Source organism: Apteryx mantelli, chromosome 7, assembly GCF_036417845.1.
Source record: "Apteryx mantelli isolate bAptMan1 chromosome 7, bAptMan1.hap1, whole genome shotgun sequence".
Classification (NCBI taxonomy): domain Eukaryota; kingdom Metazoa; phylum Chordata; class Aves; order Apterygiformes; family Apterygidae; genus Apteryx; species Apteryx mantelli.
Genome location: NC_089984.1, coordinates 13,265,631 through 13,388,179, shown reverse-complemented (window position 1 = coordinate 13,388,179; position 122,549 = coordinate 13,265,631). Strand labels below are relative to the sequence as shown.

General features: G+C 39.8%; 4 protein-coding genes across 6 annotated transcripts; 1 reads left to right on the top strand and 3 right to left on the bottom strand.

Annotated features, from left to right (window-relative positions):
• Positions 1–5,330: 5,330 nt before the first annotated feature.
• On the bottom strand, positions 5,331–8,844 carry LOC106499862 (adipogenesis regulatory factor). The gene is made up of 3 exons (XM_013961485.1): positions 8,784–8,844; positions 6,842–6,904; positions 5,331–5,437 (listed from the first exon to the last, which is right to left on the bottom strand). Exons 1-3 carry the CDS (start codon positions 8,842–8,844, stop codon positions 5,331–5,333), a joined length of 231 nt encoding a protein of 76 aa, XP_013816939.1.
• An 8,460-nt stretch (positions 8,845–17,304) lies between these two features.
• SNCG (synuclein gamma) lies at positions 17,305–39,322 on the bottom strand. Its single transcript, XM_013961478.2, has 7 exons — positions 39,239–39,322; positions 38,604–38,731; positions 34,219–34,372; positions 29,077–29,118; positions 28,067–28,194; positions 18,799–18,879; positions 17,305–17,666 (listed from the first exon to the last, which is right to left on the bottom strand). Exons 1-7 carry the CDS (start codon positions 39,285–39,287, stop codon positions 17,646–17,648), a joined length of 603 nt encoding a protein of 200 aa, XP_013816932.1. The 5' UTR covers positions 39,288–39,322; the 3' UTR covers positions 17,305–17,645.
• Positions 39,323–43,180: 3,858 nt separating this feature from the next.
• Positions 43,181–70,363, top strand: MMRN2 (multimerin 2). Its single transcript, XM_013961490.2, has 7 exons — positions 43,181–43,480; positions 56,428–56,550; positions 58,004–58,110; positions 59,731–59,799; positions 61,113–61,286; positions 61,903–63,813; positions 67,388–70,363. Exons 1-7 carry the CDS (start codon positions 43,197–43,199, stop codon positions 67,774–67,776), a joined length of 3,057 nt encoding a protein of 1,018 aa, XP_013816944.2. The 5' UTR covers positions 43,181–43,196; the 3' UTR covers positions 67,777–70,363.
• Positions 70,364–73,150: 2,787 nt separating this feature from the next.
• On the bottom strand, positions 73,151–121,823 carry BMPR1A (bone morphogenetic protein receptor type 1A). Of its 3 annotated transcripts, none has more exons than XR_001295282.2 (13): positions 121,733–121,823; positions 99,757–99,963; positions 88,827–88,989; positions 86,834–86,936; positions 84,646–84,745; positions 83,738–83,837; positions 82,649–82,793; positions 81,679–81,871; positions 81,010–81,307; positions 79,951–80,126; positions 79,386–79,516; positions 76,622–78,043; positions 73,151–75,156 (listed from the first exon to the last, which is right to left on the bottom strand). XR_001295282.2 is itself a non-coding variant. In XM_013961489.2 (12 exons), exons 2-12 carry the CDS (start codon positions 99,821–99,823, stop codon positions 77,918–77,920), a joined length of 1,602 nt encoding a protein of 533 aa, XP_013816943.1. In that variant the 5' UTR covers positions 99,824–99,963; positions 121,733–121,823; the 3' UTR covers positions 73,151–77,917. The 3 variants fall into 3 exon arrangements, 1 of the variants encoding a protein (XP_013816943.1); XR_001295283.2 differs by having other exon boundaries at positions 77,653–78,043; XM_013961489.2 differs by having other exon boundaries at positions 73,151–78,043.
• Positions 121,824–122,549: the final 726 nt, after the last annotated feature.

Below are 122,549 nucleotides of genomic sequence, written 5' to 3'. Positions count from 1 at the left end.
CGGCCGCGGGAGCTGCTCGCGGCGACGTCCCGTTCGCGGCGCGCCTCGGGGCCAGCGCGCCGGCTGCCTTCAGGGGTAACGACGTACTCGGCCAAAAAGAAGAGAGAGCCGAAGAACGCCCGGCCGGCCTCAGAGCAAAGGGCTGGTTACACGTGTCGCCCGCTCGCTCTAGAAATGCCCCTGCTTGTCCCGGCCCTTTCGCGTGAGCGGCGGCGGCTCCTCGCGCTGCCCTCCCAGCCTTTCAGCCAAAAGCCTCTCTTCTTCCAGCCGTCGCAGTTGCTGGCTGGCCACGAAGCTCTGCTGCGCGCCAGCCAAGCGCAACGCGGGGCTGGGGGAGGCAGGAGGGCTTTTCTACACCGTTTTACCTTCTGACAAGAGAGGAAAGGATCGCTCACCATTTTTTAAAGCAGACTATTCCATATACGGTTAAGAAAAAAAAAAGAAGAAAAGTAAAGATTTCGGTTTTCAATTTAAGTCTTGCTTAACGTCAAGCCTCGAGCCTTTGGCAAAGCTGGGAAGCAGCCAGAGACACAGCAGAGAAAAGCTGAGCTGCTCCACGTGACGCAGAGCGGCACTCGACGCCCGGAAACGCAGCGGCCGGGCGGTAAGCGTCGACCCGCTGCTCCCCGCGGCGCTCCCAGCCGCCCGCGGCGGGGCTTGCTTGTGGGAAACGGCCGCTTCCTCGCCCGGCCCCGCCGGCGCCTGCCCCGGGCAGGGGCCCACGCTGCCCGCAGCCTCCTTCCCGCCTTCCAGAGGGGCCGCCAAGAGCCGCCCCACGGCCGGCGGCGAGGGACTTCCCCACAGCCGCGCACCGGCACGGGAATGGCGCCGACGCCTCGGCTCGTGAGCGAAGCCGAGCAACGTAAGTTGAGCTACAGGCAGAGACCCTAATCGCATTGCGCCGAGGCGACCCAAGTGCGCGGTGAGGCACAAAGCTAGAGATGACACCGCTACGACATTACCCGCGCGCAGAGAAGAGACGGCGTTTGCCTCACAGGATTCACAACGTTAAAACACACCACAGTTTTCAAACACAAAAAGCACCTACTTCCAGATATCGTACAGGCTACAAACACAGAAGACAAACAAAGATATACAGAGGTTTGCAGACGCTGCCGCCCCGCGCCCCTGCTCCTACCTGCTGCCACACCTGCTGCTGGCAGTGGTGATGGTGGTGGTGGTGGTGGTGATGATGATGATGATGATGGTGATGATGAGTGGTGGTGGTGGTGGTGGGGCCCCTGCGGGCCCCCTTCCCAGGCTGCTTTGTGGCTGCCGGCCCCAGCCCAGGTGCAGGCGGCTCCCGCGACGGCCGCCTCCGCCCCGGCCCCGTTATCCCCCACAGGGCGCAGCTGCTGGCAGCCAGCTCGAGGCGGCAGGGGAAGGTCCTCGTCGTGCGGCAGCCGCAACCTTCGCTGCTGTCGGCGGCTGGGCCCTGCCGGCAGCCTCAGAAAGAGATTAGACGAGCTTGGGGGCAGCGAGGGGGCAAGCGGGATGCACCTGCTGCCAGCCCAGCGGTGGTGGGCACCGGGGGAGCGGGCTGCTGGCGGGGGCCGGCCTCGCCGGCGCTCCCGAAACCACGTCTCCTGCTGCCGCTCTTCGCCGCGTGGAGCAGAGACAGAGCGATTGGTTTATCCAACATTTTTGCAGGTTGCAATGCAACAGCACAAACCCGCCCGAGCGCGTGGCCACCGCGGCAGCTTTCCCCTGAGCACATGCCGGGGGTGCACGGAGATGGCGGGATCATCGCCCCCGGGTTTCTTGGTGTCGCGCCTGGGGCGCTGAGCGCTGCCGCGACAGGGCGACCGCCGGCAGGCGAGGGCTGGGGAGGGAACGACGGCCGCGGGGTCGGTCCTGACGCACGCGAGACCCCGGCTCGCCGGTGCCTAGCGAGCTGCGCGGGGGGTGGGAAGTGGGGTTGAAGCAGCAAGGCGCCAGCGGGAGCCGCGGGGAAACTGAGGCAGCGCGAGTTTGTGCCGGCTGGCCCAAGGGGGCTGCTCGGGCCAAGCGCAGCAGGAGAGACCCGAGAACAGCTTTTTTTAGCACAGCTTGGTGAATATTTAACACTGCAGTCCTCTCTGCACGCGGAGTAAGTCAAGCTGCGGAGGAAAATGTTTCTTTTACACGCTGCCCAGCTTTCCCAGTCAGCTCTGCCTTCCGAGCTTTAAAATCAAACGTGAGGGCTGGAAAACTTCGAAGGAAAAGCTGCAATTGCCTAGAGCAGCTCGGAGAGCTGTAATGGAAAGAAGAAAAGAAGTAAGAACTGTCGCTAAGTAGGAAGCAGTAGCCGCTCTTAAGAGTAGATGGCTTGGATGAAATCCCTGGCAGCTTCCTATCTGAAGGCGAAGGGGAAGCTAAGAGGCGTGGGGTGTGCGTGGTGTGTGCGTGGTGTGTGGGGTGTGTGTGTGTGCGTGGTGTGTGTGTGCGTGTTCACACACCACAGCCAGGCACGCTGCAGCATGTGCCAGGGCTGAGGGGGCTCTTCCAAACGCAAAAAATTAGGAGAAACATCTCCTACCGCAAGGCTTGTGAGCAAACTGAAAACCATTCACATCAGGTCATTTCTGAGGGCTTCGGTCTACCCGGATTTTCCCTGCTGCCAGCCTGAGGCGCCGGCACTGCCAGAGCCTGGCCCTGTCCCAGTCCCGGTCCCGCGCGACGAGGATGCTGCTGCTCGCGGCCGCCCGCTGTACGGGCCGGGCTGCGGTGGCGCTTTTGGACTTCTGCTCCACGCTGTGGCTGAACGGGGAAGCTGCAAGCAAACGCTGTGAATCGCAACTGCACTGAGGAAATGCAAAGCTGGTTAAAAAGAAAAAACTGTTAAAAAGATGAGTTTATTTCTGTCACAGAGAAGACTCCACAAATTGCATAATTCTGTGTCTAATAAGAATGAATTTGGAAAAAGGTATTAAGAATAGTGTTGGCTATAGATACTAGACTCAGTTCTGAAGTGTTGTCACGTAAAACCGTAGGCTCTGTTTCACCCTAGCGTTACTGTAAATGGCAAATGAGGACACAATCTTTAGAAAAAACAGGGTTGCCGTGAAAGCTGAAAGGCCGGATCCGCTCCCCGTCGGCAGCCGCTGGCGAAGGCGCGGGAAGCCCCCGGCTGGGCTGCCGGCAGCAGGGGCGCTCCCAGCCGCAAGTATTAGGGAACTGGAGGCCGCGACCGGCGGATGCTCGGGTGCCTTTGCCCCGGCCCTCCCCGGCTGGCGCCAGGCGCTGCAGGCGAGGGCGCCGGGCGGTGAAAACCGCTGTGCCCGCGCTGAAGCTGTGCCCTGCAGCCGCAGTGAGGCAGCCTACAAGCTGCGCCCCAGCGCCCGGGCCGCGCGCCCCAGCAGCGCCGCGGAGCCGGCCCTTTGAGGGGGTCACTGGTTTTACCAGGGGAGAAACACCTCTGCTCAATTCTTTTGCAATACGAACCAAGAAATGCTTTGCAAAAAAAAAGGGGAAAAAAAAGGACATATTGTAAGACTGGCGTATAACCCCTACCATCCGCAGCACAGAAGCCCCAAACACAACACCGGCACCTGAATTCCCAGCCTCAGGGATTCAGCCGCTGAGGGTTTAACCATCTGGGAAGTAACCATGGAAAGTACTAAATAATTAAGTACTATTGAGTGCTGCCCAGTAACTGAGAGTGCAATAGTGTAGTGCTTTTTCTGTGAGCTTGTACTTGGGTAAATATTTAGGCTTTTAAAGCTTTAAATGACAGGGGACATTGCATCGGGACACTCTGTGCAAGGCCCTGTACTATGTTTACTCACAGGTGATGTATTACAGATAGGTTCCTCTAAAGGTTTTTAGTCCACGCAGCCCTTGTGGAGATTGCAGACGGTGGTGTTCTTCGGGTTCGGCGGTGAGTCAGTCTGTCCTAGGGCTGCATTAACAAGGATTAGTACACACAGCTTCCAAAAAAATTGAGTCAATCACATCTCTTGGTCAACAGGTGCGAAACAGCAATACCTAAAATTGGCCTGGATTGCCCTGCTTCATTACATCCAGACACTTTGGGTTATTTTTTGATTTTCCTTTTGTAAGACCCAGATTAGCTTTTTATTGAGAGCTGGCTGGAAAGGCTTTGAACCAGAAAAAAAAAAGGCAATATTGCCTAGCAATGAGAAACATCCAAAGGCAAAGCTAAGAGCACTTACTGTAAATAAGTGGGTATTAGTGCTTTTTGTTGACAAAGGAAACGCTACCTGAGCGTCCTGTTTGACAGCAGCCAGTCTCTGATTGCCCAGCAAGCAGCAATCTAAACAAATATTTCCATCTCCTAGGCAAGAAGATTGCCCACTTTCCTCTCTAGCGCAGACACTGTCCTTAAGCACCTTTACAAGCGCCTAACTGCTGTATAGCATATCCTGGGTTGCCTACAAGCAACAACCAGAAACTTCAGCTCATGCATGATTAAAGAAATTAAGAAGTGCTGTATAGTGCTTTCTCATATCACTGGTACTGATTGCTAGCCTGTGTTTAGTGTTATCACTGCCAGTGTGCACCGAGGGTCTCATTTTGTTCCCGTGGGAGTTAACAGAAGATTTCTTGTGGCCTATAGCAGCCAGAAATCTAGACTGGCAACAGATGTGACAGCAAGGCCGAGGCGGTGGACACCAAAAGTCTCCTTCACTTCCAGATGCCATGGCCTTCCTCCGGAGCGCTGCGCTGCTCTTTGCCGTACGTCTGTTTAGCTGCTAAATGGACTCGGTGTTCACCTACCTTACCTGATGGTTACTGACCTCGCTGGACTTTGAATCAAAAAGCACAAGAGACTTGCGAGACATTATGAGACCCTTTACTGAAAGCCCAATATAACAACAAGAGTACCTAACAAGGTGATATATATCCAGTGGGGGAGAGGGGGGAAATATTACTTTATCTTTTATTTAACGTAGAAATACAACATAATGGAATAAATGAACAATTGACATGAAATATAACACTAACAACTTCTGATTACTGGAAGAAAGCTTAGTTTCATAATATGAATGTTCTGGTGTGCTGGAATATTACTAGCTTCAGTATTTCTGTAAGTATACTCAACGAATGTGGCAATAATTATTGCGCTGTTGAAAGAGCAGGGCAATAACATTGCTGAGGACTTACGATCCATTTTGAACAGAACATTATGAACAGATGAAACAAGATGTGCTAAAATACGTGTTTTTGCTACATGAAGGATAAGGAGGGCATTCTGCCTTAAAATATTGTATTTGGAGAGAGAGAAAGCTATCCATATCTCAAACAGCTTTCCTTTTTCTACACAAAGGCATAGGGAATTGCAGAACAAAGATGCATTTTACATACAATACTGTTTGCTTAAGGTAGTATCATTTCTTAAATCCCCATTTTTTCCCAAAGCCAGACACTGCTTCTGCAGCTTGTCCAGTTGCTTTTTCTACACCGTCTTGAGCTGTCTTGCAAGCCTGATCAATAGCTGAAAGAGAGGGAAAAATGTAACAGCTAAGCAAAAAACTTGAAAAATGCAACACGGTTTAATATTTATGATGGAAAGGGGAGGTGTGAAAATGATTCGATTTTCCCTATAAAAATATAGGGATATGGCTTAAAGAGGTTCTCTGCAACTGGTTTTTGCTGGGGCTTGGCAGCACATGCTCAGCAGGAGCTGTAGGGCACTGTTAAAGAGGAGTGGTTCCTCGGAAACACTGGGTCCTGAGGTGAGGCGTTACTAGACGAATAACAGGACAAGGCTGATGAAGGCCCTGGCACTGGACGAGGTTAGCAGGGGGGTAAGCGCAGGCCGGCCGACGGAGGAAGGTGCTCCGGGCTTAGAAGCGTTGTGAGGCCTGGGACGGCTGGGAAGGACAACCCCGTCAGCGCGGCAGGGCAGGCGAAGAGACGCCGTCTCCTCTGTCGCCTTCTCTCGAGTTCGCACATTTGAGGCACCGCCAGGCCGAGGGGCCGCGAGGCTCTGCGGAGCGGCGAGGCCGGAGCAGCTGGGCTTCCCCGCGCTTGCAGGGGTGCCCGGTGCCGGAGGAGGAACCAGGGCAGCGGCGCCCGGGAGAGGCGGCAGGCACAAACCCACGCACCCTCTCCCTTTCTCCTTCTCTCTTCCCTGGGATCTCTGCTATATTTTGGCAGTTTTGCAAAATCCTTCCTCATCTAGGGTTAATGAATGTGAAAGCCTTTCCTGCTTGTCACATCCATGAATTTGGAGAGGCATCTCCTTTGAGGAGATCCTGCCGTTATATTCTGGCTTTCATTCAACATTTTAGACCCCAAAGTTTTAACTCTCCCCTTGTTCTTAGGAAACGATTAAAATCGAGTGAGAACTGAGCTGAGTTTTTAATTTAACTTGCCAGTTCCCAGTCATCAGAAATGAAACCCCCAAACTTTCTTCACAACACCTTTATAGCTTCCGGCATCATTAATGATTGGCCTCAGCTGCTGCCTCAGCAGGCGCATAGGGCGGACACGGGGTTAAAGCTGGTGGACTCCTGCCCTCAGAGCTGGAGAAATCAAGATGTAGCACATGTTTACTTAATCTTCAAGAAAGAAGAGCAAAGTTTTGCCTGCACCATTCCAAGAGCTCTTCCATAAAGGAAGCCAAAATCCGAGCATGACGTTGAGCGTAATGCATGAGAAATGTCAGGGGGGGTCAGCTGTTGCAGTACATCTGCCACTGAAGGCATGGAGCAACCAAAGAGCAGATCCTGATATCCTTTTCTGTGAGTTTTGTGAAAGGCCAAAGTTTGTCACTAAAACCAGTGGACATTCAACCCAAGAACACGCAAGGGAGAAAGGGGAAACGAGAACTGTCTGCTACTTGTTTGCATTAAGTTGCTCGATCTCTTGTTGATTTGAACATAATTTCTCATACCTTTCTGGCTTGCATCTGTAACCTGGTTGATTGCATCCTCAGCAGCCTGTCCCAATGTATTTGCTGTAATTAAAGACAAAAAATCCATTTTCATCTGTTCACATTTATCCTCTCCTTCCCTCTGATTAAGTGCTATAAACTCATATGAATTCCTCATGTCAACAGGCTTTTCTGCATGCTTGTAGAAGGCCCTGGCAAGGCAGGAGGCTGTTATAGACTAGGCTAAGGCTGTGCAGTTTGCTCCTGGGCTCCCTATGAAGCATGATATTGCCAGAGCAGCTTGCTATGAGATTAGCATTTATATAGCACCTACAGTCAGCTGGGCACATTGCTGACAGGTAAGAAGACCAAAAAAAAAAAAAAAAAAAGGAAGGAGATAAAAAAGCAAAGATCAGCAGCCAGTTTTAATAATGACATATAGCTGCAGATTGCTTATTTTATACTACACTTGTTTTTATTGATTTATATAGCTTATTTCGTTTGGAGATGTTTAGCCATCTAGCATGCATCTTCTTTGTAGGCCATTTGGAGTAGTGCCTTTTTCAAAATAGAAGAAGGTGCATTAAACAGATTAGGACAGGAAAATGGGAGATTTTACAAAGAAGATCTAAATAGATTTTCAGAGAAAGAGAAGCTAAGACCATAATGGATCAACTCCAGAATATCAAGTACTAATAAGTATGAGATGCCACTTAAAATGTGAGATGTTTCATAGCTTATGAATGAGTGACAGTCATTCTATTATTTTTGCTAGAGGAACAGCTCTGAAGTGACCCCTCAATGGCATGAACACATTCAGGATGTAGCAAGGGCTATTTTGTTTTTCAGAAAGGATTACTGTCATGGTTCTGGGTCTACTACATATTTGGTCCTAGATGTATGGAAACTTGCAGCAGCTCCAAAGAAATCAGTGAGGTTACTCACATCCTTCAGCTATACAACAAAGTGTTTGGAAAGGATCAGAAATCTAAGCAGCCTAAGCATCTAAGCATACTGCATCCAAGACAAGTTAATGCCTGCTAGGAATGATCTGCACACAAGCATTGTAAGGAATATATTATAGAATGCTTGAGTAAATTACACATATCTTGAAATTTTTCATTTAAAGGAAAAGCTATTATACCTTGCATTGAAAAATTAGTTTCCTGTATGCTCAGGTTTTTTTAAGCCCTGCAAAATCTGGTGATCAGTGATAGGGAAGAACACAATAGAAATATACTTGTATTACTTATTATAAACAGTCCATTTTAATCAATAGTTACTACAGGAAGGCATTGCTATTCAGGTCAAGCAGTAAACACGTTAATCAAAGGTTCAATCCAACTTCTTAAAAGGAGAACAGTCTAAAAAAATATTGCACGGCATGAAAAAAACCCACAATAATCTTTAAGAACAAAAAGTCAAATATATGGATTGCCAAATGTAAAAGGTTGTTACTGTCAAAAAAGGCCCCAATACTTTAAAAAGACTAAGTTTAAAGAACCGTTGGTTTGGGAGCTATCAAGGCTGAGCTGCGTTCGGTGATCACTGAACGAGCTCCGCGCGGGTGAAGGCAGCTGCCGGTGCTGAGCCAAGGTCCGTGGCAGGACGGGGGCCTCGGTCCTAGTCGGGGTCTTCTCCAGGCAAGGGCCCACGCGTGGCCCCCGGGACGGGTGGGAAAGGAGAAGCTGTGCCCTGCCAGCACTGAGGGGACCAGCAGGGCGGGCGGCGGGCGCTGGCTGCCTGCAGGAGGCCCTGCGTGGGAGACCACCGCCTGCCCTGCCCAAACATCCTTCTCAAGATTTGTATTTTCCAGCCTCAAATCGCGGCTGCTGCTAACTGAAGACAAAGTAGCCCCACTGAAGTCAGTGCAACTCAGATTTTGGTCTGCGTAAGCAAAAGCAGCGACTGATTTCCCCCCCCCCCCCCATAAATATATACAACCTTATTTAATCTTCCTTACCAGCATCTTTTGCTGCACCTTCTGCCTGTTGCTTCAGTCCCTGGAAGCTCTTACTCGACATGGTTGCTTTTGACACCTTTTAACCGTCCTCTGCTTCAGCTAAAACACCTGGCAATGCAGAGCACACTGTGTGAGGGGTGCCCTGACCTCTCCTGTTTTTATACAGGTGCCAGGAGACCTGCAGATGCTTTGGGGGGGTAATTGGTGCCATGGGTGGAGTGTGAATTTGAGGAATGAAGAACTGAAAAAGTAAACAGAAAAGCGATTTACTTACCCTTCCCAATAAGAAGGTGCGTCCAGGTAGTGATTTCTGCTTCATTGCATTTAAGATTTGCATTGTCTTTGCTTATCTTTGCTTATAAGTTTTCTTTTAAATCAAAACCACAAAAAAAAACAACTGTTCCACCATAACAGAAATATGTAAACAGATAAAATCACTGAACTAAGCTTTATAAAGAGTTCTGGAAAACTACTGAAGTAAATTCTAAAAACAGTACCTGGCAGGCTGAATTTTCATTCTAGCCAGGCTATTTTCTTCTTCTTTCTTTCATTCAGCTAACTTTACAGGGAAACTGAACCTTTTGAGAACAGGCCGCAGCCCAAGTTTTATTTAGACTTTAGCAGTTTTAATCACAATCCCCTTTTTTTTTGTCAGAGGGAATATTTTTAGACGATGAGAGGTGTAATTTAAATGTATTTTTATAAGAAATTGCAAATCTGATCATCCGTCCGGTTGCCTGCTGAAGCCAGATTGCAAAGGCAACATAAATGCAGGCCCTCTCTCGGTCAGCTGGGTAACTAGTATCACTTCCATCAGTTCTTGGCACTGGAGGGAGGAGAGGAAAAAGAAGTCAAGCTAGCAAAAACAGTTTTTACTAGTATAACTGTCCATACTATGGATTTTGTTAGTACGGAAATACTGTTTAAAAATCATTTCCTAATTGAACATCACTGCATAAATAAAAGTTTCCGACCTTAACATCTGGCATTTCGCAGGTTTCCGTTAGCCTTTAAAATTTACATTTTCGGCCACCAATCCTGAATTCAAAGCACCTTTATACAAACAGCTCCCGCGGCTCGGCGGAGCAGGGGCAGAGGCTTTGCCAGCTTTGTGGGACACACTTTCCTCATCACCGTTCTCCGGTTTACGAAGCATCTTGTTTCAGATGTCCACACTCGTACCCACATTCATCACCCCGAGTAAAGCTTTTTGTTGAGAAATGGGCACAAGAACAAGGTACCACAGATGAACTAGGGTGGGAAGTGGCAGCTCTCACAAGCTGGGTACTTCATTAGTACCCCGAGCGAGTCGGAGTAGCAGAAAACAGGCTTTACGTGCAGACCGCTTCCCTCTTCGGTTCCTATTCTGCCTCTCTTTTCAGAGGGCTCTTCTGAACTTTTGCACTCCTGGCACCACTCATTTATTATTTCAGTCGTCAGCCCTCATTTCTCCTAGGTCAATTAGCATTTTAATTCTGTATTCACATCAGGCATCTTTTTCAGTTCCTTGCTTTTCTTCTTCTGAATCATTTTCTTATTTGGATTTTCAAGAGCTCAGACAAAAGATACCTGATGCTTCACAGCTCTTGGCAGGTTTTTGACAAAGACACTAATACAGCCCTTTTTATCTTTTTTTTGCTCAAATCAGATAACCTAGCAACACTATAAACATAAAAAATAGCCAGATTTCACCATAGTTCCTCAGAGATTGCTGCCTTCTTGATTAGTTTATTGGGGGGGGGGAGGGGGAGACAGGGTCATGTGTGTTAGTGAAAGCAAGAAAGAGGCTTTCCAACATCCACCAAACAGGTTATTACAGCTTGAGGGGGAAATGCCCCGCGCTGTAATGGAGAACACCCTCTCAGCTGCCCTCCCCTCTCTTCCCCACTGCTGGATTTTCACCTCCAGGGCTGTAGGCAGGTCGTGACGGTCGCTGGGGCAGCCTACCTGAGAGGGAGGAAGGAGATCTGGAGATCATTTAACACTGATGCACTCTCTTATATTGAACATTACCCATTCACCACGTTATAACAGCATTTTATAGACTCCATAAATAAACAAAAATATTGTTCTCTCATTCTGGTGGCAAACTGTGGATGGTGCTGTTCAGAGAGCCACTTAATTTATTCCAGCTCCAACCGTTGGTGCAAATCTTTGCCAGCACTTTGAACTCAGTGGGAAATCTGTTCCCGGTGCCACAAGCAGTGGCACCTTCTGCTCAAAACGCTAAAGAGCCTGACTTCAGGAGTCACGCTGCTAAGCTGACGGTGATGCAGGTTTTACTCACAGTCTAAGGTAATCTTATCCTTAATACATTTAATATAATAATCCTGATTCCGAGCAAAACAAAACCAACAAACAAACAAACAAACCCAAAGCAAGCAAACTGACATGGTATGATCCTTATACTACAACCCAGAGGAGCAGGAGAGGGGACCTCTGGGTATGGTATGTATTTCTAGGATGGGACAAAAAGGCCGATGAGTCAGGTGGCTGACAGAGTTATGTAGCCACAGCAGGAAAAAAATGGAATGTATTATATCATCTTTATTCACTTTCTGAATCAGCATTACTTTTTTAAAGCTAATATGAGGCATTTTGAACTGATGTTAGATATATAAAGTGTTCAGAAATAAAAAGTGATTGACCCAAGCAAAAATTAGGAGTTGAATTTCATATGCTCTGAAATTTACAGCAGTTTATTCTGGTGTTTTCATTTTGTTCTGTTATGAATATTGAGCTTACTAATGTAGACTGGATCTATTTTGGATTTGGAAAAAGAGTATTTCTATAGAGAATTTAGCTTTGTCTTGACCTCCAAAAGGATTAAGAGAACAAGAGAAACTGCCAAATGCTTTTTCTGAGACAGACTATTTAAGTGAGTAGTAAAATTAAAATAGAGCCTTATTTCTAATTATAGATGAATAAACTAAGCAAACGAAACATATGGCTTTAATTCCTGTGCTGATTCAAGATAGGTTATCTGACATCCCTTTCGTTGCGTGCATCTCCTGGCAGCAGATGTGTGTGCGCAGGTGTTTGTGATAGGCTTTCCCTGGATCTCTTACAAACGTTATGGTAAATATTGGAGCCACAAAGTGCTGGACGCCTGGCACTGGCCATCTGAGCACCTGCCTTTTCCTGTGACTTCAGCTGGAGCTGAACACAGTTGTGGCTGTCCTGGGAAACCAGTGACTACATTTTTAAGAAACTCAGTTTTGAAGCATGCAGTGCTTTGAAATGATATGCCCTTGCTTTGGTGGGACTTACACTGCCCTGAATGTCTGGGTGAGAAAACAAGCTTTTCCAAGAACTTGCTCCTCATGAAGCCCAGCCTTTGCTCTGTCTCTTTTGCATGCTCTTCCATGATCTGTCACCTTTGCCAGAAAAGCTGTATACATCACTTGATGGACTTGACCTTCAAGTATTGTGGCTTGTTCAGTTTGCTATTGTCAGCTCTCAACATAACCCCGTTGTCTCATGAGAAGAAAAATTAGGGGCAGGGCAGGATGCTAAAGAATATCTTGAGAGCTAAATGCCAAAACCCTGTAGCCTGTGCGCTCCCAACCTCTTGACTTCTCTGCAGTATTGACCCAAAGCTCCAGACTACTTTAACTACGTCTACCGTTTTCATCCCCATTCCTCCCATGAATCATTTCTTTCTTGAATGGATTTCCCAGTCTTTGATTGCACCACTCAGTGTATGCTAAGCTTGAATCTAACAGCCTAAAGGGGAAAGTTAGTCCGGGCTTTTGCCCCCGTGAGCTCTTGGTATCTGCTGAGATGGCTGAGAGATGTTCCAGTTGGTGCCAGCTGTGGCAGCACGTTGCGTGGGCAGACCTGCACGCTGAAGTGCCCCTAACATTTGGGCCAGGTTACAAAAAGCTCTTCTACATGGTCATGCTTGGGCACATTGCTTGGCCAGAGCTGAGATGTGAAAAAGTGTCACCACCGACAGCAGAGCTGTCTGCTTACCTCCAATGTAAAACGTATTCTGCTGAAATGCTTCTCACCTGGTTCCTTGGGCTTTTGCTCTGTATTCTGCTCCTTCCCAGTCTGTTGCCTCTTACGCGTAGCGTGTTATTTCTGTTCAGGGGCGAAAAAAGACCTGATTCCTTAAGCTCTAAGAGGGCTCCCTGAGCCATGACTCTAGCTGGAGCTAGCTGGCGACTGTAAACATACAGCCTAAATGGCTTTTAGTTAAATCTAAGGCACCGCAGGGACATTAAGACTCATTCTGTTCTGTTTCCTTTTTCACCTCTCCCGAGGCAGGCTATGTCTTTGCACAGCCTCTCCTACACCAGTAACACGAACCCTTCTGCTAACATTAACTGATGGAGCTGGGAGATAATCAATCAGAATGAGGGTTCGTGTCTTACACGTGGGGTTAATTGGGTTGGAAGTGTTGAAATGTATTTGTTTTTTGTTCAATTACAATTTCACCAGAGCTGAGTTTTATAGGTGAATATAGTTTCCACCAGCAAGGTGAATGCTAGGATATGTCAGGACTGAAAACCTTTACCTAAATCTCTTCTGAAATTAAAAAAGTGTAGAGAGTGTTCAAAATTCGCATTTGCTAAAAGAACCTGATACAAGTGTGGAAAGGATGTGAAGCTTACATTAGGAAACAGAACTGTTTGCTGATATAAAGATATGATAATTATCATAAGTCACTGGTTAGTCATTTAAAAGATCAAACCAAAGCTGATCTAATTAGGCTAATTTTGCCCTTCTGTTCAAATTTAGAAATAACAGTTCTGGGAAAAAAAGTAAGTCTAACTGTTTCTTAGTTTAGTTGGATGGTAACATTCTCCAGAAATCATCAGAAATCAGTTAGCCCTGATCCAGTGCATGAGATTAAAAGAAGGCTAATATATATGGATTTATTTTCTTTTGCCTTCTGTTTTCTGACCCTTCAGGGAAGACCTAGGTCAAGTTTTCAGTTTCTGCCATTTTCTGAAACACTAAGGACTAGAGACATACTTAAATACTGAGATTTTTGTGGTGTCTCATGATATCCTGCAGCTCAAGTATCAAGAAAAAAACCTGCACCTTATCTTTAAATTACAAGAATTAGGAAGATGAGAAAGGCTTTATTACCAGCTTAAGATCTGTCACTAGGCTATGGCTATACTGTATGAAGAACAGTCTTTAAAAAAGCAGCCCTTTAATTTTTAATCAAGTGCTCTCTAAGCCCAGTTTTAGGGTATGCATTATCTAAAGATGAAGGTAGGACTTTCAGATGAAGTAGGATTTTTAAGCAGCGTATTATTACGTCGTTTGCATTTAAATTCATGGAATGCATGTCTAGGTATTCTTCGGAGACCCGCTGCCTTCTCCTCTGCACCCTAGCCAAACACCTTTGAAAAAATGAGGCCTTGTATGCTGTTTAGCCCTTGGCTAAAGCGTAGTTGTGGGGGGAGCTCTCAAAGCCTATGAACTATCAGATCAAATTACTTAAGCTGAACTGCAGTTTTACACTGTCAGTAGGTTCTGCTGTTTCAAGGGGAAAAAATGATTTTCAGCGTTTTGTCGGTCCTTTGTATGGTAAAGTTGAGGCGGCATTTGGCAATGACTCTTTCTGCCTTCTTGGAACGAGCAGCTCTGAGCAAAACCTCCCCAGGAGGAGCGTTTCGTCAGGGAAAGGACTATGCCCTGCTTTGCCTGGCATGGAGGGCCGTCTTAGCACAGTGGGATTAAACTAACAGCTTGGACTACATAGATAAATATCACACATACAGGGTCAACTGAAATAATGCAAAGAGTGAGATCTGTAAAAGAAACTCTTAATCATCTAGATCATGACCTGTCAAGCAAAAGATTTTTTTTTTCTAGTGTTTGTCTCAATCTGTTTTTACCTTGGGCAGTAGGATATCCAGCATGTCTCTTGCAAAAGCATTTTCTAATACCTTCTGCTGCAGGATGTTTTCTGAGGCATCTTCTCCATGCTCCCATTTTTCAGTTTCATTCCATCATCTCTAGTTAGGCTTGTCTGAATACTCATTAAAAGTACAGACTGCTTTTCTATGCAGTGAACCAAATAGACACATGCAACAAAGTTTAATTGAACAATTAATATATAATCTTTTGGCTCATTTATGACAGACCCTTCTACCTTAGGGGAAACAAGTGTTCCCCGCTCTTAACTCTGACAAAGGCCGCTCAGGCTGTGACCTCTGCTCTGCCTCTGGTTTGCTGCAGCTCTCCCGGGAGGGACGGGTGCTGGCAGCGGGCAGCCTGAGGCAGCCGCGGGGCTCGAGGCTCGCTGAGCCGTGCCATGGGGACGGTGGGAACACGGTTCTCCCACTCAGTGGAGCAGGATACTCACAAGGGAGGAAATTGCAAGTTCTGATCTCTTTCTTTAAGGCTCGCGATTGCCTTGGGTGAGATGCATAAATGCTCCTCTGAGCTCCTCCTGGAACTAGTGTTTTTGATAGAGCAGGTGCTGAGATGCTGAATCTCCCTCTAGTTTTGCCATGAAATAGTGCTCAGTAATGTGAGAACCAGACAAGAGCAGAAGTAGACCTTTAGGAAACATTAAGATATTTTAGGGGCCTCTGTGTTAAGCAGTAGCTGAGCAGTGTTTTTAGGATCACAGTTCTAGATACAGTTAAATCCTTTCCTTCCCACAGGAAAAAGGTACTATAGCATTGTCCCCCTGGGGAGTGCTGCAAGCCGCTCTCATGAGCAGTTACGTAGCTCACTACTAGCGAATAGCTTATCTGCGCTCCTAATTTAGCAGTTATATTCTTTCCCGTTTGCAGTTTTTTGGATTCAAGGACAAAGCCTGCTTGGGAGAATGGGCATCCAGGGGGTGGCTTACTCCTTGCTTTGCGTTACCCTGGCGCAGCTGACGCATGCCTCTGCTGTCCATATGTGCTCCAGCGAGGGAGGGCGCTGCACTCCTCTTTCCCCCTGCTGGCAGAATATTGTTTTTGTATCACCATCGAGCAAAGCTTCAGAGCAGGGTTTTCTTTCTCTCATCTCTCTCTGCCGAGCACTAAGAACAGGCTCTAGCCTCCTGCTGCTGGGCACGAGTGTCAAGACCCTTTATGCCCTCCTGTCTTGTCCTCAGCTGTTGTTATCCTGCTCAGCTGGCAAGTGCTGTAGCTGTATTGCAGGACATCAGAAGAGAATACGGACATATCAGATATAACTTCCTTTGAGAGATCCTGTTATCTCCGCTAGCGCTCTTCTGTTCCCTTCCCCTGTCGAGATCAAACATCCATTCTGGATGGAAACTCTGGGGCTCTGCAAGGCAAAGCTTTGCATGTATTGCTAATGTGCGAGAGAGGCCGTTATCACACTTGCTAGGTCCTTTCATACAGCGAGTCTCTCCTCTAATACCTTCAGCAGCCATCATCGTTATGCAGCTTAATAAAGATTAACGGTCTGATTTTGAAGTGGGCTGAATGTCTACAGCTTATACTGGCTTCTGTTGAATTCATGGGTGCTCTGCCTGTAGGTGAATAAAAAAATACCATCTTTAGATCCCTACATAATGGTGAGTTTAATCCTCATTCTTCATTATTGACAGTTCTGGATTTGCAACATTTTTCAGTGCCCTGCAACTCGTGAATGTAACAGGTCTGTACTTTTCTCACTCAGCAGCTTATCTGCTGACTGACTTACTGTTGTAACTCATATCAGCCCATATATTCTCATTACACTAATAATTCTTCTGAGCTTGTTTATGACACTCCCTTGACATCTGTTATCGGAGTCACTCATTTCACAGTAATCCAGCCTGTGTGAGCCCGCAGTAACGTGGTTTTGATCCAGTAGTTAGTGCTCAGAGTTCTTTAATTACATTCTGCCATTCATTATACGTAAGACATCAGGACGGAGTTTTCAGGCTCTGGTCTAAGCGGAATAAATAGCAAAGAACATACACACTAACTAAGCTCAATCGACTTTTGCGTTTCTTTGTAAAACCTACTCTTTTCCAGTTTCCCCCATGCACAATCTCTTGAACTTCTGGTATACTTATAAAGTGAAATACCTATTTTTCAACCTTGACAGACAGAAAGCTGGCCTACCTGCCCTATTATCTTCAGAAACAGTTTTTTCATTATCTCCCCATGCTCTCCAACGTGATCTGAGGCTTTTACAGTCCTGAGAGCTAAGGAGTTTGGATGCAGACAGGTTGTAGTAGTTCACCTGCAGAAAAAAACTATCCCAAGCAAACTCGAAGGGAGTAGTTAATTGATTAAAAAACAAACAAAACCCACATAGCTGAGCAGAAATGACCCAAAATTAGCATTAGACCCTTAAATAGCCCTTAGATTAGTAGAAAATAAGAAACCAGTGTTATTTGTCTAAGCGTGTAGAAGTACTAACCTTGAAAAGAGTAACTAGAGTAGCCCTCTGTGCTTTTTCACTCCCTGATACCCTAATACCATGCTTCTACAGGATGAGTTTATCAGTTTGGAAGGATCAATGCCTAAAACATGCAAATAAAGCTGACAAAATAAAAATTTGTTCAAACACTTTTTTATTAGTTAAAAAAAATATTTCCATGATACCTAGAGATCCCAAGTGCCCGTGCAGATGGACATGAGACATTGACCAGTGGGTCCAACTACAACAAACTGGAACGTCACAGCACTCAAAGCTGGTGGGTCAGGAAGCCACAAAGGACGTGGTTAGGGAGACACATACCTTAATAAACCGTTGCACTTTACATACAGTCAGGAGTCTGACTTACATTTATTGTGTGATTGGTTTATGAGGCAAGTGAAAGACTACAGTGCTGAATGCAGTTAGTCTATGGATAGCAGGGTTCTCCTGTTGTGGTGTCAGCTAATATTTCCATATATGCTCCTGGAATTCTCTCTCTTGAGCTAGAAGTCCCTAAGTTGACTAATTGCCCTCATTTTCACCCTGTGAAAAGAGTAAGACAAGAAAACAGATTAATATTTTCAGTGGAAAATATATATAAACCAAATCAGGAAAAAAATTAACAATGCTAGTCACCACATAACAAACCATAAACAATGGCATAACAATAAGGACTGTACGTTGTGCAGAAAACTGATGAATTATCCATTCCCTCTGGGAGCCAGACACTCGTCTAGTCTAACTCAGGCCTCTAGTGAAAACGGGGGTGTGATTTCACAGTGCTGTAAGGGGAACTAACACCGGGCCGGGCTGCTGCCGACAGGAGCGTCCTGCTTTCTGCTGCTGTGCGTCTCTCCCTACCTGACACACACCCTGATATTGCACTCGTGCTGCCATGAGACGAGCTGCATCAGCAGCGTGCATTTTCCGGACACACGACTGCTAGCACTGGCACACGGGAGGCTATGGCTGGCGGAGGGTGGTAAGCGCAAACTGAGACTTTTGGAAGCTTAAGACACTGTGAAAACACAGCCCGAGTGTCAGAGAAGCTGCAAACCGAGGAGTATGGGTGCATATATTAGCGAGGGGCATTGCAAAGCAAGCAGCCAAAGGTCTGCTTGAAAAAATGTTTGTCTATTCAAAATGTCTATGTTGGGCAATGAGAATTCTACCTTCCTCATTCAAGAGCTGAAATTGGCCCAGAGACTGACATTTGACTCAGGGTTTTAAAAGGACATTGCAGCTAGAATAAAGCAAAAATTAAACTAATTTAAATATAGAAAAATCTATAACTTGTGTTAGCTCTTCTGAAGTATGGTCGAGATGAAGGAAGAACTATTTCATGTGACGATAAAAAAAGCAAAACATGAACGTGACTGTTTACACCCCAAAATCAGCCAAAACCAAACAGCACATCTGGCACATCTGTCACTCATGGCAACCTCTTGGTCCTGAAAAAGGAAGTGGCAAAACCCTGCGAATCTACGGGCTCAGATTTTGTCAGATAATTAACGAAAATGGCAATACTCTGGCTTTACAGGCAGCAGATCTAAAATCCTCATTGTACAGAAAGCGGAGGGAAATCTTTTCCGGGAAAAACACGAACACAAAAAAGACCAAGTGCCACCTTGATGACTGAGGACTGCAGGGACATCCGGGCCGTGGCGTCACCTACCTCTCCGCTGCCTTCTGTGCCTTGCACCGCTTCTCCCGCCGCCCCTGGCTGCTCAGGCTGCTCTGGCTGAGCCAGATCCTCCTGCCAAGTCACAAGGGATAAGGTTGCCCTTACAATCACAGGCAGAGTCACGGCCCTAATCTTAGACAGGCTATTTGAGCAGCCTGTGCAAAATGGATTTGAGCATTACATATGCAAATAAAATACCAGGTATAATATATGGTAAATATTGCTCTGAGTCAAATTTTTTGTGCAGTTTGTTAGAGCAGATGTTTATAAAAGTACGATTCAATTTCTTACAGTCAGTTTTAGGTTCTTCTTTTTCATATGAAGAATTAGTTCTTTCTTTGAAATTTTCTTTTGCATCACCCAGTCCAAAGAGAATTTTGACTCTTTCAGTGTGCAGAAACTTGGGAGGAACAAATACATTTTATTTTACCTGGAGTAAGGTAGATTATGCATAGCCTTTCCACACATTATCTTCTTTACACTAAGCATTCATTTCACAGACTAACTAATATTAATTTCAGATACAGCAATATCATGGTGGCTTTAATGTCATGCCTCAAAAAAAATTTCACTATCAAAGGAGAAGTTTTCATTTGTATTTGAAGTTCAAGCATTTTCACAAGCACCTTGTGCTGTTTTAGCTACTTCCCCACATCTTTAAGCTACTGTGTTATTCAAAAAAAAAGAGAAAAGACGCATTATTACCAGGCAATTACTTTAAACATGTTTTTTTCACATGGGCAGAGAAGACAAATCCTGAACATGCTGGATGTGCACAGTGGACGCAGATAAAGCAAAAATGAACCTTTATGGAACCAGGGGTCATCCGCGAGACCAGGAGGAAGCAGAAATAGCAGAACCTCTATAGTTCAGCCCCACTGCACGAGGGAAGGCTGATAATATTACCAAGCTTCTCTCTTCGCTTTGAGCCCCCATGCCCAGCAGTATCCCTTAATTTTTAATCTGATTTCCCATATAAAATCAGGGCCACCATAAAAGGAACCTGAGAGATATATATTATATGAGGGAAAACTTAATTTTGGGTGGAAGGCAGACATATCATTTGAATTTCAATACTTTGGAAGCACAGAGCTACCACTTTCCTTGGTGCCACTGCTAATACAGTGCAAATCAATTGTCCATGTAAAACCTACTGTAAAAAGAATTTTATGCTCAGTTTGTTTTGGGGGACTCGACCTGAAATTTGTGGGGAGATTAAGATGGACTTTAATCTGTGAGAAATCATATGTGCACCTTTTTGTCATTAGGATACTTTGTAAAGAAATAACTAACGAAAAAAAATATGGGAAACCTGTATGGGTCTCATAGATCTTGAAAAAAAAAAAAAGAATAGAAAAGAAGGGAGCTTCCTTCAACGTCTTCAGACTCTCTCTATGATTCCTTAGTAACACTTCACACCACAAACAGATGGAGAGCAGCTGTACATGTACAAATATTTTCCTCTGCTCTTCTATGGTGAGCATGCACTGTTGAAAGGGCTAGGTAGAAAGAGCTTTTTAGGACAGAACTTGGATGAAAGCCTTATTAAATACTCTTCATTTTTACATGTGTCCCTAGTTTCCTGTCCAGTCAAACCTTTTCATCAGTAGGACAACAAAACTGCTGTTGTTATTACTGAACTAGGGAAAAATGACATCAAACAAATAGGGAAAAAATAGGCATATATCACAAACACTCAATTGCATAAATGTAAGGTAGATTCCATGGGAATTTAAGCTCCAAATTAGACTTCAGATTCATTTTTAATAGGAAGGTGAACTGGGAAATTGGTGCTGAAATCTGGTTGTCCTACTATAGATTTGCTGCTCTCTATGCAAGTTACTGTAATAGATCAAACCACCAAGAAAGAAAATTGCCTAAACACTTGCTTTGGTCCAATAATGGTTTCTGTTGTAGCTCTGGGCATTTTCCTTACCTCCCTGCTGAGAGTTAATTAGCTTATGTACATATAGCTATGTGCTGGTGATGTCTCTGTATGAAAAGCATAGCGTGGTTTTTTCCTTTCTAAGAAACGTGCTCCTAACTTGCACGGCATTGCTGGCTGGGATGACTGCTGCTGTTATCAGTCTGATCTGTGTTAAGTAAGCCTGGCTAATCTAACGACATCAAATTGTGCGCAGGATGGAGATCAATTTCTGGTCTCAAATTCCCCAGCCTAGCAGGGACCTGAGGCTGCTAGGGAGATGTCATAGCTCTGCAGAATCACTTAGCTGTAGCCTTTCCTAAACGAGTCAACTCTATTGTTGTTGGCAAACAATGATGGCCACGGAGAGTCACATCCAGAACTCTGTCCCGCTGCCGTCCTTCTCACACACAGGAAAATAACTGAACTGGAGCATCAAGAGGTCCCTGAGAGACCTGATGTTAAAAATGACAGTGAGGCATAACAAGCAGTGACAGTAACAAAGTGCAGGAATCCTCCTGATCCCCAGACTGATATTGATATGGGTCTCCCCTATTCAAAAGGCAACAATTAAAACAGCCGTGCATATACCAGAAATGAACATGCTGGATCATTAGCTGCTGTTGGATTGCACACCCCACCAGAGGCACTTTAACCCAAGCGAGCTTTTGACCCAGGTAGCTCACACAAAATGCCAGATAAAGGGCTAATCTATGCTCCCTGCTCCGAGACTGAATCTATAGAGGCTGATTCGGCCTCAGGATCTGGTCTGTGATTTCAAAACACTTTACTGGCATAAGGCACGGTATAAAAATCAACAGCACTACACTTCACAGCTTAACAGTGCGCATGAGGTCAAAGCAGGTAAACAGCCCGAAACTGTATTTTAAACCTTTTTGAACAGTTTACAGACTGTTATGGTGGATGAAAAGAAAATGCAGATTCCTGCAATAGAAGTCAGTGGCAGCAGCTGCAACAGGAGGCACTCTGTAGCTTTTGGGGGGTTAACAGCTGCCCTGCAGAACTGGGGGGGGTGAAGCAAAGGCGGCAGCCAAGGGGTTGAGCTGCCTTAGGAAAACTGGGAGGCAGCTCCTGTGACCGCAAGGACAAGGACAGCGCGTGCAGCTTTGCAGTCCGATCTTTCTGAAAGGAAATGACCACCTACTCTTCTCAGGAGAGGGGAGCTTAGCCCTGATAGATTCATAAATGGTTCGCAGAAACTGGGATCCCTCCCTCAGGACCACTCTCAGGAAACTTCATCCGAGCGCAATGGGTGGGTTGAAGAATCGCTGCTCAGTATTGTGCAGCTCCCTATATCCCTTGAAATGCGCTCTCTGCCAGGACGGCACTACGGAGGGATAAAAATGACTCATCCAGCCATTTTTAGAAAGGGAAGGAACCATGTTTCTTGAGAGTTTTCCTAAACTGCCATGGCAGGAACCAACACAATCACAGGATGAAGAGGTGTCAGGTTGTGTTAAGGTTTTCGCCTCGCAGCCCTTTTCTCACACCCTTCCCTCCCTGCCCAGAATAGCAAACAGGAGATGAGGAAGGGCTGCATTCTTCAACTGGGCGTTAGCTGGGTGGGGATTACAGTGACTACCTGGTAAAACCATATATATAGGTCGACCATGTAAGGTAAGGGTCTTCGTTTTGGGTGAAGAGCCGGAAACTGATGGATAGCAACCCCAGCTATAACAGCAATAAGCAGCACGATGCTGAGCAAGAAAGCGAGGGTAAAAATCCAGCCTCTTACGAGGACAGTAAGAACTTTGCCATTCATTTCAGTGGTGTTCATCTAATTAAGAGGGATGAAATGGTCATACAGAAAGGTGTGTTGCAACCATGGGTCATGTTATAAAACAGTGGTTTTTTCTCCATCCTAAAAATGCCTGAGCTAAATACCTTATTAGGATTCTCTTCCTTCCCTAACAGAGAAAGCATGCTGATGCTGGCATATAGCTGTCATCTGAAAGGCAACAAATTCTGTGGTGAGCAAGCTTTCTTTTAGCTTTAAGGCTGTAAAACAGTGGTGCACTGGCAACCTGCTACAAATTTAACAGCCCACAATGGGACATCAATTGCAAAAGGCAAAGAAAGGCTCAGCCCATTATAGTGCTCTTGCCCCCGGGTGCTGAAGCAAAAGCAACTTGGCAGCATCGCCAAACCGCTCCCCCGGCAGCCCTCCGGCAGCCTGGCAGGCCCCGTGGATGTGCCGTGCCGGCAGGGTTCAGGCTGACTGCACCCCGAGTGATGCACACAGCGCTGACTAAGCCCACGCAGCACTTCAGGTGAGCAGAACCACCGACACGAGGCATGCAGATGGGTGTGCACGTTTGCGGTCCTATTGCACAAATCACTTTCCTAAGGTGAACTCTTGGCATAGTTTTCCTTCCTAGCCCAGCCCCCAGACGGACTCTTTCCGGGCACCTTAGGGCGGCTCGTACAGGGAGCGCAGGATCACCGGCGTGCAGCTATTAGTCAGGAACCGCGCACTGCATCTTGCAAAGTTTAAAGCTCCACCAGGGACACTAACTCAGCGATTCTGCACATCACCTGACGCTGCGAGATGACAAACGTGTGCCTGGATATATTAATGAGAATGAAAAAGCAGCACAGAAAATGTGACTGGGTGCAAAGCAGCCCAGTCCAGGCTGCTTTTGCAGTCTTCTCTGCGTCACAGGGAGGTGTCACTGCAGAGTACGATGAAGCTTGAGTACAAAGGGCAAGAGTTTCAGCTATTTATTCTACTTAATCCTTATGTGCTTAAGCTGTTGATTCTCTGTTCCTCCTGCTGGGTGTCTCCCTTGGTGCAGAAGCTTAGCAGTTTTGCCCTCTGTGGCATCTCGGATGCCCTTGGGTGCTCTCTCCTAGTTGCACTCACCCTACCAAAACAAACTTAAGCAGGTAGGTGTTTCATTAATTTCTGCCTTTAATTCCTTCAGTGCAACTGTGTTAATATCAGTGGAATCGCACAGTTTAAGTGAACAGAAATAAGACCATGTATGTGAACAGTTCATATTCAAAATATGCAGTTGTTATGAAAATGATAACCTAAACTATTGGTACAGTACACATGCAGAGACGCAGAGAAATGATGAGGTCTAACAGAATGCACACAGTAGTTGCACATAACTGAAAACTGCTGAAATAATTAATGAAATGAAATTTAAAAAAGATCAAAACTAATTTAAAATGACAGAACTGTGACTGACAACTAAACCATGTAAAAACTGAGAGGACAAATAGATCTAAAGGGAAGATCTAGGTGGAGGGCACGGGAAGAATAATTGTAGGGGAGTATCAGCTACTGGGAAAATTCCTCCAGTCCCTGAGGGGCATTTAATGTGTGCGTGTGAGTGCATGTGTGTACACACGCGCGTTTGTTCCCAACCACGTGGTGTCTGCAATGCAGCAAACTTTGTGCTGTGTCATGCAGATGAAAAATTATTCCTGTTCTAAGACAGGGATATTTAATGGGTGGTTATCTCACTGAAATTACCTAATGTCCACTCCAGTGACTGAGATGCATGCAGAGCTATAGACCAAACACGCTACTGATAGTTCTCATTCTTTGCACACTGGAAAAAAATACGGAGGGTTTATTACCTTTTAACTTATGTATTTTTACTTAATGCTTAAAAATTCCTCTAAAACAGTCAATCATTTTTTGCACTCAGCTAGTGGTGACCAGGCCAATGACAAAGTTCTACTAAGTGATGCCAATGCTAATCAAGGTTGTGCACATCTGGTGCCTGGCACCCCTCCTTCGGTGCAGAGCGATTTCAGTCGCATTTTCTTCTGCCTGGATCAGAGTGCTCTCACTGAGGACAGCAGGGAGCAGAAGGGGCTTGTCCAGCAGGTGCCAACTGCCCTATGTGTGTACCTGTTTTAGTACCTGTCATCTTAAGTGGAGAGCTGAATTCTTCCAATGCTACAACACTCCCACAGGCCAAAATCGCTGCTTGATACACTCATGTAGCTCAGTGACCCCCCAGCTGTAGCCTAGAGCAAAATTTAACCCAGAATCTTTGAAGTTCTCTGCTCATTGCTAGTACGTGTCTTTCACTGATACCAGCTGTCAGACACACAGATTAAATGTCAACAAGCTGTCTGTAATTGATATTAATACTAGGAACAGTGAGCTGAAAATATGCCTCCCACGCCACTCTACTCCCCAGATTCAAGTCCTGTAGCACTGCTCCGTGTTCACCATGTATTTACAAGATGCCCCAGCACTTTGAACAACCCCTCTATAAAGTCAGGAGGGGAATGACACTAAGAGTAATTGACAACAGAAATAAGACTTAAGCAACTGCTCTTTGCAATTAAAAAGGAGGAGGACCACATGGAGCACGAACAAGGCTCAGGACTGTATGCAACAACTATCTCAAACTTCAGGGAAGATCTTCAGGGAAGTTGGAAAGCTTATGTAGGATTGGAAGGGTTTCATATCTATTCATTTTTTAAACATGTAAGTGGTATACCTTTTCACTCTTCTTAGTATACTTCCAACATGCCTCTCTGTGTACTACATTTCCAGGCGTTGCCATCGGCAGCCTCTGGCTATGTGTCCATTAGCAAATTGTGCAGCAGAACAGGAGCGGACCTGGAGAGGAAGCAGCTGGTGCTGAGAAGCATTACTCCTTTCGGGCTCTCCCTGCTGACCGGCCCCGGTCCCATGGTCACTACCCCTTAGCAGGGGGGATGTACTAGGCATGTGCTTGGAGCAAGTCGTCTGCGTTGGTGCCACCCGAAAGGAATCCAGTTCATGCGTTTTGAGACCACTCTCTGCTGTGAACCGAAGTATGGCGAGCGAGGATGACTGGAAGATTTGCACTCCTGACCTAAACTACAACACGAGGGCAGATGGCCCCTCTCTCTCGCTGATACAAATGCTTTTCCTGAACTCCTTTCTCCTGTGACTTCTTTTGCTTGTTTTTCTACTCCTGTTTTCAGTCTGCTGCCCACCTCTGCTATTTGGCATTACACTGTGACGTTGTATCCAAAACAGTTTCCTGGTTTCCTCATTTAGTCTGCCATTTGACATATGATACATCCCACTTTTTTTTTTCCTTCTTGACCAGTGCCCATTTTAATTTTAAGTGGGCTGACATTGACAGAAGATGCCAGAATAACAGTTCAGATGCTTAATCCTGTAACACTCTGCAAAACTCGCAGCTTCTGTGAATTGCCCACAGCGTGCATAATCCAGAACCATTACTAGCGTGAGGGAATAGCTGATTTTCTATGGTACTCTCTGCACAAGGATAGAAATAGATAAAGCAAATCAGCTAGAGGTGTGAAATTATCACTGCTAAGGTTTAGCCCATTAATCTTTGAGCAGGGGCTTTAATTTAGGACTAAAGGGAAAGTGCATTGCTGCTGCTCAGTCCGTGTCCAAAGTGGGGACGGTTCAGTTTACAGGTGACGGGTTCATACTGTCAGCAAATTCCCAGCTTTCCTGGAGAGATCACCCCCGAGCCTGGTCAGTCAAAAGGTACAAGAGGGTAGTCTATCCCCACCGGATGAGAAATCACTGTTTGCACTCCTGCAACCTAACTGCCCTTCCCTGTGGCAATAAAGATTAATCTTATCCCAAGGGCTTAGCAGATCTTCTATATCTGTCCTTTTTGCATGTTTTCAAGAGGACATTTTGCGTCACTCATAGCTGCCGTTCTCCTCCTTTGTTAGACTATTCTCTCAGGATTTATACGGCGCGCAGAAGTTTTGTTTCACATCACAATGTGTTTACTGTTAGGTCAGGAAATTCATCAGCCAACTGTCTGAACAATTAGAACGATTTTGGCCAGCCTCACTTTGCTTTGATTCCAGGTTTGGGTTTTCTGACTAATCCAGCTCACGTCACTATCAGCTCTATTGACTATGCCCTCTAAAGAGGGGGGAAAAAAACAAGCTTACCAAAGAACTGCCAAATATTTGCCTCTAGAATAGCCTCATGTACTGTACAAATGGTTGCTATTTGCTACCACATGGCGAAAATATCTTGTCTGATGATCAATTTTGCTTTCAGCCAAGGAGTTGTTCTGCTCCTCTACATGCTCCTTCATCTACTAAGTTGAAACAAACTCAATTTGCCACATTATATTTGAGGACAGAAGATTCCTTGTTTGAATCTGGCTTAATCAATGCTTAATTTGGGTCACATGGCCTTTATCAAAAGACACTTAGTTGTTGTCAAAATCAGCCCAAATAGAAGACAAGGGTAAGACTTTTTGGAGTCTCCTATGGGACCATGCTCTTCAGAGCCCTGCTGGGTTGTCTTAATTAATGCTGCCATCTACTGCTGACAAAACTGATGGTCTGGTTGGGAGATGCATCTGCATCCCCCCAGGGGGTGGAAATTAGTAGAGTGGGTGGGTGGTAAATACAGAATTTCAAAATATACCTCAAAGCTCTCTATTGTAAAGACACTGGCTAAGTGGGAATATAACCACTGACCTCCCTTTTTTTTCCATATCCTAACACATTCTGGAGTTTTGAATCCTGCCAGACTTTTCACTGCAGTCTTGTCTTGCTTCTACTCAAGTCCATGAAAAACTTGCTTTTTTTACATTAAAAAGAACAGGAAAAAGACAAGTTTGTTTTAAAATATAAAAATATTTGTCCATCCTGAAAAATTGCTACAACACAAAAGACAGAGTCTCCCAAATAAAAATGCAAATCTTTAAGATCTTGATACTAACTTGTCTTGATGCTTATAAAGGCATGCACTCCTTTACATTTTGAGGAAGTTCACATTTGGAGTCAGATGCAAACCAAATTTTATAGCAAACCCCCCCCCCCTAATGTTTTAAGACCTCTCAGAATTTTAAAGCTTAAAATAAATCCAGGTACAGTCTATTTTCTGTCCTTGAGCACATGCCCTTTAAATATGAACATATTCATTCATAAAAGAAACTTCTTCAAAATTAGAAAATGTTATTAGGTCTGTTTTGAAAAGGAAGACTAAGATGGAGTGGTTAGATGCTTGCTATGCATATTATACAGGCATATCACCATAACTGGATCAGAATTCAGGTACTACTGCTGTGGAGTCCTGTAAGGCAGGACTTAAAATGTAGCTGGGGACTACATATTGATCATCTAAGTCTATAGACATAGGGATGAAGATCTTCAAATGAACATGGTACCTTTAACTGTAGCTGTTATCAACAGCTATTAAAAACATTATATATTAAACATTAAATAATAATAGATATTGAAATCCTCTCATTAAATAGGTAAAACCATCAACTGTAAACATTTCCAGATATTTTAAGGTGTGTAATCCAAACAAGACTTTTCTGCAGGCTGCCAAAGAAACAAACATACCTTTTTTACAACTCCTGTAGTGGCCACAATGGTCTCCGCTCCTTCTACAGTCTTGTTTGCCACTGTGTTCACGCTGGCTACTACTGCTTCTCCCACGACATTGGCCTGCTCTTTGGTCTTCTCAGCAACTAGGATTTCAACAAGAGAAAGTCAGTAAGCCCGGTATTGCCAACAGACTGCCAAACCTGGGGCAATGAAATGATTGCACCAAGCTAAGAGAAGAAATTGGCTCAGGTACAGTCCCTATTTGGATTTTCTATATGATAGCACATCTGAATTTAGATCATGTATGTGAGGGTTTCATCTCACTCAAAATGCTGTTTGGGGGAACATAGACACTGCAGCCTGTCGGTCTTCATGGGCAACTGGAGACTGAAAAACTCAGTGTAACATGCTAAGAGACAATTGTGCAAATAAAGCATTTTGCAATATAGACTGTGCAGGGCCTCTCCCCAAGTACCTTCTATTTGTCCCTTCTTTTTAAGTTAATAGATCTGGGCAGAAAAAAATTAATTCAGTCATGAAATTACCTAGGGAAGGGATCCATTCATATCTGCTCAAGGCAGTCCACATGGTAAGACCTGCCTTGGAGCTTGTGGATCCTAGAAGGGTCCCGTAGGGTCCCTGACTCTGTGACTGGCTGACAGGAGGCTCCTAAAAACTAAGGTTTTGGTCCGACAGGAACTGATGGAAGTAAAGCCTCTCTGCATTCTGGACAGCACTCTTTGTGAGATGTCCAAATAGCTATGAATCAGCAAAGTCTGCCAAGTAATATTTGTTAGTTTTTTTGACCTGCTCCACTGATCAAATATTTTCTCCGATCCACGTGCACTGCAAGTGCCAGACCCTGACCCAGTGCTCCTGGCAAGCATCCTCCATTCATCAGACGAAGGTCACGCAGACCAGTGCTGCCTCCGAGAGACCTCCCATTTGGCAGCAATGATGGCCTTATCAAGAGGTTCAACAATACATTATCAATTTCCACATCTCTCTCAGGGTTGTGCTCTTACCTGAAGTCACACTATGCACTACGCCTTCCTTGGTTTTGGCACCTGTGAAAGGAAGCAAATAGCCCATCAGGGTTATCAGGCAAAGAGCGTGCTGGTGTCTGGACCCGGATGGCTTTCTGTCCTTACGAGGTGTGGTAGGGGCTCCTGGTGCTGCTGGCACCTCCTGGGAGGAAGGGAGAACCTCTTTTCCTACAACATGCAGGAGGGACCAGCTTCTTCTCCCATAGAGGTTAAAGGGGAACCTTTGTGCTGGGAGTTGGATAACCTCAACCGTGCACTGCCTGGAGATGCCTGGACTTGAAAAATCTTGATTAAAACATGTTTAAGTAAGAAAGATTGTCCCTGGAATATTTCCAAAATGAGAACAACGGGTGAGCAGAGGTAAATCAATGTCAGGTTAATGGTAAAAATGAATGTATAATAAATGACCAGGTAAAACCTCACCATTTCAGCCTTTCAAAACATGGAGTTACCTCTGTGACTCCCTCCTGCCTTTCAGCAGGACATTTGGCCGCAGTACTCATTTAAGGCTTCCTTCTGTACACTTAATAGAGTCTGGAGAGGCTTGAGGCTGAATTTGCAAAACAAACCAACCCACCTGCTACATGCCACTGGATTCCTATTTCAGTGCTTAAGTCCAGGCTGTAAATGCCTGCTTATAGCAATAAAGAGAATGCAGCTGTTTCTATTTAAAATCATGAAAATATACCATATATATTGTCACATTGTAATTTACCTCAGTGTTCCCAAAGCACAAAAGCTAATGGGATGTGAGGGCATTCGGTCCACAACAGAACTAGCCCTTAAGGAATAATAACTAATCTCTGCAGCTTTTCTCTAAGCTTGAGAAGATTTGCCGTACCTCCCTTCTACTTGCATACTGCAGCACATGTGTTATGTTAAAACATGTGGTGGATGGGAAGCCCCTACATTAACTAGGTGCTCTTTCACATTAGAAAAATAAAAGACCACTTTTATCTTTGTCAAAATTTAAAGAAATATACTCTAAAGGTTTTCCTTCAATGTTTCCATCTTAATGTAATTTGTAAATCATCTACACCTATACAGCCTCTTTTGAAGTTTTCATACCAATACAACAAAAAGAGACAGATTTTTATGGCCAACTTTCAAATTGATAGAAATACAGAATTAGTCAGGTGCAGATGTACTGGAGCATCCATGGATGTAATGGGAGAAGTTAGCTACAAACCACACCCAATTCTCATTAAAAGCCTAAAAAGCAAAACAAGTGCAGCACTCTGATAACAACCGACAGGGTAGAACAAAGCTGTCCTACTACAATATGCCCTAAACATTTCACTCCACCCTCATGAATTGTGCATCCTGAAGAGATGAAATCTTTGTATTTTTTTACTTGTTACAGCTATAAACTGCATTTAATAATGACATATATGACATGTGTGTGCACTACTGTAAACTGGATTTAATAATGACGCATATGATATAAGCGTGTGTACAGAAGTACATTAGTGAGTGGGTCAGATGTGCATCTCATTTATGCCATGAATGTAAGCCCCAGAATTGCCCAAATGCACAAGGCTCAATTCAGATGTGATCCTGCTTCAATTTCTCCCCTTCCTCCCAGTGCCATCCCAACAGTCCATCCGGTTCCAGCACAAGATTCTCACAGTACTGATGTGACATGCAAGATCTTCTCACACCAGACACAGAAGTTCAAGCCTAGCTCTTCTTTGCTGCTTCTTGGTCAAAGAGTAATTCTAAGGTAAACCAAGTATGTAGCTTGTTGTCCTGGACTCGCATATGTTTCAATTTTGCAGTAAACATAGTAAGTGAGACAAGAAGAATACTTATATCATGTATATTTTCTTACCCGGCTTTTTATCTAAGATGACTATCTGGCCTTGATTCTTTTGCAGGGGGGTATTTTTAAAATGGAAAATAATTCCAGAAAGGAGGGATGCACATACAAGGAAAATATCGGAATACATTTCATGACAGAAACAGAAGCAATAGCAGTAGGAAACGCCACTGTCTGCAGCTTCGGTACAGCATGCCTCATCTTTCTAAAGCACTCCCATGACCACACCCGATGACTCAGGCTCCTGCATTCGTCATGCACCACACAAAATCCAGCCTTCCGGCAGATACCCTTGCCAGCCACGGGCATCTGTTGCATCAGAAAGCAATCATCTGATGCTCAGTCTCACTGTTACTCATTAGTCTTTGCCCGCAGCTTCTGTACTTAGACTTAAAAGTTCATACATCCGGCCCCTTCTGCAAATGGAGTATCTGAGTGCTGTGCAACATCCATTAGAGCTCCGTATTTTGAGTGGGGGATAGAGGTGGAGGAGCACTGTGCGCTGGGGAAAGATTCGTAGTGGAAAAGACTATTACGATGTGCAGTAGTCTTGTGGGAGTACTTGCTGGAGTCACTTCTCAAGGAGAGCTTAGTGTGTTGGGGCTTTTTGCGACATGCGTGGCAGTAAGTGATTCTGGAAAACTAGAAGTGCACTCTCTCTTGAGGCTTCCTGAATTATAATATTAAATATTGCTAATGACTTTATACTCAGTTCTGTGACCGATTAGGATTTTTCCTTCATCTTGGTGACACCTCTGCTGCAGCGCTGCATTAACTTCATCATCACTTATCCCCCTATTTAAACCAAATAAAAAAGACAGAATTAACTGCTGGATACACATCGACTGTGCAGGAATCCACTGCACCTTCTGCATAGCCAGAGACAGTCACAGTCTGGAGAGCAGACTGTGTTTTTACCAAGCGCACAGGTGGCCCATGCTGCAGGATTTCTCCCTCTCTCTCTTTTCATGCACCCTCTTCCCTTCCCTGCACCCTCAGCAAGCCACCCCGGGGACACCCCACTCCCCTGCTCCCCTCCGTGGTGGCAGCACCTCGAACCAGCCCAACCAAACCGCATTGCGGTGTTAGCACAGGCAGGAGGCATCTCGGGCACTGGCATAGGCTGTGGGAACTGAAGCTGCCTGGCTCGGGGAGGAGAGAAAAGGTGGCAGCAGAGCCCCGACGGCACCGTCCGCTCCAGACAGATGCCTCAGAAGGAGCATTTATTTCCCAGGGCTGCAGTGAGCAACTCATCAGATTTGGTGGCTGTGCCTGGCCCTCGGCAGACCTCCAGAAGGCTTTGGGTTAGTCAGCAACAAGTTAATGCAAATGTGAATAAAAGTGAGGGATCCCCTTCACTCATCTTAGGTTTTGGGCTTTTTTCCCCCCCTTTCCTGGCTTTCTGAAAAGACCCTCAAGCTTCAATGTAAGTATTATTTTCTGCTAGCATTAGAAAATTCAGGCTGCCTCACCCAACACCCAGAACAACCTGTTGGGATAGGGCTAGCCAAAAGAAGGAGTAGTGAAAGAATAGTTCAGTTCTTTAATTAACACCTTATGTGGCACAGAGTGAGGAAAAGTGGCACAGACAACATACTAATCGTTCCAGTTTTGATGGATAAACCTGATCTCCACTTTCTTTGCTCATTTAAAATCAGTTCTGTGAGGTAACCAGCATCTGGCCTTTACTTTTTCCTTTCTGTGAAAGGCTGAGTGTTCCCCAAAGGGCTGAGCATCCCCCCCAGCATGAAGTAGAAGCTGAGCATCACGCAGAATCAGCCCCAATACAAAGCATTATCCAGTACGCGACTGGATGGGAATTGGTGGCACTCCTAATAAAAAGGAGGGGGGGCAGGGGAAAGAGTACTTCATCTTTAACTTGATCCTTATTTAGTGATTTAGATTTTAAAGGCTTTCAGAGAAGTTTTTTGAAAAGGTCAGAACGTGAGCAGACTCTACTTCACCTCATGGCTGCACAAAATGAAAAACAGGCCACAGGCTGAAGATGTAAAATATTACTGAAAAGAGATGGGAGGAATTATGTATAAAAATTCTGAATGATCCCTTCTGACATCGCTTAAATCAGGAAGTATTTGGGGCAGCAGCAATGACACCATCCAACACCCAGACGTGACGTTTCACAGGCTAGTGTTTCAAATATTGCTGTTGGTTGAATTACTTCCAGGGATGCTGTTTACTTTTTTGCTTGTGAGTCAGCTCTAAATTGAAATGTGATCTATTATATATCATGAAGAGTACGTTCAGTTACAACATGCCAATAAAATTTTGGGATGAAGACATTAGCAGATCTGCTAAACAAAAAATTTGTATTCATTTGTAATTTAAAAATATATATCTGTAACTATCACCCATATAGATGTTTTAAATATGGTACTATACGCAGCTGTGGATATTGTAGCATGATGGCAGGAAGAATCTGTGTAGAAACTTGCCTACTGAACAATAAAAATAAAAATCTTTCCCATATAAACATAAACATAACATAGACACAAAAAGCTGTAAAAGATGCAGTAAAAGATGCTGTAATCAGCACCCAGCTAATCAGTCTTGAGAATCTAAGACTTTATAGAGTCTACAGTGTCTAGAATATCTGACCACCCAGCCACATAATTGTATGCACTAGATAGGGAAGATACCAGGTTTCAAGGGCAACCTTGAAACAGGAGGTTTCTGAAACAGAATATTAATTGTGAGGGAGATTTCTAGACAGGACATAACATGTACCATTATCCAGAATCTATCCTTTGGGCAAAATGAATTTAGGTGTCTCTTGCAAAGCAAGATTAATGTGCGCACCGGGAATGAAACAGGTCAGTGAGCAGGAGAAGGAGCTTAGGATAAAATGGTATGTTTGTGGGAAACAGGTATGTCCTACAATGCCCACTGAATAACACTGTTCATTACTCTCGGGGACCTCACTCACTCACTGTGCTTCTGACAGTGCTGAGGTGGAGGAGACCACCAGTGCTCGGAGAGTTGAGTGACTCAGCCTGAAAACAAGCAGTGAATAAACATACAGAAAACTTTCACCTGAGCATCTGCTTGTTAACATTACATTAATTCTGCCTCCCATGAAGTACTGCCAATTGCTATTTCTAATTTACAGTTGAGGAAACTGAGGCACAGAGATGCTATGGCATCCCAGGCTTACACAGTAAATCTGTAACAGAGCTAAGGACATGATCTAGATCCCGTCACTATATAATTTTGCCAGACTTTCTCAAAGAAAATCTGTGTTGCAGTTCATGCCCAAATATTAATTGAAAATAGTTATCTCTTACCTACATACATCACACCCTCTTTGGTCTTCTCTGCAGCCTCTGTCACTCCCTGCTTGGTCTTTTCGGCAGCAGCCACCACACCTTCTTTAGCAATGGAGAAGCCTTTCTTAAAGACATCCATTCTTTTTGCTTGTTTGGGTATCACCTGCAAGATCTGCGGGAGCGAGAGCAGTAAAAAACACCTTAAGACAGTGACTGCAATATGCAGTCTTACCCTCAGTGGATATTCAGTTTCTCTGCCAGTCTCTATCCTTGCTCTTGTTCCTCTGCTGGATGAAGACAGTGTGGCAAACCTCGCAGCCTTTGCCAGCTCTTATTGATCAAGTGCACTGCAGTGTAGCCAATGCCTGTGAATAGCTGATACTGAAATATTAATGATATGGATCTGCTTGGCAAGATTTAAGAAGGGAGGGGGAGAGGAGAAGGACATTGGTAGGTAAGGGACTTTCTGGAAAATTTCCAGATGGATAAGGCTTTTAAAATATACTGTAATGCTCTCACTCAAGGACACTCTCAGATCCTTTCATGTGCAGAGGGAGATTTTTATCTAAAGAGCTGAGTTCCTGAAAGCTCATCTCCCTGAGGTTGCAGCAAGAAGAAAACGCATGCTCTTGTGGGCTCCCAGAAGCTAGAAAGCATGTAAAGCAGGCAGCATTTGTAACAAACCAAGTAGGCTCATGTTTCTGGGTCTAGCATTTACCAGAACTCATCCCGCACGAAACAGTAACAAGAACATTATTTGTAGTAAACACTGACAAAAAAAAGGGGAACAAAAGCCATTAGCTAATGCCTGGTGCTCAGGTATAGGGAGCTGAAAGTCCCACTAGCCATGTTTGTGAAGTCCAAAGGTGGCCCCTCAGGGCATTTAGTATGAATTATGGTTTTTGCTTGGCTTCACATCCTGTTACAATGGTTCATTTCTGAAAAATCAGGTGCCTGTTGGGGGAAATCCTGTTTCCTATTTGTTTCTCTGAGCTGCAGTAGACAGAGCTCAGTGAAGCTGCTGCAGAATGATGCAACATTTTACACAGACACCATCACTTATGTCAGAGGTCTGTATCTCAGGGTACAGTGGGGTGAGCAAACCACTGATCCGAGATTTGATTGTGAAAATCTTTTAGTTTGCAAAGGAAACCCAGACTCAAGGGCTCACTAGGAAAAAGAATATTAAAACATATGAACATTAGTCACAGTTGGAAATCCAGATATACCTTAAGTTAAACACTAAATTATCTTCTGAAACAGATCCTGAGTGGCCTAAATTAACTATTGTCTCACTAGCAAACTGAAATTCAAAGAAAATAAGTCTGAAAGCAATTGCTGGTGCATTCCTATTATAACCAGGTGCTTAGCACTTTGTCCTGTGAGAGCTGACCACAAGGTGATGGGTTTTTTATGGTGCTGTATCTGAAACTATGGAATCATGAAGCACCAGCGTCTGAACACAAAACGCGACCAGCTTTGGCTGCTTTTTCTTACCAGGCAAAGGGAACATTAAACTGAGAGGCCTAACTGCATTGTGTGAGGGTAGTATACTGCAATGTCATGAAGTGTAATGGTCCATAAGTCGCTACTGCTATAAGCTACCAGTCTGGAAGATTCAAATGGGGAATGACTACAGAGAAAAGACGGAAGTCTGAATAAAAAATTATGCATATGTACATACATGCAGACATGCAGGACGTGATAGTTCTTACTGCTGAAGCGAAGCATATTTCTTTAGTTTTTGGGAGTGTCTTTATACTCCATACTGAAACAGCTGAAAGGCTGTAGATCTGGAAAATAATATACAGATTTCTTAATCTTTTGTTCTCACAAATGGTTCTCCTTGATGATAAATGGAGAACCAATTTCCATTTGAATGTAGAGGAGTCAAACTGTGAAAGCCTGATAAATTTATTGATTGTTAGTTAAAAAAAAATACTGCAAGATTCAGAGGAAGGCCATTACAATATGCTAACAGTATACTAATTTCCATCTAGAACATTATTATATAGAAAACGAGGTGTCATCATTCTAGACTCTGACGCAACAATGAGTGAAAAAAGTTTTTTCTATTATCTTTCAAAATTTCCTTTAGGTGGCTGATTGACTGCTACCCAAAGAGCTCAGCTGGTGCCCATTTCTGCTCCCAGTCTACTCTTAAACCAGATATACGTGTCTTATTTTATTGTGCAACCAATTGTTTAACATAGCTGCTCTTGGAGTCAGTGGTGAGACTTCCATTGTTTTTATTAGGAACAGGGTAGGTGTCATGTTTTTAATGCATTTGGTAAAAAAGTGAATTTGCCATTTTTGGGAGATGCCACAGGGCCCACTTACTCTTTCACTAGGCTTTCAAAGAGCATTAAAGTACAGTGCCAAGCTTCCCAGGGTTATGGGTGCTACTGGTATTTTCACGAGAACCTCCAGCCTGATAAGGCTGAGCAAAAAGTGTATTTTGACTTTGTTAAACTATTGTTCTGTCATTGTAATTTGTACAATTGAATTCTACATATTTTGCATTATTACCAAAGTTAACAAACACATGAAATATCAAGCCATTCTGGAATATGAAACATGAATCATCATGAGATTCAATTAACCAGTGCTTGAATGGGATACTCCTTTCCTGCATTCTCCTCTCCTGATGACCTTCAGAAAAGGACTCACAGGAGGCATTTAAATTTTGCTGGATCACTCCCAAGGCAGCCAGCAGTTTGCACAGGCATTGTTTTACTTTCAGGAAAGCTCTGGACTCGAGACAACATTGCAGGTGATCTATATAGAGCAGGCATCATTAAAGGCTCCTAAGCATTTGCCACCCTATGGCAATCACGGTACCCTATTTTCTATTCCAAGCAGAGAATTCAATCCTGATTTCTTGCCAATCCTGCCTCAGGCAAAACTAACAACAGGAGTTAAAATAAGCAACCTTGGCTTTAAGGTTTTACTGAGATATCAGCTTTGTGCCTGAAAAATAATCTTCCATTTGTATTAGCTCACCAACAACAGAAAAGCTTTAGTCAAAATTTAGAATAAAACAGGTAGTTTACGGTTAGCAAGCTAAAACTATTAGAAACCACCAGTGCTCTGCATTATTATTATTTAGAATATTTCTTTCCAGTGGCTGAGGCAGGGTACAGCAAAGCTTTTACTCTGATGCGGAAAAGGGTTAATTCTGGGTTTCATCCAGTCATTGTCTGGTATACAGCAGGGGTTAATGCAGAATGAACAGAACGCATCGTGAGATGCAAAGCGTAGGGAAAATCATACGTAGGGAAAATAAGGAGAAGAGTCCTCCTCAGCTCCGTGCAAGATCAGCAGTTAAAGAGAAGCTGCCCCAAAGGGCAATTCAGAGAAGGCAAGCTCCCGTCCTGCCTCTCGCCTGGGAGGAACCTCTTTTTCTCTGCCACCTACCTCAGGACCCTGCAAAGGAGCCTCCTAAGTTAGACATTACTGAGATGCCCGAGCTGTAGTGAGTTCCCCTGTTGCTTTTATTTAGTTTTGTTCACATCCCTTTGTAACAAATTTGTATCTCACAAACATTTAGCTGCTCTGAAAAACAGCGAAGGAAAGCCTTGACTTTCTTTGTGCAATGACTAGCAGGCAGCGGAAATTTCTTTTCCTGAGCTATCTCCTAATGTCCTGTGCTCAGGCAGGAAAAGCTGTGCTCCATCACGGGACAACGCGCGTTACACCTGCTAATACCAAACATGGGCTTTTTTCCCCCGCTCTTTCTTATACAAAGGAAGTTGGAGGATCCACATGCTGGGTTGAAGAACCATTTTTCTGTGTGCTTGGTGTGCAGAAATCACCCCATCAAAACAGCGGCTATCTGAACCAAAGCTTAACAGTGGGCTGCTTTTGTTCACCGTCTGCGCAAAAGCAAGAGCCGACGCTACTCCAGGCAAGCTTCAACAGCTCCGGCGGCCGAGGGGAAGCGCGCACCCAGGAGCTGAGGAGGAGGGCAGGACACGGGAAACGTCTTCTGGCCAAACGTGCGTTTGGCTCTCAGGCTCCGAAGCCGTCACTCATTTAGTGCCGAATCTGCCTGGTGGGGCTCCTCCGCTGCGAGCCTCTCTCCGCCCAACACGAGTGGTTTTGAGAGCCCCTGAAAGGCAGGCGCAGCTGCCCACGTCTGGCCTGCCTACCCCTCTCCCCCGGCGCCGACGGCCGCGCCGGGCAGCACGCCTAGGCTGCGACGGGGCTGTCTGCCAGCAGCTCTGCAGCCTGCGCAGCACCGGTCTAACCCAAGCCTAACTGGTTTTCCTCCCAAAAGTACAAACGCAAAGGAAATACAAGAATGCAAAGGAAAAAAATCCAAGATTCCCTGTCCTCTGCTGCCTTTTTCTTTGTGCCTACAGCAGACTAAAATAGGATTTTGCTTTGTTTGTTGCTCTTACCTCTTTTGTTTTCTCAGTTGCAAGGTACTCTGCATGCAAGACCTTGACCTTGCCCTTTAACAGGGAACTTGCACTGGAGACAAAGGTATCTATCTCACTGGATCCAAGGAACGGGATTTGGTCACATTCTATTTAAGTATTAAAATGGTGTATGATATTGTTTGAAAAGGTAAGGAAAGGAAAGACAATCAGCTGCTTTTGTGGCTAATAAATATCCTTTGTCCAGGAAGTTTTTGTAGGCAGAATAACATTAACATATAGGATCAAACCTTGCTCCATATAAACAAAAAATCCTCTCTCTCTCCCTCCATTTATGGATACTTCAGAGTGCAGAAAGTCTCAGACCATTAATTTACATGCTCTAAAGAAAACAAGGAGTTCTGTCTGACATCCTCTTGGCAAACAATTTAAGACTTGAATCTCTGCGTGCCTGTTTGCATAGTTAATGAGTAATTTCCTTTGTCAGGGAATAATAGTGTAAAGTCTGACAGACAAGCAGCTTTTAAGGCACATATACAGAGAGGAGAGTGCTGCTAGCACGGCACTCAGCAGTCTTTCGTGACTGATCTCTACTATTCAATATCATTTATAGATTTTGAGCAAACTAAAAAAATATACAGTCAGCAAGAAATCACCTTCCTCCTCCGAAGGACAAACTACTGAAGAGAATAACTTCTTAGCCATGCTGTCTGCCTAGAAGAGAAATTTCCCGACACTGTTCTTTCTGTGCTCTCACCCACAGAAGCCAACTGTGTCCTCATTCCCTGGAGGCACCGCATGGGGAAGGCCTGGGCGGTGCGTGCGCACGTGAGCGCAGCAGCGGGACACGGAGAATGAGACAGCATTTTCGAGATTTAAAAACCAATGTCTGACAAGCATTTGTCCCCCTGCTGTACACATATCAACAAAACTGCTCTGCTCATCTTCACAAACATAAAATCCTTTCAGTTGTTCAGTCTGCTTCAGAGATTTGAAGCTGGGATATATGAATCTGAAGCAACATATACTTATTAAAATAATTCTAGGTTTTCTCAGCTTTCTAGACATTTTTTCCCAAAGCTGGAAAAAGCTTTTTTTATTTTTTATTTTTTTAAAAGATACTCAGATTCCAAATTTAAGACCATAATATAGATTTAAGATCATGATGGGTAGATAGTGAATCTGGGAAGATACAGAGGAAATGAAAAACAATCTATTAATTGAAAATTTAATTTCAAAGGGCTCTTTCTCCAGAGAGAAACTGATTGGTATAGCCAGTTGCATTTGCTTTCCAAGTATGCACAAGCTATTTATCAAATGTATCGCTTGGCACTGTTTACTGTCTGGTCACCAACCTCCTATTGAACCGTAGTTGCAGGGCTGTCATTCTAAACAAAGAGGAAGTGGCCAAGATGAGAAACTGGATTTTACATCTTACCCAGCTTACCCAGAAGAGTGTGCCGCTGTTTGACAACTTGATTATGGAACTGCAAATGGTACATTGGATTCTCGGGGCAGGCAACACTGCAGGGAGTTTAGAGCTAGGTTTAACATAGTTTTGGTAATTAACAAAGCAAGAGTAGTCATGAAAGTTATCTGCAAGACCACCGGGTGTATGGATGAGTCTGGTGTAATCGGCAATATGAACTGCTACAGAATGAAAACTGTGAAAAAGTATCTTTCAGAAATACTTGGGAAAAAGCATCTTCATGAGTAAGGGCACAGGAAAAAAAAACCAAAAAACCAAAAAAACACACTGCTGACTGGGGGACCAAGAATGGAGGAAAAGTATCCATCACTTGTCAAATTCAGCTGCCAAAATAGAGTTTGCTTATTTGTTTTTTACTAGTTGCTCTGAGCAGTGCCTGAAACTTTTGAGAAGTGTCAGGACAGCTAACAAATGTCCCCGCAGTGCTATTACCATGTCACTTACTGATGGGGTTTCAAGTATACTTCTGGAGTAAAACCTATTTCCAAATCCTTTTGCAAACTATGCTTTGAACCATATTTATTTCACCCATTTCTTCCATTCCCTCAATGGTACTAATATCCTGAACAGGTCTGTAAGGTACCCCAAGCTTACGACAAAGCAGGTAATTGAAGAGCAGATAGATAGCTATGACAGTTGGTGCACAGTTGTCCTTCTCATTCAATAATTACCTTCTGGAAGAAACTGACCTCAAAAGGCAGTGAGTGAATTATTATGGAAAATGACCGCATACGTCTGCTTTCACTGCTTTCCATGCTCATGCACCTGCTCAAAAGAGGAAAGGTTGTTATGTATGATATTCCTAAATACAGACTCGCATCCACTATAGACGTTAAGGAGGAAAACTCACCAGTCAGTCCACCAGTAAATCAAATGTTATGAACAGACAGCACAAGCTGAATATATTATCCAGGGACCCTAAATCAGGACAGTTGATAATGAGACAGAAATTTTGACAAGTGCTGTTTAGTAAGGAGGATCCTTTGAATAACTCATACCTTCCATGTATTCATTGCAGCATCCTATGCTATACGCATTACAAGGAAGGAGATGTCAGTCCTCAGCATGCTCAATATTTTAGCATCTTTCATAACTGCTACCAAAAAGTCATGTTAAATTATTAACTTGCAAATGGCTGAGCAATCCGTGCCTTTTGCTTGCTGTGTCTGCAGGCAGCACCATTTTAAAGATGCATAGAACAAATCCTTACACCTGACAAAGACACCACAGGATGGCAGAGAAACATTGCCCCACTACACATAGGATACCACATCTGACAGGAATAAAGATTTAATGAATGAGGCAAGACTAAGTGGAAAGGTATATGTTGAAAGACAAGTCCGAAGGTTTGGAAGTAGGTCCCAAATGCAATAACTTCATTATTTGTAGCACAAAATTGCTTCTCTGCAAGCCATGAAGTATGGCAGTTCAGGATTTAAGCCTATTGTTTGCTTTGTCTCAGGTTTGTTTTAGTTCCTTCCCAATACTAGATCTCATTAAGTAAACAAACACAATGCTTAGCTCACATCCAGTTACTTGTAAGAAAGGTACATTTGTATGTGAAGCCTGGCACATAAAATATTCACACATCAACATTAACATGCATCATAGCTGGATGCATGCATTATGAAATAAAAGCCGCAGGAAGGAACAGAGGGAAGTTGCTTGTTTCTTTCAGCCTTAAGTCCAGAATTTGTGATTTCATCTCCCTAGCGAAGTGCCTACAGCAAGAGCAGGTTTCATCCTTACAACTACCAACACGTCTCCACGTCTTGCCCCAGGTACCACTGTTGTTGCCCTGTTGTTCAACGGCTCTTGCACAGTGGTGTCAGCCACAAGTCAGTAGGAGCATTTCTGTATTTTTCTGGATTCTTCCATAAAGCATATGAGGCAATCAGGAGAAGAGGGGTCCAGATCTAATCAGTGATAAGGAAATGCAAATCCATGGTCTTTAATAACAAGCCCTTCCAAAAACCTGCACAGATTTTATCCTCTTGGGGCTGCATATCTCATCATTCAAAGTGAGACATGATCTAGCAGCCCTGCAGCAGAACTCTCATCTTCCTGTCAGAGGAGCATCCTTCCCCCTAATTTTATCCTTAGAAGTGCCAGCGTGTGACATGCTGCAAGACAACGAGAAGAGAAATACACTGCTTACTTTAGGATAGTGGCAAAACTAAAAGCAGCAGCATCAAGTGAATCAAAACCAGTAACAAAACTACATCCAACCTCCACAGCCATTTCTTTTTATTATTAGGATGAGATGACAGATGCAGCAACTTTACAGCAGCTTTTGGCACGTGTTTTCCTTTTTTAAAGATAAAAATACACACCGTATTAAGCTCAAGATCCAGAGGTGGCGAACCAGATAGGAATTTTCAAAAAAGCTCAATAATCCTGACCTCTCTGAAGGTCTATTTCTTGAAATTCTTAAACTTTGATGAGAACAGAAATGTTCCACACACAATCATCTTGCAAAGTCCACACAAAACATAGAAAATGGATGTTTGTAAGCTCTTTTTCATTGTGTACTTACTCTGAACACCTTAATGACCATAATTTGTTGCATGTACTGCAAATATTCTGTTGCTAAAATCAGTGTGTTTCAGGCTCTAAATCATAGCAAGAATATTTGCAGATACTAGAGTAAGCAAATTTGTGACACTTTCTGGCACTGTAATGAGGGTCTGTTACAACACTCAATATTTTCTTTCTTTTCTTTTCCTTTCCTTTCCTTTAAAGCTAACATCCTTTTCCTGTGCCTGAGGGAGAAGGCAGTTGATAAAAGCTGAGTTCCTGTTCACAGATAAGTTTAGAAGGCAGCCAAACTCAGAAGTTCCTTGAATAAGTTATATTCATACCACCTTTTTTTTTCTTCTGTCAGAAACTTTTGAGCCCCACACAGGAACCAGACTCACATTGTTCAATAGCCACGGACATTTCCACAGTAGCTGGGAGGGTCGAAAGCCTTTTCCGTTCTTTGTTATAAATCTTTTTTTTTTCTCCTTCCTTCTTCCAACTTTTCATTTAAAGAATATTACTGGGGGCATTCCAGAATTAATGCAGGCTGTGCTTCAGAGAAGAGAACAAGAGACAGGTGTAACTGGGTAGGAGAAAAACCTACAATGCTAGTGAAGTTTTTGCTCATCTATAATACAATAGGGTTGGCAAAATTAGTCAAACACTCGAACCATCATGGATACCATGACGGTTCAATGCACAGCTCAAAGTCACAGATGTATGAGACTTCTACATACCCTCAGTGGACCCCTCTACAACAGGCAGAAGGAGGTTATTGGGAGGCAGAAGTGCTCAGGGAGGATACTCAAGACTATCCTTCCAGTTCAATCTCCTCACATCAAGGAGGGAGAGAAGATTTTGAAGCTGAAAGCCCACAGTCCCGAAATGAGTAAGTACCAAATATGTGCATCTTACACATACTGACAGCGGAATCCTGTCTGATAAAAATAACCTGTTAATAAGGGACCCTTTTCAATAGAAGTTTATCATTAAAATATATTTGAATAAATCTATATCCAAACAGGATGTGTTTAAATGTTTTACCTAGAGAAACAAAAAGCTAAATTGCTTATGGAGGATGAAACCACAGATGGAACCAATTCCTTGTCCTAGTCAAGGAAGGCTGAACGGACTTACTAGCTATCTGGACTTACCTGGCATAATGAAGCCATGTTGTCAGAGCCTTGCAGATCTGTTGTAGCACAATAAAAAAAAAAAAAAAAAAAAAAAATCATTATACTTGTAGCAAAGTAGAACTCAATGAAATTCATTTAGTGCCTTTTTCTGTTCACAAACCAATGCTGATTTTTGCAAGTGTATTTATTATACAGGAAAAATTTGCAATCATGGTGTGCTTGCAAAATAGCTCTTTTTCTATCTACTTTTTCCTTGCTGTGTTGTTCACACAATAATGTTTCTTCTCCTGGACTAGATAACAATTTGTAAATAAAGAATAATGAAAAATATCTAGCCCTAGCAATGCATGACACGTCCTTGCTAACTTACAAAAATACTTTACTACCATTCATGGTCCCAGCATCAGCATAATAAGAAGTAAGTCCATAAGAATGTTACCTGTAGGCCTTGATTCAGCAAGGTACTTAAGGCACATGTTTAATTAAGGCATATGATAACTAAATATGTAATCAAATATCTTTCTGATATGGCCATTTCAAATAATAAGGGGAGGGAACATGGTCTGGCCAATTTGTTCTTCAGAAAAAATGAATGATTTTGAAGCCAGTGGCAACCTTTACCAACCATCAGAACATACCTGGCCATAGATGTGGGCCTTGGGAATGGAGGGGGGAAAGAGAATGGCAGGATGTTCGCAGAATAAAAATAATGAAGACACTCAGTAATATGTAAGCATGAAAATTACTATGAATTCAAACCAAAAAAGGTTTCACAGTGAAAAGCTTCTCATGGTAATCCATAGCAGAAGAGTAGGTCTGAGTAGAAGAGGCACGTGTTTTACTAGAAAGATTTCTAAACACTACGATTTTTTTAGAAGTTTTACAGAGCATGTAAGTAGGTCTCTAAATGTTTAAAATAGATGAAAACTGAGCAGGAGAGTGAATGAATCTTTTATAGCGCTGACGGGTACTGCAGAGCCCATTTGGAGCAGCTGAAATAGCAGCACAGTGAGTACTGGTCACAGCCCAGTGCTTTCAGATGCACTGATATTTTTCTCTTTGAATGCTCTTGAGCAAAGGAAAAGAGGGAGATGGAAAAGACTATAAAACCTTGCTCATATCCTGCTTCCCTTCCATGCAAAGCTATTATGCACTCTTGTTTCTAAATCTCATCTACGTGTAAAGTTAAGATCTCTTTGCCTGTAGCAGGGTATGTATGCTAAAACCCTGTTTTCCTTCATACTACATGCTTCCTCTCCCAATTCTGTATCTCACAAACAAAGCAGAATTCCTACTTTGGACTTGCGCGTTGTATTGCAAGGTGGTAATCATTTGATTGCTGGTCAAAATGCTGAGAACATTTTGAAAACTACTAAATACTATAAGAAGGTTTAAAAAGGTGCATGTAGAGGGTCAGCAAGATACTGTAATGTACTCTCATAACAGATTTCTTCCTCTGCTGTGTAATTGTGTTCAGCACCAGCTATTACTCATTCTAGTTTTCTCCCAAGAAGAGAAATACTTCCTCCTTTTATGGAGATCGTTTCATAATGAATCAAATCATAATGTCCTTCCCAATTATAAAGCAATGTTGATGACTACATTCAAATTCTAGTCTGTCTGTGGCTTTAAGGTATTTGCCATTTTGCTAAAGCAATCATGTTTATAGCACAAAAACCCAGGAAGGTGCTATGACTTATGAAAGAAATTTGAGACTTTGAGGACTATGTCCAAAACTGAGGAAGACAGCAAGAACAAAAAGGGGCAGCGCTGCTGCAAGCACACTCTGAATTCTAGAAGTCATGGCAAATGGTCAAAGCAAGGTGCATTCATAATTCCCAAATCCTTGAGTCTACATCAGGTGTTCATGGCCTCCAGTATCCAGTTATGCGTACATAAGAAGTTGTCATGAATCTGATATTTCCTCCCTACAAATCTGGCACATGCCCTGGCTGTGCTATATTTGCCATTGAAGAACCGGGCCTCTACCTCTGAGAGGAAAATGAGGAAAAAAGAGCATCAGGAGTTGAGAATTAAGCGATATAGGGAGATACAGACATGTCATAAAAGGGCCTGGGGTGGAGGAAAATAATTTTCTACCAAGACTGTGTCCAAATATCTAGTTTGCTTTTGAAGTAAGAAAATAGTCTTTTCAAAACTGTTCTAGGAAACATTCAAAAAAAAATCTTTGGTAACTGTGTCCGTGAGATCTATTCTTTCTAACAAAAACTATGATTTTTTTTTCCAACCTCTTGATATTTTTCCCTATGCGTCAGAAATAGTGGTTGTTAGAAGATATTCTTACAATTTGTTTTAAAATGAATTTTAAAGTATTATTTTCTCACTATGGTGATTTGAATATTTGGAGACCATAATGTCTAAAATGTCCAAGGTAATTAGTCAGAACATCCTCTGGTTTCTCTTTCAACATGTAAGGTGAAATGACTCATTACATCCCAGTCAAATGCTCAGATACATTACTTTATTAATGTGTTGCCCTCAGAATAGCAAAGTTATTCTAATAAAAAGAGTTTTAAATAAGAAAATCAGTTAGAAGTCACTGGCCTTTAGGTGACTTTAGTAAGTAATGTATGGTTAATTATCCTCTTGTTTCAACTATCTTTTAGAGGATGGACTAGGTAATAGTTTAATATCTCAGCTGTTTTTTGTATACCAGTAGCTTCTGAGTGCACCAGAGAAGCTTTGTACACTCAAAGTGGACAAGTGTTTATAAGTTTATTTACAAAATCAAAACAATCAAAAAAGGGCAATTTCTCAAAGGAAATGACTTGTTTTTCCCCACCAGCAGCTATGCTTCATATGAGCTGACCAGCTAGAAGTTAAATATTTTACCCTATAGCTGAGATAAACGGGTCCATATGTGCCTGATCTTTGAGCAGAATTAAAAAGGGAAATGAAAGCACATGCATATAAAGAGATCTGTACTGCGCAATTACTGGGCTCTATTAGCATCTGTTTTAGTGATGGAGGATGAAGAGTAAGAACAGTAAAAATAGGTTCTGGATTTCATAAATACCCAATGCAAATAAAAGACCTCATTTATGGCCATATGCCCATAAATAGGTGATAGATACATTTGCACTGCTCATTTCTCATGCAAAACAGACACCTAGCACAGAACTTCATAGGAACAGTCTGTTTTCACATTTGGCTTTCCTGTGTGTGGATACAGGCAGCTAAAGTGAGGTTTGAGAAGCAGCCTGGGACTTGACTAGATAACTGGAAATTCTGATAGTGACCCAGTAAATATCAAATAAGACCTTTCAAGTTAGCATTAACTCATCATCATCTACTGTAATACTTACCCACCAGGTTTAACCAACTCACTGCTGTCTGATCAGTGGATATTGAAATGGATAATACATCACTATTGTTATCCTGGCAACTGCTTTGTGGATGACACACTTGATATCTTGCTAAAACTCATTGTAAACTGACCAGACACCTTGGAGAAGACTCTTCTCTCTTTAGAGCCACTTCCATCAAATAGCTGATAATGACACACACCCAGAAGCTGAGTGGGGCATGGTGCTGAGCTGACCTCAGGGGACCTGAAGGAGGAGGTGGTCATGGAAGCATACAGCTGTGTGCCATCCCTTTGGCTATACAATTTAGACAGGGGCAGACAGAATTGGATGCAGATGTCCTTCTTGTTGCTGCTGTATGACAGCCAGAAACATGGTGAACCAGCCTTTGAAGCAAAAGGCAGATTCCTTGGCCCTGGGAAGAACGTGTCATCTTCTCTATACCCTTGTCAAGAACTTACCTTTGTTTATCAGAAATCCTTGGAAAGATCTCCAGCGCAACTACACTCTGAAAAGCTTGTTTTCCATTCTTTCAGACAGATTATTTCTCAAAGCAAACAATGTACTGAAGCACTATCACACAAGGCTCCTAAATTTTCTCAGCATTGAGCAGAATCGTAGTCAGGAGTCCTGCTGGCTTTCATCTAATCCATGTGCCTGCAACCCCAAGAACAGTCAGGTTGACAACTCAGATTTTATGCTGTTAGTGTTCACATTTCATTTAAAACAATAAATGAAGCATCTAAAAGGTGCAATTCCACAACACACTGGCTCTGACAGCAAAGCCCAAAGCCTCTTGTAGCCTTAGCTGGCCTGATCTAACTGTTTCTCAAGTAACATTATAAAAGAGATCACTTAAATGTTCCAGGTTAAAAATAAACTTAGGAGAAAAGCAGAGGTTATTTTTAACTCTGTCTCTCAGCAATCACACCAACAGAGTAAGCCCCCAAATGGATGGTTCACATAAGCAAGGGAGAAATGGACTGTGGTGAGGAGGTGGCAATGAGGAAAGAAAACTAAAGCTGGTTTCCTCATCTATGACAAAGTATCACAGAATTTCGTCTGTCTTTCCAAAAGTGTTATCATTGCCAAGTGGCTGCTGTTCTGGATTTACTGCATCTCCACTTGGGCCAGGCAGGTGGTTTAGTTCTCTTTCTCTTTAATCCACAAACACGTGCTCAGTCTCCATCTACTGCAATTTTCCTTACAATGAAAACGTGTTTACAAAAATCAGAAAAAAAATCCTGAATTATAAATAGTAAAGGCAGAAATCTTAATAAATAAATTCTTAATTGCATTAACATATTTCAAGGTTTGGATACGCAATTCTATGAAATCACCCCCGATTACGGGGAGGCTTCCTAATTTCATCCAGATGCATTATCTCACTGGAACATGCACCTCTTTCTTTAATTCTGCCTCGAGACAGTCACAAAGAAGTAGGCTTCTTCTGCGATTACTCTGTGTGTCAAAATATGGAACTTCTATCCTCCAAAGTGTAGAGAAGCAGAAAAAAAAATCAAAACTCATCACTCTTATTCAAGTGAAAGTCAGAACAATGTTTAATCTTAATAGCCTATTATCTTTGCTTTTACAGGAAAACATCCATTGATTTAATTAAGACCAGTTTCACACTGACTCATCCATTTCATCAAAGTTAGACAGGGACTTTCTTAGGAAACTTATGGGACACTGAAATTTCCCAACAAACATGGACAGAACATATGCTTAAAATAAAACAGGTTTGGATGAAATGCAGTTAAAGGTGATCATTGGCCCCCAACATCCTGAAAACTGCTGGAATGGTTATTGAGTGCTGAACAATAGCTTTTGTCGTGCCAAGTTTAACAACAGATAGAAGCAACGGGTTTTCAGTTCCTATCAAAGTTAGGCACTTGACTCCTCTCTGGACTTTTGAAAATTCTCAGATAAAACTTTTGCCTCAGGCAGTGCCTGCTGATCAAGAACACCACTTGATATTTGACCCTCTTGTTGAACTGCACAGCTGCAGGGAGAATGGCTTCCCATTAATATATTTGATGTAAATGGCCAGTTCCTGAAGAAACACAGATTCGCTGCATGCAGTACAGTACTTACTGAACCCTCTGTGTCCAAAGGATTAACTGTTTTATTTCCTTTGTTACCTAGCTCATTAGCACAAGTTGTAGCGATTCATTCTTTTAGCAGATAGCAAGAGATCTCTTATTTTAAGTGCATGCACAGAATTATTACCAAATGGATCTGATTTCTACTTGTGAGGGTGACTACCCCTGGATGAGTGATCAGTGGCAAACCCTGAACAGAATTACACTTATGCTGAGGCCAAAATATAACTGGGGAACACCCTGCTGCACACTGTCTGCACTTGCATGCAATCTGGCAAGCTGGTCTTCATCTGTGTTTTTGACTCACTGGCATCAGCACAGCTATGCTAATAGGTGGCCATTGGCTGTGACTCCTACTTCAAGACAAGGCCTGACAAAGAAGTGAGAGTGCTATACAAGGGGTGAACTTAGCCTGCAAGAACCTAAAGATGAAATCCAAGTATAAGCTGAGCCCTCAGTGGGCTGCAAGTCTTGCACTGTGGCAAGGATAATAGAGATGAGGTAATGGCTGTGGGTGCTTTGTGTAGAGAAAAAAACCTCTCGCAATTATTTCTCTAAAGTAGCTTGTACAAAAATTGGATTTGTCTCAAAAACAGCCCCCAGCCAAGTCTGCCTTCTCTTGAACGTCTACTTACAGTGAGGCTCTAAGTTCAGGGCTGGATTTACTCAGAAAGCTGCCTTTGCACTAAATTTTTAGGACTTTCTGCAGGACAAGTCACAACTGATAACATAACAACTGGCACGACTGTTTGAAGTGTCAATTACTCAACCAACATTACTCAGGGCTCTGGAAGGCTTCCAGCAGTGTATGGAAATCAAATGTTTCAAACGATGATTGCCACTCCTTTCAGCCCAGCTTATTAAGGTAAACCACAAATGAATCAGTCTACCTTAAATCCCAGCCAAAAAACATGGTGGTTCATGCACTGAGTCACAAGAAGATCCGAGATCATTGCCTGAGAGGGAGCACTGTCTATCATAAGGGAGAGACAGAAATAGACTTGATAGTTTCTGCTGTCTGCTTGTAATTCACTGCCGCTGGCTGCTCAGGGAGGGCAGGAGAATTTGCTGATGCGCTGACAGATCACAAGTGATCACAAGCTTACCTGCTAATTAAAACCCAGAGGCACACCCTGTTCTCTCTGAGAGCCAGCATCTTTTTCTAGAGATTAAAACCTTCTGCATTCTGTAATGAATAAAAAGACATGTCTTACTTAAAACTGATGTGTGCAGTCCTAGTTTCAATTAATTCAAATGTGACATTTTACCTCTATTTTATTGAGAGTGCTTTTTCACGTCAGTGAGAATTTTGTACTGAGAGAAAAATCAGAACATAGATTATTTTATTTCTACAGCTCAGGCCTGATTCTTTTTTTCCACTTCAACTGGTATAGATCAGGAGTCATTCTACACAAGTTAGTGGAAAATCACTTGTTTAAATTAGAAGAACACGGTCCTCTGTTTTTGTCTAGTAAAATATTTGGGCAGCAATAATTGCATGTTTGGTGCCTTTTGCACTGCACGGAAAAGGAAAGAGTAATGGGCCAAAAAAGTTTTGCACTCTGTTAGTGATAGACACAGATGTGGCTGGACAGGAGTTTTCGAAGTAATTATAGAAACTGGCTTCACTGAGAATAGAAACACAAGGAAACTGATGTGAAGGACAATTCAGTTGTACTAGTGTAAACAAGGGGATTGTAAAACTTATGGAAAAGCAATGTATGGCACAGTCCTAAAGCTTTTGTTCAGGCAAAAATTCCACTAACTTAGGAAGTGTCCAAAATGATGTATTCCAGTGCCAATCATGAGAACATGCAATTGAAAAATAAAACGTGTGTGTACCTAGCTGAGCTGTGTGGGATTACTCGCTGTACTGCTGCTGCTGTCAGTGTAGCACTGTCTGTAAAAAGAGACTTCTTATTCATTTTACAGAGTGATAATTACTGCAGACTAGCCATCTTGCTTTATCTCATGGACAGAAAGTTCTGTAGGTTTTATTTTGTTTACTATAAGAAGGCCTGGCCAAACCCTAGGATCACAGATAGAACTGCTATGTTTCAGTAAAAGTAGAGGTAGTATCCAACATAAGATAAAAACCTTGTGAAATCAGTTTTTAATATTTAGACCTTAAAGGTTCACATAAAAGGTGCTTGAGCTTACCTAAATCTGATGATTCTTATTTAAATACAGATTCCCTTCTCTTCAAAAGTATTTTACCTTAGATAAAACAATACACTTTTCTGAAAATAGGGCAAAAAATGGATAGATGCATGTTAAGACTCTATTCAACAAGGAGACCAGAAGAAAGCAGAGAAAAAAACACCTAGTCTAATAATGAAAGTTACTCAGATAATTTTTCCTGATCAATAAAAATCAAGGATTAATTCACTTGGATTGTGAAAGAGGAAAAGCAACTGAAGTATTTAAACATCCGTAGCCTTAGATTTGCTAGGGAATACTTAGGTGTTGCTCTAATTTACAGTATTGTTATGAACTTTACCATCCACCACACTGTAGAGAAGGCTCTTATGCTCTCTTCACAAAAGCAACTTCATTCTACTCATATCTCTTTGGCAGCAGAGGCTTGAATCAAAAGGAAACTGTATTAAAGAGAATAAAAGCAGAGGGTGTTAAAGTTGGTTATATATTCAATGAATGAAGCTACATAATTACAAAGAGGAAAAGAATGCAGAAGCAGAACACAAAGCTTCTGTATCCCAGAAAAAAAAAAACCCGAATAAAGAAAGTTCTATTTGTGAAAGCAGTTCTTTGAAACTTCGCAGCCTGATTCAGAGCCCACTGGTATCAGTGGAAGAATTCCTGCTTGCCTCAGTGAACTTTAAATCAGGTCTTTGTAGGTCTTTAAATTGCACCACTTAACATTAAAGAATGACTTATTTTCCTCAAGGTTAATTCAGTCATGAAGTATTTTTAGTAAGAGATAGCAAAGTTTCCTTAAAGGAAGTATTTGATAAGATGTGCAAAAATCACTGCAATAAAAGTCTCACCTTTGTGCACATCTGTCTGTATTGCATCTCATTACAGATGTGAAAAATAGGCCTTATTCATTTACTTGATGAAAGAATAATATTTGGTAAACTTCACAGAACATAAAGCCATCAAAAGTTTTTGAGATTAAAACCAAATCATGGTATTATGTAGCCCTTCAACTCCACCAGCAAGCTTTTAAGATCAAATGAGAGAGAATTAGTGAGCAGCTGCTATAGAAAAATGGACGTAAAACTGTGATCACCATTAAAGACAATTTTTATTAAGTCTATCAAATGCCCTTTCTTTCACAGTGTTCATGCTGCACAAGGCTAATAATTGTCCAAATTTAGTGTCAGGTTGGGATCAATCATTGATTCAATTTCTGTTGCAAAATAAGCCCGCTCTCTAAGTGGGACGCTAGAAGTAAGCCCACTAGATACCTTGAGCATGTCATCAGTGTTGTGAAAAAGAAATCCTGGTATTTTCTATTAAATTTGTGTGCATATTTATATATGCAATACAGCAAGAGTACTCAGTCACATAATTCCACATTCTTGCTCACATACGTGCTCACACATGTAAACATTTGGTTTGGATTTGTAGGGCTTACATGACTCAAAGGACTTGTTTGGGAGCTGTGTATGGTGGGAAAAACAAACCAGCACAGATGATGATTCATGGGGTGTGGACTGTTTTCATTAAGAAAGAACAAAACACTAGCGCAAAAGAATCCTATTTTAAAAGGAGGTTTCCACATTGGTTGCAGACCACTGCCTGGATCTGGCAGGCATCCCACCAGGCAGGCCCAAGATATGGCACCTGGCAGCAATACCAGCTGGGTCCAGCCACAGAGCCAGGCCACGTTACTTGCCCAGAAAAAAGCAGGGTGTATTTGAGCTGGAAAAGTCACTCCCAGATATGGCTTGCAAGGCATGTGACAGAGACAAGCAGAAATCAGGTCTCTGTTTCTGAGATATTAATCTGACCGTGACCACTGAAAAGCAACATAGCCTTTTAAACAGACACACACAGCTCTCAGACCCAGATGTCAGCTAGAGCGTGCGCGCTGGCTTGCTGACTTACGCGAACTGCCTGGTGACACTCCAGCAGAGCATTTGACTCTCCAAGAATAATGATTTAATAAAAAGTTGAGGTGCAGGTCCTCTGCTGCAGTGCCACAGAAAGCATAAATATCTAGGGGCAAAATTCCCATGGGTAATAGATACAAAAATTCATTCAATCACTTGCAAAAGCCTTAAAACTATAGTTCATCAAAGCAGTTTTGGCCTGAAATCACAACAACAGCTGCAGTAGCCTCTGATGTTATGTTCAGCTTTCACAGTGTTGCAGGCTTTGTCCAATTCCTGGGCTTGTTTCTATGAAATAAACAGTTTTGCTCGGTATAAAGTTTAGCAGAAATCTCAATCCCATTTTCCTTTAAGAAAGCAGGGAACAGAAAAGGCTCTGCATATCTCAGCAAGCCCAGTGAATGTTCCCAACTTGTCCAGGCTATCTGCCCTTTCCTCTTGGTATTTCCAGCTTCCTTGTAGCTTCCTCCCCTTCTACTAGTTGCCTAGCAGTGTTTTTGGCTGATGTGACCTCAGCTTCTGCTTTTGTGCTCGACTCAGTTCCCCATTGTTTCTGCAACTCAGTCAGAGAGGCCAACTTTTTCCATATATGCTGATTATTGGAGATTTGGTTCCTGCATTCACATTTAAAAATATACTGCCTAAAGTTCAGCTGTTCTTTATCAGACACAACTCCCCTCCCCTCCCCCCTCACAATGCTCCATTTTAACACAAGCCCCGACAAAACCATGGAGTACAAGAACCTCCTGGTCTTTCCAAATACCCCAGGTGACACATTCAGTATTGTATAAGGTCTAATTCTACTTTTGTTTTGAGAAAGTAGTGTTGGTTTCTTATGGGAAAGACATTTAGTATTAGTACACATGACATGTAATACGACTTCTAATTTCTCTTCAGATAAAGGTGATACACTGCATATACCAACACCACAAGGTACAAGATTCAGTAATGGCTGTTGGCTAATTGGATGCTTGCAGGTGAAGAAAAAGGTACAACAGCAGACCCCCAGAGATACCAGCCAGGAAAAAAAAAAATTCCCCCAAAATGGATCATGTGAAAAAAGCACCTGCTTACTCAGCAAATTTACTCCCGTGCATTCAAAACTTCCAGTGACAAACTCTGGATCCTGAATTGCCAGCAGCAGTATCGGGAAGAGCAGAAGTTACAAAAAATACCATAATGAACAGTTCTTGCTACCACTAACATACCTGTCACACAAACATCTAACACAGCAGAGTAGCTCAGTTTGAGATTCAGATGGTCTTTGACCAGGACAGCTAATTATTTCACAAAAATTGGAGAGCTGTTTCTTCTGTAGGTGCTTCATCAGGAAGGAGTGATGAAGGCCTCAAATACCTTTGCAACTGATTTCATGCCAATCTTTCTTTCTGGAAGAGAGGGTTGTGATTTAAATTGCGGAGTTCAGTGTCTCAGTTCAGAATAGTTGGCAGTCCCAACCCAGCAAGCATCACGGGATGTTTGGAGGAGCTGCAGGTTCTGCCCGGAGGGGAAGGGCTGGGTTTCCCAGAGCGTTAGGGAAGATGGGGCTCCTTTGCATGCTGCCCGACTTCTGAGCAGCACGAGCTTTGGAGCCTGCATCACAGACGCTGAGCTTCCATGATCAGGGCGCCACAGTAAACCCCTTATCCCTCAAAAACTGCATCTTCATTTGAAAGGGAGAGCTAAATCCAATCCCCACTTCCATTCCCCAGGCCAGTCATCTCTCAGGTTAACTCTGCTGGCAACTTTCCCAGCTTGGCAGCCCTTTTGGCTAATGCACATTCTGGACTCGTCTCTGGAAAATTAAGGTGAATTAGCTGAACCAGGGAGGGCGGCGCATATTTGCTGATTTCTTTCTCCCCAGCTCTCCCCAAGGCAGAGGGTTAGGATGTTTTAACATTAGCGTGCTGTTAGCAGGTACGCTGCAACTTCCTAATGGCCCTGCGTGTACACAGTTTCGGAAATCTATACTGTACGTACTCTCCTACAGTGGGCGGGCAATAGGAAAATTATGAGAAACTTGTGGGCAAAAAAAGGCCCCAAACTTTAAGATGGGTAGTCTATAAAATGTAATTGCTGGTTCAGTGACTCTTTCTCCGCAGATTTTTGCAGCCAGAGTTAGACAGGGAGACAGCAGGGACCAGCTGTCTCCTATGGCTTCTTTGTCCAAACAACAGACTGACACATCTCCTTTTCTACTCACCGCTAACCACAGAGGATGCTTGCATCCCTTGGTGCTTGACTGGTCAACTTGTGTAAAACCATCAATTGAAATGGCACATTGAAGATGCATATGGTTTATCAACAATAATTGAAATTACTAATTAATCAAATGTTATTCATTGGTTTAAGTTTTCCTTATATGTACTCATCTCAGTTGTCTCTTCTGATCTTGGATTTTAATGATCAGATTTCAACCAATAGTACACTTCCATGTCTTGACTTTAAATACATTAAATAAATGAAAATATAGAGGGTCAGCTCCACACTGTGATTAATAGATGTCTATATAATACTGACTTGAAAAATCATCTTGAGGTAATCATCAGTCAAGTAAAACTCACTTGTCCTTACTATGAACATGATATTAAAACCCAAGAACCACCCCCTTCAATGCATTCACATGACTCATTTTTCAAATATTATTTTCAGGGCGGGGATGGGGGCAATTTCTAAAACTATTTTAATTAATCAAAAATCCAAACAGTTACTATGTTATCCTGAAGTAGTAACACTTAGAAAGACACTGATTATTAATAGAGTTTAGGTAGGATTTTCAGTTTTCAGAAGCAGTCTGCCCCAGTCTGATGACTCAGTCGTTAAGCATCTAAAACAGCAACATGCCGACCCAAGCAATTTGACATTTAAAGTGACATTAACCCATAGGTTATCATGGGTTGGAAACTTCTGCTAAACGAAAGTGTTGGAAACGGAACTAATGTATCAAAGTTCTGACAATCAACTCTTTTGTAACAAATTATGAAAAACATTCCAGATGAAAATAAATGAACTGGGAGTGGATGGAGAAGCTAGCAAGCATTTTCCACTTTCCTCATCATTCTGCTGGGGGAGGGGGAGAAAAGAAAAAGAAAAAGCTCAATCCTAATTAATGGCAATCCTTTGCACTGTTAAAAGCAGAGACTTTAAAAGCCCTATTTCAAATTCCTTTCCCATGCCTTTCTTCCACTAGGAACTGGTGTTCCTTCACGCAGTCCCGACTGGTAACATACATAGAAGCCTGCATGAAGGAGAAGTACATTGTCAACTCCCAACAGCCGTGTCCAAATGGAGCACCAGACTGCCAGAAGATCATGTAAGTACCCTAAAAAAATCCATGGAAGCAACAGAATCTTCTAAGTATCTAAATGAGATTTTTTAGAAGTATTTAATGACATGTTTTAAAAAGAATTAAAGCACCAAATTCATTTTAATTCCAAACTGAAGTAGGGTCTCATTTATGTATGTAAGGTATTTAGGCATCTAAGCGACCTGGGAGAACCATTGCCTTTCAAAAGCATTAGGCTACAAGGCAGTTAAGTGACTTTGGAAAATCTGCCCACATTTACATTGTCCAGAGACCATACCACATCGATAATTTTCAGTTTTTCTCATAATGACCATTCCCAAGTAGATGTTTACACCATCTTCAAAAAACAACCAGATGGGGGCTTCTAATTTAGTCACTTCAATACTCCACACAGATAACCACCCCTTATTAAAGAAAGAGTACGGCATGGGAAGCTGTAATATAACTATCACTTTGTAAGGAAATTACTAACTGAGGAGAAGCTTAAATTGATCTCGCATGTCTGATGAAAGGAATGGATGGGTCCACAAATCATCCTTCCGGTCCTGAAAACATGTGTAACATTATAGGAAGTCTGTCTGGGGACACCAGTGACACCATTCACAGGGCAGGAGTTAGATCACAGCTGCCCGAGCACTTACCCTTCTACAGAACGGCTGCCCAAAAAGCACTGGTGAGAGCCCGTAAGGTACCAGGCCCGTTACACATTTATAGTTGCGAGACATTGACTCAGGACGTACTAAGTGAAATAACATTTAATAACCACCTACATATTTTTACATCTATGTAGTTAATTAATTGCTAAAATGGTTTTACTATTTGTTAACACAATTCTCCCTGAACTGATTCTTTTTATGATTATTTCTAATAGGGTTTTTAACCAATTTTTATCTTTCTTGGTACCAGTACCTTTTTGGAATGTTTATTTAAAAATACATCTTTCTCTATTACTCATGAGAATATCACCAAAGTTAAAGCTCAGTCCAAATTGTGTTGCAAAGGTCTATTACAATAAATATTACAGCTGTGTTTCTGATAGCTACATAAGTTTGCCAGCTATGACATACTCATTTAAGACTCCAGTTAGATCTTCATCAGTGCCAACACATTTGGAAAAAATATCTACTGGAGAAACAGTAAGAGTGTGAGGCAGATCACAGGAGCCCTGCTCACTAAATAATATTTATATGGCACCTGCATTTGCACACACCTCCCGTTATAAAAAGTAGTCCTGAAAAGCAACCTTATGCGGGGGGAAAAAACTGTTATCAACTGTGGACTGCTTAAATGCTTTACTGAGCAGTAGTGATATGGTTTATAACAGACTTCTTGACTGCTTTCTGCATTAGTCACCTAGGACACACTGGGCACCAGGCTGCAGTCGCAGCCAGTGAGTTTACCCTGACTGACACCAGCTGACAATAACTTGGACTCTAATGCCCAGACCCTTATTCCCCAGGTACAGGAAAGCCTTGAAGCCAGTCTATCAAGTGAAACAGAAGGTTTTGAAGTCTTTACAGTGGAAGTGCTGCCCTGGATTTATTGGCAAGGACTGTGAACAGCGTGGTAAGGAAAGCTAGAGAGGATGAATGAGAATGAAGACTAAATTAGTCTTAATTTAGACTAAGAATTAAGACTAAGCCTGTCCTGGTTGCATGGTCAGTGATGGAGCAATCCTCTCTCTGACTCTGAAGAAGCTAGGTGCAAGAGATCAAAGCTGGAAAAGAAGAATTTGTCTGTGTATTTAGATTTCACAGATTTTAAATCTATCTTGTATTCCTCTGCCTAAAGAAATAACACTTTGCTTATTTGGTTCTCCTGTTTGAGAATCAAGGAAAGGACTATATCTTATTTTCTTTGATCTGTTATACCCAAATCACTGATACCTTGAAACAAAGAGTAGCTGTAATTAGCAGCAATTAGTAGCTATTATTACTAGCTACTTTTTAGTAGCAGTGTGGTAATTTTATACATGGAGAAAGGTATTCATTTGCGAGTGGGCCAGTCAGGTGTAGAAATACTTCCCAGAATGCCTAATTCCAAGTAGAAACCGGTGACATCAGAAAGCGACATTAGTATGTGAAACCGCCCGTAAGGTCAGTTTATAGGGTGAAGTCATTGCTTAGGGAAATCACAGTGTATCTCATTTCAAACAAAGCAGGCAGCGCTCACGCTGCTGAGCCCACATTGCTACCTCCCCTCCCGACTCCAGCCGGCACGCTCGGATACCCAGTCCTACAGGAGGGAGCAGCCGTATGACACAGGGATCTAGCCACAGCTGCTACTTCCATAGGAGCTCTAGCAACAGACTTTACATGCAAGGAACTACTACAGCTCTTTGCACTGTTGAATAATGACGTGTACAGCTGCTACGTAAAAGAGAAGCAGGACAGCATAGTTTAAAAACTGGAATGCTTAATGACATTAGTAGAATTTAGCAAATAATGCTCTATTCAAAACCAGAAGGAGAATGTAAATGATTAAAAGGTAATTCCCCGTAGTAATTTAAAGCAACTATAAAAAAAAAATTGCATGAAAACTTTCATGCATTCTTTGTCTAACTCACCTACCCAAATAGAATCCCCAGATAAAATGGGAGTTCCTTTTTTTTTTTTTTTTTTTTTTAAATCTCTAAGTTTAGCTTTTCTTCACAGATTTAACTATAAGGCCAACTTTCATTTATAATGTTAGAAGGATATTATCAAATGCAGTGCTTCTAGTTTAGTCCATTAGTTCTGTAACATTCATTTCCTAAAAACAGCTGCCTCATCTTTAATTCCTCATTTGTACGGTATCACTGTAGCTGGTATCAGCCACTGTCCGAAGGTTTAGTTAACAGCAGAACAAGAAAGATGAATTTGCAGACATTTGGATAGGAACCCCACAAAAAAGCAGCTATTTGTTATAAAATCATTTTTTACAGGTCAGTAAATCAGCATGAATTAAAAAACCTGCAGCATAACATCATCACCTATGCAATGTTGTAAACCAGTGCAGTACTCTAAGCTAAGAACGTTCTCCTGACAAGATGTTCTTTGCCCTAAGGAATCTGCAGTGCAGAAGTGTCTCCATATCAGTTACATCTGTGAAAAAGCTTCAGGAATACATTTTAGATGCAGAAGCTACTAGAATTTAGCAGGCAAGGCAGGGTAATTTCATGTGTAATGTATCACATTTCAATTGCAGATCCCAATTTTATTCTGGTGCCAGCAAATGAGAATGAAGGACTGGAAGAGGAGGAGTTCTCAAACCACAGTATGTTCTTGAACTTACTTTGCTTGCAGTTCTTTTACCTCTCAGTCACTGATCAAAGAAAAAAAGATGGATTTTTCAGCTGTTACTTTAATATGATAAGCAACATACACTATCTCTAGTGAAAGGATTATTTGGGAAAGTTTTTATACAACTACATTTCATTTGTTGGTGTTAATGACAGCTTCCATTCTAACACTCCATGAGTGCTCTAGACAAAGCAGCCAGAAGGTTCAAAATTGTAAGCAGGCTGGTCATCAGTGACACCTAGCAAGAACGCTAGCTGGTACAGAGCATTAAATCTTTCAAGGGTATGGATGTTTAACTCTTTGTCCTACAAAGTGGATTCAAAGGAAAGCATGGCATGCTCAAAAGTCTCACCAGAAAAACAGTCCATTCAAAATGCTATCTTAGGGTAGGTACCCAGGAGCTTTGCGAGTATTATTACGAAGTGCTATAGATTCACATCTCAGGCAGTCTATCCTGTCAATCTGGATACTTTGGATACTTATCCAAAAAAGACCTTTCCTTACCCTCTGGGAAATGGTGTAGCTTGTGGCTATTAAGTATCTTCTAACGACTGGCTTTAGGATAGTATTACAGCCCTAAAAGAGAGAGTCTTCTCTCACTTTGTGCTCTCAGCACTGAATGAATAAGCAGTTGCTTTACAGGACTTCAGTTTATAAAAACATTAGATTGAAAGATCAAAGGTAACTCTGGAGGGTAAGAGGCCCCCAGGATGGCACAGTTAGGGTATACCAGTTTCTGCAGCTCTCAGCATACACTTTGAATTCTGCAGCTCAATTTACCAGGTACTTATTTAGAGTAACATCAGTTAAAGGGCTCTTCAAGAGAGTCAGCTACGCCGCTTAAACCCCATGCTTGTGAATCCTCAGTGAAACATCTTAACTGCTCTTTCATTCTGTCCTTTTATTCTGGGTTGATAAACTTTGCTGTCCTTTCAATCAATTGGCTTGAAAGCAGTTATTATTCCAGAACATTTTTATGGTGTGTGGAGGTTTCAAATCAAGAGCATTTTTCTGACATCATGACTAGCATGGCTGAAATTCTTCTGTTAATATTTGAATATATAATTTTTTAACTTGTCTTCACTGGTAAAAAGAAAAAATCTTTGCAGAGAAACTGGAACTTAAGCTGCTATAAATCAACAAGCCCCTAAATGTCAATGCAAAATTTTCGGAGCAAAAAGTATACTGGTGTTCTCAGAGCTTGCAGGGCTTATAGAAATATCTGTCACCTGGCTGCTGCACTCTGTTGCATTATTATTATTATTATTATTTTAATCTTGTGATTAGTGGCAACATCAGTGGATTCAAGAGAAATGTTGGAAGTCATTCAAAACCATGAGGCATTACTGGACGATCTTCAAAACGATATTCATCAAGCAGTCAGCAACTTAGGTGACTTGCAAAGAATATTTGAAAACAACGGTACAAGCATGGTGTTAGAAGTGAACCAGAGTAAGTCAGGTAAGAGGTCTGGCACAGAATTATCAGCCTGCAAGTAGGCATGGTCCTCACTAAACTTCAATGCACCCAGTTCAAACATTGAAGTTAAGAATCAAATCATAGTATAATTCACACCAACTATGAATACGTCACAGCACTTTTCAAGTTATTTACTGCTGGCCTGGAATATTCAGATTTTATCGTGCTGTATAACTTTGTGAAGTACAAGGTGCATGGTAGAAAGCATCAGGAAAAGAAAACACTATAAAACAGTAAAATGAACAAAAGCAGGCTAGCTAGGAACTGTGTAAAAGTGGCCAGTTATGAAACTGCTGTCCAGGGATTTCAAAGTGTATTATTCTTCTGAAGTAAATTGGATAGTCAATATATCTCTGAGTTATCGTTTGCAGACTCAAAGACACAACTTGCTTTGCATTAAGCTTAATTTAAAATTGGGTTATTTTTGCAATTGTAAAGATTCAGCACGTTCTCAGATTCTAGGGAACAAGACGACAGTCACTGTAGAAAAATACTTTGAGTGAATGGGACCAGATTAAGATGCTTTCTGAAAGCGGAACTTAAAGAAAAATTGAATTTAAATTCATTTTAAATTAAATTTAACTTCCTCTGTTAACAGAGTTACAGGAAAGGCTTCTGCAGCAAATTCTGTTTCCCCACATGGAGAATTTCCTAAGGAAACATTTTAACCCAATGTGGGTAAGCTTCAACAGAAGCTTACAGAACCTCTCCAGCATGGTGAGAAACCTGTCCCACGCCGTGGAAGCCAACAAGAAAAGCATCGAGAGATTCCACGAAAGCACTGTGCCTAAGAAGGAGTTCCAGGAGCTGGGAACTAAGTTTGAATCTAAAGTTCAAGAAAATGTGGTGAAAGTTGATCAGGTGAAAAGAGATATAGATAATCAATTGCAAATGCAGCAGGCTCATATTCACTATAATCTCACCATGATCAAGGCAGATACTGACACAAAGCTCAAGAAATATCACAAGATACAGCAGTCCCATTTCTTAGCTTTGAACAACAGCATAACAAACATGAAACAAGAGCAGAACAATTTTGAAAATAAATTTGAGGCTTTGAAAAGAAATTTAACAGAACTCTTCTCACATCATGGTCCCAAAGATGAAACTACCCAGTTAAGCATCAGACAAATAAATGACATTCTGGCAGGGCATGCAAAGCAGCTTAAAGAACTTTACATGGAATCAGATGTGGCCTTTCAGAATATCGCGGTTTTAGAGAGATGGTTTAAGGAATTAAAAAAAAATATCTCAAAGTATAGGCCGGAAGATCTTACAATAGCTTTAATGGAGAAATCTCTTATTATTGAAGAAAACAAAGCAGCAATGGAAAGGCAGATATCAGAGCTCAACTACACTCTCTCAAATCTTCGAGAAAACTATTCAGATCTGTTGAGGTACATGGAGGAGTGTAATTGTCAGAAAATACCTTCTGACACTGATTTACTGGAGGAAGATTTAAAGAATATCACTTATTCCCTTGAAGGCACCCAATCAAACTTAACGGATATGAAACATTTAGAGTCAGTTTTTAAGGAACTCTTGAGGAACGAAATTGAAGAGCTCTCCTCAGCTTTTCCGTCTATCCATCAGTCCCTTAATCTCCGTCAAGAAGAAAACAGACAGCTTCAGTCACAGGTTAAGGCTTTTTCAGAAGATATTGGCTTCTTGAAAAAAAAAGATGAAGAAATTCATAGACACATCAAGTATCTCAATAGTTCTTTCAGCTCTCTTTTGGAAGATGCAATGCGGCATGAAGCAGCACTGGAGGCTTTATTGGGAGAAGAATTTATGGAAGTCTTGTTTGAAGAAGATCCTAGTACCCTAATATCATCAGTAGTTCAGCTGCAAGAATCTCTCAGACACATTGCAGAGAAACTCCAAGAACAAAATGTGACTTTAGAATCCCTTGCCAAGAGATTTCACCTCTTGGAGAGAGGTCAACTGAATAATCATGATGCTCGTACTTCTCCTAAGCATCCCAAAGAGGAAACACAGACATCTGCTGCTCTGGATGAAGCTAATGGTCAACGCGGCAACGTGGAACATATGGAACCTAACTATGAGGCTGCCAAAGATGACTCCTTGGATAGCTCAGGATATAATGATATCATGACTCTGAAGAATGATATCAAACATCTGAGCCTGGCAATCAAGAGGCATCAATCAAGAGCTGACATTAATCTTTGCTGCAATCATACAATAGTAAATGTAGTGGAGCCACTCAACATTTCTGTGGAAATTCTCTCAGCAGATTTAGCAACCATCAAACAGAAGCTGGAGGAGCATCTGCTGATTTTTAAAAAGCTGTTTGGAAGCAATGAAGAATTAGTTGCCTCAAATATAAGCCTGGATGTTACAAAGATTCAGTCAATGCTGACCAGAAAAGCGAGAAGGCAACAGAAAGGTCAGGACAAGCAAAGAGACAAAAAGAAGTCTGAAAAGCACAGAGAAAATATGCAGACAATAAGTGGAAGAAATACAGTACAGACAGAACTTTTGGAAAAAGGTAGGCTCTTTTCTTTCGCTTGTTCATGTGCAGGTCTAGCTTCTCTGGGCTCTGTTGCAAGTGCTGGGTGCCGTGCCCCACATGGCATATAAATTGTGGGACCTGAGCTTGTCCTGTGGGATACTGGAGGGAGAAGTTTTGACATTGGTTTACATTCTCCCCCTCCATCTAAACAAACAGCTCAAGTAAGAACCAAGTTGATACACTGGTTCACTTTTCTTGAAGCCAATAAAGTTACACCCATTATAGCTGCTAGGGAATTGCCCTTGAATTAATTCAACTTTACATGTTTAGAATCCATATTTTGTTTGTAGATGCTCATGTTAATGTAGTAGAAGTTTTCTCTTTTGAAGCTCATGGGGAATGTTGGGCTTCTTAGTTTTGCTTCTTTCTCCTCTGTTACCTGAGTCTGGAAGGAGTGCTTTCAAAGCACCAAATCCTTCCTAATGTGAACAGATGCATTAAATTAACTGCGATAATTTGCACAAGTAGAACAGGGAGGACTGACTACAGAGTGCATTCCCTCTCTCTCAGCTAAGCTTCAGAGACAAGTTTTCAGCTTATACTTCACTGTGACTGGCCAGTTTCCTTCCCCTGTAAACACGTGGCCATAAGCACTTCATAGTTACAGTTGCCACTGCTTTACCACTTTTTTTTTTTATATATATAATTGTAGCCCTTGTTATGAATATATAATACAGAGCAAAAAATCAGATCTTTCAGGCAACCATGCTACAAAACTGTAGTTAGATTGAATAAGCAGAGAATATATTTCTGATCAATTTATTGTTTAGGACAGAAACAAAAATGATACTTCTTTTTCTTCATGGTCTCAGCCTTACACTTTTCCAAAAATACTGGTCTAACCACCATATACATCCACACAACAGCAAAATGCAGTTGCTGAGGCCTATTTTGCTGTGACATCTGCCTAGTCTACATCCAGTTGTTTCTACAACTGCATCAATGAACATTTCTTCCTTTGATAACTCAACTTCTCTTCCCTGTATTATAGGGGCACTGAGATTTCAGCTACTTTTTGACCAGATAGCTATTTCTCAGAAATATTTTTTTAAACTGCAGTTAGGCTTCTATTGACATTGCTTTTTTCCCAAAAGTAAGATGTTTCATGTGCCAGCAAAATAAGAGTATTTGCTATAACATGCTTATTTTTATACCATGAACCTTAATTTAATATTACTTGACCAAAAAAAGGGAACATTCCTTTAATAGAAAAATAAAACCCTATTCATGTCATGATCTCACTGAAAGAGCCATTACTCTGCTGCTAAAGGATTTTTTTTCTTTGTGCCTGATTGCTTCTCTAAAACAAGCTAATTGCCAGAGGACTGTCCACAAATTTGAAAATACACTCTCCAGAAAACAGAGCGCTACTCTTGCACATACTTGCAGACAGACTACTAACCAAATTTTCAATCCTAAAGTCTGTTCAAATGTAGCATTTCTTTTTAATAAAAAGAGCAGTGGAAAAAATAATTACAAAGCTGCATCCATTTATATCACAGACCACGAGGATGGAACAAATGGGAACTCGCACACCTGCTAAACCCTTCTTCTTGCTAGCGTGGGTGGGTAGGCTGCTGTGAAGCTCACTGCAGTGCCCTCTCCCAGAAGGACAGATCAGAGGGTCTCAGACCAAGGCTAGAAGCAACTGTTCTGACACCCAACACACTGTAAGCCATGGTATTTCACAGAACTATCCCTGTAGCAAACTCACTAACTGCCAATTGAGGCTGAGTGCATCTTTGATGAAGACATTTGACTGGCAGAAGGTAACTACGTCCCTAGGAAAACCATTCCAAAGCTTTGTAGTACTTAACAGCACAGTACCATAGGCCATGCTCCCCTAGCAGCTGATTTTCAGAAAGCTGAGGCTGCACGGTGCAAAAGGCAAGAGATGACAGGTCGCATTGCCTCCCCCTCCTCCATCACCTGCCGTGGTACCTTGTGTGGATGTACTAACCAGGCTGAAGGTAGTCCCCAGTCCTGCCCTCCCCAGCTCCATCCCTCTCTGGCCTGCCAGATGCGGGGTGCCAACGGACTGTCACCTGCAGCCCTTCCTTGCTTATAAACGTGGCACCCCGTGCAGGCGAGACTTGGAGCGTGCCTCACACTATCACTGCTGCAGCCCTGTGTACACACAACCCCCCAAAAGCAAGTTTTCTGCCAGCATTACCACGTCTGTTCTGAACGCTTCTCAGTCTTTCAGTATAGGTAATTTGAGAGCAGGGATCAGACCAGGACCAGGGATTTGAGTAAGTGCCTCACAGATGCACACTGCTTTACAAGGTCTACTACTCCTGCTCGTAGTCCTTGCCAGGACTCAAGAACTTGCATGTCCAAAAGCTTGTCAAATTTTTACAAGTTTTCTCAACTATTTAAACTAGTCTAATTTTACCTCTTCCTGACCTCTCATTTTTGATAGTCTATGATAGTCTTATTATAGCTACAACAAAAGTAGCTGTGCTGTACTCAGAAAGAAAACAGATGCTTTAGATCATACAGAACGTTTCCAAAAGACTTCATCTAGAATTACGGACAAAATTATTGCACAGTGCCTGATACAATGAAGCTTCGTTTCATGACTTTAGCTCCTGTATGGCTAAAATAATAAAGATTGCTAATTCCCTAAGACATATGAAATGAGCAGTCCTCACAAAATAACTGATTTTAATATTTTCCTCCAACTTCCTTACCAGTTTCAGTTAAACTGTAAACAGTCTAGTATCCTTACATACAGAGGATCATCAATAATGCTACAAATATTTCTAATTCCAAAAAAGCATGGAATATTCAAATATGTATACATTGTTTGGGGAAATTATTATTATAAAAAATTGCCTTGAACTCCCCCCCTTTTTTTTTGATTCAGATATTCTCCTTTCAAGGAGCAGTGACATGTCTATACTTGCTTGTCATGATATTCACTGTCGAGTTTTATTTGGATGTAATTAGACGCTCTTTACAAACTAGGAAAGAACTTTTTCTGTCAGCACAATGCAGGAGATGCAACTCAAAGAATAGACTGTTGGCTTAATTTTTTAGTGACTAATACATATTATGAGGTGAGAATAGGGATAGCTATTTCATTGATGATAGAGGGTGGAATGACTTTACAGTTTGTTCAAACCCAGTAACAACAGGGAAAAAAAAGCACTAGCAATTATTTTATAGTAGTGCTGTAAAAAGGGACACTACAGAAGATCTCAAGGAGAGTTCCTTTCCCACAGGTTTTACAATGTGCATACAGAGAAAGCAGAAAAGGAGAGGAGAAGCAAAATAAGTTGTCTAATGAAGGTCAGACAGTAGTCAAATCCAACTCCCAGTTCAGTGCCTTAGCCCCTATGTCATGCCACTCCATGGAACTGAGCAGATATGCTTTCAAAACTTCAAAAGCAGCCTGTTCAGGTTTTCCCAGGAAACCCAGGCTCTCTGCAGAGGAGAATGCAGAAATCAGATCTGCGGGTTTTACCCTGTCTCCTACCTTGATAACACTGGGGAGAGAAGAGTGCTCTTTGTTAAAACCGTGTTCCTTTTCCCTCTCTTGTTTCAGACTCATCGGTGGCATTCCACGTGGGATTCTCGGAAGGAAAGGATAAAGGAAAAACTCTGAGGTTTAATGAAACATACCTCAATTATGGAAATAGCTACTTCCCTGAACACGGCTACTTTAAAGCACCACATAAAGGTGTCTACCTGTTTGTCATCTCTGTGGAGTTTAGTTCAGGACCAGCACTAGGACAACTCTCTTTTAGCCGTGGGTACAAAAGAACTCTCTCAAGTAGTCAGAGGAAAACAGCAAATGGAAATACCATGACTACTTTTGCTATGGCAGAGATGGAGAAGGGGGAGAGAGTATGCTTTGAATTGCTGCAGGGCTCTGTAGTGAAACGGAGCCCACCTGGGACAACAATGGGTGGATTCCTAATATTTAAAACTTGAATACTGACAGTTTGTTTTAATGATATACTTCCATAGATGCAATGGACCAATTCACTACTGCTTCATCTGTGATGCATTCAATCTTACTGCATGTGTTTAAACATAGCACTATCCTAGATTTGTCTTCATGCTTCTTTTCTGAAGTGTTTGGCTTTTGATTATTTGCTTATGAGCAGCAATGGGATTTTCCTTCCATGATAAGCTAATTGTTTGGACTCCAGGTGTATCAGTACACACACTCCCAAATCCTTTCACTGTGCAAATTTCACCCAACTAAAGAAACTGCTTTGTGGGACCTTCTTCTTCAACCATAAAACAAAACATTTCTTTTTCCCTGGCAAAAGAGTATCTTCTCCATGGCAAACATACCCACTACTGGCAAGTAAAAAAAAATTAGGAAAGAAAATATATATATTAACTCTTAAAGTGTGTACGAAGTAGCTCAAAATCAAGAAGTCTGGACAATTTTACCTCTTTGTTCTCTGTCCTCAGACTCTCTTGGGAACTTCTACCAATCACTCCATTTCAATGTTTCAGTCTGTGCATAACTTAGAACATAAAAAGAGATAAATCAAATTCAGTAAGATGCATCCTCTGCAAATATTTGTAGAACCTTTTCCTTCTGGGCCTGTGCTGTGCTTCAGTTGAACTGCCAAGTTTAATAGCAACATAACACTGTTAGGATGAATTAGGTCTACATTTAGACATTAAGAAAATTTTGACAATATTCAACAAATACTAGTGAAAATGCAATTTAAGTTAAAGGTGTCCCTGAAGAATTTCAGCCCCAATACTCCAGCATTTAGTAAGTAGTAAAACCAAGCAAGCGAGCAAACAAGCAAAACTAATAGCAAGATGACAAATATATTGGTCTACTGTCACTGTTTAATAGAAAATAAATTTATAATTAAAGTAAGCCAGAAAGTGGAATTTCTGAACTGTGGAGTTCTTTTTAGTTTCCAAAAATCTCAAAATGACCTTGCCTGGTCAGCCTCTGCCAAATAAGATATCCCAAAGGCTTTCACTTTAAAGAAGTTCAATTATTGTGGTATTTTTTCCTTGTCCATCCTAATGCCTTACAAAACAAAATTAAAACAGTTTAATTTGCAAAAAGGAAATGTATTTATAAATTTCCATTATTTTTGATGAAAGAGGTATAACCTTACCTGTTTGATGCCCTTTCAAGGTAGCATTTTTTCTAACAGAAAACTATCCTAGTGTTAAGTTTCCCCCCCACACACACACCTATTTGGACTCTAAGCAACAATGAACTACATAATTATTAAAAATCACTACTACCAATACATGGTGCACTTAGGACAACAGTTTGACAAGTAGAGAATACGCATCTTCTGAAATAAAGCTAGAAAGTAGTTTTAGCTACTTACTTGTTGATAAGATTATTACTCTATTCCAAAACCCCCAAAGCAAATGATTTTAAAAAAGCACTATTTTAAGAAATTGAAAACCAGCATGATTAAAGAGCCCTTCAGTTGGAGAGTCAAAAATAAAGGGGCACAGAGAGAGGACGAAGCAGTAGTTTAGCAGCTCTTGAAAGAGAAAATATCACCTCTGACTTTATTAAACCGTGCCCACCCACCTACTCCGGTCAGTGCCAATTTTCACATGAGATTAACTGGACAGGTCTCCCCGCTTATCTAGCATAGAACCATCAAACTTCTCTGCCGTAGGCAGTGCATAAAGCCCACAAGCTTGGTATCATCTTCTGTCCCACAGATTGCTCAAATATCTGAGGAAAGGGGGGAAGAAAAATCTTGAGGTGAAGGGTCGAAAAGGAAGAAATGCATCATATTGTAAGACTGGGATTTTCAGTAAGGAGCCACCATACTTGGGTGATCAAGCCGTTTTCACCAGTGTGCCTACATTTATGGGCTTTTTGTGCTAGCAGCATTCTGCAGTGTCAAGAGTGTTGCATAGGTCAGGTGAGTGTAAGGTACCCCTTTCCACTCTCCGGGTTCAGCGCACACTAATTCAGCACCTACTTAGCTAGGTTCCAAAATTAAACACATAAAGGGCTTTTTTTTTTTTTTTTTAAATACACTTTGCTTGTTTTTAAAGCTTTGACAGAAAGTTTCAACTGGAGTGAGAGCCATGTGGCTATTTGGAAAGAAACAGGGTAGGGAGTAGAAAGCAGGCAACAGGGAAAGGTGTAGAGGTGTGATTGCTGATCCTAGCTGTTCACCCAGACAGAACTTTTGAAGTTTTGGCATCCTTGCGCTTACCAGAATTTCTTATTTTTGTTGGAGGATAAGCCAGAAAAGCTCAGAGGTCATCAACTCCAGAACGAACACAATGTTACTATAAAGATGTTTTCATGTTCATATTTTTCAATTATGTGCTCAAGTGGCATGTACCTGCATGTACAAAGAAGATACACTAACTTAACTTGAACACAATCATTTTTGGACTATGAAGTAAAAAATTAATGAAAGATATGGGTTAAAACAGTCTATTGGCTGCATGAGCCAGGAAGCCTGACTTCCTTCTCAAGTGACAAGAGAAAAAATGATTAAGCTACTGTTTATTAAATGAATATATGATTTTTAATAAATTTCCATTTAAACCACCTCCCAAAGAGTATGCCATTTGACTGCTGCTAAAAATCACTTCCAATCCTGCCCCTCCCCAACGCTTTTTTTAAATTAACATAGCCACAACACTGTGACCTGCATTTTTATGCAACAGACTAGAGAAAATCATTTTAAATGAAAAGACAGTGAAGTCCAGATTAGGACCTGCAGCAAAGTTGCCACAAAATGGCAGTTAATATTTGCCAGATTAAATGTAACATTGCTAATAGCATGTAAAAACTCTATAGAGAGGTTAAACTGATTTTTTTTTTTTTTTTAAACAATCTTAAGTGAGGACTAACTGACACAATTTAAAGTGTAGTCATTGGTGGGCTCAGTGGATTAGGTATGGGCGATTTTCAAACATAAAAAACAAACTGAAGCTGACCATGGTCATTAGAAAGTGCGAGTTATCTATAATAGCAGCTAGGTTGCTTCAGTTTAACTCATACCAGACCAATTAAAACAGCATGCCTGATGGCAGTTTCAGGCAAGCATCAATAGCCACAGGAACGTATATGCTCACTTCAAAGATTTCTCTTTTTCAATTTAGGATTGAGATCTCTTTCCTGAAAGTGAGAGGGCATGCAATGCAAATAGACTCTCAAGCTGAGCATCATCTTAAAAACAAACAAACAAAAACCACAAAAAAACCCAACCTTCCAGCTTTCCTTAATACTTCCCCAAAGTCCTGTAACTGCCAAAAAAAATTGCTGATAGCTCAGGTTTCTGGACTTCCAAATCAAACCTCTTTAAGTTTTACAGAAAGATAAAAAAAGCTGTGCATCTTTTAACAAAGTGATCATGCAAAGATGTTATTACTGAAACTTTTCCTGCTTTTGAATGTATTTTATAGTGCTTTACATTTTTTAAAGTCTGTTCGGTTTTTTTTCTTTTCCATTACTAAGATGATCTCCTTACATCACCCAAAATATATGTACCCATTGTATTTCAACAATTTTACTTTCAATAGATCCATCGGTGCCTAAATTCTGCAATTAGATTCATGTGAACTCATTTGACATATCCACAACAAGCCAGTATCTGAAGTCCATGGTGGTCCATGCACAGCAGCGGTCCTCTCATATATCAGCCTCACAGCTGGTACTGAAAGACTTACTACTTTAACACCAGTGAAAAAAGACTGAATTGGTATTTTGGGAGGAGGTGAGGAGAAAGGTAAAGAGAAAGGAATAAAGATATTTACAGAACTAGATCTAATTCTTTATGAGATTAGTGAGACTTCTGCAATTCATTTAAAAAAAGCTTGTGATTCATTTCACCAATTATCCCGTATGCTTTCTGGCATGCACACAAAACATACCTGTGGGATTTTTAAGAGATGTTAGTGGATATGACTACCTGATTTTACAATAGTCCTAATGTTTTTCAGTTCTTAAATACTGATGCAAGCTTATCAGTGAAAAAATTTTATATAAACATCAAAAATATTCATACCTAAACTGTAACAGTTTGATATTTATTATTAGCAGGCAGTAGAACTTATTTTCAGTAATCACCCCCCCACCACCACCACCACCACTTTTCCCAGCACTTCCTATCTTAAGGATATGGCACCACCCTGCGGGCACATCAAGGAGCAACATGAAGAAATAAATTAAATGCTTGGTCAAAACAAAGACTGGTAAAAAGTCCCATTTGCTCACAGGATTTTCATTATGCTACCCTATAACGCTAACACCCCCCCCCCCGGGCCCCCAGTTTTCACCCCAACCACGATCAGCAAAGTTACTCTATACAAACTACCCAATAGCCACAACCACGAAAAAAAGCTGACTGTCAAGACACCAACTGTAAGGAGAGCGGATCTTTGCGCAGTGTAAACTCCTGTCCTTAACGTATTCAGGAGAAGAGGACAAACTGAAAGTTGTGTCTTCCACTGCACCTTCTGGAACTCTAAGGCGAGAATTTATCACTTGATTCTACAGAAAAAGTGTTATAACTGTCTTTATGATACACTGGTAACAGTTCCTATGATGCTTGGATAACAAACCTTTCTAGCTATTGTAAACATCTATCTTCAAAGCAAAGATTATTCCTGATCAACATACCTTTACACAGACAAAAAAGGAGTAGAAACTGATCTTACTTTTTCCTTCTTGCAAGCTAAAAGTGAATTCTATGGAGTGCAGTAGCTGGTAGTAGCATTTCTGCAATGAGAAAACATTCTGAGATTTCATAGACTCGGATATTCCCAGATGAGATATCCCCTTGATTATTCTTCTTTTATGTGATTCATAAAGCAGAATGAACTTTGCAGGCTACACAGAAGAACTAGCCTAATTTTGTAACTAATAGCACATAATAATACCACCTCAATCTCATGATTTGAGTATCACTACATGGAAAGAATGAATGTTGTACAAAATAATACATGATAAGCTTCACCCATGGAGGCAAATTTATATGTATATAACCAACACGTGGTGGGCTTACATTCAAAAAATGGAATTTATTCCAGTTTGACTTGCTTCTGCTTTTACCATAAGCCAAAGAAGGAAAAAAAATTAGAGTAAAAAAACTCTGGTTTTACTGCTGCGCCCAACTTTAAATCAAGTATGTCACCTGAAATACAGAGCACCAAATGATTCTGAAGACCATTAAATAATAAAAATGATCAATAACAACTTATTCACACATTTTGGAAAAAAACCATGAAGTTTTAAAAAGAAGGGAAATATTTAGTTATGGTATTATAATTTCTAAGTCATTACATTTTTAAGGCAATATCTTATAGTAACACAAAACACATTACTAATGTGTACTAAAATAAGGTTATTTACTTAAAAATGATACATTGGACATAAACTGTGTACAGAACAAAGCAATTCATGGTAAACTCAATAAGGCACCTTTTAAAGCAGATGCTGTACAAAATACATTAGTGTGTTACATTTTTAAAGGAGTATTCTACACTTCTGGCATATAACACACATAAGAGTGTGACCATTCTCCTTGTTCCACCCTTTCATATTTTATTTACATCTTCTCTAGGTTAACTACAATGTTATTCTTCTTGTATACAATATAGTACATTTCATTCTGGGCATGGTACGTCAGAGCACAAATGTCACTACATGATGTGGGCTTCTATAATCGCATTTTAAGATAAAACATTACAAGGCAACAATTACACGAGATTTGTTCAACAAATTAAGAACAATGTGCACTCCACTTCTGCTATACCAGCCAAGGCTAATACACCACGGCTCCATAAAGCACTGTATCATGCAGCATTGTAACCCATTTTTAAACATCACCCCTGTCTGGGATAAAGAGAGCGGGGAACAGATAATGTTTTTGACTTTCTTCAGAGGCACGGTCAGAAGAATGAGGAAGTGCTAAATCATTCTAGTATTCGACAGAATGTAAGCATAACCCCCCTGTAAAAATAACTGCAATAACCAAAGAAGGCTTTTTAACTTACGCTTTTTGCTTTTCGAACATTTTTAGACTGTTAAAATACAGTCTGCGAAGACAGATCAGACGATCTGTATCCAAATGATTCATTCATAGCACATTCAAATGGTCATTTAGATGAAGATCTAAAATTTGACTCTAGACTGCTATGGAGGTAATTTAAAAGATTCATTTTACATTTTATTTAATACTTCAAAATAGACCAATTTAGAAAAACTATCAAAGAAAAAGTGAAGCAGTTTTGGAAAACTGTTAGTTTCCTAAAATTCATAAAGCCTAATACTTCAAAAATGTTTACCTTGAAAGCGAATTGCAAGTTTGTGGCAGCTATATAACTCTCTTGATCAGAATTTTGTGTTCCCGATACCTATTTCTAAAAGGAAAATTCAAAGCGAAGCAAGACAGCAGAATTCACAATATAAGTCTGTATTTTTCTGTAGGAATATCATGTTTCTTGCAGAATTTACAAGTTAATCAGGAACACAAAAAACCCTTTCCTTTCAATGAATGTAAGTCAGTATTATATCAGTGATTCAAATTATTTTCCAACTAAGGGAAATCAAACAGAGCAGGTTAAATAAAAAACAAACAAAACTCCATATGTGACTGCTTAAGAGCTTCCAAGGCACAGTTCTTTATACTTCCAAAATAAATGCTACATGCTTTATCCAAAAAAAAAAAAAAAAAAAAAAAAAAAAAAAAAAAAAAAAAAATCATTTGCCAGGGTTGCTTGAGAGATTTTTTGGATGACAAATGCTTAAAATAGTTTTGACCAAGAAAATGAAAGAATCACACAACAATAAAATAATTCTAGCCCCTCTCCCCCAAAGGCTTATGAATTCTACAGTATTGCATGAAGCAACAACTCTGCTTAAGTACAGAGTATGCTTAATTAATTTATAATTAATGGACTGGCTTAGAGCAAAGTTTTTTTCCAAATGATTACTGAAGTATCAGTATATACATACTGACATTACACATACACATAGGCTCCAAATTGTGAATTACTTTGTATGGAACGTGGATATCTGCTCAAGTGCTTTATGCAGCCAGGTCCTTTAGCAGTTAGATTTTTTGGAATATTAAGGAAAGAAGTAATATTAAGCACCCAGCAGCTCCTGGTCAAGTCAATGAAAACTGCATGTGAATCCTATGTTTGAGTATGAACCTAGTAATTGAAGTGCTGAAAAGTGAAGGTTTAGCTTAAGCCTAAAAGACTTTTTTCTCACAAACATCACAGATCTTCTTTACAGCAGTCAGCTTACTTCTTCTGTTAAAGTGAATGTGTAAATCAATTCAGGTCTTAAGATGTCTACCAAAGATCACCATCCTATTGCCTTGCAAATGCCTAAACAATAGAGGAGAAAAATACATGAATAATTAAAAACCATGGAAATTCACACTTCCCTTGTTTTATTTATACTACCGTCAATGACTTCCTGAAGACTTGAGAAAAATTAGCAGAAAAAACAAAAAATCAAAATGTCAAACAAATTTAGAGCTAATAATGCTGTAGCAATTTTTGACAGAAATAAAAAGTATTCTAAATAGGAATGGATTAAATTAAATATGCCTCCATGCTCTGAAAGTATAAGTTACCAGGCTACCTACATAAACATTTCTCCTTCTTATTGACAAAAATTCTAAAGAAGAAAAAAAGCTTATCCCTTACTTTTTTTTTTTGGCTCATATCAAATATTTTCCAACTACCTGTGCAAAAATTACATGTAAAGACATGATTAACAATTTCGATCTCATACATTTCTTGGCAATGGACAGAAAAACCCTCTTTTAAAAAGCCCTTTATCATAAGAATTGTGGCACAATATCATTTATCACTTGCTGTTTGAAAATAAGTTAAAATCATAGTTGAAACACCTATGAACTGTTCAGCCAGAACACATATTAATACTTAAAGGCATTACTGAACAAAAGTAATGACTTTATTAAAAAAAAAAAGTCCCTTGAAATAGCTAGTTTTCTATAAAATATGTAGCACTGTTAAATAAAGTCTGTACATCACAATAGAAAATAAAAATACTGCAATCTTTTGCCTGACCATTTACATTATGTGAACTACAGAATTAAAAAGAAAAAACCCATATGTTAGGACATTGTAGTTGTTCACAAATCACATTAGTTCTGCATTACTTTGTTTTCTATCAGTTGTATTTTCAAGGGAAATTTAAACACATATCAAAACAATCTCCATGTACATATTTTAAGACAACAAATAATCTGACATAAATCAATCTGAAGTTTTAACATTTTTCATCGATTTTAATATTATTCCTTTTTTCTTCAAATCTCAACTATGGCGTGTGTGTGCACATGTATCTAATCGTACATAGGACTAGATTTTTTTTTAATAAAGCACAAAACACACTGTATAAATAACTTCCCTTTTTAAAGTTATCTAGAACAAGGTTTACAGTACAAAGTTATAGGCACTTAAATTATCAAATAGGTTTAATGGTTCCAATACTGTGTTCATTCTTCAGACGATTCACGCATTTGAAGTTTCAACGTGAGTTACGGTACTATTTTCTGACTTCAAACCAGAAGTGGCAAAGGAGTTGTATATCACTAAGCCTGCCTTACAGCAACCTCAGGGAGGGGTTCTGGCTTTTTAATCAGCTTGTCCGGATCAGTGAGGAAAAGGAAGGAAATAGTTTCCTGTGCATGCCAAAATAGTTGACACAATAGGACCAAATTTTGCAACTATATTAATTTATTGCATCTTCATGAAATATCTTTCAATGCCATTCTTCCCAGACGTGGCTAACTCGAATTAAAAATAATAACTGATTTACCTTTTCCACAAATCTTGGATTTTATAACTGTCCTCTAAGCAGCCCACAGATGTGACCTTCTGCATTTATATCAGGGCAACCCAGCTCAGTCTTCTGCACACCGTGGATCCTATCTTCAATAGTTCACATACTCAGTTCTCCAGGTATTGACCTTTACTGTATTCTCTAATCTTCTATGCCCAGCCTGCGCTTCTTGCTTTCCCCCTTTTGCATCTGTAAATTAGACTTCTTCTTAAGCCTTTCAAAACTGATCTTCTGCCTGGTTTTGTCAACTGGTGAGAAAGTATGTTCCTACGGCTAATTCCCTCCTGTATGGAAAAAGTTCAGAGCATGACAGGTACCTACAGGTAAGTCCAAATAAAGTGGAAAGGCAAAACAGAACATCACTGGTCTCTCTGTTAAGATATGAAGTATTACACAGCAAAAATGCTGGTTGCATGTGGCATTATGAAAAATATGCCAGATTTTATAGCTGTGCAATTATGGAGCCCACTAGACTGTTAGCAAGATGGCCAAGGCAGTTTGTACCTCTAAGAGATATTGTTTCAAGCTCTTTAGAGACTCAGGTAGGCATTGGTTTATAACTGGTTCACATTTTTGCAGTTCTCTTTGCAACCAAAACAGGGATAGAAATAAAATTAAAACTGAGATTTTGGAGGATAACTTAATGGCAAGGAATAAATTCTGCAGCAAATTCTGTGATTGCGAAGTCACAAAATACTCGGAGCCCTGACCATAGAAATTTGTTCATTTAAATCGTTTCTTATCTATCCCAAATGGCAGCAAAATAATCCTGGCACACACATAAAGGCATAAGGAACTGTTAAACTGAGCAGTATCACAAACATATCCATAACCTACAGGCTGTTTCACAAAAACTTGGTATGAATTGACTAGGTTTTATCAGGTAGAAGGCAAAAAAAGCTTATATTCTCCATCTCTGCTGAATCCATTTAGCTTGTTAGGCTTTCACAGAAAGCACTGTAATCTGAACATTCAATTCAGTATCCAGAGTTTTACTGGAGACTCACTAAGTATGACTGAAGTCTCAATGCAGCTCAAACAAAAATGAAACGTGTATTTTAACAAGGCTGTCCATATACGTAGCATGTAGTGTACAGAGGCTCTCAGCATCACAGTCTATGAAGTACTGAAAGATTTAATTAGCAGCCTGTAGAAGTGTGGTGAGGAAAAAAACTGAATCTCAGTTGCTTCCTCTTCCCACTTAGATATCACCCATGTTTGAGTGAAAAGTTCTAGGAGTCCAGCTTTGCTCCCCAATGTCAGTTTACTATGTCAAATCTTTACATCTTGTGATTCCACCATCTTGGCAAGTGTCTTCTTGATCCTCAAGGCAGTAAGTCTTGAGGCAGGATTATGGGCCCAGCATTCAGACATTAATTTCAATATTGCTCTTAAACACTGAAAAGCAAAAAAACAAAGAACAACATTGTAACAACTAACAATCCTAAGCGGCGTATAGTTTTAGTTCACTACCATGTCCAAATTACAGAACTAAGTCCAAAGGTGAAACTCTTAATTTTTCTGCAAAATTACTGTTAAAAACCATTATAAACAGATCAATTAAAAAACTGACAAGCCCCTTCTTTCTCTCCCCTCCATCTCCTAGTATTGGAGTACCTAGAACTAACTGAATTGTGCCTTTAGTTACACAAAGATGCATTGCCACAATTTGTTGCTACAACTCGAGAACGGAGGTACATCAGAATGGTAGCAAAAAGGAAAAAAAAATCCACATATGGCAGAAAAATTGTAGAACACTTTCTCACCAAAAAGGAAGGAAGATGTGACCAAAGTTCTCTCAATAGTCAAGAAACAACATAGGAAAAAAAATAAATAAATCAAGAGTTCAAGGATTTGGGGCAGAAAAGGTATGACATATCTACCTTGCTATGTGAAACAGTTAAGTCTTATTACTGAGTTTAAGCAGTGTCCCTTTAAAAACACATTCATACTTAATATTTTTGTTATATCACAGCATAAATAATGTTGTTTCACAAAAGGAGGATTATTTGGGAACATACTGGGGGGGGGAGGGGGATAAATAAATAAATAAAGGGAAATAAGCCTAGCAGAATAACATGGCATACCACACCACATCACAAAAAAAAAAGTGTTCCAGGGTCAACAGATATACTGCACTCCAGGTATACTGTCCAAAATAAGGATAATGAAACAAAACAGAATGTAAACCTTTATGCAAAATTCTTTTGAACAGGTGGTTACTGACCAATGGATATTGGTCCAACAAAAGAACCCCAAAAACCAAAAACAACAACAACAAAAAAAGCAACGGCTGCTGAAAGATCCTGGCTACTTTCCTAAGGATCTACAAACACAAAGAAATCACTATACATTCCATAAAATGCCTCATGCAGCAAAACGCTATATATATTAGGATTAATAAAACTAATAACAACTGCATTCTAAGTTTTAGCGCCAATAAAACCCTAAAAAAATACTCTATTATCTAATGACATGATCCCATTTACAGCAGTAGTCATACACTTGGACACTGCTTAAGAGTGTCTACCTCTCCGATCACTCAAAACATACATTAAAAAAATACGATATTTTGAGCTGATCTCAAACACATCTTTCTTTCATTATTACTGTGAGGTTTCAAAATATTGGACTGTCTGAATGTGTTCCCTGTTTTATAATGCTTTGATGTTTCTAAACTGAAACATCCTTCCCATATTAATGAACGAGCTGAACTCATTTTTCCTCTCAGCATACTTACTTCATCGCTATTCCATCTATTGGATACCACTGGGCGTAGGCGTTTGACACACACCACTTCTCTCATATCCTCATAGGATGGATCATTTGGCACCATGTCATAGTATGGCAACTGATACTCTTCAACAATACCTGGAGATAATTGTGAAAGATCAAGCATCATAAAAAAAGAACAGATCTATATATCTGCTCTCAGATTTCCTTAGCTAGGAGCAGAAATTAACTCAATTTTCCCACTGTACCAAGTCAAACCCATCACACTGTGATAAAAACCTAAAATTTCAATGCAACAATCAGTTACAAATGGTTATGAATATTAAGTCTAAAAGCTACATCAGTGCCTTGCAGTTCCTTTGACTTTGATACGGAAAGCAGAATTTGGTATCCTCTAACTTACTTCTAATCCAAATCTGTGTTCTGTCCACGGACTGCTACTACTACTTCTAAAGAAGGCAAGCCTGTTGATAGCGGGATTAAAATTTGTTACATTATTTCCTGGAGAAGTAAGTATTGTTAACTCTGGACATGGGCCTGGCAGATTTTAAACAGAATATTTAAAAGTTTACCTCCTGTGACACAGCGCCGAGCCATTTCCCAGATGATCAGCCCAAAACTGTAGATGTCAGCCATGATGTATGGTTGGAAATGATTTTTATTTAGGCTTTCATCTAGGACTTCTGGAGCCATGTAACGTTTTGTTCCCACTCTAGTGTTCAAGGGAACATCAACTTCGTTTGTATCACTATATGCAAATATTAAGAAGTCAGTGGATTGTGGAATTTTACAAAACATGGTATGAAATAGTGCATGATGCAATCACTACACTGCAAAGCCCTCATTTACAAATTAAATTTCTCTTTCTTATATTTCCCTTTCAATACTACACTTACTATACATCATACCTCCTAGAAAAAGACTATGTAGAGAAATGATTGTGAATATTACACTTGACAGTTTACTAATCCTATTACAAGGCAAAGAAAAACACGTATGAATAAGCTGAATTAAAAAACACTATAAAGATGAGTATGTTTGGCAACAACTCTTTCAGGCTCTATTGTAGCAATAGGCAACTCTGGTTCTTTTGAAATTAAAAAAACCAAGAAAACCAAACCAAAACAGAAAAACCACCCACACTTAAAATGTATTCAGTAATACTATTATAAGTATTCTTTTTGCAATTAAGCTTCAATTTCTTTGATGCTGCTCACATTTTCTATGAGACAGAATTTACAATGAAATTACATGCTAGCGAATGAAAAAAGCACAGTTTTGAATGATGAACATCAATTAGTCTCCTCTTACTTTCCTCTATAAAGTTTTGAATTACTACTTCTACTTCCCACAAGAACAGAACTCTTTCCTTCTCTGCTTGACAACCTTGAAGAGCAACCTTGATATTTACTAGCATTCAAAGAATGAAGTGCATTTCACTTTCAAAACAGAAAAAGCCTGATGCATGCAACCAACTGAGTTTGCATCCCTTTTCAGCTGGACATCTAGCAACTTACAAAAAATATACATATATACACACACATACTTTTTTTAAAAAAATGTGTTAATCATATTTATGTTATATATATAAAATGTACATTTTTCTATTACAGATGTTTTTGTCCATTTACCTGTTAAACTTGACTGCAAGGCCTAGGTCAGCAATACAGCAGGTTCCATTTTTCTTTATCAAGATGTTTTTACTCTTCAGGTCCCTGTGTGCAATAGCAGGCTTGCCTTGTGTCCCATAAATTTCTGTGTGTAGATGGCAGAGACCACATGCAGCAGAATAGGCCAGTTTGAGGAGAGCCCTGTTGTCTAGTGTAGTGCATTTCAAAAAATCATACAATGATCCATTTTCATGATAATCTGTAATCAAGTAAAGCTGGGTCCAGGAGCCAGTGCCCTTAATGTCTGCAGCTATAAAACCTATCAAACATATAGCCAAAGTTAGAATGTATTTGCACATAAATTCTTAATGCAACAGATTTGGTATAAATTCTTAAAGTTATATTCTCTCAGACAGTATCAAAAGGTATCTCTTCCCCTTATGAAAACCAGTAACGTAAAAGCTCGTAACTCAACCATACATGAGGTTGTCATTCCAGTCTTCTAGCAAAGAGATGGCAGACACACATTTCCAACCAAGAAAAGCAAGATTCTACCCTTTGTATAACATTTATTAGTATGCAATATTCCATGAAAGAAGCCATATTCCCCTCAAAACATTCATTAAGAACTCCTGCTCCTTCACCCTGAAACAAGCCCTTCAGTACTCAGACACCGGACTCCTTCCTTACCCAGGATGTTTTCATGACGCATTAAAACGGTTTGGTAAATTTCTGTTTCTCGGAACCAGCTGGCTTCTTCTGTGGTGAAAAACACTTTGACTGCAACTTTTTCACCCCTCCATTTGCCCATCCACACCTCACCATATCGTCCTTTCCCAACTTGCCTCACCATCTGAATTTGTTTGGCAATAGTGCGCTGAACCTACAGGGGGAAAAAAAGGGGGAGTGGGGACAACAGAAAATTCAGCAACTAATCTCAGATACCTGGGCAAGCTGCCTGTCAGACAAAACCTGGATTGCTTTGAGAGTGCTCCTATTCGAAAAGTTTGTTTTAGAGCATTTTCCTGCTATTCCCATTTCAAACTCATTATTGCTGCTTCCAGGGGAGAATTGTATTAAAAACCCAAAAGATTAAATCAGCTTGACCTCTGACCTAAATCAGATTGCATTCTGTTGCATTCTATTTGTTTCTAATTTATATATATTTACAGTCATCTGTCTCATTGGTTAATCTTTTACTCATATAATCTTAATACTCATATTAAGAGTATTTATATGAGATTATATGAGTATTACATGGAATGTTTAATCAAAAAATGTGAACAACTCGGCACAAAGTGCAAATTTATGAATAGTGGAAAAGAAAAGAAAAGATCTTTGAATTTGCTCAACTGGATACTTGTATTATCCATCATTGTATTTTTATCTTAATGTCTGTAGGATCTAGTTTTTCCTCTATATTTAGCTGAAGCCAGATTTCTGAACAAAGAATCTATTTTTGCACTTGATTTTAATTAATTATCTGAAGATGGATTTCTGTACATTTTTAGTTTGTACATTATCTTTCACAGTAATTGCCTATAAAAACAATCTACATACAGTATAGATAAACTGCTTTGTTCTAGGCATTAGATACAAAACCAAACTTTGCATTTGATGCAGAGAAGTTCAGTGAAGAAAATTTTAGTTCACGTTTTACCAACAACGGTAGTCCCGATCCACTGCCAGAACTCTGTGACTGGTCAATAAGGTCTTTTAATGACTCCCCAGCTGGAATAAATGCTTCATCTTGTTCCAGGTCACGATTATAACAGCGTCTCTTTGCCACCCATTTACAATAATGCCTGCAAAAGAGAAGAGGAGGTAAGTTGAGCTCCAAAATACTTTTTTTCGAAATATGTAACGAACTGCACTAGAAGAAAAGCTATTTAAATGCACAAGTTTTCTTAAAAATCTAGTTTTTAATGTATTTTTTTTTCAGAAATTTAATTTAAGTCATTTTTAATATAAAGCAGTTGTTATAATTCATGTAGAGATGCATCAATTTATGAGTCAAGTGGATAAACAGCATTTTTAATACTCAACTCACAGCCCAGTGTTACATGCTTAAAGGCACCACTGGTTTTTGTTTAAACAAGACGACTAAACCTTGAACCGTGGCAGTTGAGGCTGACACATGCTCATTTCTGCTGAGGCTGCTAGAATGATGATAACCTCCAGCAGAGGACTGGAGCAGACAGAAACAGGTACAGTCTTTTAAACTGCACCAGTATGAATTGCCATAGCTCAGCTGGAAGCATTCTTAATGCAGATCAACTGTTAGTTTTAAACATAGCAGAAAAAAGAAAAGTTAGAAAACATATTCTTGTTGTTAAAGGTTTACAAAAGCATTATGAAAAGGTAAGCCTCAGAAATGGGGCAAATATAAATAACAGGAGAGATTTAAAGATCGAAATATGCAAAAACAGAAAAACCACGCATGCCTTAAGATACTCCTGCTTACTGGATGCTATACCATCAAAATTATACACAGTTTAGAAAACTGGAAATAGTTATTTGCAGCTAGAATAAAAAATCAAGTTCACTGAAATTCTATGCTTTGAGAATTTCATCATTTTCACCTAACACAACAAACCAATATCCATGGAGATGTGAAATGAAATTACGATGGTTTCAACTTCAATCTATTAGAAATACGTATGACTGAGTACTTTTATGAAGTAACTATTCTGTTTATATTCATTTGGGAAACAAACTGAATTAACAATAAAAGAAGTGCTTTCCTTACTTGTAACAAAAGCAGCTAAATAAGATGATCATGACAATTATGCAGACTGCCATAGAAATCAACACTGCCATCCAACGAATGCTGCCATCAAAAAGTCCATCTGTTAAAAAAAACAAAACCCAAAAAACTAAAGTATTGTCTATTAATCAAACATCTAGCGTAAACATAATTTAGGTATGACATTTTCATATACTGTTTATTTTGGGATTGCATAGTAACTACATAAACACATTTCCACAAAATGTGACAATTCTACAGATCTTCCCAGACTGTAAACCTTGCCAGAAAATGGTAAAGAAAAAAAAAGTTATTTTAAACCTTTGAAGCACTGCATTTTGTTTTCTCTATTAACATCACCAATACTGTGTATGGATGTACATATGTATGTATGCATAACTGATGAAAGTAAACTAGAACTTATTTTAATGGTAGCAGGGAAGACCTATAGAGAACATTACTCTGAACTTCCTGCTATCATTTCATTATTTATAACATTGCTGATAAATCAACCCAACAGGTAAGAAAGTTTCTGTGCTGGTAGATAATAAAATGCAATGTAATTTCACTAATAAAAAAAAGTAATATCAAAAACAATCTTTTTGATATGAGGGACTGGCCTAAGAGGAAAAAGAATACTGTGAGTGACTGGTAGAGGAAAAGCTTAACTTGTAAGTGACAGAAAAGGAGAACTGGAAATGCAGAAGACTGAAAAGTATTTGTAAAGATTAAATAAAGTAAGTGGGTATTTAGTATGAAGTTTAGTACAGAGCTTCACACCAAAATGAGATAGTAAGGAAAGAAAAGATCGGTTTACACTTTCTCCTTATTTTCATCAGTTGATCAGGAATGACAGAACCCAAAAAGCATTAGTGGCAGCATGAACATTTAGGAGTTGTTTAGCTGTTTACCTGTACTATCAAGTGGTGGTAATGTTGGTTGTAAATCCTGATTGCAGAAGTCAGTCCGACAGCACTCAATTGTCCGACGCAGCTGTGCTTTTGGTGAATCCTACAGACAGAAAATAGAACAAACATTCAGATTCTGAAGTTATCAGCTAGGAAGGGGACTGGAGATGGTATTGATACAACACAGAGACAAATGTTTAGGTAATTTTCTTTAAAAAGCAATTCAGCCTCACTGTTGAATGTATGAGACGTATCTTCACAAGTATAAGCCAATCTTTGGGCTGCAAGCATTTTATGTTCTCACTTCTCACGTAACTTTTTTACTTTGTGCACAGAAATAGGCAGTTCCTACTTAAGCAGCTACTTCATATTTTGCAAAATTTTTAAGCACGGCCAAAAGCAGCTTACTATATGTTATACAAATACTGCTCTTAGGACAGCAATGCCCATCCCTTTAGAAGCTTTTCTACAGCATTCACCATAAAAATAGTTTGCTTCAAAAACATCTTCAGAACAATATATAAAGGAGGAGAGGCATGAAAATTAGTTTAAGGGTGAGCAAAGACACTAATATAAATACAAGAATCAAAACGATTTCAGAAGGTCATCATGACCCCTCTGCTATGATTTGCAGTAGCACTAGATATTCACAACTGCACCTGAAGTCAACAGTGCTTCCAACATGCAGTGCTACTGACAGCTACATTATACGGAAAACTCAAGTCCTAAAGACTTAAAATTGAGCATCAAAAATAGTGATAACATTTTTGGAGGGTGGGGGGCAAGTAGCACATAACTGGTGGCTACCTCTAAGTTTTGTTTAATGAACAGTGTGACAAAGGAAAGAGCAAAATCTAGTCTTCCACCAAGGCAATATTCAGTTGCCCAGCTAGCACCAGATCCCTGTCTTCTAATCAATCCCTTGCTTTATTAACCATGTTTTCAATTCTAACCTTTGAAACAGATAAAGGAATTCTAAAGGCGCCAGTCTACTTTATTACACCAGTTTAATTCAAAAGCAAGTTAATTCCATGTAATGATATGGAACTCTTTTGGAAAGGAAAAAAGAATCCTACATCTGACAGTGGAACAGAGACATTTCCTAAATTCTTTGTGCATGTTCATGAAACTTTAATAGAGCTCTTCTGGGATAATCTGTGAACACAACTCCTTTAAATTAGTGCTCACCACTCCAACAAACTAAAGAAAACAAGAAATTTCAACTTAAAACATATAAGATACACAAATCAATTAAATGTACTACAAAGTTGCCTCTTCAACTAAGAAAACAGCTGATAACAGTAAAAGGTTGATGTCCTCTGCGTTGTATCAATTCATCATTGGTTTACAAATACTTGCAGAGAAATGATGAGATGCAACAACCCAGGATTCTATTCCAATCTTTGCTCAAACACCATCAAGAGTCCTTTCTATCACCATCCACTCCTGTCCTATTCTCCTCAGAGCTTTCAGCTCCTTCCCAGTCTAACTGGGACTTTCTGTCTCCGTGTTTAGTTAAATCTAGCTCTTCCCTGCATTGGATCAGTGTCCTCGCACCACTCATCTCTGTGCTCTTACAGGACACTCACTACCAGGGCCCATCTCACTGTCATATACTGCCTTCCAGGCTCCTTGCCCAACATCTGACTCCAAATCCTCCATGCAATTAGTTCCGCTTCCACAGATATTTACAAGGGATGTCAGTACTATGGCAAATGTTTGCTTTTTAAAGCATGTATTTTGGTCAATATTTGAAAGCCTTTATTATAGCTTCTGACCAGAGATCTTCAGCATGCAGATGTTCATTTAGCACTTATGAAAAACTGTATCACTGCAGGATCTTTTTATGAAGACAGAAAATTTCAACAAGTACCACCACTATTTTTAAAGCTGACCTAATATATCACACTCCTAACTTTGCAGGAAATATCTCTAGGTACCTCTTTTTTCTTTCCTCTGAGTATATATTCACATACATATTTAATTTTTGACCCTGAAATTGGCAGAGTGTAGTTAAGTGGAGGTCCAAGTATTTGATTTGTCACCAGCAAGCCATCATTCACTGTGGTGAAGGGCAACATGCAAAACTTTATGATAGCAAGTCATAAGCTATACAAATTTAAACCGTTTATGCAGTTTCCCTAGATAATCTCCACAGAGATCTCCAATTTTAACGATATCTCATTTGTACCTTGCACTGAAAGTCTGAACCTTCATACTTCATGCAGCCAGAAGCAAGCGTAGGTTCTCCATGTTCATCTTCCTCAATGATAGCAAAGCAATGCCCATTTGTTCTGGAATAAACATATCAACTGTGCTTTAACAGTCTGTTTGCTGTTTACTATGCAAGATTAGTTGACCATGAATCCATTAAGAAAACTGGCACTGGTAATATCTAAAACAATTCTTCAATAACACAATAATTACCAAGTTTGATGAGACCAAAAAACACCCACAGTATTTTCAAATAAAATGCTGAGGGGCAAAGTTTTCTCCTAAATATTCCTCTCTTCATTTTTTTTTTTTTTTTAAACAAGCTTTGACAACAACACACACACAGCTGTTGAGAAAAAACAGGGGTGGTGGTAATGGTGGTGGTGGTGAGTGAGCAGAAATCAGACCAAACAGGCTTATTGATCACCATTTTATAGGTTAAAAAATAAAATAAAATAAAAACATCACCACCAAAAACAAAACAAAAAAACCCCCCAACCAACCAATTCAGTCATGTCTGTTCTTGAAACTGCAATGATAAGTGAGGAAGGATAGCTCTGGTACACTAAAACAGGCTACTTCAAACTGCTCAACTACGTTTTTTCCACATAAGCTTTCTCAAATACTCAGCCTTTGGGGGGGGGGGGGGAACAAAGTAAACAAGTTACATTCTTAAAAAAAAAAAAAAAAGGGACTTCAATTTAAATCCTCTTTTATAGTATCTCTTAATACCCTATTATCTCCCAAAATCAATGCTTTGATTTCTGTTGTACATTCAAATGCTGGCAACATTTGGAAGGAATCCTAAACCAATTCCTAATGTTAGGTTTGTGCTTTCAATACCTGTTAAGCTAAGATTTTAAGTAAATCAAAATTATTTCCCACAAAACAGATATTAATTAATAAAAACAAACGGGATTTGTTTGCCAGGAAGACTTTAAGTTAGCATGAAGAAACTCAGATTTAAGAAGCATAATGCAAAAAAATACCCTGCACATGCATCCTTTATGAGTGTTATGAATCCTAACAACAGCTTTATCAACAGAATAATGATCTATAGTTGTCAGTCACTTCAGAGGAAAGTTAAAATTCAAGCCCTACACTGACAGTATACACTAGAGGGCGATAAAAAGCAAAAAATAAAATTCAAGGGCATTTAAAGGCAATACCGGATCATAAGGCAAAAATAAATCTCCAGGTGCAAAATCATGTTCAGAAAATACTACCTGCATGTATATTTAAAAAGAGGGCATCAGTGTTTGTTCCACCTCCTTGGAGTCCACAAAAAGATGCTTTACACACCAAGTGACAGCTATAGAGATGCTCAATACTGCATGTTAAAGTGAAGATTCAAATTACATAAGAAAGTGATAATGTTTTCTATTACGTTCTATTACAAAACTCCCTAAGCACGCATGTAATTAGCGTACAAGTCTCTTGGGAAACTTACACCTATCAAAGTTAAAAACTACCCTTCTCTCCCTAGGTTGAGGGGCTTTTCTTGTCGTTTCCCCCTTTCCTCTCATACCTACAACTAATGAACATGTAATAAGAAAAATTCATACTAAATGGTTACCTGGCACTAAGTAACATTACCTTTTGACTACTAGGTGAAGAAACATTAGGCTAAATGAACACGTAGTATTGTCAGAACGTTTAGATTTGGGTCATTTAATACTCACCCAGTTATAAAATGCTACAGGTTACTTAAAACCTCAATCCTTCAAAGCAGTTGCTGGGGGCAAAATGACTGGTTGTGAACAGTTCTAAGATGTGGTGAGAGTAATATTGTTTACGTATAGTTGATTGCGGATTTTTAGCATTCAGCTTTCCACAGAATTAGTGAGTTTCTAATCAATTATAATCAAATCTCTGATAGAACTTAAGTCAGCATTGTAGATATACTTAACTCTGTAGTGAGCCAAAAAGAGTCTTTTCAAATTCTACTCTGTCCTGTACGCGATACTTACATGCATGTGTTATTAATAGCATCATCTGGACAATGCCCTGAGCAGTAGCATTTAAGAAAGGGTAAGGTGTCCTCTGGAGCGAGTGTTACTCCATTTGCTTGTTTCTTTTGATCAGGATTTGTCTTCATTCCTGTGCCATGAAGCCTGCTGTCTAGATTTTGCCCTGAGCATTGAAAGAACAACGACAACAAATTATTCCTGCATCTCTTTGGTAATTGGTTAAAAACTTTAAAGAAAAAGAAAACAACCAAAAAACCACCAACAGAATAATGATATTAAAGAATAAGAGTGAATTATATAAGGCATAAGAAAACCTTCCACTGGGATTATGGCAGGAATTTTGATTTAATCATTTTATTCTGGAAATAGCTGGCTCAAATACTTTACATTTTTAAAGCAGATCATCCACACACAGTCAATACAAACAGAAAGAGGAAATTTCCCCTTTTTGAGATAGGGCAGTGATCTAAGACCAGTAAGAATTTTCTGAAGAAAGCCTTTTTCACTCATGTGTTTCAAAAACCAAAATGCTGGCCAGCTCTATAACCACAACAGTATAATTCTATGCATGACTGAATATACTTAATACGCAATTTTCTAATTCTCTGGAGTCATTTTTCTGGATTCACAGCCTCATAGAAGAGCTGTAATAACTCCAGAATCTCTTGAGTTTTTTTGATCTCCATCTGCATTAGTACTTCAAAACAGAGCTAAAGTAAATCTTGTTTGCAAATTAAATTTCAGTCAATGACATGAACGTCCACACAAATGAGCTTTCAGAGAATAAAAATAGGGCTAAATAAAGTTCCAAGTAGCCCTTAATTTCTCAGCAGTAAGAAACAGTTGAACATCATTTGTTCTAGATCATATTGTTAAAGTGCTTTTGTGAAAGTCAGCCTTCATAAGAAAAATTCCATCTGTTTTCTTCTTAGGGAAGAACATCCAGAAAAAGAAAAAAAAAATTAGGAACATTAACTGCCTCATTTGGCATACACTCTCTGACCGCTATGTAAGAGACAAGAGTATCTTTGTCCAGTTCCTTCAGCTTTTTCAAACAATTTCACCAACAGAAAATCTCTCTCCACCATATTACAGTGTTCTTGGCTCCTTATGTTCTCACAGGCAGGCAAGCTCAATGAAGCTAGAAGACTTCTGACCAGGCTATCCACTGGAGGGATAAGATTTACAGCAACCCTGTGTGGGATACCCAATATGCAAGATAAGCAACCCCGTGCAATTAGTATTTATGGAAGCTTTTATTGTAATTCAACAAGTAGAGGTACCTCAGTACTTTTCAAAAAGATTTTAATCACACTGAAAACTTCCAATTTATCTGAGAATAAAAAAAATGTTTTGACCAGGAAACTCAGGCTCTCTTTTGACAGGTATCTGTGGCTTTTCATCAAATCCACTAAGCACTACCTGTAGAGTAATGAGAACATTACTCTAATGCCAAACTTTGTTTTAAAGATGCGTAGAAAAAACTTGGTTAAAAACTTGTGCAGATAATACCTGCTATATCATAACACCATGTCATTCAGCCAAATGGGAGATTAAATATTTGTAAAACTTCATCTTATTGTTCTGAGAGGCACACATGCAGATTTCCTATCTGATTAATACAGCGTACTGAGTACATTCTCCTGATTCAGATATTCCCCTGAAAATAAGGACACCATGCCTTTTTCGGACACGGTCAAGAGCACATCCCAAGAAACTACAGCAACCATTTACCTAAACTCTCAAATCACTTAGCCATGTTTTATACAAAGTGTAGTTTTCAAACAGTACACATCAGTAACATCTCAGTGAAATATTTCCTTTAACAATAAGTATAAATTGTCCAGTGCCAGAATAGCACACTGAGTTTATCTATGCAATAATCTTCCCAGTATAACCAAAAGGAATTCTGCATGTATAAAACGGCAACTCCTCCAGTATCTGTTCTTACTCTTTTTCCAGTTTTCTTCCTAACAAAGTCTGAAATGGTATTTTAATACTCTGCTACTTTCACAACATTTTTTTTTTTTTTTAATATTAAGAGATCCTTACCTGCTCAGAAAACAGGTAATTCCACCCCCTATTTTTTACTTAAAAAAAAAAAAAAAAAAAAAAAAAAAAAAAAAAAAAAGCCACTGCCCATGTACAAATGTTAACTGCCATTCTCATTTTGTAGAACTACTAAGGTATCTTTCCTAATTAATTTTACAGATCCCTCTTTATCTTCAGGGACATTCCACGTGTTAAAAGTTTGAACACTTTATGATGTGCATCTCTCAGTCACTCACCCATCTTCCTACCCTGACCATGAAATGCAGTATTTTTTTAATTCATTAGAAAAGAAATCAGGGAACCCTCAGAGCACGGCTTCTCCTAGCTCAGGAGAGAAAGAACAAAATTCTAACCTGCAATTTATAATGGATTCAGACTAACATAATTTAAATAGGTCATCAGCATGGTGACACGATAATCCCTACAGCACTGAAGAACAGTTTTCTACTGTTGAATTTCTTTCTCACTGCCAGCGCTAACATGCCATTTAAAAATTTTATGTCAGTCCAGGACCTTTTTCCTAAACTAACATTCTTCCTAAACTAACATTGCAGCATGACTACAGGTATGCTAACCTTCTACAATAAAAATGAGATGAAATGCATTTTTCCTCTTAATATTCACTATTATGAATTGTATAACAAGATTTATGAGGTATACCCAATAAAATCCATGCTAACATGGATAAATAACAATATTTTCATAGAACCTTTTGTACACTTTCTACAAGCAAAGATTTTTATTCAAAGCAAAAACGGACAACCACCTCATTACCTTTGTAACGTGAATGAGAAACAATACTCTATGGTAGCCTGTTTCCATCTTACAGGTAGTATTTATGAGTTGCACAAAAACAAATCACTCTACTCTTGCATTATCACTTTCTAAGACTACAAAAAACCCCTCCTATTAAACAGGAAAGATAATTGAGTATTCGGGGGGGAGGACTGGGGAAGAAGAGAAAGGAAAATACTGAGATTGTTTAGGTTCACTTCAGTAGAAAGTTTTAGATAGCCTATATCCAGACACTACCCCTAACGGCTTTTTGCATCCTTTACTGTAGTACTACAATTCAACATCAGCATTTCAAGTAGGTATGGGGAAAGGAATTGCATGTGGAAAATAACTTGACCCACACTAACCTGAGATGGTAGGGGACAGATCAAGACCCAAGTGTGTGTGGGGGGGGTGTCACAGGATTTTTCACTGCCGTTTTTCCTGGTTAAAAGCTATTGGGAAGATGACTGAAGGTGAATGAAGGATGTGCCAAAATGACGCTCTTCCTCAAGAACCACACGGCCTTGCTCTATCAATGCTCAGACTATCCCGCAGCCATAGCACTCCACCTCTCAAACACTCACACTGCTTTATCTTCCTTCGGATATGAGGACAGAGAAGCGGAGGAGCCCTTCCTAGGGGTCTAGCGACACTGTACTACTGCGAGGACGTAATTAATGGCTTCCCTGTCACGTTCGGTTGTCAGCTCGATGGTGGAGCAAAGAAACACTCATACACTCTGCACACACAGATAAGGCGGCATTAAAATGGATTTCTGTTTAAGACTAAACAAGTAAAAATTAAAAGTTAAGGAACAATTACTGCCAATACATCATACACAGCCTTTGATCAAAGACATCAATTATTCAGAGAATCATTTCCTCCAATCATTAAACAAAAAAGTTAACTGATTAATTGATTTTAAAGAAGCACAGTAAAAACCCCACTAAAAACATAAGTCTACTTGAAAGCATAGCTTCAAATGCAAATATTAATATAGATAATCTTTTAAAAAGGTATTCTGCATGACAACAAAGTGATATTAACCACTGAAAACTGAGCAAACTCAGTTGCTGCTCAACAATTCCTTTGCCAGGATTCATATGTAATTTGATTAGGTCTTCTGATTTACGAAGAGATTTGTGTACACCATAAAAAACAACTCTACTAAGAACTGCAGAGATGCAAAGGGCAATAAGTGAAATAAGACAAACACAAAAGCCAAATTATGCCTACAATTTCATACTTAACTGCATTCCCTCCACCTCTACAAACAAATGCTAGAACTAGTAGCCTGCAACATTTCAAATTATTGATGGCTTTCTGAATTCACAATGGTAATAGTTTTCCTCTGATCTCTTTAACGAAATATTTCAAACAAAATCATTTTTACTCCAGAATAAATTATCCTTAAAAAGGGTTTATCTTAGCACAATGACAGTACTGTTAAGCATTTCTTTGTAGCAATTCTGGTCCAAGCTTGTAAAATCCAGTAAATTCTGTATTTTAATCAACAAGAATCTTTCTCCGATTCTCATTTCTTTCCTCCCAGTAGAAGAACTTCGCCCACCTTTTGCTGGTGCTAAAGCTGTTCACACTGGCTAGCTGATGCTTCGAGCTTGCCATCACTGACATGCTGGCTTCTTTCTATAAGAGATGAACCAAGCCTCTTGCTGTTAGGTAGGCCTTCTTTATGAAAAATAAATGACTTGCAATTTTTACCTGGTAGTAGTTTTAAACTACTTTTTCTAGCTTTAGGATGCAGATACTACAAATCATCCACTACCACAAGGAACTGTCACCTTTCTGCCTATCACAAGCTTTCACAATGATTTAGCAGGTAGTGCTATATAAATTACACCTTAGTAGAACTGATACAGCTTGATTAATATTTCAGTACTTAAAAAAAAAAAAAAATTAAAAACCCAAATCCAACCAAAACACTTTTATGAGTGTGAAGAAAATATCTTAAATGCTTTTCTGAGCTCCGCATCTGGCAGTTTTGCCATAACTCTAAGTAGTGCATTTTGATATATCAAGCCTGTGATCTCCACAGGCCAGGCACATTACAGGTAGTTCAGTCTAGCAGAACTGGTTCCTAAAAATCACAGCAAGTTCCCAGACTATTTGTTTAAAAACCTCTCTGCCACCCGCCAGCTTTCCCAGGAGCTACACCATACCGTTCAATCCTGACAGGTAGCTCTCGGCTTCCCTCCCTTCCCAGCCCAGCAATCCCCAGCCTCTAGTCCTACCTTCCTTCCTAGAAAAGGTATTTCTGACAAATGTTATTCTGTTCTTATGTGTCAAATATAAAAACCACAGACAGAAAGATTTTATGTATACTTAAAAATATATATATATACACACACACCTGTATTCTGATTTAAATTAAATGTACTTTTGAAGAATAAAGTTACTTGAAACAAAAGTTGAAATTACAACACAGACTTACATAACCTTTCTATAATCCATTAAAATAACTTTGATCAGATAAGTATTTGACAATGCATGTTTGCTGCTGACGTTTTGAAAAAGATGCAGCAGTTGGGAAGTGACTGGTAAACAGAACTATAAAGTCCTTCAGCAGCAAATCAGCTTCTGAGAACTCCAAGTTCCTTCTGCAGATTCTGGAAGCAATTTTCTTTATTTCAGACTAGTTTACATGTTTGAATTCAGTTTATATGATTAAACTCACTATTTCACTTGAAATTCAGAAAGTGCACAGAAGTTAAAGCAGAACTCTTTCAATAACAAATCTCTGAACAAAATTAAGTATGAGATAGCGAGCTCAAGTTTCAATGGACAATTTTATCAATGCACTAACAGACAATACTGTGTTCAGTAAGTCTGTTTTAAAAACAAAAAAAATTTAATAAACTTTTCGTATTTATTGAATGAAATTAATACTGTTTTAATAAGCTAATCAAAAAATTAAAATACTGGTTTTCTGCAGTGTATTGGAAGAACACGCAAAATCTTGATGAGCCACATATCTAATATTACATCATATAGTAAACTGACAGAAATGAATTGCAAAGTTTAGGAGGCTAAGCATATATTAGACTATTTGACTGTTCTGTTACATGTATTGGTTATTTATGGTTATCAGTGGGACTTTTTTTTTTTAAGTTAAAGAAAAAGCATAAAATTTACAGATTCAAAAGATTTTGAAAAAAGATTTAAAGTTAAGGCTTTTTTTTGTTAATTTAGACTTTAAGGCACATTAAGCCATTCTGAACAAAAGGCAACGCTGTGAAAAGAATCTTCATTTTGCTTTTTAATCCAGGTAACAAAATGCTGCAAGGGAATTTGTGTTTGTACAAAATACTTAGGGGAAGCAAAATACACGTCTTTTTGGGACAGGGAAAAGGAAATAGAAAATATTGCAGGGTCTTTCCTAAACTCAACTTCTGCACTGTGAAATTACAGTTAAAGAAATGGACCTGTACTTCTAATAGTCTTATGCAGGACACATTTTTGTGCAAAAAGGACGTATGTTCTGAACAATCACATCAATGATTTTCTATTTGGGTTTCTGTGCTTTAAAGCAGCACTGCATTACACAAAGAACGAACTCTATCCTGAAATAACGCTGGTTCTTTGAACTAAAAATCTGCAATAATGGTAAGACAGAAGCACGTTTTGTGTACTTATTCACAAATGATGGTGATAAACTCTTGCCTTAGGTGAGCAAAAGCAGGTGTGTGAAGATGTAAAGTCTGTCATAAATGCAGAGGAAGTCACAGGACTAAGGCCTTGCACAAAGAAGAAGGAAATACAAAAGTGTTTTTCAAAAGGTTGCTATAAATTTAGTCATTTGTTACCCACATCCATTTTCTATCATTTCTCAAGTCATAGAAACCAGAACAGTGTCACCACAATCTAGAAAGAAGATACATTCCAAACGGTAACCATTCCGTATCCCTGCTCCTTGTCCCGATGTGTGAAACACCAGCTATCCATCAGCAATTTCACAGAGCTGTCTGTTTTCTACTGTAGCTTCAGGAATATTTTCACATTATCAACAGGTGCAGCCACATGCTTTAAAAAAGTTCTATGTGAAGGAACATATAAATATAGTGCACATATATGTGCACACATATGGACAAGTTTGGTATAAATTTTTCCTTTGGGTTTTGGTAAGCTCTGAAGATCCCAACAATTTAAAGAAGCCTCCAGAAGAACGGAGCAAGCAAACCATTAACCATCGCTGAAAGCATGAACACTGCATGTTTCTACTTTCTCTGTTTCACTTCCTCTTTCTGAAGTCCCACAAGTTCTCAATTCCTTATAATGTGTGTTCTCCACCTCTACTACTTCCTGCATATACCAATGCATTTCTGTAACATCTTGCATTTTTCTTTCCTGCTGATACTATTCTGACCTTTCACTTTAGATTTCCTCCTTCCTATGAAAATTCCAAATACTTGATTTAACTATCAGCTTTGTTCTTGTCATCCGATTCTTGTATCGGGGGGTGAAATTAGAGAGACTTGACTGTTTTTCTACTCACCACCCCTAGAAACCAAACATACATCACATGATTGAAGACAAGCCCTTAGGCAAGTTGCATCAAAGAAACAACAATATTTCAGTTAGCTCAACTTTCCCATGGTTTTCAGAACTTGCTCAGTATTGATTTGAAAGTCAGGAATATTCCTAAAAAAGTCAGTTTCTTCTTCAGAAGCTGACTTTTTTTTTTAAAACAGGATATTTAAACTTAATTTAGCTATATTATTTATAAGAAAGTATTGAAGCATTAGTAATAAATGTGATCATGGAAGGAGTTAATGTAATTTAATTCTAAGTCACTATAAGACCTGTATATTTTTATTATTATTTCTATTTGTATTCCATTGTGTAATGAAAGACTATGTATTTTCTAATCACGATTGTTTGGCAGAATCTTTTTAGAACAGTGAAGCTTCTGGCTCACAAGCGAGAGATTAGATAAATTTTCAGAAGATTTAGAAAACATCTCCCTGTCTTCTGTCCAAAAGATTTAAATAAATTTGTTCCTTCAGCTGCTATTGCATTTGAGCAAAATGCTGAATATTGACTGATTCAAATGGATAATGCTGATTTCAGTATAAAGAATGAAAAATATAATCTCAAGCCTCTTCAAGGAAAGAAGCTGGTAGCTTCTGCAAGAAGCAGCAGAACTGCTTGAGTACTAGTGGAACAAGGTCTACTGCAGATTGCTATGTTTAAGAATGATCTACAGTGGAAGAGACCTCTAAAAGTCACCTAGTACTACCACCTGGCCAAAGCAGGGCCAACTTTTAAGTTAGATCAGGTTGTTCAGAGTCACATCCAGTGAAGTTCTGAATATCTCTAAGGATGGATATTGCACACTCTCTGGACAACCTGTTCTAATGCCTGACCACCTTCACTGTGAAAAAATTCTTCCTAATATCTCAGGAAAGTTTCTTTTATTTCTGTTTGTGCCTATTATCAATCTTATCACCTCAGAGCTGTATTTTAAAACTACTATGAACTTGAACTATACTCAAACTATGCTATTTCTACCTAAGTAGATAAATAGCTATTTCTTGCTAATTACAAATTGCAGGTCCACAATGGGATCAGGAACTAGGATTGATAATTTCCCTCTCCCAACTAACTGGTTGCCCAGAGAGGTTGTGGAGTCTCCTTCTCTGGAGATATTCAAAACCCGCCTGGACAGGATCCTGTGCAATGTGCTCTAGGTGGCCCTGCTTGAGCAGGAGGGTTGGACTCAGATGATCTCCAGAGGTCCCTTCCAACCTCAACCATTCCGTGATTCTGTAATGTAATTAAGATGGAAGACTGCTGGATTTAGGCTTTTCTGTTTTGTTGCCTTCAATCTTGAAACCTTTGCTACAATGGCTAAGCTTCAATTCAAGACCCATGCTTCTCCCCGCCCCTGAAACACACACACACACACACACACACACAAAATGCTTGAAGCAAATACCTAGAAGTTAGCAGATACTATTTTGAGCCCCCACAGGCTAAAGAGATGAAAGTACTGAAATTACTGAGCAATCACACATCACTACTTCTTACTTCTCCAGGTGTTTTTGGGCAAAAGTGTCTACAATTTTGAAGGCTGTAAACTCAAAGATACAGAAGTCTTAACGCATGCTTGTGGAGCCTACTGTACTGAACTGCACAGGAAACTCAAAAGGGAGAGTGGCAGTTTTAAGTACCTTGAACAAACTTCAGTTCTGCATGGAACCAGAGAAAGGACTTTTCTTATGTAAAAGTTTAGCTGCAAGTACATGTGTGGGATGGTACTGGAAGAAGCTTAAGGCTATACCTCCCTGGATCGTGGCACAAAATATTTAATGCAAATCTCAAGTGCAGATAACTGGGTTCTTCTCAGACACCTTTAGTGTCAACAACCCCTAAAAGTTGGGATCAGCATGGGCAGCATAAGAGATTATCAATAAATATAAATGATCTTTCAAATTAAATTTGGAAAAGATTCAGGTTATTTTTAATGGTATGATAATAGTATTTTTAATGGTCTGGTGATCTCTGCAAGCCCTTTCTCCCCACAGCTGAATCAGTTCCCAGATGCAACTTGCCACTTGGCTACCTGAGGATAAGCACCAGAACAAGAAAAGAGGTAGGATCAAGTGTCTTTGAAGGGGCAGGCCCATTACATCTTTGACACAAGACTACTCATAAAATCAGTTTTCAAGGTACTTATTAAGTGTGAAGGTGCAAGCAGAGTCCCACTAGAGATTGCTCTGCCAATTCCTTCAGTCTAAGATTGCAGGTACCTACACTCAAGAAACAGAACAGGAAAACTGCTTTTTGGGTACTTACGAGGTTTCCTCCTCTATCCATTTTAACAAATTCATTGAATGTCATTGTTCAAATACCTCAAAGAATATCTCAAAATAAAATCAAGCACTAAGCAGTAGCTGATATATACATGAAAAGAATATGAAACTTTTTATACGCAGTGTATTAAAATGGCAGTAGCAAACTAGTCTTCTGTTTTCCTTGAACCATGTAGAAAGCTCTGTGTACTCAGCTCAACCCATGTGAGAGGTACACAGCAGGGAGAACAGGAAGTCTTATACAGAGATAACTTATGGATATACATTGTTGACAGAGCACTACTGTACCTATCCCAAACATGAGTATGTGACATGTAACTAATAGCTTAGATACTGTTCTGCTGTTCTGAACAGTCCTCTGAACTACAAGCAATCACACAGCATTGTGGTCTGCTGTGTACAGTTGTTCATAAGGAAATACGAATAAAACAGATTAACTGACCCCATACTGACAACCATTAATGGCATTCTCATGCACCCGTCAGAACAAAGTACTGTTGATTTAATTCTCCAGCCCCCTGAACTAGCTATGAATTTTGCACTTAGGCTCCAATTGCCTCCAATCGGAATAATGAGGCAGCCATATTGGTCAGTCCCCAATATGTTTTTTTTAATTCAACTCAATTTGACAGAGGACTAAAAGATAATTGAATGATAATTAAATTTCCAGTTTTTCATAACTGGTGGCTAGATGGATGACAGACTCACAAATGAGTATTTTCGCCAATTGAAAACCAGACTATGATATATACCATGTACCCTCACGTGAGCCCACTGAGTAGATATAACACATTTAAATTAGTTATGGCACGCTATCTCTTGGCTGCTAGGAGGATCAGAAGGCATGGGAAAGTTGGAATTACTTCAGTCAGGCAAGTTTAAGGGATCAAGGACACACGCTCTCACACACACAGAAATTTGAAATTTAGGAAGTCAAAACACTAAATTCTTCAATTCTGCTGCCCTTGCAACTTTGTCCACAGTGTATTAAACATTTCTGATAGTTCTCTACTTAAATATTTGCTAAATTAGATTTACTCCTTCATAATCTATCCCACAACAACAACAACCCATGACCACTATAATGTCACCCTTTTTAGTCAAGTGCCTGTAATAAACCATTCGCCTGCAAAAGAACAGTACTGATGCTTGAACAGAGCTGTATCAAAAAACAAACAAAAAAAACCCCACCATACCACTGAAATACATGTTTCAGTTACAGATGAAAAAAAGAAAAAACCTCCTTATTTCAACTACTATATATTTACCTTGAACATGCAGAACGATAAGCAGATAGGCTCCAAGTAATTGCTCATAAACTCTCAGTCGAGTCATTGTTCACTTCTAATCCTTCCTGTGCAAGGCAACTGGCCCTTCTGCTTGACAAGTGTTAAGCTTGGTCTGTTCAGCGAAGCCTAATTTAAGATTTGGTGGCTGACTGCAAAGATGATATCGCAACTTTTCCAACTTGTTTCCTGAAAGATATAACAAAATGAAGCTGTAAGTAACGACTTGCATTTCCAAAACAAGAATAAAAAAAAAAAAAACCTCAAGATTTTTCAGCACGCTGAACATAACTGGGTGGCTGCAAAAAATTATTTAAAATGCATACATTTATCAAGATCAACAATTGAAAACATTAGCCATATTTGTTACCCAACAGAACAGCAAAGTTTTTCTGAAATACCTAACTTTGGTATCAACCAGATCCAAAGGAACATTTGAATGTCCATATCAAAACTGCTATATATATCAACTCACTGGCCACAGCCATATAACTGAGACTCAAATACAGCTATCATAGGTAATAATTAATAGATTAACATGTAAAAGTAAGTCTGTTTAAAAACTGTTTCCACTACATTAATTATAAATTAGACTTACTATTTTACTTAAAGAACTCAGTGACTTCCCATAGTACTACTGTAAGAGAGTAACACCACATTCTGCCACAGGTTTAAAAATGCTTGCAGAGAAGCTTGCATCACAATAAAAAAAGTTGTATCTTTACCGGATAACAACTAAATTTGCATTAAAATACGTAATTTAGTTACCTAATCTACTTACAATATTACTTTTAATTGGTCTCCTAAAATATTATCAAGTCTTAAAACAAAAAACCTTACAGTCTCATTTAACATTCAGATTAAGACACTAATCTCTCATTTAATGTCAAATATATTCCAGTTCTCCTTCCTGTAAACTCATATGTTATTTAGTGCTTTTGGGGGAGTTTACTCCATTTACGACATCAACGAAAAATTATTAATAATTGCTGTTAATGCCAATTCGGAATCCTGATATCCTCCTAGATTCCCAAGCTTTGTGCAGATAAATCCTGCCTGAAGAAATATGCTATTATATGGACACACAATTTGCTACGAAGTTAAATATAGTTCTATTAATTTAGCAGATTAACACATAGATAAGACAGTCATATTGAACAAAAAAATTACTTTTTCAGACCACAGTGGCCAAGTATTATTCCTCAAGTAAGCACAGTAGTTTGTGACCACATTCTTCTACATGAACTTTTTACAGTGATTAAGAAAGGAAGCATAATTATCCTCAAAGGATGAAAAAACAACCCAGACACCTAAATAGTTAATAGAAACAAAAGCGATTTTGTATGAAGATGAACAGAAGACCGATTTTGCCTTTCTTTGGCCTCTTGTTTCGGCGGGCTCGACCCCCGTGACCCCTGTCAGCCTGGCGCTATTCACGAATGCCAAAACTGGTATTTGTTCAAGGATGTGCTGCAATTACCGTTGGTGGCCGCTTCCACCATAAATAACTCAACGTGTCTGTTGGTGAGACCCCCAAACTTTTCATTTTAATTAGTGCTTCAGAGGCATTTAACATGGAGGCAAATTAGCAGCAGAGCCGGGAGGCGTCTGTCACTTCCAATTTCTGTGGAGAAGGGGCACGCAGCCTTCGACCCGTGCCCTACTTTTCACACATCTCTGACTTCTTAGAAATGAAGTAACAAAGCACTTGATCACCGAAAGAAACGGGCACAATCCCGGCATGGGCAAGGATTTTTGGACGGAGAGCCTCAAAGCTGTAAACCACTAGTCACCCAATGCAACAAGCAGCAGCGATATTCTCATTCATTAGAATCAGGCCATTTTACAGAGTTGCATTGTGCTCCAAACAATACGCTGCACAAACATTCGAAACGCTAATAACTTCAAAACAAACTTCCTCTGAAGGCAGAAATAAAAGCAATATAGCAACAAAAACATTCATTCTCAAGTAATTCTTCACTAAAAAAACAACTATTTCTGAGAGCTGCAAGGGAAGAGCCTTCTGGCTATGAAAACATGAGGACAACAACACAAAAATAAACTAGTGCTTTATTCAATATTTCAATTGCCATGACGCCAATCCTCATGAAAACATGTGGGAGATGAAAAATAGCCAACAGTTTGTATGTAGAAAAGTAAGAGACGTTTTATTTACAATATTATTGTTGCAGTCCAGCATGGAAAAAGCTAACATTGTGTTCAAAGTTTATTTAAAAGTAATTTCTTCCCTATGCAAGTTTCAGTAAGCACTACATACTCTTACCATCTTTACACTTCAAGAGTAGGAGTGTTTTAAACTTTCAGAAAACTGGCGATCTCACTCCACATTTCAGTGATTTACCAGAGCACACTGGCACTGCCTGGTCACGAACCAAACACATACTGCACATTTGCTTCTTTACTACACAGCATGTTACCATAAAAATCAAGAACAACTGGAAAAAACAAAACATTATTTTCATGGTGACTTTTTTGTTATCAGTGAGACAATCTAAAGTAATTTTCAAAAAAAATCTTGTCCAACCCTTTTCAAGAATACAATGCTCCCGGCTTAGAACCAGTATTTTGTAACTGGATCCTCCTTTCAATAGTATTTAATTTTTCACAGAAAAATATATTTATTCATATATATGTAAATATAAACTTGTTCTCCCTGTCATTTTATTGCCTACAAGTTCCAATTTCCTATTTTTAAACCGTTCTCATTTGAGAATGCTTATCAACACTTAAAAGAATACCACAAAAACAGAAAATAAAAAACAGCAGGACTGCAAACCTACCTTCATTCCTCTGAAATGCATATGTAAGGCCTTAATACTATTACTTGAGTTATTTATCTGTTCTGTGGCTGCTACTGTTAATATCAAGTTCGTCCTTACTGAGGAAAACCATACACCTGGCTTCAAGGTTTTGGCAGACCAGCACTCATGAATCCTGCTGTACTGAGGGCTGTCGTACCCATAGCACTACTGCAAGCGCAGAAAGCGTGCCCAAATCTTTAGCGGCCCCATTTCACAGTTTGGCAGGTAAGCTAAATCACTGACAAGGCTCAGAGATTCACAATAAAACATCAGAACATGAACTATGAGAACAGAGGTGTGGACACCTTTTCTGATTCACTTCCGAGTTTCTATTAAAACAAAACACCGGCAGCCACTTCAGTCACACTGTCTGGATAAGGTGAGCAACAGCTGGAATTTCTCTCAAATCTGCCTGATATTAATAGTCCAGAATGACACAACCAAATGATTACTTCAAATGTATTAAAGCACCAATTAACTCCTGGAATGCTGGTCTGCCAACAGACTAATGCTGAAGAAATTCAAAACCACAAGTTGATCAGTTGATTTCAAAGTCCTCAATCTCTCTCTTTTTTTTTTTCTATTATAGCCACAAAGAAGCATTCTCAACTATGATCCTTTAAAAAGAAACTTATTCATTTACTGTAATACCCAGTTTGCCCACAGTGTAATTTAGTACCCTTCCTGAAAATATTTTACTGAAGATAATGCTTTTATTATCCAAAATACTTTTTCCCTGAATTGAAACTCAACTATGAATTCATGGACTAAAATAGGAGTCTAACCCTACACTCTATACGACTCCAAAGATATGAAGATGAAGTGTGCAAGATACGTCATATCGTCCAAAAAAAGCAGTGAATTAAGCAATAATTGTTTTTCAGATGTGGCTCTAATATTTTTAACAGCATGGCCTCAAAACCAAATGAGCTGCACTGTCCCAAATTTCAGTAAAGAATGATAGTGCTGAACATAGAAACAAAGACAGTATTGTAACAGGGAAACACGAAAAAAGAAATGCCTGTCTCAAGACTTCACAAGAATTAGAACATTAAATCCATTTCACCAGACAGATATGTTCGAAAACATTTGCAGGCTTGTACATACAATACCAAGTAGATGTACTTGGCCAAGCAAATCTGAAAAATATTAAATGTAGCCCCCATATGTAATGGAGGCAAGAAGTGGTTTGGACGACTATAAGCATATTAGCTTACCTCAACCATATGTACAATTTTGAACACAATTTTGAGGTAGAAGAGAATGCCAGGGGATAAAAATTAAATATAACAAAGGTTTACTGAAAATGGATTGTCAGTCTAAGTTGGTATCTAACAGCTTATTTCCTAGGCATTGAATAAAAAGACCTTATCTATTAGAGTTTTAAAAAGCCAATATGGTGCCACATAGGAAACTATTAATTTGAATGGAAAAAGAAGTAGGAATTGTAAGGACAGAAAACTTGCTACAGGGCAAACAACAAGTAGTTTCAAGAACAGAGATTACTAATGTAGTTCATACGGCATTCAAGAACCTTGACCCTTGAATGAGTCTTGATTCAAGCTTATTTATCTTTTTTCGTTAATGAATTAAGCACAAGAAATAACACATTGATAAACATTGCTGACAAACATGGTGAATTGCCAATTCAGTTGAGTGTTGTTTTTATATAGGAAGATTTGGATGAAGGACTCAACTAACAGAAATGGAATGAGATACAATGACATGAAAGCAGCAGAGTTGCACATTTCAGGAACTCAGAAGAGTTTCTGCTACATGTAGACTAGGAGTTTATGCATAAGAAATGACTATGTCCAAGGACCCAAGCACACTAACTGATTACAGGGTGTCGGAGACGTAAGTGTGATGTGGTTGGGAGAAAGGGGCAAACATGACTCTAGGATTTTGTAAGAACATTTTCCAGGGTAGACAGGAAAACATGAACACCACAGCACAAGAGCGAACTCTTAAACATCATCTGGAATACAGTACACAATTATATACATATTGTTAAGAATGATGAATTCAACATATGCTTAGAAGGACTGATTACAGCAGGGATATGATTATTCTTTGAAAATGTAACATAGGGATAAACATAAGGAAAGACAGCCAGCTATTTAATCCAAGGAAAACTACTGGCTCAAGAACAACTAGGTATGGATTAGCCATAAAAATTTATTTAGACCAGAAATTTGAAGACAATTTCTAACCACCGGTGAGGTTCTAGGTCAGATTTTCAAAATGAAATAAAGTCCAAAGACTTAATTAGTTTTTTGTTTTTGTTTTTGTTTTTTAAATAAACAACACCATCTGATTTAGCTGCAGGTGCAGCTACACTGGATTTAGGAGAGTTCCTCCAACTTCATGTTCTTCTTTATAATATAAAATGAGCTGTAGTCAACTTCAAATTTAGTCAATTCAACAGTAAGAAATGCAAGTTCCAGATTCTGTTGTGCATAATTCTGTCACGCATAATTCTGTCAAATAATTGTATAACTCTGCTTTTCCCCAACGTACTTTTTAAAGATGTTTCTATTTTATTGCAAGATGAACCTACAGAAACTGTAAAAGAGTGTCATACTGAAACAGCTATGTCTAACTGCTGTCAAATATGTCAAGTTAAAAATGGAGGTACATACCAGATGCAAGTGAACCATCAATTAACAACCTTTATTCATGCTACCACCACTGAAGTCTATGAAGAAAGCCTACAACCTATAGACAAGACTGCTAGCCAGTTGGCCACATGGCCATCAACAAAAACTACTCCAAATTATACATGCAGAAAACTTGGCCCTATTTGTTTAGGCACTAATCTGTGCAAGTTCACAAAAACAATTCCATTAAAATGAATCAGAATCATTTCAAACTATTAGTGATTGCATAAATGTAAAAGCCAAAAGATTGTGCAAATTAGTTCAATGTTCTTCCTCCTCTCTCTCAATCTCTACAAACTGCTACAAAATTTGAAATACTAGATGAAGTGTAGTGTGTGTGTGCGCGTGTGCATACTGAAATGCAAAACATGAGAGTCATTCGGAGGATATTTATAAATACATGTAGTTATTGTTAACATGGTAAGTAACTTAATTCACATCAGGTACTGCAATGGTGGTTTTGTTCATTCAAAAATCCTGAGCTTCTAAAAACTGTTTTCTGCAGCAACAGAGTTAACAGTCTTGGGAAAGGACTTATTTTTGAACAGCTAGAAAGAAAGGCATCAAAATTCACCTTGGATACTCTAGAAGAAATCATACGAAAGGAAGATTTCATGCTGACTGTAAGTATCCAGTGTGTGTATACTGCTGCAGAATTTAGAAAACAAACTACTAAATTATGATATATCTGTTTCATAAACAAAGTTGTTAACCATGAAGAAATTATAGCATAGCTGCTTTTTACCATGCCCAGCACAATTAGGTAATTGGGGACGCCACTCTCATTGGACTCCTGAATGCCCATCTCACTGTTGCTCTGGCATGCCAATTAACTAACTGCTACAAAGTTTCTGCCATTAAATTAACAATAATGAAATTCAGCAAAATTATTTTCTCAGTGCCATTAGATATTCAGGCATATCCTAGCGTGTTACAAACATCATGCATCCTCTTATTTGAGTGCACTCAGACAGGATTTCACCGTACAACTTGAATTCATCTTGACTCACCACCCTCTTTCAACCCTATGACTTTAGCCATTAAGGGCAGGGCAGAACCTCCCCCCGGCTAAGACAACAGGCAAGCTGACACTCAGGCTCCTTCCTACCGCAACTGACATCACCTCCTGCTATCCTAGCCAGAAGCTATCATCCTTAGATAGTTTTTATTCAGTATTTATCACTTTTCCTAATTCCTTACTGTCACAGCGGTGGATATGAATGAAGAAAGAGAGGAGAAGGGGAAAAAAAAGAAAAAAAGAAAAAACCCCACACTCCAAATGTAATAAATTCCATCTCCAAATCTAATACCACTCCAAAATGTGAGTGTAATTTAAATCTTATTAAGTTAGGAAAAATCTTACTTAAAACAGAATGTCTTTCATACATCTACATCTCAACCATAAGCAGCAAGAAAAAAAGCCATTAAAATTGTTATAAATTTCACGTGTCACTATTGAAAATATGCTTATATAGTCATACCATACTGCCATACTAGATCTATCACATATTTTGGTTCTGAATTACAATTATTTTATACAAACAATATAGATAGGGTGAAGAAAGGGAAAAGCTGGCCTTGATCCTGAACATGTATTTACTCACTTGTTAAAAAAAAACAAAAAAAACAAAAAAAAAACCCCAAACCCCCCCAAAAAACCCAAAACCCCCCAAACCCCCCCAACCCCCCCCAACCCCCCCAAAAAAACCCAAAAAACCCCAAAAAAACCCCCAAAAAAAACCCCAAAAAAACCCCCAAAAAAACCCCCCAAAAAACCCCCCAAAAAACCCCCAAAAAAACCCAAAAAACCCAAAAAAACCCCAAAAAAACCCCAAAAAAACCCAAAAAAACCCCAAAAAAAACCCAAAAAAACCCCCAAAAAAAACCCAAAAAAACCCAAAAAAAACCCAAAAAAAACCCAAAAAAACCCCAAAAAAAACCCAAAAAAAACCCCCAAAAAAACCCAAAAAAAAAACCAAAAAAACCCCCAAAAAAACCCAAAACCCCCCCCCAAAACCCCCCCCCAACCCCCCCCCCAAAAACCCACACCCATCCCTTAAAGTCAGGGCCAGTGTCTTTAGAAGTACACGTGCTTTTATAGAAACGGGTTTCTAAAATACAACAAGATCCCTTTCAGCACTAGAAAGGCAACTAATGAACATTTCAGCAACCTTACAATAATGTTTTCATAATTTAAACAGACTTGTTCAATAACCTTGGGGGGGGGGGGGAAGGGAAAACCCCCACCCCACCAAAAGCATCACAGGGCAAGCTTTAGATCCTGTGATATTAGCTTATTTCTGTTACACCTGTAACCTTTGCCAAAACACAAGTCTAGAACAAGAAATTCACAACTACATTTTGTCTCCAAAGTGAAGATGATTATGCAAACTCTGCGATTCATGAAGAGTTCTCCAGAAACTGGTTTTTGTTTGGTGGTTACCAAGCATACTTTTCATGTCGTGGCATCTAAGTAGAACAGGCCGTCTTTTTCTGACTACTGAATTTAATCAGTAACAAAACATGTTATGAAAAATCATGTTTCTTTCCCGGTCTAACTGACCCTGGTTTCTCCTATGACGAATTAGCCAGGAACATAAAGCAAGCAGCCCCCGGCGCTGCAGCCAGGCCAGGCTGGACGTCCAGCTCCCACCAAGCCTCCCGGTCGGAAGGTCGTGCCCACAGCAGGGGAGCGTAAGCTCACTTCTGAGCAGGGGGGTGTTGTTAAAGTCTACATCCCCCGCACCGAACGCAGCTTACAAGCAGGGCCGTCACTGTTAAGGGAGAGCATTTTAAGGAGCGCTCCGGGCCCCCCCGGCGCCCCGGCTCTGCGGGGCGGGCCGGCCGCCGAGCAGACTTCCTGGCTCCACGGCCATTGTTCGCCTGCCTGCTGCGCTCCTTATCCCCGGCGCCCGTTAGCATAAGAACAGGGGCTCCCCCCTGCAGAGGACCTCCGCCGCCTTAGGAATAAACACGGCTTGGGGCTTTCTTTTTCTTTTTTCTTTTTCTCCTTCAGGTTTTCTCCTTAAATGCTCTTTCCCTATTCAAGGCTCTTAAAAATAAAATAAATAAATTGCTAAATAAGCCATGCTGACGAGGCTCAGAAATACCTGACTGCACAGATTAGTAATTACCAAGGTCAAAAGAGTCAAGCCGATAGTGCTGTTCACAGATCCTTCACACTCCTGGTATGATTTTACTTCCTATTAAAGAACGTATTTCACAAGCATAGCAGGGAATAGAGAATTTCTAGGAAAACGTAACAGAAAGATGTTAGTGCCCCCCCAACCCCTACAGAGGGAAATTCAAATTATTTGAGAACCACAGAAAGCAGACAGAAAGCATTACTTGACGTACACTATCCTCTTCCCCTGCCCCCAAACCCAAAATACAAAAAAATCCTCCAAACTGCTGGCAGCAACGCTTTAAACATGGGAATCTCTACTGCCGACTTATCAAACTGCAAATCCTTTCCTTCTGGTATCTGCAGGTCCTACAGTGTCCCTTGCACAGCAAATGCAACATGATCTAGTATTAAAAAAGGTCTACAGAAAGGTATTTCCTGAGAAGCAAACAGCTTGCTCTCAAACTGCTTAAAACTGTTAACATGGATATATTTTTTGTTCTGCTATCCATGAGGTTTCTGTTGTCCAAATTCATACATCACTTTGTGAACAAGATAAACGCACACTTGCAGAATTTACTTTGTAGATAAGCCATATAATTTTTAAATCATTAAATTCAACACTCCTCATTACGTAAGAGAAAAACTTTCCTTAGCAGCATTTCTTGATACATGCAAACAGAAGAGACATGACTGGCAAAGTTCAACATTGTCACGATTCAATAACACAAAATGCTGCTTGGCAAGGTAAGGCTTAATCCTTTTTCCTCCCATCACATGCTTGCAATGCCCATGGAAGCACCATACTCTGCTGATAGGAGAACCATTTTCAGTATAGCTATCCTCAAAAGCCACTGTGTAAACACCACGCAGATATTCCAGAATGCATGTTCTGAAAGGAGCAGTCTCCAGTGCTCTTTGGATGAAACCACTATAAATCCAAAGAGGCCTTTTAATAGCTGGCACGCTGAATAAAAGTAGTAGATGGTGACCCTGTATGCCCCTCTAAAACATACGTGGCGGGGCAGAGAAGGAGGACAGGGGAAAAATCATTCTTTGAAGTGATGCAACTACAGAAACAAAATTTTAAATATGTATCTGGTGAATGACATTTAACTTTTAAATTTGTTCTTCCTGTTAATGATATTTCCCTTTTAATCTTAAATTGCTGAAGTGTTCCCTTTCAAAATCTTTTGTGATTCTTTTGGTAGCCTATGAATAGTCAGCTAACAGCACTTCTGTAATCTTCTATAAGCCTCCACATGCACTCTAAAAACTCATCTGGGGACTTTTTTGTTTGTTTGCTTTTGTTTAAACAAGGTTGCAAGTCCCAGGTACAAAAGTCATCCTTACAGTGGAGGTTACCACCTCCATAGCAAGGGCAAGAGAAATGAGCAAGTACTGTCAGGTGCAAATCTAGAGTATTAGCCTAAACCAGAATCAATGGCAGGTTTAAATTAATATGCTAGGCTCTGAACAGCTGTGGCTGAGGAGCTGGTGCATGCTTGATACTGCTGCAGAGGCACTGACCTCCAGCAAAAGAGCGAGGTGGACAGCTGGGGGTGGTAACCTCACACGTCATCCCACCAGTAACTGCCAGAGCTTGCAAGGAGGACCCTGATACATATAAGTAGGATGACTTAAAGCTTTGATAGACAAAAGCAGAAAGAAAGAAAGAAAAAAGAAAAAAAAAAAAGGTAAAAACCAAAATCCCACCTGAGAGCAAATGCCTTGCAATTACAACATTATCTCATACACAACTTGCAGAGTTGTTATTCTATTATTCTCAGTATCACAGAGTGATAATGCTCATGTCTAAACTATGACAAGCTAATGCACACAGTTATTTCACAAATAGTGAAGATATCAAAATTAGATAGGTATGTTATACATAACAAAGGGCTTGCACAGTACTAATAATCTGAAATTAATTCTATATGACATCCAGTTTCCACTTTTATCTCCAATACTTACTTTTTACAATATTTAATTGTGAAGTATGCTCTGGGGAAAATTTTCGGGACTCTGCATGCATGCGACAGAGCCTATGTTACTCTTAGTATTCTGACAGTATTTTACAGCAGTTTTGCTGACATGAAAACAGTTTAATGCAAACCAAAGTTAAACTCTAAGTGCATTGTGGATCCGCTTGGTTAAATAACTACAGAAACAACATGGCATGCACATGCACACAAACTACTCCTCTTAACTTTAAACAATGTATTTCATCAAATATAGCTTCAAAGACATTTCTAAATCCAAACATAGTAATCTTTCAATAAGTAGACAGAGTTCAAAGGTACTGTTTATACTTCAACACTTATTGTCCCATATTTCCCTGCATTAAAGCATGAAAGTAATAGTTAAAATCTTTCACACAAAATCCACCAAAAACAAATATATGCACAAGCCGCATGACTGTAGAAAGCGCAGTAAGATTAAAATTTTAGTTTAGTATTTTTTTAAAAAAATATAGTGTATTTCTCCCATTAGTATTCAAGCAATTACACTTTTTTTCCCTTACTGCAAACAGCTTATCTTAAACACACTGGAAAAGAAAATATGGTTTTCAACAACTGTAGCACAGTAGATCTTAGAATGGCTCAACAACACGTAAGCTAGTAATATTTCTTATTCCTTTTTCTTTTTTTAAAAGGATTAAATGACACCTTTCCACATTCTATTGCAATCCTTGATTTTTTTATTCCCATCTTTGTTTTTCCCTCCATACAGTAAAAAAGAAACTAGACGGTACACATATACTACATTTTTAGTTTTAGCTGTCATGATCATTTGTATTGATCATCAACTGTAGCAGGAGCAGATAAAGACATTTAACAGAATTTTAACATCTAATTGCAGTGTATATCTAAGAAACTCTTCCCAAAAGCATTCAGAATTCTGCAAGATGTGCTAGCCCGGCACAATAAAGGAGTACTTATTTCCAAGAGGAAAATACACAAGCAAGCAGGTGATAAGGAAAAAACTTTTTCAAAGTCTAGCTTTCTCCTCTCAACTTTCCTTGTTCTGCTACTGACTCTTGTGCTGTGTGACTTAATCAGCCCCCATACTCAGTACTACAGGAAAGATCTGGATATTGTTTTCTATCACAAACATTCTTCCCCATTATCCTTAAACTTGAAGGGTATCTCCTCTAATGTCATAGCTAAACTCTTACAAATAAATGCATGCTGACTTCTGAGTCATCTCTATATCGACTTTGGCAATTCAGTTATTCCCCAGTCATTGAAGATTACATTCTTGTAATCACCACATCCTGCCTTTTCCTACATCATTTCTGTCAAGGCCATCATTGCATCTAAAAATCATTTACTCCTCTCACATCTCCACTATCAAAACGTTGTTTATTCCATGATTCTTTAGCCTACACTCCTCACTACCTATCTAGCACACCAGTTACTCCATTTTTCAAAGGATGAAGGATAAACCCTCCCTACACTTCAGTGGTCCAGTGTATTGTCATTGTAGAAGAAAGATAAAAGCACATTGCTGAACTTAAATACAAAGCATTTAAGTGATGCTTTATACCACAGTAAACCATAGCTCAACACCTGTCTTGTAAGGCTGAAGCCTAGATATAGCTAAGTCCCCCCAAATTATTGACTTTACTCATAGCTAAAAGAAGCTCTTTTCAGAGCTGATAATAATGTCAATATGTAACAATATCCTATTAATAACTTAACTTGCTTCTCCATGTGAAAAAACAGCAAATAAGACTTATAGTCTGCTCAGAGACCACCAGAGTCATTTAGGAAGAGCACACGGGGCCAATTTTCTGGTATAGAGCACTATTTATACAACTGGACATGACAGATTTTGAATCTCACATACTCACTGTTTTGTAAAACTTTGAATTTTTCATTTTCACCAACAGCTATGAAAAGAAGAGAAAAATTAACATGTTCCCACACAGGATGTATTTAACTTTCAAAAGTCTTTGGCTGCAGAATATAGAGAAACTATTGTCAATGTGAATAAGAACTTCATATAGGCTTCCTCCATGATGAAAATTAAGTTGAATCTACAAACAAGGGGTGTGTGAAGCACCACATCCTCAACAAGGTATCAAAGAGGAAATGAACAGTAGTATCACTGGGATACCGACAAAATAATGGTGATTGTCAAACCACCACCTTCAACATTCAATGTAAAAACAAAAAAAAAAATCCAGAGCATCCCTGACAATGAAGTATTTTGTTTGTTGTTGACAAATCTAGATGTACACATCAGCTATGTCTAAATCAGCTTCTCAATCTTGTAATCCTTTCTAATTTCTTTTCATTTTTGATTGTCTTTCTTTCCAGCAAGACTAACTATTGGCAGCACCTGATAAGGTGAAGCACAGAGAAAAACGTCATGTTAGCTTCATTATATTACCTTTACTTACTTGCAACACAGAACTTCAGTTTAATTTGTGTCAGGCTTTGAAGGTTGTTTAAAAAAAAAAGTTGCCACCAGATTAATCTCTTTCCCACTCATAATTTATAAGTGGGATAGCTAAATTATAGCTAAGTTAATGTGATAACTTTCTGAAGGCAGAAAATGCAGAAATATATAAAGAGCATAAGTTTTTCTTTGTTAGTAGAACAAAATAGCACCTATTATTTCTTCCTCTAAGAGAGGGAGCAGGTTCATTAGCAACGCTCTGAGCTTTCTAGCTTAAAAAAATTGTATCAATGTTTGTGAATGAATTGGTTTGGGTGCGGTTCACAATGTGGTGGCAAGAGAAAGGATGAAACTAGATAGAAGTTGAAGTTAGAGGTTGGTTATTCTGGCCTACTATAGGTCAGAATTAAGACTGATTATTCAAATTAAATCTGTGAAGGAAAGACTGAGGGTTACTGGAAAACCACAGACTTCATGAAAGGAAGAAATTTTTGTTGCAAGTTGAAGAGAGTAAAGAATTATTTTTGGCAGAGAGAGTGAGGGGACTAAAAAAAAAGTTTGAAGAATCTCTATCAAATACTGCACAGTATGTTGTAATCACCAATCCTCTGTCACTTCCTGAATATTGTTTCCCTTGCCCTCTGGTTTTTTTTGAGGTTTTTCAAAGATTTGAGATAGGAACTGTACAGAAAACAGAAACAGCGGATGGAATACTGTAGCATAAATACAGCCCTGGCAGAGAGGTAGACCAGACCATTGCTGCCCTGTCCTTGCCTTAAGAGCAGTCAGTAGAAGGTGCTCAGGGCAAGAGTATAAAACCCACAAGAACGATTAGACCACCCTCTCCCCCGATATCCCATTTAGTTCATCACTTCTGCTGGAAAATGCATCCATGTTATCAGGATCTACAGAGGGTCTCTACAAGTTTGCAATAACTGAACATTACTGGGTACCTCTGCCCTATGTTAAGAGAAACTAAAAACCCCTTAGACCTGGAACCCGATACATTAACATCGGTAGCATTTTTAAGAACTTTCCTCATGGACAAGCTATCAATTGGCTGCCACAAGTTACATGAACATACTTTAGCCAGCCTCTAGTTTCACAAGAAAATTGTGCAGCTTCTTTAATAATCATAAGAAGCACTTTACTACTCTTTCCCCAAGACAGTGTGAGCTATATAACAAGCTATTTCAATTTATCTACTCTCTTGCTTAAATCCAATTATGAAATTCTACCTCAAACAAGTAGTGTAGCAGCTTGTAGAATGAGAGAAAGCATTTCTCCCAGACCACAAATTTATAAATTCACTACATGTCATGTTATAACTCCTCCCCTTGCAGTAACAGCAGCTTAAATCCTATCTTTTAGGTACTTGCATGCATAATTAAAAAAAATTAACTACTACTCTTTTTCTCTTCTTTCAGTTTCAACATATGAGTTACATATTTAGCTTTTTCTTTGGATGAATTTTCAAACTAAAAATCAATTTCCCAGTGAGAAAAATGCTTTAGTTTGTTGAGGAATTCATTTCAGTTGAACAATTTACCAGCTGCAAAATTCACAGATGCATTGGCATATATTTAAGAGTAACACTTACAAGACCAAGGCTTTGGTAGACCTGCTTGTTTCAAAGTATATGTTCTTTTCACACTGGAGTTTGAATTTCTAATAAACTTCAGCAACAAACAATAGCAAGAGTAGATACTCTCACAAATTTAAAACTTTTAAAAGATCTTTTCTGATGCTTTTATTTTTGTTTTTTTCCAGTCACAGGAATGGTGACAGTATACTTTGCTTTCATGAGATTCTACTTCCACTTAAGTATTCAGCTACTGCTCAGGCTCTGGCAGAGTAATACAGGAGTTGGGGGGAAAGGTACTGTCTCCATACATCAGTAGATAGTAGGAACAACAGAACCACTGATGTTAATTTTAGAAGACCGATAATAAATAAGGGGAAAAAAAATTTTTTTTAAAGTCTTGTTAATTAAAAGATTGGGGATATCACAAAACAGGAAGTTCACTGAGGGGAAGAGACCAAGTAGTTTACAAAAGTACATTTATCATGGATTGCAAAATTATCCTATGATGATTTAAGCTGCATAGAACTTCAAATCACCAGTATAAACTCCTCTTCTCAGACTTCACCAAACCTCCTCTAAACAGTCAGAGCCCTGTTCACTTGCATCTCTTTGAAAGGCTAGGACCAAACTGCTTCTGCAAAACTTCTTCTTGTGCTTTACCTGACAACTGAAACAAACCTAATATTTTTCAAGGGCCTGCAGCTTGAAGCTAAGTGTTTGAATGAGAACAGGTGTTCCATATCATAGAAAAAGAACATCAAAATGTGTTTGAAAGAAGGTAAAGCGTGGCCATCTTGGGGACTTTCTGCACATCTTCATTCAGGAAATTGTCATACTGAATAGGGCTACCGATCCACCCAGCATCGCTCTGTCTCTAACAAATTCAAATCTTCTGTCACTGATGGTGACCAATGGTAGACATTTAAAATCAGAGTGCAAGATGCCCTGTCTATATCACAACATGGAATAATCAACCCTTGGACATTTTTTTCCCTCCCTTGCATAAATTAGCAGCAGCTTCCAAGAAACCAAAGTTAAAAATGATGAATGTGAGGCTTCTGTTTTCTTCAGAAGTTTGTATACATAACACACGAATGCAGGTAGATGCATGCTTTTTCCATGTTACTTATGCCTGTGCTCATCCACATAGATTTTTGTGTAATATATATTAAACAAGTTTTCACTAAGAGGCAAGTTCCTAGAGGATTATGAAAACAAAAGTAGTATTTAGTTCTAAATAAGAATTTGTCTTTCCAATTCCTGCATTCACAAAGCTGTAAGAGACAGGAACGTTCATTTCATTATCTTTATGCGTGTATCCTACATGATAATAACTGGCTTCACAAAGACAGAGGGGAAACTATTTTGTTTATTACAATGACTCTGTCTCACAGTTTTCCAAATATAGATATGCCATTAAGTTTCTAAAACTTCACAGTAACATCTTCACAATGTCTTTTGCCCTATTTCTTACCTACTGTAGTGTTTTAATATTTTTACAACTATCTGCCTTACTACTTTAACTAGACAGACTGTCTACTGTGATAACACTTAAATCCTTGTTCTAGTAAACATCACAGCAAGGCTCCCCTTACCTCCACTAAACCAAACATTTGACCACAGCTCATCCAACCTGGAGAGTTACATTTTCCTTACCCTAAATTCACACTAAATAGTGCAAATAATGCTTTCCTTCATCATCCTTGCTTCATCAAGTCATTCTGAAGTTACTCACATCCTTCCCCTCCCTTCTGCCCCAACTATATAATCTTACCTTTTTTCCAGTAGTTTGGTATTCAGGTTAATAATAAATGCAACTAGACTAATACTGCTTCTAGCATACAGCCGCTTTACTGGTCCCTTTTCTTGTCCCCCCCCCCCCTTCTCTTTTTCATTTTTAAACCATTCCATTGTTAAATTAGAATACTTTTATTCTGTTTTCTTATACAGTTTCTAAGCCATTTCTGCTTACTTCTAACTACAGATAGCAAACTTACCGGCTGCCTGAGACTTTAAAATGTTAGAGGAAATTTCATTAAGACTTTGAGCACTTTCACATATTAGCTGAATCAGTGTTTCAAATCTGTTCTTCCATACACGCTTATAAAGCACATCATCCTAAAATTTGTTTCGCATTATTAGAAGTTATAACTGACATTATCACATCAAGTTAGTTCATGACAAAGCAGGTGGAAGGAAAAAAAAAAGCTTTTATTTTATTAATTTATACCATCAACAAATATTGTTTGAATCTATGGAATTAATAGCTTTTGCTGTTTTCCAAAAGTGACAGAATATTTTCGTATGGCTAACCAAATTATGAACATTTTCTTCTACTGCCCAATTAGAGTACTTTTTCATTGAGATATTTTATTCTTACATAGAGTGCCACCAATGGAAAACTATTTTAACAAAGTGTTTCAAAACAGACCATTTAAGTTAAACAGGTTTTAAAAAATTCAAATTGCTATTCAAGATCCTATGAAGCTCTTGGACTGTGTTGTAATTGCAAAACATACATATTTTAAGGACACAAAAGTATGCCATCTTTACCAAGACTCAGCTAAGGTTTGCATGTATATTTTTAAAGGATGTGTCATATATATCTAAATTAGATATAAAGAAAATTTTTTTAAAGTAGTAATAATAGTAATTTGCTATAATATTAAGGATCTTATAAAAAGACCTTCATCTTAGATTTTGATAGGTTAGTAGGTGGCCGTTTATTATTTTAAAACCTACTTTTAATTGGACTCTTAGATCTACTTCCATGCAATTTTGTTTGTTAGCTACAAGACTTCAGAACCACTTCAGCCCACAGAACTGATCATAACATCACAACCTTGGTAACTTTGAAGCAGGGCTATGCTGAGTTTTATCCCTAGCCCAGTGGATCCTGGTCCATAACCGAGTTGTTAGGACTGCTTCAAAACAGGACCATCAAAAAACAAAACAAAAACAAGCCCGTATTAAATCTAACATTTAGTAGATAACCACCCTTTACCATTCTTAATCTAAACATTAAAGTCAACAATTCAGCAAAAGAGAAATAAGGTACCTTTCTAGCCATATATCCATGTTACGATAACCTGATTGTAGAACGCATTACTATTAATACAAACATTCTCAGTCTGTGCTGTGAATGAATTCTGTGTGTACTTTTCTCACCTTAAGTTCTTGAATTAGTTTTTCTCTCTCCTACCATACTTAAGTCCCATTCTCAGAGATACAAATAAGATGCAAAATTTAGCCTCTTGTTACTACACAAGAATTTGCCTGGATTTCTTTGAGATATGTTGCCCACTACACATTCAACAGGAGCTTCTGAGCCTGACAGATCCAACATAAAAACCATGAAGTGATCCAACATAAAAACCATGAAGTGAAGGGATTCTAGAATAGTTAAACTCAATTTTCCTGACCCTGGCTGCCTTGGTCCAGGAATAAGGAAGGCTCTTGTTTTAAACAGTCTGAGATTGAGATGGCAATGCTACTGGAACAACCCAGGCTAAACCAGGACAAACGTGATTAAGTAAAGCACTGTCAAGAGGCTACTGACTGTGGATTAGGCACGTACATTGCTTTCATTTCCCAAGGCCCAGCAAAATGTGCGACAGCAAGCGCAAGCTTCACAAGAAGCTTCTACGTTGCAAGGTTTGAAATGGAGTCACTAGCACTTCTTGTTTTGATCAACAGATTCAAAAGATGACATGGACTTCTGGTTTCTCCGCTCTTGGAAAATGCTTTGAACACGCTGACCTGCATTTCCCATTTGTGGTTTGAGCCTGAAGCAGCTGAGCCTGTTTGCTATGGAATTAAGAACTGCTAGCAGGTAGTTTGCCAACAAGGGAACCCAGTGACAGCTAACCCAGTCATACAGAATAACCGCTTCCTAGCTGAATGGGGAAGCTCTTACACAGTCTTGATAGTAAATAATAAAAACACTGCGGGTGCACCACCTTATCACTTGAAGATTTTGTTATGAAATACTTAGCATGTGTTCCTGGCTACTGAACTAGCAAACTCCATCAGATGAGAAGAGATGGTCCTACCACCTACTGTTTGGGAAGAGATAGAATGAAAATGACTTTACAGACACTGGGAGCTGAAAACTAGGAAGTTATTCTGAAACTGTCAACTAAAGTTACTGGTTCAACAGTTGTACATCAGACATCTTTAATCTGCTTATAGCTGTTACCGTTCTGTAGGCAAGACAAACTATGGGAGTATTTTACATTTTAATGGGAAAAAGTATATTAAAAAGTCATCCAAGCTTACTTTTCAACACCCTGAAGAAAACAAAGTAATCAAAGAAGTCAAGATCTCTATGCTAAACAATGAGATAACATGACAGAGGAGATCAGCTGCAAAAGGTAATTAAGCATACATAACCCCACATCACACAGATGCTAAAGACTTGCATGAATTCACACAGTCACAATTAAAAGATATTTACCCTACTAAATAAGGCCCAAGAGAATTTTACACTGTCTCAAAAAATAAAAGTAGAACTAGCAGAAGTACAAAGAAAGGCCATATTACAGAGGGATACCATATTAAAGAAAGACTAAAATAAATCAGGATTATTCCTCATCTTGAGAAAACAGAACCGTCAGATAGATGTATGATAGGCATCATTAAACCTTAACATGGAAGAGATAACTGCAGAGATTTATTCACAGTTTCTGCAGGTACACCACCTATGTTGTTTTAACCAACATTAACTACATACACCACTGACCAGTAAATTATCAGACAGCAGTTTCAGATGCTAACAACATGTGTGATGTATATTTAAAACTAAAGCACTCACTTTTGCAGGGTTTTGTGGGTTGCAAAATTATAAACGGCTTCAGAAAGTTCAATTGAAAGCAGGTCAGGCTATAAATGTAATATTGCAGATATCTCAGGAAGTCCCTAAAATCAGCTGGGATGTTATACCAGTGCAAGACACTACTCAGTCTATATCCAGTATTTATATTATTTCCCTCTTTATGGTTTCGGTAACTTTTTTTTGTCCTTTTTTTTTTTTGTCTGTCTGTCTCTCTCTCTCTTTTTCTTTTTTTTTTTTTAAATCCTCTGAGACACTCAACTTATTCACCTTGCTATTGAAACTAAAGTATAAAGTTATGAGAAGAAGAGGCAGAACATATCTAGGAACAAAAATGATTAGCCAAATGACCTGTTGCTCTACACCTCCTGGATTTTTTTTTCTTGTCATTTGCATATTTATTGACATACAAGTCCATAACCCTTAGTAAAAACAGGACAAGCTATGTCAAGATAGTGAAATCTTGTGGTGAGGTATTGTTCCTGTTACATTTTTTGCCAGATCAACTATTGACATACAAGAAAAGCATAAAACACCCTTTCCCCCAACTATTGCCAATACTATCACTATAAAGAATACAGTGGACAAGAGGGAAATTTTTTAAAAATAATATTGCATCTGGAGTGTGTATGCTCATACTGTCATGTGACACTGGAAAGCTTTTGCCAAGCAACATCAGCAAAATAATAAGTACCTGCAAAAGAAGCCTCTCTTCTCCCTCCCCCCACCACTGTGTAATAGAAGAGTGTCTATCAATTTTTCAGTTCATTTCAATTCAAAGTAGCATCTGCAAGACACTTGGAGAGGGGAGATGCAGATGGTATCTCTAAGACAAACTAATTACCCATTTACTGGTATTCTTCCCTCAGAGAGCTCACCTATACGTGGTGACTCCAAGCATTTACCTTTCCCTCAAATCTCTAACAAAAAATCTGAGTCCTTTCATATAAATGAAGCTTGCAGCACTATTTCTCTAAATACTGCATCAGCTCTAGATGCTTTGGGAGTGTGATCACTGAGAACAGAGGGAAGAGTGATGAAAAAAAACTGTTTTATGATACCCATTCTCTACCCAAACACCAAGATGGGGTGTACCTCTGATCAAAATGGGTTGCAACCAATTTCCAAGACTCTGAATAATCAGAGATGTTAACTTCTGGAAACAATACTGGTCCCTGCCAATCATGAATTGGCAATATTAACAAAAGGCTGGCCTGGTAGCTGTATACAAAATATCCACCCTGAAGAAGAGAAAAAGCAGAATTCTTTACCTGCTAGAAAGAGATTTGCCTGGGTTGCCATCCTGAGTTTGCTGGCTCTTAGGAGTTTGGCTTGCACCACAGTACAGTGCCACTTACCTTTCTGTTTGGATGTGAACAAGTAGCCACTGCAGAACCCAACGCTTCTGACCGATACTAGCACAATTTATCTAGTTGCTCTGGACAGATAAGCATCAATTTCCTGTCAGAATAAGAGGTCATAAGAAGAGTTCCTAGGAGGAACAAGAAAGGGAGACTGCCCTCAGTGGGAGGCAAGCTGGATTATGCAAGCATAGCCAAGCACTATATACACTGAAGTACCAGATGAAGATGATGTGCTAACCACTCCCTCAGTAATATGGAAGTCAAAAGCAGTAGAACGGAAAGCCAAGGAGAAACAAGGCCGATTCTCTTCAGTACACACCCATAGTTCCCAATGGGCAGCACAGATCTGATGGGAAAAACGTGTAGGTGAGTGATAAGCAACTGCTGTTGGTGGTGCCAACAAACCAAAGGGAACTGCCAAAGCAGAACAGCAGAAATGAAGAAAAGTAAGAATAAGGATGCAAAATTTGTTTCTTTCTAAAAGCCACGAGAAAGATTCCAAGGGAAAACAAAAAACATAGAAATCCTTAAATGGAGAACTTTCTCAACATAAAGAGAAATATTCCTTCAAAATGTAGATCCTCTGCAAATACCTGTATCTTGCTGGAGACCTCAGCACTTTACATCAATGACAAACAGCACAAATTGACAACTGCGCCGTTGTCATAGTCAAGATGGATATTGAAGATGCTGTGTCTACCACATGCATAGCAAGCTCCTTTGTGCACAAAATAGCCTGCATCTCACCCACTGAAGTGAAAAAGTCCTCCTCTGAGAACCTGACACATGTTCTGGACTGAACTCAAAAACACGAAGATAGCCATTTACAGACAGATGTTCAATCCTATAAAACCCCTTTTACTTTAGCACATTGATAATTCTTCACAGTGGCTGATGTGGTTCTGCTGTTCACAGCAGACAGTCTAGGTTAATGAAGCTATTTAGTGCTACAAATAGCTCCCAAAGCATAGTCTTCTACTAGTATGCACATGGTCCCTGAGCATTAAATCTCAAACAGCTGATTTTTAGCAAGATATTAAGAACTCTGTCACCAAAATAAAATAAAAGCTCATCTGTTTTTAAAGGAAAAGTAAAATGGCTGCTTATCACATGTTTTTTTACCTCTGAAACAGTCAAAATAAAGTTTTGCATGCATTAACCTTACCTCAGAATTGGGAAACTGAATGAAACTGTGTTGTACTTCAAGCTTCCTCCAGACTGTTTTCATCTGTACTTCCACTTCATTAGTTCAAATGTGATATTATGGAAATGCATATTTCTATTAATCTGTAAAAACAGGGAGGGAATTTGACTTAAGAGTTAACAGAAAAAAAATTGTAATGACAGATTATGGTGCATAATATGAACTGCATATTACAGATAGGGATATCAAGAATTATGGAACCCATCTGCTATTATGAGCTGCTTCTAGATAACATATACCAGACTCCTGCATTTCTAATAGTTCTACAGTTGCAGTGTATTTGTAAAATACTGATACGAAAAGGCATTTAAAATTGATTTTATTTAGAATATATCATTAAATTATTCATACAAGTACAAAAAAAAGATTTGCCTTAGATGAAGGGGAGATTGGGGGATTGGGGAGGAAGAAAGGGTGTTAAAAATCTGCGTGGATAGTTTTCCTAAGAAAATAAGGCTTCTGTAGTTGCTAGTCTTTCTGACCTCCCCAATAACTCCTGGCTTCACCTGGCCAGTACCAACCAGATTTACAAGCCTTCAGTTAAGATTGTACTAAATTTTTTTTTTAAAACAGGAAGCAGAGTAGAAGACACGTTGTTAACAACACCAATAGGAAAAAAAAAAAAAAAACAAAAAAAACAATGTACAAGCTATTCTTTATTACACACCAGAGAATCTACAAGAGATTGCAGCTTCATGACAAAAATCCACTGGTATCACCCCATTAGTTCCACTATACAAGGAACTACAATATCCTAAGAAATAATCAATAGGCTTAC

What these genes read in the sequence shown, in the direction of transcription:
- MMRN2 (XM_013961490.2), top strand. Translation starts at nt 43,197, where the DNA reads ATGCTAGTGAAGTTTTTGCTCATCTATAATACAATAGGGTTGGCAAAA. An exon ending in CCAGACTGCCAGAAGATCAT is followed by an intron (nt 56,551 to 58,003) that starts GTAAGTACCCTA and finishes CTTATTCCCCAG; the next exon opens with GTACAGGAAAGCCTTGAAGC. An exon ending in GACAGAACTTTTGGAAAAAG is followed by an intron (nt 63,814 to 67,387) that starts GTAGGCTCTTTT and finishes CTCTTGTTTCAG; the next exon opens with ACTCATCGGTGGCATTCCAC.
- SNCG (XM_013961478.2), bottom strand. Translation starts at nt 39,287, where the DNA reads ATGGCTAAGAAGTTATTCTCTTCAGTAGTTTGTCCTTCGGAGGAGGAA. An exon ending in TTGTCCTTCGGAGGAGGAAG is followed by an intron (nt 38,732 to 39,238) that starts GTGATTTCTTGC and finishes ATACTTAAATAG; the next exon opens with AATGTGACCAAATCCCGTTC. An exon ending in AGTGCATAGTGTGACTTCAG is followed by an intron (nt 28,195 to 29,076) that starts GTAAGAGCACAA and finishes TTGAAATCCTAG; the next exon opens with TTGCTGAGAAGACCAAAGAG.
- LOC106499862 (XM_013961485.1), bottom strand. Translation starts at nt 8,844, where the DNA reads ATGTCGAGTAAGAGCTTCCAGGGACTGAAGCAACAGGCAGAAGGTGCA. An exon ending in AGGTGCAGCAAAAGATGCTG is followed by an intron (nt 6,905 to 8,783) that starts GTAAGGAAGATT and finishes CTTTAATTACAG; the next exon opens with CAAATACATTGGGACAGGCT. An exon ending in TACAGATGCAAGCCAGAAAG is followed by an intron (nt 5,438 to 6,841) that starts GTATGAGAAATT and finishes CCTCTCTTTCAG; the next exon opens with CTATTGATCAGGCTTGCAAG.
- BMPR1A (XM_013961489.2), bottom strand. Translation starts at nt 99,823, where the DNA reads ATGACTCGACTGAGAGTTTATGAGCAATTACTTGGAGCCTATCTGCTT. An exon ending in GATCGGGACTACCGTTGTTG is followed by an intron (nt 81,872 to 82,648) that starts GTAAAACGTGAA and finishes TTCCCCCTGTAG; the next exon opens with GTTCAGCGCACTATTGCCAA. An exon ending in CTTGCAGTCAAGTTTAACAG is followed by an intron (nt 80,127 to 81,009) that starts GTAAATGGACAA and finishes ATTTGCATATAG; the next exon opens with TGATACAAACGAAGTTGATG.